General features: G+C 45.6%; 4 protein-coding genes across 4 annotated transcripts; 2 read left to right on the top strand and 2 right to left on the bottom strand.

Moving 5' to 3' along the window:
• Positions 1 to 381: 381 nt before the first annotated feature.
• sipa1l2 (signal induced proliferation associated 1 like 2) lies at positions 382 to 44621 on the bottom strand. The gene is made up of 20 exons (XM_068740996.1): positions 43187 to 44621; positions 39648 to 39781; positions 38081 to 38269; positions 33220 to 33394; positions 32921 to 33024; positions 31801 to 31958; positions 30698 to 31274; positions 25408 to 25682; positions 20160 to 20414; positions 16317 to 16463; positions 14991 to 15109; positions 14743 to 14834; positions 12946 to 13319; positions 10888 to 11133; positions 8626 to 8758; positions 5148 to 5367; positions 3682 to 3813; positions 1619 to 1732; positions 918 to 1003; positions 382 to 528 (listed from the first exon to the last, which is right to left on the bottom strand). The coding sequence occupies exons 1-20, from the start codon at positions 44619 to 44621 to the stop codon at positions 382 to 384; spliced, it is 5112 nt and encodes a 1703-aa protein (XP_068597097.1).
• A 27765-nt stretch (positions 44622 to 72386) lies between these two features.
• Positions 72387 to 74781, top strand: map10 (microtubule associated protein 10). Its single transcript, XM_068741576.1, has one exon. The coding sequence runs from the start codon at positions 72387 to 72389 to the stop codon at positions 74754 to 74756; it is 2370 nt and encodes a 789-aa protein (XP_068597677.1). The 3' UTR covers positions 74757 to 74781.
• A 741-nt stretch (positions 74782 to 75522) lies between these two features.
• On the top strand, positions 75523 to 77993 carry ntpcr (nucleoside-triphosphatase, cancer-related). The gene is made up of 5 exons (XM_068741358.1): positions 75523 to 75591; positions 76177 to 76339; positions 76423 to 76525; positions 76982 to 77185; positions 77684 to 77993. The coding sequence occupies exons 1-5, from the start codon at positions 75558 to 75560 to the stop codon at positions 77759 to 77761; spliced, it is 582 nt and encodes a 193-aa protein (XP_068597459.1). The 5' UTR covers positions 75523 to 75557; the 3' UTR covers positions 77762 to 77993.
• A 6650-nt stretch (positions 77994 to 84643) lies between these two features.
• LOC137895835 (uncharacterized) lies at positions 84644 to 110584 on the bottom strand. The gene is given in 36 exon segments (XM_068741354.1): positions 84644 to 85534; positions 85615 to 85764; positions 86224 to 86438; positions 86545 to 86608; positions 86710 to 86795; positions 87268 to 87359; positions 87463 to 87549; positions 87642 to 87726; positions 87816 to 87931; positions 88415 to 90271; positions 90273 to 90299; positions 91954 to 92073; positions 92265 to 92615; positions 92904 to 93059; positions 93149 to 93332; positions 93671 to 93888; positions 94551 to 94703; positions 95088 to 95279; positions 95429 to 95564; positions 96371 to 96627; positions 97011 to 97160; positions 97380 to 97529; positions 97952 to 98048; positions 98168 to 98313; positions 101482 to 101644; positions 102524 to 102639; positions 103479 to 103556; positions 103631 to 103745; positions 103837 to 103955; positions 104164 to 104250; positions 105062 to 105253; positions 105632 to 105778; positions 108674 to 108749; positions 108813 to 108865; positions 109750 to 109839; positions 110084 to 110584. Coding segments are annotated over 36 exon segments (7092 nt in total). The 3' UTR covers positions 84644 to 85268.
• Positions 110585 to 121896: the final 11312 nt, after the last annotated feature.

The raw sequence follows: 121896 nt of genomic DNA, 5'->3' as shown, positions 1-121896 counted from the left end.
ATGAGCTTTACATTCCACCACTGTAAGAAGATCCCGGGCGGGGGGGGGGGGGGGGCTGCCTTTCCTCTCCAATTCCGGAGATGAGGACATTTCCCAAGAGTGTCGTTTGCCAGGATGGAGAAACCGTTAACGCAAGAAACAGTTCTGCACTTCAAACAGACGAGGGTCCCAAAACTAAGGTCCAGATTGTGGTTGAAGGCTCACCGCATGAGGCTGGACTGCAGTCACTGGGGCAGGGTCTTTTTTTTATAACACTCTGGGGGGGCCGCTAATGGTTTATGTGAAAGTTAGTTTGGCTGTGAACCATCTGGGAGTCAAGTTGGTGACCAGAAGGACTGAAGGCCATCTCCTCCTCTCCAGCGCTCTCTCTCTCTCGCTCGCTCAAGGTTTCTTGTCAATTGTGTGAAAGAACCACTCTGTGAACTTCCTGAGTTGAGCCGCTGACGTCTGGCTCTCCTCCTGCAGTCGCATGTTGTCCTGCCTCAGGTGTTGCACCTCCTCCTGTAAGAGCGCTTTATCCTCTTTCTCCTGAACACACAAATGCAAACAAATTAATTGGAGAAAAAAAATAAAAAAATAAAAAATCAGACTCAGGAAATGGGTCTTTTGTCAGCCCTTTGAAAAAGGGAGGCATGGAAACAAGCTGTTTTTCTGTTATGATAAAAAAGTGCATGTTCTCTCTCCATTTTAAGCAGATTACTCGACGGGGTGGGGGAGGGGGGGATGCAAGATGAGCTGGGAAACAATAAAGAAGGAAGCAAGATATTATATTAAGTTGATGAGTTTATTTCGCCATCCTCAGGGTACCCATTACTCAGTTCTATTCTCCTGAACTGGGCGACAAAAAAGAATAATTGCAAACGTATCTAGGTATGAAAAAACATCATGAAGAAATGAGTTTAATAACGCGATCTTACCTTTCTGAGGTCATGCTGCAGCTGACGGAGGATCAACTCCAACTGGTTGACTTTGCCAGTAAGTGTGGAGGGGCAGCTGCTGCCGGGAAGACACAAAACAAGTTTGAATTAAGTTCCATACCAAGATTTGAGTTTGAGGGTTTGTGTCGTGTTTAAAACCGCAACCTCTAGATGGCAGTGTTGAGATCTGCGATCTCTAATAACAATGGAGCTCATTAAAACTGTTATGGCATATCCTCCTGGGAACCAGCCCGCCAGTTAGCATGTCCTCTGTAGTGGACAAATGTCCACTACAGAGGACATGCTAACTGGCTGGGTCTCAGGAGGATATTATATTGTCATGCTCAACTATAACTCAATATTACAATGTATTTATGCTGGTAGCTAATTGACTTTAGTGTTGGCTATGCTCGTGGAAGCTACTGCTAACGCTAAAACAAGTCAGTTTGTGAAAATTGATTTTTAAAGTTTCCAATCGATTCATTTGAACGAACATGTAAGACCCTTGAATATGTCAATTGTAACATCGCCGATAATGAACTGGCTATAAGAGTTTTTTTTGTGTGTGTAAAGATAAACATCACACCATTCTCACATTGTGATAGCATTCTGATCTACAGCCCTGAGCTCCAAGCCTCTGCTGCAGCATGATGATAACCTCGGTGCATGTGTGATTGTGCTCATCAGTAAAGCCTACTCTGCTCCCAGTGCTGCTCCCTCCGCCTCCACCACTCGTCTCGTCAATTCTCTGGAGATCTGCAGCGCCTCTGCTCGCTGCATGTCCGTCATGGTGCAGAAAGAAGCTACACGCTGGTCTGGAGACAAAAAAAAAGAGGAAGAGGTTATAATCTGCCGTTCTGGTTACGGTGCCGTTGCCTCCACAGGCTGCTCTCTGATTCTGACAGATCTGTGACCAGACGATATGGAACAAGGTGGTGAACAGAACATTTCTAGACTATAGACTACCACAGATCAAGCCAGTCCCTTGGGCTGCTCTGATGCACTCACTCCTCTGAGTTTCCTCCGACAGCTGTCGGGCTCATAATGGACTTGATCCCAGAGAGCCGTAAGGCACCAGTCAGGCTTATTTTACCATGTCAGGCCCTTAAGCCTGTTCAAAGCCCCATGGAAACCAAAACTTGGCATGTAACACTGTTCAGTATTAAAGTGTAATACCATTTCTCTTCAGAACCTGCTCTCGTTCTCCACAGCCCCTGGTCTGAGACTAAAGATGGGAGGATCTGCATATTCATAAACAAAATTAAGCAATCCGCCCCATTAACTTAGTCTCCAAATGAAAGCTAATCCACTCAAAGACAAAAGAAGATTGAGCCTGAAGTTGGTTGTTCAGACGAGGCATGAAAGGGAGACCAAGCTCTAATTTACATATGAATTGTCATTTTCCTTATAGTCGACGGCTGCATCAGCAAGATTAAAGCCTTCTAAAGGAGATGGTGACGGCTGTGGAGAAGCGGCTCGTCGTCTTCCGTGACCTGGTGATTGGATTTACAGGACGAACGCACGAGAATCAAACAAAAATAGATTACGCTGAGGAGAAAACACTATTTAAACTGGATTTAAATAGTGTGTGTGGATGCTGCAGGCATCAATAATAGGGACAGACTCTCAAATCTACATGACGGCAGTTAAGAATACGATAAATGCTTCACATCTCTGGCAACCTATGTCTGCCTTGGCTCCAAACCAGAGCTGGTTCCACATCCCTGGCAGCCTGGAGTCACTTCCTGCTCTGCAGTAAAACGGGTTGGCACGCAGCTTTTCTGGGCCAACCGTTCCGCCGTGACGACTTCGCTTTGTGCTGCCAGTCAGACTCTGCATCATCAACAGTGCTTCCACTTTTGTTAAATGATGCTTCGGGCTGTGCAGCGGGGAATGAATTAAAGGAGAACCTCGGCAGAGGGTTCATTAATTATGACAAGTGAATGGTTGCATGCTACGTTGCATGCTAAATGGTTCCGGGGTGAAACGGAGTTCAAGTGTGTGTGGGGGGGGCATGTTGGATTTCCGTGATAAATGGGGAATATATGAGTGGCTTAAGAAGCACTTAAGACAGGCGAGATGAAGAACACAAGTAATGATGCCGACTATGAAATGGAAAGGTTGTGTCTGAGTGCAAAGACAGATTTTTGACAGGAACATAGTATTTTTCTTATATTGTCTAGAAAAACCATCCAAATCCTCACAAATGTGCGTAATACTTGACCTTTGCCAGCGCCGGACGGAACCAAAAACTACAAACCCTCTGAAGAAAGACTTCAAACAGTCACAGGAAACAACAACCCATTTGAAAAAAAGATCATTTCTATGTCTTAGAGAAAGCCTGACACTTTAGGTTATAAACAAAAACTCTTAACCCAAGACAAGACTTAAATAAATGACTTCCAGCGCTTCCTGTGAGAGCCTGACCAATTACTCACCGGCTCCGTTTTAAAAACGTGTGGGCTGTGAGACGATGGCTAATTCCTTGTAGTTACAAAGTTTGATAGGAATCAAATGTGGCTGTGAACAGAGGCGCAAAAAAGCAAGAGGATTCCCTCGGGCCACCCTCGAAAGCACTTAAGGGACACTATAGAGGAAACAAACACAAAGCGCACACAGACCTGGACATGCAAGCGAGCTGGCACTTGCAGATTACGCACACAGAGACACTCACGCACGCTAAGCATCCGTCCTAAGGAGGAGGGGGGGGGGGGGCGCTACAGCTACAGCAGCAGCAGCAGCAGCTACAGCCAGGCTTGGTTACCTTCAAAGGCTCTTGCTGCATCAACCAGGTGAGACCAGTCCAGGCCTGAGGCAGTGTCTGGGAGGGGCATGAGGCCCGGGTCGCTGAACTTCGACCTGTCCGCCAAGGAGCCGTCAGAGAACCAAACCTCATCTGCAGAGACAGGCAGGCACTCCGATCAGTGTCTGAGCCCGGTCTGAGTTTGGGTTCCTCTCCGAGCCACCCATTCGTTTGCAGAATTGCAGACAAGAAGGGTTGGAAGAGGAATGGAGGGACACATAGTAGGGGAGGCAGGGTCTAATTCAAACGATTCAAATTTCAATTTCAGCCCTGAACAGCAGAGACAAAGTTTGAGTCTATTCTCAGTAAAGCAGTTTAATTTATCCACAATCCAAACCTATTCTGGGTGCACCAAAACGCCACGCCCTCTTAAACAATGCAAACAATTTGACTTTGATTAAAAAATATATATTTTAATGTATGTGGCAGCAAACGTCCGTCTCTGTACAGCCCTCATAAGACACTGTTTGTGGGACGATAAATGCCTCGTCCCACTGAATGTCTCCATGTTTCAATCAATATCTCCTTCGCCTTCACTCTGTTGCTCCAAGTTGCTCCAAGTCTCCCTCCCTGTCAGCCTTGAAAGACATCAGGGGACGCAACAAACAAGCTCCCATTCGGCAGAGAGGCATTTAGAAAAGCCCGAGCAGAGGAGGAGACGAGATGGAGAGAGATCGCGGTGATGCTGACACTCTCCTTTCAATTTACACAATGTCTCAGCGCTCGAGTGATTCGCCGTTTACCAAATTGGACTGTTTCAGTCCTGGGAACGGGAGCAGCTATCCTTCAAAACAAACTTGACTCTGTCGGAAGAGGCTACAGATAGAAACATCTTTCTAAAAGCCACTTTCTATCTAACAACTGCAGCCAGAGACAGCCGAGGGACGGGTATGGAAATGAGACAGGCGGGACGGCAGGCAGAGACTTATGAATGAATGAAACGTAATGGATGACAGACAACGCGACACTCTTCATGGGGCAATCGGCATGTTGTCACAGATGGGCAGGAACCTGCAGCAGAGGAGGCAGGACACGCCACATCTCTCAGCACTCATACATATTCAGGGAGAAACATTAGGGCGCAGTGACAGGTGCCTGCTTAATGCAGACAGAGCGACAGGCACCTTGGAAAGCTGCACAGCCTACTCCAATCAGTTGGCTATATTGAGACGAGTCAGCGGAGTGTGCAACAGTTGTGCTAATGATATTGGAAGAACACAAGTGGCTCTTCAAAGAAGTCTCTCTATTCTGGTGTCAGAGAAGAGGAATGATAATCCAAGAGCGCCGTGCTTTGTCTGGGGCGGTTTTTAACAGAACTGCCCTGCTTGAATTTTCTTTGCAGTATCTTTGGGGAAGTTGTGTGTATATTTGTTGGTCTTCCCTTTGAACCAGGTAGCCATAGTCATAGTTTCATTGACTGTACTTACTCCTTAGGTTGGACGCTCCCTGGCTGTGGATCATCCGCGGAGGCAGGGTGCTGTGGTAAGGTGGGGTGGTGCTGAACAGGATGTCATTGGGCATGGCTTGGTCCAGCATGGAGGTGCGGGAACTGGCGTAAGACGAACCCTTGCGGTTACTGCACACACTCTCGTCTGATAACGTCCGGTACAGGGTGCGCCTCGGAGACAAACTGCCCACTGTGGACGCCTGGAAGCAGGAGAACAATGCAAAATGATGAAACCGAATCAACCAAGACCGAAGCAGCGCTGCCCTCTCTGCACCTTGCCTGTGTACAGCAGGTTTACGCAAGGGAAGGATAGGAACCATCAGGGAACCGTGTGAGGAAGTCTTTGTCTCTTTAAATGTCATTCCTCAAAGGAAAAAGCCGATAGACTGGGGACAGCTGGAGTGTGTCTGGCAAGAGGGAAACACAGAGGGACGGGCCTTGTAGACTTGGTGACAGAGCTCATTGTGATGAAGCTTTATCTATAAGACTGAGTGTGGGTGCAATTAAACTAGTGGGAAATCAAAACAATTTGGATGGCAAATTCTGCAGTTTTTAAACCTGACATATCATGACTTCAAGAATTGCGCCAACTTTGGCCAATGCTGCAGAAATTTGGGTACTTTTTAACCTTTCACTTTTCCCCTCAAATTGTCTACAAGACACAATTAGCATGGGCAAAGCTTGAATGACCCACTGAGTCAACAGGGTCTTATGAACGGAAAATAAACCAGGTTGAAAACATTCCCCCCCCCCCCCCCCCCCCCCCGTTATCTCAAACACGGGCCATTATTTTTTTGAAAACAATTCTACTCTATAGAAAAGTACTTCTACTGGTACTATCTGAGCTACGGCCTGCGCAGCCCGTACTTAGCACTGGTACCGGTCCGTGAGACATTTGTTACCGGGCCGCACAGAAAGAATAAATTATTTGTATAATTTCTGTCGTATGGATTATTAGAGTCTGACAGCTGTTTTATTACTTCTTTTAACAGACAAACCAGGAGTAACACTTAAAATATGGGCTTATCAACTGGTGACTCATGCACCAAGTCCGCTCTGCATGATATGTGGAGACGAGCTGGAAAATGAGGCCATGAAGCCTTCAAAACGGCTTCGGCACATAGAGAAGCAAGAAGGTTACCGGGTTCGAATCTGTGCCTGTCTAAATGGAGTTTGTGTATGGAGGACAAAGGTTGGGGGCCGCTGCAGTGCAGTAAGAGACCTCACATCCATTCTGACTTAAGACCAGGTGGTCGGAACCAATCTCCGTCGTGTGGTGTTTTAGTAAACGTTATTATTAACGAAATTCGCTGGAGAGCCCATGCTCTTCAGTCTCATCAACTTTATTCTTCTCTTCAGTCTCTCGTACTCCCAGCAATACATTTCGCATGCAGCACACATTCCTACAGCGCCCCCTATGTTGACATTTGCATAGCAGAATGCATAGTACTCATATTCCAAAGGATGCGCTGATAAAGATCAACGGGCCAAACAAGGCCCGGTTTAAAAAGCATAAATTAAGGTTGTGAGAGTTTGAAAAACAACATTTTCCTGACGGGATATGATGAGCACAGAAAGATAATTACAAAACCAGAGCAGGAATACTCAGGTTTTGTGACTGGAGCCAGAATTTTGACAGAGGATCTCCTACATCAACACACAGAGCCACAAAGGCCAGTCCAATCCATCATTGCCGCTTTTAGCTTAAATAAATATCACATCAAAAGCAGCCACAAATGATATGCAGGGCAGTTGGTGCGATGGGTAAATGTCTGCCCCGGGCTTTTGCAGCTGCAACCAACACTCAAGCGATATCCCCACAGGCCAACACCCAGCCATCGCCATTTCAAGAACAAATTCCCCGCAAATCCCATCCAGAGTTTTTAACAAACATCTAGTACTTCAGAATACAACTACAAAATGTAAAGCATGCACACATACTACCTACAAGGAACATCTGAGAGGCTTGAGCTAAAGAGGGGTGTCTATTATTGGCATGTTTTCACACCCAACTTTACAAGTTTATACCCTACAAGAAAGAAGATTTTCTGCTCTGAAATCAAATAAATCCGAATGAAACCATTTGCATTTGTACTTGAGGTTTTTCAGAGGCAATCTATTGATGACATCTGCTGCATCAGGCTCTCTGGGTGCCTCTTGGAACTGGTGAATCCGATGTGCACACCGTGCACATCTTTTGTGTTCATAAAATTAGCTAGATTATGGAGCTATCTCAGTTTTTATAAATCCACCTCTGCTGGTGACAGTGCTCACCCGGATTTTGTCTGCTGTCCTACTTTGTCCAACATTCTTATCACTCGACGTAGGACTGAGAGATCCACCTAGATGCAACCGATTTTACAGACCCGCCCGCTGAACAAAAACAACAATCAACACTGGAACTGCTTGGCGTGCCACCCGGGAGGATGTGTTGGATAGCCACTTATTTAGATGTATTTTTTTTTTCTCCCACAGGAGGTTCAAAAGAGGAATGTGGTGGGAGAATAATCTCTGACCGGCCACACAATAGCACGCCTGTCTGTGGCACATAAATGAAGCCTTACCGTACACTCAGTTTAATTACTTATCAGATTAGACAAGTGCAACTGCATTAAATTAGAAATGCATCGGTGATATCGGTGAACACTGTCATTACTGTCATTTGATTCCCCTACATGCCAGCCAATGATGGAAAACACGCAGGCCCAGAAAAGAACAGTATGTGTTCAGTGGGATCAGACGTGCACCAGCGCCGGGCTCCGTGCCAGTTTGGAGTTCCAGAGTGCACAGTTCACCGCAAGAAGCAGGGATATGTGGACCTTCGTAGGGGATGAAGGAAACCACAGAGCAGGCCTGACACACTGGCCGTCTTTCCAGCAGCTACCGACTCTTCCTTGTTTTCTTGAAGTACCGTACCGACATGGCTTACCTGCACAAGAATCTTTCTGGATGAAGTGTACATATTCATTAGTATTGAAAAGCATCTAAATATATATACACATCACCGATTTGTCCACTTCTAGGGTCTCTTCCTGGTAGATCATGGATGGGGGATGGGAAATAGCCGAGGGGAACTGAAGATGCAATTAATAGTCTGCATGACCTGAGAACATCAAACATGGAGGCAGCTACTTTGATGTACGACATCCTGACTAAGCCGACCCGGGCCCTCCTTGTAAATTAAATTAACCAAACCCTCTGTGCCGCTCAGTGGGGGCTGATGGGGTCTTGTGGCACCACTTAGCCTATATTTCCTTCATTCTCTGCAAATGGTTATTTGCTCTGATTCCGGCCTTGTGTCTATACACCTGTTGGTCAGCGGGATTAGTCTAAGGTGTGCAGAAGAACCTCAGAATGTCAGCGCATCATTAACATTACCTCAAGACTTTCAACCGCTATACTATCGGTACCTGTTTATATATTTAGGATAGTTGACCAATCAGTCACAGTGACCTCACCTTATGAATCCGGTCTGGGGGGCTGTCAGGAAGCGTCATTTTAATGTACTCTTCTTGTGAAAGTCTCTTCAGAGGTTTTCCATCCCGCTCCGCAGCCTGGCGCCGGCAGGCAGCCTCCTGTGCATAAAGCTGCCTGTAGATGATACAGAAAAGAGCATCGCTCATAAGAAGAGGCATGACAAGCAGCCAGGGAGGGATTGGGCCATCGCTGTTATGGTCCCAGAATGACCCAAAAAGGTGGAAACATCCTGGCATGCTAACCTCAATCCATGCTAGTCAGGTGAAGGTGGGTTAACCCGGGTTTGAAGCGGGAAGCTTGGTGGGGGCGGGCACATAATTTATTTCCAATCTTACTTTTCAAAACACATAGTGAAGAGGTTGAAAGGAAGGAAAGATTTGGAATAGTAATTGCAAAGACGAGTCCAAAACAGAAACCCTAAGGGAGCGTTCAGACAACAAGAGAGAAAGACGTGAATGCTGTGAGAGTCAGAGGAAGATGTGTTGGTAGCCATTCAGGTTCATTTATTGATTTTAAGGGAATGGCTGACCTGGTTAGTGAAGCTGTGTGACTGTGAGACCTTTGCTTCGAGTGAGCAACCTGTGAGCGTGACACGATGATTACGGTTAGCAGGGTGTTACACGGCTGCAGGCAGGGGATATGATATGTTACACGGTGCGCCGACCGCCGAGGTTTGATGGTTACCTAGAGACACCAGTGCTGACAGCTGCCCTGCTTTGAGCTTTTGGCACCATGGCAACCATGTCAGAATACACGACGGGTGTTGAAAACATCCATGTGTGATTAGCAGATGCATTCTCATTGATAGGTGCATCCAGGCAAAGACTAACATTTAGCTGGGTTCCGTGCAACGATGGTTTGATTCTGAACCTGTTGCAATCCCGCTTATTTCCTGTTGTATCATAACGCAGCTCTAGTAATTAGTCAAGTAGAGAAGGACTGATGGCGGAAATACAACTAAATACAGTTAGCAGCTAAACATAAATGTGGGACGCAGCATGAAATGCGACTACTTGCGATTACTTGCATTTGATTGGTTATGTAATTGGATAACATGGAGTGATTTACATAGCATTTTCCTAAAAGGTCAGATGTTACCATACAACTTGATTCCTATTTTGATCAAAACATCATTACTGGAATTCAGCTGCTGGACAAATTTCCAACAGGGGGGGGTTATAAAGATAGAGCAGAAATGTCACCGCCTCTGATTCCGAGCTGGATGCCCTCTACTGTCAGCGGGTGCTACATGGCAGGAGCAGCACTTAAGTCCTGGCATGAGGCAGGGTGGGGGGGTGGGGGGGGGGATCCGGGAGACACGTACGGAGGATAAATGGGGAGCAGGCTGGGTCAGATTCGGGCCACGGGGTAGACTTTGACTGACTAAATACCTGGAACGCTCATACAGCATTTTGAGAAGGAGGGCTAACAAACTTTCCGCTCCTCTGGAACAAGAAACAGCGACAAGAGAAAAAAAAAATTGTGTTAGGAGCATTGCTACAAATCCTGCCTTACAGTGTTGCAGAAAAAAAAAGACATTTTAGAAAGTAGGAAACAGAAACTTCATTATGTTCGGACAGAATCTGTGAGTTAATATTTGGCCATTCTTCATGAAGCACTGTTATGTAAGGTGAAATAAAACTGCGGGAATATAAACAAACAATGTGGAGGGTAACTGAATTACAGAGCTTTTTCATAAGTCTGGAGAAGATGACTTCATTGCATGTGATCAATCACAAAGCCCTTCAGTGGCAGGCTTCACAGCCAAAATGGAATTACTCGGGAGCTAGTGCTGGGTAGAGCTCACCGTCCTCTGTTCCACGATATGCCCCAAGCCTGTATGCAAACACCTTCAAACAATCAGCCACACATAAGATCAATGCGTCGTTTCAATTGCTCTGCTCTCGACGGCAAAGCATTTAATCATCAGACCGAGACGGTTGTCGCTGCTCATACGCTGTCTAAAGAGAGAATACTTTGTGGCCTGCATACGTTCCTCTTCCCCCCAGTGTCCTCAGGTTGTGTGTGAGACAACTGCACGTTGTCCTGCAGAGATCTGATTTGGGAGACGTTAACCTTGCTCGTCCAAGGGGACGGAGTGATCAATAACCGCATGTGGCGTGTGCCTAGTGTTTTATGTGTGTGGCTTTATTAAGCGTATGTGTTCTGAGGCGGTGCGCTTCAGTCGTGGCCAGGGGTGTGGGTGTGGGTACAGGCACTTAAACACACTCACTCACACTCACCCACAATCTGAAATGTCGGGAGGTCCCTCAGTGCTGTGATTATCATCATCATCAGTTGCCTTCATACCCACTGGGAGATTGCAACCAGACTGTGGGCGTGTCTGTCCACAGGCCCCTGAGCTGGGCCCCGGCCCCGGCTCTGGCCCTGAGCTGCTGGTCTGAGGGATGGTGTACACCTTGGAGGAGTCACTGGACATACAGTGCCTGGCACCACGCGCCAGGGGACTGCCAGAGTGGTGTGAGCCACTGACCAGACAGCAGCAAAACAAAAAGCAAAAAACAAAACATAATGTCACTCAAAGGTGAGCGAAATGAACATGGTGGAAAAACATGAAACATAAAAAACATGCAAAAGCGAAAATGACACGGATGACTCGCAAGCCGACTGATGGTATAATCTAAAACGATGACTTTCATTTATTTTATTTTTATTAAAATGATTGTTGCACACTTTCTCCTGTCAGCTTCAGCTGGATGACATCATTTCCCCCTTCATAGAAGAGGCCTATATTCATAGTAATTCACCTCCAACCTACACAGGAAGAAGATTCTCATCCAGCCTTTCAAAGTGTGAAACGTCTCCTGAACTTTGACTTTTCAATATTTACTTAAATGTCAACTGACAAACCAGATTAAAGGGTCAGTGCACTGAAATCACAAACAAGGCCATCTCTACACGCCCTCGCAGTGGGTGGGTGTGGTGGGGGGGGCTGAGCTATTCACCACTGATGATTACTGGCTCTACTACTTTAAAAAATAAATTCTCAACATGGCTAAATATCAAAGGTAAGTGGGAAATGTTGCCATTTTGTGCTAGCAGCTTGATTTTTGCAGTAAAAATTGAAGCCACACCCTCTCTCTAACATCGGAGCTAGCCGGAGGTACAACACTCTGTTTACATATTCATGACCATCTGGGCCACATCCCGTAAAATACCCCCCCCCTGTCGCTTCACTGTTTGCGGCGATGACATGCTAGTGTCAAACAGCATTACTTAAGAGGTGGGAAGCATCCGAGCCGTCAAAGTGACGACATGAGCTCCTCGCTCAATTCAGAATAATAACCTGGAATGGACAATTCTACTGCCTCCGAAATGGGACACACAATCCTGGATGGCATGAACAGATAGAAAGCTGCATTACTGCACAGAGACAGAGTAAGAGTGGCTGCAGGGCCAAAGCTCTGTGACTCAGATGGGTCCAAGTCTAAAGAGATGGCGTTGCGTGAAGATGATGAAGCCCCTTCCCCTGTGGTGACCCCACCCATCCACTGCAGCAAAAAACACACGCCACTGACACTAGCTGGAGAAAGCTGCCGTGGTAATGCAAGAGTCATAGATAAACTCGGGAGGGGCAACAGTAACAAAGTGAACAAATACAGCAGCAGTCGCCTTCTAGTGTGGGCAAGCATAGATTTAAGTGGTATTTGGAATTTTGCTCAAGGAACGGGGTTTATTCTTTAGTATTATTATACTACTATACTATATTATTATTATTATTTTTTTCTGATGATGGGATTCCAGCACCATCACTGCCAACATCCACACGTCTTTTGCGCTGCTATTAATATATCCACAAGATGGTAACAAAGAGCCAGATGCGTCAATAAGGACAAAATATGGCAACAGTCAGAGGAGGTTGTGAAGTACTTAGAAAACTCAAAGTGGCAAAGGCGGCGGTAACAATGTGCTTGGCTGTGCTCAGGGAGGCCATTGTGTATATCGAGACATGAGACCTACACTGCCCCCTATCATTTCTGGTGGTATTGCTCCATTTGATTCGTATCCGTAAACTCTCCGACAACATGTAGGAAAGGAACGCAGATGATGTACAGAAGGAACCGTCCATATCTGTATGCATCTTAAGAAGCATAGCACGCCGTTCACATGTTGAAGTTTTCTTGTTATTATTTATTGCCCATCTCTACCTTGACCAAAACAAATTAACACTGAGCAAAGCTTTAGTTGCAAAACAGAAGATCCAAGCAGCTGGCAATAGTTTAAGGCCCAATTCAAAACAAACAAAAAAAAAAAAACCTCCTCCGAACCCTTCAGCGTACCTCGAATGGGACGAGATCTCACTCAGGTCGCCGATGCTTCCTTCTGTCACATGGCTAGACATGATGGCTGAGGCATATCCCTGTGGCAGGTACAGCTTCCCGTGATCCTCCTCTGACACCCCGTCCTCGTGGTGCTCTGATACCCAAGGGTGTCCCTGCTCTGCCACTCTGCCATGCATCAACACCCGGGCCCCGGGGCCCACGCAGGGATTAGTGTCGATGCCGCTGTCTGTGGACGCTCCTTTGATGTAAGTGAGGCCCAGCATCTCCGGGTCCATCAAGTCTCCGGAGCCAAAGTGCTTATCGTCGCTGTTGCTGGAGGTATTGCTCGAGAGGGTGTTGCTGCTTGAGTGGCTGGAGTTTTTATCGCCCGTCTGCTGGAGAAAGAAAAGCAGAAGAGGTGAAGGAGACGGGAATATATCAAGCCAGACAAGGTCAAACCTGCTTCTTCCAACAGAGAGGGGAGGGATTACTCATCAGACCTAAATCACAGAAACCCTAAAAGAGGTGGCAATTTGTTATCTGGAGGCATCCAACGTTTTAACCCTTTAAAACCAGGTGTCATCATATCCTATTTGATACACTTGGACTTTTGGGATTTTGAGAGTTCTACATCATACATTTTATCCCCCCGCCCCCTAAGAAAATAAAAAAACTGATGTATACAAACAGACACATGCATCTGCATTTTCCATGCAAAAATAATTATAATCTGAATTTAGCTAAAATTCTAGGAATTAAAGCACATTTGTTTATTTTAAAAAACAACAAAATTTTTCAGTCAATGTTGAGCATGGTTCATGCTCTAAAGGGTTATTGTTGGGTAACTGTGACAAGAAGAAATACATGCAGAGCACGCAAAATGTCCATATAATACATGTATGGTATTTTTTTTAATGAACTCAGCCAAAGGTTTTCATCATCATGCTGAAAACAAAATTCATACCTGTGATGCATGTAATTGTTAGTACGGGTGCGGTTAAACAACGCAACGGGACATAATCATCAACCGTTGGAGGAGGACTTGCAAGCTCAGCTTCACTAGTGTGAGTGCAAACAATCATGCAGGAGAAGAGGAACCTTAAAATTACATTTGTTGCATCATGAATTGTCCTGTGGTGAGGGTTAATAGCAATGCTTTATTAGAAAATATAAACTTAGACCTCAGGATTAAGTTCTTATTTATTCACTATGTTACATCATGGCAGCAACTTTAATTAAATCACATCAAAAAGTGCTGTTTGATTTGAGCTCTGTGCACGAGGGAAGAAAATGCCAAAGGAATGGTTAACAGTTTTATCCACTGGCGCGGGTTAATGCAAGGCTAACTCAAAGCACTGACAGATGTTGTTAGCTGTGTGCACCAGCCTCCGGCATCAAAGGAGAAAGAAAAGACAGCGAGAGAATGGTGCAAAAGCAAACAGAGAGAAATAGGAGGAAGAGGAGAGCCTAGAACGCCTTATATGTTCAACCTTCTAGGAAAATGTGTCCTAATCACTAATCATGCATGTGACAACCTGAAGCTGCAAAAAAAATACCTGTTAGCATGCTAATGAAGGGAAAGTGGTTAGTCCAGAGAGTGGTTTGAGGGGACAGCATCAGGCTGAATAGTTCAACTGAGCTGCTGGATGCTGCAAAGCCCATTGACTCTGACTAAAGCACTGGTGTGCATAGAGGCTGCTATGCACACCAATGAATTTAAGAGCTGACAAAGTAAGTTGGTAATGAATTTCCACAACTAAACGTTCCGTTGGCAGCTTCTGTAAGAACTGAAATCCAAGTAGGTAAAAGGTTTACCCTGGACAACTTGTTGGGCGAGTCTTTCCCTCCTTCTCTTTGCTTCAGAGGGTTGAGGATCTTTGAAGTGGGGAGATGCCATTTGGCTTCTGTGGACCGAGAAGACAAAGCTGAGTGTCTGGAGAAGCACCAATTTAAGAACAGGCAATGTAAATCACACTAACTGCAAATGAGGACAGTTCTGGGTCACTTTTTCAAAACTATTTTCAGAGATGATGCGGCCCTGAATCACGACTGTTCAGGTGACAGGACACGAGACCCACCTGCAGACCTGGTCCTCTCCAGGGTAGGCTCCCGCTCCCTGTGGATCTCTCCATCTCCACCATGGATGTCCTCTGGCCGCTCATGCAAGATCGGGGAAGGACATCTGGAGAAAGTAGGATGAAGAAAATGGGCCACAAATAATAATTCTGCCAATGCAGTGAAGTTTCAGTGCTTCAACAATCATCCACAGATTCACAGCACTTTGTTAACACAATGCCGACAAGAAACCTATTTTCATTCACCTCGACATGCCGTGCTCTGCCTGGTTCTGAAAAGGGGAAACGACTAGCAAATTGTTCAATGCGGCTCTTAATTCTACCTTAAAATGCTAATAAACTCTGCAGCAAGCAACAAGGACTTTTGAAAAGATTAAGCTGAGATCAGTCGGCCAGTCAACGTATCTGCTGTTCTGCAGTAAGGCAGCTCCAGCACGGCGATCCCTTGAGAGATCTCTGACAGAAAAGAAGCAGCAGCAGCAGCAGCTTCTTGTCATGGGCGATGGACTCGCAGGCAGACACTGGTCTCTGATGAAGTCCATTCATGCTCAAGACTCTCAGATGGAATGCTCAAGACTCTCAGATGGAATGCCTATGTGGCCAAGGGCCATGATATCCTGCAAACCACTATATGGGAATGTTCAAACATGAAAGAGATCTATAGAGAACTGTGCTGTAAAGATGAAAAGCACATAAACTAAAAACATATAAGAAATAAATCCTGGTGGGAAAGCCCCCCCCCCCCCCACAATTACACACTTGAGCGCTTTGCTCAAGTGGTACTTCGGTTGGGTGGGATACAGTGAAGGACAATGAAGTATTATTTATAATCACCTCCTATTATACTTAAGTGCTCATCCTTTACAAATATTCTCAACAGAGGAAGGTAGACATATTCGAAGTTAAAACGACACCAAGTGCTTCACTCGGCCTCGACTTTTATAGGCTTTGAATGAATCCATGAAACCAAGGTTTTGGAATAAATGAATGGAAACTATAATAATAAATGTTAAAATAAAAAAAGTCTCATACATGAAACTCATCATCCTCCATCATCTTTCCTCTTGTAGCAGGGGGACGTGGCATTAGACCAGAGCAGGCAGCATTTCATTGTTCTGTTAGCTCACTTTCTACAGAGTGGCTAAATGTGTGCAGATGATTTGGTCATTTCATGGGGAACATTTTAGTCATTTCGCAAAATTGAAAGTTCTCAGAAATAGTTTGGGACTGATTGGAGCTGCATTTATTACCTACATACTCCTGATGAGACTGCTTGTAGGCAAAAAAAGAGGAGTAACGACTATGGTTCTTTACCCGTCGTATCCAGGCTGCTGGGACCAGGTGCTGCTGCCGCATGGCCCCGGATCACTGGAGGAGGACTGGTTACTGGGGGAGCTACGATAATGCTGGTCTCCCTTGTTGCATGAGGTGATCTGGGGGTTCTCAAAGTCCTGCATTGTCCTGCAGAAACAGCAGGTCAAAAGACATGAACGTGTAAATAATCCTTCCATAGCAAGTCAAAACTAGGGGCAAATGACCGTCGTGACTTCTGAGGACCTCAAGCGACATCTTCAAAAGGACTTGTTTTGTTCAACTAACAGTTGAAAAAAAATCTTTCTTTTTCTTTGGACATGATGGAATCTACACACGTTTGGCATTTGTGCTGAATGATTATTTAATCACAACTCAGTTTATTCAATCAAAAATTGCTATTCAAATAAATTCAGTATTTTCACTACAGATTTTATTTGAATCTATTTTATATTCGATGTCTAGATTTAATTTCTGACTCTACAAGGAAATGGAAAATGCGTCATTCCTGATTGATGACTATATACTGTGTAACTCCAGCAAAGTCTCTTCCACGCGAGAACGGGGAATAATCTCCAAGACGATGTTAGAAAGGGAGAAGGTTCCCAAAAAAACAAGCAGAAACAGAGATCATTTATGGTAATAAACTTGAGTGACGAATTAAGATGGAGGAGCTCTGTGCGTTTGTAAAAACAGGCTTTATTTCTATTGAGAAGGTGATGGACATTTCGGCATTGAAACACAAACCGGACTCCTGCCAGAGGAGATTTACTCTCTTACATATTTTGCTTCAACCATTATTTATTATTAGATTATTATTCCAAAGAGGTTGTTACTGTCGTGCAATAAGCCCCGACCTACTATAGGTTTTTTTTTTTTTTTGCTTACTTATTTCTGGTTAAGATTTTTTTGCGGTCCAGAGAGAAAAAACAAACACGGGATTCAAGTAATATCAGCTTCCAGGAGGACTTCCTTTGACCCAGCAGTCTAATGCAGGTTAGGTGATGGAGAATCGCAGGATGGCCTTCACATTAAGTCTCAAGCTGACTCAAGCCTGCTGTAGGGGTTATTCCCCGACACACTGTGTAAGAAATAATTAAACGCACACAAAATGAATCAGGCAGACAAACTTCGATACTTTACCGGTAAGGAGGGACCCTGCTCGCCCAGCGGCTGCGACCAAAAGACCCCCCCCCCGAAACCTCGCGGCCTTTTTATTCACACGGTGAAAGTAGGTTGTCCCAGGTATTTACATAGATCCCTACCCCCTAGAGACAAAGGGATCTCTACCTAGAGAAACACTCGTGGTCACCTCCATCTTAAAAAACTCTACAATGAAACAATGAAAATACAACTCTACTCTAACACCTGCTGACATGCCTGTCTTTTTTTCCTTACGCATCTGTTTATATAATGATTTAAAGATGAGAATCAAGATCACATCCCAGGCATCTCTCTTATTTTCATCTAACCGTCAAAGATCAGAAACATGCAGGTAGACTTCATTAGGAAATCTAGCAGAGCCACGTAATTCAAAAACACTAATACAAACGGTCCATCTAGAAGGCGAGACATTCTTGGGATCAAGGCTTTTGTCGTCGGGTTTCATTTTTCTATACCTCCATGAGGAACTCACTAACTGCCAGTAACTCTGCCGCAGGACGCGTCATCGAGCACTTTGGCCACTGCGCTACGATTCCTCCCGGACTGAAAGTGTTGGTCTCCTCAGCCCAGTCCGGGAGCTTAATGTGAAACAGCAGCAGCTGCTTTCAGTTCTCTTCTTCTCCTTTGACCAAACGTAAAGTCCTGGAAGATATGGACCCTCATCTGTCTGTCTGCACTATAATAACATTCAAGGCGACAGAGATTTGCAGTACAGAATAGGTGTCAGATTTTATGGTGCCATGTGTGGATGAGATGACGCTCTGGAGATCGTCCGTCCCACAGACCACCACGCCCGCCTGCAGCCATACCAGATGAACTCGCAACCACCACGACGCCACCTGCCACGCTCCAAAAGTGTTCATTTGGAATTATGCTAATGCATTTAAGATTATTAATGAAATAACAATGGATTTTTGTCAATGTTTTAATACGGCCTGTCAATGTTCAGTTTAGTGGGGTCAAATGTACAGCTGTACTTCTGTGAGGTAGAAGTTAAACATTCATTCATTAATTTAAGGAATTTACAAGTTCATAATTCAACTAACCATTTTAGCCATATACATTTAGCTCAGGGGTGGGCAAACGTTTTGGCTCGCAGGCCACAATGGGTTCAAAAATTTGACAGAGGGGCCGGGCCAGGAATTGTGTGAACTAATATAAATGATATGTAAAAAACCCATTACATGAAAGGATTTGGCCTTTTACAGGTGGTAAGGCAGGAATATGCAAGGCTCACTGTACAAATTACAGGGAAAAGGTCAAATGAATGAGGTTTAATTATGATAACATTTTATTTAATTATAGAATTTGGACAAGTTCGCCGGGCCGGATTAAAAAGCCCAACGGGCCGTAGTTTGTCCATGCCTGCTTTAGCTAAATGTTTGAAATGTAAATCTGCTACTATAAACATGAAGTTTCATCTTTTATTACTTTTAGATAATTTGCTAGCTAACTTATGTGTGTTTTATTCTCATCAAATAGCAATTCCTTTTTAAAAATAAATAAATAAGATGAACTACCCTAATTATTTTTACAGCTACACCTGGAATACACGTATGGGTCGGAATCACTGCTATCGTCTTAACACTAGCTCAGGTTCTCCTCTTCATGACCTCAAATTAAGAATAAAAGAAAACCCCACTACAAAATAAATAAGGTGATTCTTCACTTCTTTATTCCTGTGCATTTTTGCCCTCCTGCCCCTTACCCTCCACTCCTTCACCCCCCCCCCCCCCCCCCCTCCTCACGCTCCCTCTGGGGTGCTACATATTCTGGTCTGGGCAAGAGCGCTCTTTGTTTCTGCGGTAATTGGAAGAGATGAGCTGAACTGTGTCAGTGTCCTCATCACCTCCTCCTCAGCAGGGTACAGGAAGAAGAAGGGAGTGGGGAGTAGGGGAGAGAGAGAGCAAAAGGAGTGAGGGAGAATGGAGCACTCCCACTGCCAGAGACTCTGATTAGGCTGAGAAGGTGGCCATTACCCCAGTACAGTCAGAAACAGACTACAGCAGGGGGGAGGGGGTCGGTGTGACACACAGGAAAGGTTATCGCGGCAGTAGGGGTTTCATTAGGATGAACAAATCACTGATTTACACAGCTCAATGGAGACGTCCAAAAGAGACACCGTGTGGGACAGGAACAAAGTCCGAGTGTGGCCTTATCATCTAATGGGAGATGAAAGCAAAGCCGTGAATTCATCGGACTGAAATGCTCCATTTGTATGTATGCAAATAAGCGAGCACAATAACAACCCCTCAAAGTGAGAAAAGCTGCGGGTTGAAAAGACGTCCTCTCAAAAGGATCTTTGAGCATCTTGCTGTTTGAACGGAAGCTTTGCTCTGCCTGGATTTCACACAAAAAATAAAACGAGTTGAAAGCCCCGCTTTCAAAAATGCAGAATTGTTATTATTTTCTTATTTTACTGAGATTTTAAGTAGATTTTTACCAACACAACAGATTAAATCTGAATACTTTAGCTGTTATTATCCGTATCGGACGGATGACGGATAACATTATTGCCTCGCGGTTGAAACATTTTCTTTTCACATTACATTACTAATTTTAACACTTACAAACCAGAAAGTCTTTTTTTTCCCTTTAAAACAACAACTGTTTGAATCTTGCATTGCTTTTAATGCAACCACATCACCATGGCAGACATGGAAAGAGATGATTATGGTTTACCTCGACCCATCTGGTAATTTCCTATCGAAGGAGGTGCTTCGTGGGATCGCTGCCTGGTGCTGCTGGAGGATCTGCTGGCACTGCAGGCGGTCCGGGCCCTGCGTCGGGGAACCTCGGGATAAAGGTGCTCCAGTCGTTGTGGGCACCCGATGCCAGGTGGTGTTTCTCCTGAAGGGCGTCTTGTACTCGCAGGGCGTACCCTCGCTGTCGACCTTATACTCCACCATGGGTATGCGGTAGAGCTCGGAGCAGCCCCTAAGAGGGAGGAGGACGAGGGGAAACAGGGAGGAAGGTTCAAGTCTGCAGAAATAGACTACTAAAACATCCTAGTTGCATTGCAACTATAGATAAATTATACTGTATAACACGGCTCATCCTGACCCTCTGCAAAAACTGTAAGACAAGACACATTCAGGGAAAACAGATGTCAGGGTGTCCCTCGAGCAGCTCTACACGGGGGGACATGTCCTCCCACACTTTACATCCCTTTAATGCTAGCAACACTGAGGATTTCTGGGATGGCAAGGCCGTCAGGATGATGGCATTTAACGTGCAGTAATATTCAGGGTGGGATTGGTGCCTATGTCTTGGAGGACGGGGGCAATAGGGGTTGAACAGACTAGGCCTTCTGCTAGGCTGCAACTCCGACCTCCATTTTCCTGAAACTCCTGGGAAAGGGGGGGTGGAAGCCTGTGTATACTTTGCAGCGGTCATACATGTATGCACAGACGAACTTGAAGAGGGTATACTGGCTGATTGCAGTGGTAGCGGTGGAGGGGGCGAGTAATCCCTCCCTTAGAGACCTTTTCATCACACTGGACATGGGTGGCTGGGCTGTTTACAGCCGGCCTCCCGGTGCAGCTGTGGGTGTTATGAGATCTAAGTAGAAGATCATCCTCGGCTTCCTGCTCCTCCACTGTGTCGCCTGCCACAACACATCTGGTCAGTGTCCTCAACACGCTGGCCTCATCCGCGATGACGGGGCTGTCAGTGACATGCTCTACATGCTGCGCCACATTATCCATCACGGTGTGTGTAAAGCATGTATCGCTGGCTTGATGTACGGAACAGTGAAAGGAAACTAATGAGTGGCATCACAGCACGAGTGGTCTAACTTAGATCCCATTACATTTTAATTTAATTCTGGATACAAAAACAAAATTCCAGATTTTCCCATTTACTTATATTGAAGGCCTATTTAAAAAAAAAAAAAATTGTATCTTTTAAAATATGAATTAAATTCACTCACCAGACATCACAGTCATAAAGGGGTCCGATATGAACTATCATGCAAAATGTCTTCTGGATCTGATCCAGAATGAGGTCAGAAAAAAATATGAAATTTAACATTAAACCCCATTTATGGATTAAAACATCTGTGAAAAATACACATAAATTCTGATTCACTTTTTCTTTTCATGGTTTGTGTATAAAGATACCAAGAATAATTTAGAACCTTTTTATTGATGATCCAGATCACCATGTGGACGGTGCAAATCCAAATAGGAGGGGAATGAGCTGCTTGGAAAAGCTTTGTGCCCTCCGAGTGCTTTTCGAGTTATTCTATTTTTAATAGCATAATCTGGGGCTATTTCTTTTACTCACTGTTTTCTTCATATATCCTCCAAACTCTAGGCCAGTTAGTTTGCTACATGGACTGCTACTCCACTGACTGACTGGGAGTTTGTGTTCATATCAAGATGTCACGTGTCATTACCCTCTGAAAACCTGACGTCTAGAGAACAGCTCGTCAACAGGAAAGGTCTCTGCCGCTTTCTCTTTCTTGTGCCAGAAGGACCATGAAAAGTGTCTTATGATACTAATGTCCCCTGACAAGCTCAGCTTCCACTATAGGTGGAACTTCCCATCGCATTGATCAGATGTGTGTGGAATGTGCTCCTTGTTTGTAATGTATAGGGGCACACATATAAATCAATGGTGAAACAGCAGGAAACTGGTGTTTGGGTCAATAGTTAAACCTGAGCTGGAGGGTGGAGGAGGAGGAGAAGAGGAAGCCAGGAACTGCTGAGAAATAATCCTGTCTGCTTCCTCTTGATTCCGCCGAGAGCTGCTGCACTCATCCAGCTGAACGTGAGGCGCTATAAATTATGCCGAAATGTTCGTATGCAGAGGGGGGGGGAAGACATCCTCGACTTCAGACGTCCAGTCAAACTCACAGTTATGTTCAACAATCTAATTTCCCATTGAAACTGCTCATCTCAGTGTTCGGGAGTGAATAATCGGCTCCTCTTTAGTCACCGATCCTCACAAAGACCAGTGTGACAACGGGCCCTTAGACCCCAGCCGGAGAGCTGTCACTCCAATGACAGAGCAAGCGACCGGAGGACATGCTAATCCATTCCCACAGCCGCGGAGCCTGCAACCTCCGGCAGCCTTTTGCACAGCATTGTGAAGGGTTCAGTGATTAGGGCACATTAAATGTGTGTTGAGAGAGAGAGAGAGAGAGAGAGAGAGAGACCTTTTCAGGCATTTCTTTTCAAATTGATCGACAGGAGGTGACGGTTGTGTGTGTGTGTGTGTGTGTGTGAAGGGATTGATGCAGGTTTCCTGCGTTTTTGTTTAGCAGATCTCTCTTTCACAAGTTGTCGGCTTGGAAAATGGGTGTTGTGCAAATCAACGACGACAGGCCCGATGACGCTCTTAATGGACGGGTCGCAAGTGGCCGTCTGAACGCCGCCGGCAGTGTTTATTATCAGCAGGGGGGGGGGGGGGGGGGGGGTCGAGTGCAGGCCGATAATACCACATGACAAAGTTAACTCTGGGTGTTTGACAACCAATATATATGCTAAAGAGCTCAAAAGTTCATTCGGGTCCACACTGTCCCGAAATATTCTGATGATATACCGAAACAATGGCGCTCTGTAAATGGAACGACCCTTTCAAGGAGCTCAGCTTTTTCCATCTTATTCTCATTAGCTTGATCTGGGGCCCGACATGCGGAACTTGTTTAAAAGCTTTTCAGAGTGACGATGTTCCTACACCCGTCTGAAACCACATCCTTCCTGCAGTGTAAATAAATACAGTACGCAGCAAAGGCTAATATTAGAGGCGTATCTCCTCTGGCTTAAGGCGGAGCGGTTTAAAGCCGTTTAGGCCATAAACAGCTTTGGGAAGTTTGCTGCTGCACAACAGAACTACATAGTGGCTCAATGTCCCTTCTTTCCTTAAAAAAAATGATCCCATCAATCCTCACTGGCTTCGGAGGAATCACAAAATAAAGAAGACTTCATGTCAGTCTCACAATTTAAAAGACAGAAAAGTGGACGCATTCTCACTCCAGTACCAACATGTGATCATGAAAACATTCTTTCCCGTCACGGCTGCAGTACGGAGCCATGGGACATTGTCTGGAGGTCATGAGACGCTTGTCCATTGTTGCCCACCATCGCTCTGCTCACAGGGTACTTTGGGCCCCTGCTGAATTCCTTTCCTTTGAGATAATAGTGCAGAGACTGGAGCACTTCTATTCGAGAGCAACATTTGATGCAAACTCAAAGATGCAGCAGCAAAAAAGAGTTGAGAGCCCTCGAGATTCTTCGCCTGACCTCTCACCTCTTGGCGCCTAGAGAGAACGTTCACGGGACCTGAGACAGAGCCTTCTGCTTCTCATGGGATGGTCGTGGGGGGGAACCGTACGTCAGCGAGATGAGGGAGTCTCCCAGTCGAGGTCTCCGAGTCCTCTACGCCGGTCATACCTACTAATCTGCCACATGCGTCCGCCAGCAACGCCAGATACGGGTCAACTTTAGTGCATTCGGCATCAAACCGCCCATTGTGGGTGCACAGCATGATTCTAATGCACATTTCGGGGCATAGCGTTATGTAGCATGTGTATTTTTAAGACCGTATTTTATTGGCTGTCAGAAGTAACCTCACAGGATTTGGCGGTGTCAGTGAAACCGAGCCAGATGCCTCCACATGGCACCAATACCATCTCAAAAGCCTCTTCAATCCAGCAACCACATTTGCAGGGAGCTGCACGCACACACGCACACACACACATGTGTCGACACAACATCAGCTTTGGAAGATGTTTGTTTTGTCTGTGTTCTGCTTCACTGAAGTGTGATTATGATCGTATCATCGTGTATCGTTGTAGATGGCGGTAAGAGGATTAGACGTCGGTTCTGCCAGAGCGGCGCTGCCGCGCTGGATTCCCAGGCGAGGCGGGCAGCCCACCATCTGGGAGAGCAAATATGTTGCTCCTCTGCTGCCAGACCAGAAGGCAAACTTGAAACACGGTTAAGAAGGCTCCTATTATGGAGCGTTTAATGGAATGGCACACACATGCCCACAGCTGGTAAGGTTCCTACTCATGCAGACCTTTTAGCAGGCCTGCCATCAATGTCGCTTTTTTACATTCGGTGCCAATGTTATTTTAAATTGTTAGCTGGTAACATTAGCGTTAGCCTAAGCATAATAAAAGGATTCCAGTGCAGGTTGTCTTACTGCACACAGAACGCATTCTTCTGCGGTTTTCTCTGATTGAGTGAGAATAACATTTGCTGGTACACAAATCTGTCAGCCTGAGGGACGACCAAAACAAAGATGTCCCCCCCCCCCAAAAAAATCGCAGTGTGAAAGAATGATGGATATTATTTCACAGGGCCGTCGCTCCTTCACGCACCAAACAGGCATATGTGCTTCAGAGCAAACATCTTACGTAGTTCCTCATGCCTTTTCATCACAAAAGCTCGTCTCTCTTTTTTATTACGGATGTGCTGGACGCTCCTCGTGGGCGTGTGTCCCTAAAAAAGCCCAGCACTCCTTTTCTAATTGCTGAACAGACGATTGGGTGACATTAGGAAAAGGGAAATAAAGCAATCTGGAACTGTGAGCTGTCAGACAGTGGCAGCAAGAAACGAGCCGTTAATCAAAATGATTGTCTCATTATCATTAGTGAGAACCGTCGATGTGATTCTATAACCCTGCTGGAGGTTTCTCCTGCGACAAAGCCACATTAATACAAAGAGAAGCGCCTCTCTGGAGGAATCAGCAGGACCAACTTTAACCCTTTAGTGATGCTAATAATTTCAACATGTGACCAGAAGCTAATTTACCCCAGATGCATGGAAGAATGAGAAGAAGAAAAAAAAGACTTCAAACATTTGTGCGGAGCACCTGCTCTCCCGAGAACGAGAGCCAAAAATTCAAAGACAATATATTCTGCATTCTGTAAACATCTTTTGTCCGTCGGTTTGCTTTGAGTAAATTGAAGAGGAGTTACCGTCGGGGGGTGCCGTCTTCGTGAGGCTGGATTATGACCACTTTGACACTGACGGATGTGCGCAGCAGGTCAATCATCTGCTCGTGGGTGAGAGTGGTGACAGCCACCTTGCAGATCTCCACCAGCCGGCTGCCCTGCCGCAGGCCTGCCTTCCAGGCGAAGCCGAAAGGCTCCACGTCGGCAACGATGCCCTCAAAGTTGACGTGGAAGCCGAGCTGGCCAAGGCTGTTCCGACGCAAGGTCATCTCTGAGGTGTCGCAGCCTCTGGTGGTGATCTGGAACCGGAATCGGTTTATTGGTTACTGACGGGGAAAAAAAAACACAAATATTTTTGTCTTGAAGCCTCGAGATGGCAGAACCGTACAAATACTTCAGGTTAAAGGAAAAGAAAAGAGGAATCCAACATAGGAAATAAAGACTTGACTGCATGCAGACATAAGATGAGGCCTAAAAACGGCAGAAAGGGAAGTCTTAACATTACATAATCGTCTAACTAATACGTTATATCCCACAAGCAGCATCTTTTATAAAACATGCGTGTTTTAGAGACACACACATGCTTGTACACACAACAATAATGACATTAGAAGAGTACAAATCCTGTCCTTAGAACAGCGAGTGCCTGTGTCTCTTTCTCCTCAGAAAACAGAGGTTAATGAGAGGGTAAGTGACAGAGCTGACAGATTTAGTGTTAGAGCTGCACAGTACGCTAACAAACACACACTTCTCTCTAAGAACAGCCCGTCTGCAGTAACACTGTGGGTGAGAGGGAGTGGGATTAAATCGCCACAGGCCTCATGTGCCTGCGTCTAATCAGCAGAATATGATTCCCATAAGGGATTCTGAGGCACAGCATCTCGTAATCGCCATCGACTGGCCTTTGACGAACAGGTTCCTCTCATCCAGCAAGAAAAAGCGACGTCTTCTTCGCCCAGATTCTCGCCTTACGCTTTGACGTGCCGCCCTTGGAATGCCTAGTGAACAATCACTGTCCAATTGTATGCTTGGATGAAGCTTAAACTTTGTTCAATCGTGGGACCTGCATGTAAAATAAGTTGCTCCCTTTGCTCAGCGTCGATATAATAAGCCTCTGCACTTTAATGCAGGCTCAAGTTCGGACGAGTTTCTTGCATCAGCAGCTAGACCTCAGTAGAGACGCAAAGCTCCAACTGCAGCCTGCCACGGTTTGCATCGATGGTGGATGGACTGAGCTCAGGCTAGGCTGCAGTGTCGGAACATCGTGTAAATGGTGGCTTTTTTATTTTTATTGTGACACCACTAGGAAACAGCTCACAGTGCATCCAATAATCGCCCTTCTGATTGTTCTTGGTTCCATTGTGGGTGACCGTTTCCATTTGAGTGGCGGCTGGCTTCAGGGACACATCAACTCAGACTATGGCCTGTCAGCACTCCACTGGAAGCAATCCTATGGCTGTGTGAGGGGTGGGGGGACGACCAGAGACCTCAGAGAGACACGGCACTAAAACGTTATTAACTGAGGACAGGACTCATCCTGTGAATGATGCTCGTGAAATGCACAGTCTTAGTTTTTCCAATAAGTACAGGCTCCAACATTCAGCTTTCAAAGAGCGATTCAAGCAGAGAAGCGCTTTGGTGAGGTGTCCCACAAGCTAAACAGGCAGCCTGCATAAAACATCAAGGGATATGGGAAATGTGAAGGCTAAAAGCTCTCTGGGGGCAAAGCCTTAATGTTAATGCCCTGTGTATGAGGAACACATTGGCCAGGGTATTAAGACCATGAATCAAGCTGCCCCCGTGTCACAAATTCATTTGACCTAAATAATAGCTCCGTAAATGCCTTCATCAACGCCTTTTGTTCTGTCCATCCCAGAAATCAATGTGCCCAGATTATCCTTAAGAGCATAACGGCTGAATGAACAAGAAGACTCATTACCTCCCCCAGGAGTGATTTGTGGTCTGTATTGTTACCGCGATAAGAATGGCGACACAAAGTATGACTTTGTGTAGGTGTGTGTCCTGCTGGCCAAAGAGTTTCTATGTAGAGTCTAACGATGGTGGCTTCCGGAGACATAAAACGTCAACACAAACTCAAGGAGACAAACAGCATCCGCCACAAATCTGCTGTCAAGCAGTGTTGCTGGTGTCGATCCTCGGTCTGACAGTCAGAAGCAGACTCAACACTAATGACACCGTCTGTAGTAACAAGTTTCACAGACGTGACAAAACCCTTCTCATTCCGCCGAGCTTCAAAAAAACCCAACCACAGATCGGCCAGTCCGTTTCTATGCGCTGTATATTTGTAGTTTTCACAGGATTTATTATCCAAAGATGCGCTGCTTTTCTCCATAATATGTAAAAAGTACAATGAAAAAATAGATTTATATTTATCTGCTGACTTGTACAAAAATGTTACTTTCTGAACTGCATAATGCATCAGATTCAACAATTGTTTTTTTTTTAATATCTTTAACATTATTGTGGGTATGCTCTATAATTTGCTTACACCATCACTAGTAGCTAAATAATCATGTATATTCGGTATGGCATTTGATTTCATGTGTATTCCTGTTGATGCATAGACTATAAAAAGAAATCCAAAATGTGAGATACTGCATGTCTGTTCAGAAATGGAACAAAGCAAAAAAAAGGAACGGCCGACACGGCACGAAACCAAGGTGACTTTACTCATAAAAGGCCGAACATGTGTCCTCTCGGCTCCACGGCACCCTGGGGGAACGGGACTTTTTTCATGAAGCTTTTTTTGCTGTGGTCTCACCCTGGGCTCCTCTGTTTGTTACGGTGGGCAATCTGTTCACTCTGTTTCACATTACATCACAGGCCCAGCAGCCTGTAAAGCCGACCAACGAAACATGAGTCAAGTCAACCTCTGCTGCACCTTTGGGAAAACGTATGCATGGCCAGCACATAGCCAAATGTCCTTACTGCTGCTCCACTGTCAGCATGAGAAAATAAAAATTACCCCCCCCCCATGTTAATAGCTATTCTCAGCTTTTGCTTATGAAACACGTCTAAAACAAATCCCATCGGAGAGGGGTCTGTAAATGAGGAAGAATATTAGACTAGTGAACAAGGAAGTGATGCCCTTTGGCTAATCACAAATGATAATATATCCTGCACTGTCCTATCTTATGATGAGAAGAATCCCAGACACTAAATGACACTTCATTAAAATTAATTATGCTAAATATATCTTCAAGATGCCGTGGTCTTAGAGGGGGTTCGGATACGAAAGCCCATTTGTTCACCTCTTCTTACTCATTCTTATATCTAATAGCTCGTGGTAAGGTGAAAATGAAGGCGTTAATAGAAGTGGGGGACAAAAGTGTCCACCTTTTGTAATCCTCACATGATGAACTGAATGAATTTGAAATGGTTTTTATTGGGAAATTAATTATTTCCATGTCTTTGGCTAGATGAAAAGTGCGGAGGGTCTGTCGGACACATGATACTTTTGTTAGGGGTCACTGAACGGACAAAGCGGAGGAAAGCATGCAATCACGCAGAAATAAATTGATCCGCAGCTCAGGTTTGGGTTTTAGGATTCAACGGGAAACAAAGGATTGCCTGATTAGAGGCTCAGCAAACACAGCATGGAAACTAGAATAGGAAAGTTAAGGCGACGCACCGACAGAAGGGATCGGATGCCAGATTCCATGCTGAGAAACCAGGCGTTTCTATCTAGTTTATATGGACTTGAAAGTTGTACCAGACGGCAACACAGAACTACAAAATGGGGATAAGAAATCTCGGACTAAATGGGTAGCTCTCCACAGGAGTGACGTCGTTTGAGGCAGCCATCCAGCCATCCATCCATCTTTTGTAGACGAGACAACCTCATTCATCTCATCTACTCTACAGCCGCTTTATCTGCCTCGTGAGTCACAGGTTCGTTCTGAAGCAATGTTTCCTACAGCCTTAGACTATATCAGAACCCCCCAAAAAAACATGTTTGTCTTTCCTGCCCTCTGCTCCCCTTGAAGACTGATTTGGACCTGGCACATACACAAAATTAAGAATGGTCCACAATCACGTCATCACTAACTTTTCACTCCACTAAAATATTTGGCTGCATGAGGGAGCGACTTCAGCTTGTAATTGTTCATCCTAAATAGAAGCAGGACAATATCTGCGACGATGTGCGACTTCGACATCCGATTGATTCTGTGTGATGAGCCAAAGATAGCGGTCGACAGGAGGCCCGGAATCCTCTGCAAACGCCATTGACTTAACTTTACAGTTTCACATTCAAGCGACACTCCAGTCTCGGCGCAACCCTGACAGAGCAGACAGAGGGAGGGGAGGTCAGGGAAACAAATTCGAGTTTAGCGGCAAAGAAACCCTAGAAAAGCCAATAAATTATTGGAAGCTTTTGCTCATGTGGAGTTGCAGCATGTAAGTTTTGACAGGACAGACATGGATTAAACAAACATTAGTTTCACTGACATAATGAGGGGAATAAAAAACCTCCGGTCTTGTGGTAAATAGTAGAACGCTACAATGGCAAGAGCTATATTTGCAGAATGCATTGTCTCACCACAGCGAGACCACAACCATCCCAATGTAAAATGCCTCAGTGCACCCCCCCCCCCCCACACACACACACACATGTGCTGTGGAGCCTGTGAATGAAACTCAGTTGTAAATTAACTCAGTAATTTTGATGATAGACCGCAATTTTTTAATTTCAAGATACTTTTTTGGAAAGCTCTACCAGTGAACTCCTTCTCAAAACTTTATTAGATAGAGACAAACCTGCTACAGGGAGGTTTTCTAAGCTGGGAAAACAAACAAACATGTTTTTATTTTTATAGTGGAGAATGACGCCATAACTGCATAAGGAAACTTGACAATAATGCTGAAGACCTGTAAATTCCATAACTGGATACCTCATCTGAAGATACTGTATCTGTGGTCTTACACAGTATGGCAAAGGACATTCACTGGTTCCTAGTCATAAAAGAAACGAGACCATGGTGCTAAAATCATGTGTCGCCTCAGCAAGGTTGACAAAACGGTAAAACAGGACAAGATGAATAGTAGAAAGATGCAGACTAAATTCTCTAACACACAGGAGTGATCAATATTTGAACGGCTTTGATGACAGCTTGTATCTGTCAGTGCATGTTTGTGTACCATCGTGCAAACCTGACCTGTGGTTTGACACAGCATCTGCATCTTTACTGTAAATAAGCCAACAGAAGACAGAAAGCATAACAGTCTCAGTCAGCCCCCACCCCCATTTCATCCCAGACAACGGTCGCTACATCTTAGTGTTTGAAGCTCTTACCTCCAGCCGTTGCACCATCTCCCTGATGTCTTCTCCGCAGCTGTCGTGGGCAGACAGCATAATGCACTCCCCGCGCTCGTAGAATATTTTAATGCTCATAATCCCTGAGGTCCATCCAATGACATCGCGGCAAGAGCAGTTGAAGACCACGTTTTTGGATTCTTCCTCAATGAGGACAATAAACTCGTTGGAAATGCCAAGCAAGCAGTCCACGTCCATTGCCTGTCCAAAGTCCCGGGCGCGGACACTCCAGGTGATGGCGCCCACGCTGAACAGGTGCGCGTCCTTCCTGGGCTTCACTTTCTCCTTCTTTTTGGCTCCGAGGGTGATGAAGCTGAATTTCACAGCGTTTTCTATGGTAGTCGTGCTGACGAAGTTCTCGGCCAGGTCCTTCAGGTACTCCTGCCTCGTGCGAGTAGCCATGGCTCGAAACTTCTCCGACTTGTGCGCAGCATTTTCTCCGTTGATGACCTTGGCGAGCAGGAAGTCCCTGAAAACGGCTGACTTTGGGAAGGTTACATACTTTGGAATAGGGGGGCCGAACGGAGGCACATCTTTAGATCTGGAGACGGCCACACTGTCGGGGGGGGAGGAGGGGGGAGAATCAATTAATGAAATATAGTGGCGAGAGTTAAGTGAAAGTAAAAAGCGAGGGAATAGTTTAAATTATACAGCTGTCAGGTGAATTATTTCTGGTGGGAAGACAGAGAAAAGCTCAGACTAATCTTGGTCTGTTCAACAAGGGCTATGTTATTAACAAGAGTCACGTCGACTTCAAAAACACTCAAGGAGAAAGTCGTAGGTCATAATTTCAAGGTGTCTCTGAAGATAATAACTGTATCATCAATGAACGGATCAAAGGCAGCCGGAGATTCCTGCACATTAAGATGAAGCCCACGACAGAAACCACAAAAACTGTTCCAGCAGCCTATCATTATTATTATTCTAAATTTAAGAGCTCTTAAAGGTTCACGAGAAGCCGTTTGGAACGAGGACATTTATGCAAAGCACATCCAAAGATTAAATACGTTCCACTTAATCTTGAGGAAATGATATTGCCTCACATCCTATAGGAGTGAAATATCATCGCATGTTCCGTTTACCTGTAGCAGACGTTATCAGTGCAGGGGTTGTGGACTTTGACGATAACAAACACATGTTGGAAATGGGAGCGGATGTTCTTTGGAGTGAAAGGAAGGGCTCCGGGCTCCTGGAATATTATGGTGACGATGTCATTGCCAATGTGCCTCTTCCTTAATAGCTATTGCAAAGGGGAGAAGTGGAGTCAAGTGCAAGAAGGGAATACATTGCGTAAAAGGGGAACATTCAAGAAAACGCAGATTTGGAGTTACTCATATGGTCGTTGTCTCTGTTTGAAAACGTTGCGATGCTGAATGAAATATACACGTAAAGTCGGGTTCAGTCTTTTACTTGTGGAACCAGCTGGAAATGCAGATTAATCTCTTTTTGAATGAGGGAGATGACTTTTTGGGGGGAGAAAGTTCCTCAAGTCAGACGGCTTGTATTGTTACAGTGTGGATAGTTAACCTCTCCCCTCTGGCTGCTACAGTTGTGAGAGAGGGCCGGCAAGACTTTGAAACAAGCGGGATTAGAGGGAGCAGAGGTGAAACAGCAAGGATGAAGGGGTGAGTGGAGTGAGCTTCACCAGGGCCGACTGAAGGATTACCACCAGGGATTAAATGGAACTATCCCCCACTCCATGAAATACGACTGGAGGAGAAGGAAACAAAAGCGAAGGCGCGCCTGCCTAAATCCTGTCAAACAGGCGCTGTAGATGCACCGGACAGATTAGGCCTCTGCTGCGTTTCATCTTGCCTTCCGTTACTTTATCTTATTCTCCGTGTTCACGGTTATTATCTCTGTGGGGTTGTACACACAGACGCTATTACGGGCTCCACAGGTACTTCCGTATAGTACAAGGAGCACAGAGAGTAAGATGGTGAACTGCAATCATGGCTTCATCGAGCCGCGCTCGCCGGCCCATCGCTCCATCGTCTTAATCCCATTTGTTATGCGCACAGACACAGAGCCCCAACTAATACCACGTCCAGCTCCTGGGGATGTCTTGATTAAAATCCTGCTATGGGGGAGGGGGGGGGGGGGGCACTGTTGCCATGGCGACGCTCAGGCTTTCAACTGATAGGCCATTACTGTGGAAAAAATATGCTTCTACGTGCGAAGCGGTGAAGTGTGTTTCCGTACCTGCTGCCTGTTGTTGGGCGTGTAGGGGAGCATGGTGGACACGTGGAACATCAGCTCATAGTCCTTGTAGGTGGTGTAGAGCGAGTGTGTGCCTGTGGAGTCAGCTACAGCACAGGACAGGGAAGCCAGGGGCTCATTACAAACGCTATCGTTTCTGGATGAATCCAAATTAAAAATATAAAGGCTCAAAATACCTTTACTGTTCTCACAAATAAAACAAACAACAGCATGAAACGGAGCGTCGTGTCTGCACTCAGCAGCATTAAGTGGGTGGGCTCGTGCGGTGCGCTTGATCTTACTCTTGTTGTCCAGCTGAGCTCTGTATTTAGTGAAGCCTTTCAGGCGCACCCTCTGGCCCAGCAGATCCAAGAACTCTTCCAGCGCTGGCCCGGCACTCTCGTTGTTGTACATCTCTTCTTCTGTGCTCTGGCCCGCCTTACAGTAAAGCACGCCCACCTTGTGCTGGAAGCTTAGCTGGAATGAGGGGAAACACAGACACTCAGTATGCATCATCATTTCCTGCCACTGATGTGCATCACACGCCCCACTCGGATGCATCGTACACTGAGCCAGTGCCCACTTTCCATCGTGCCGCAGCTATGTGGAGACCTCCGTAACCCGTCTAGGAGAGCTGAAATCCCCCTTTTGTGAAGCCAGTCTGTGCACTCCTAGAGGATAAATCAAGCTCAGCTAATAGCAGCTGTGTAGCTACGAGGGAGACACACAAGCCGCCATAAATTAAATCTGTTAAGAAAAAAACCCAGAAGAAAATGCTTTGGTGAAATCCTCTTTGTAGAAGGGACGCAAGCATTGATCTCCCCCCAACACCTCACTAATAACACTCATAATTCACAGTGCTGAATATAGAGTACCTCAATAAAGACAAAGTGACTCTCAGAGTATTTATTCACTCATTAAAAGCAGTAATAATGTCTAGTAATAACAGGTCCGATATTATCTTCTCTCCCGCGTACAGGAAGAAATAAAACCATTCTTTGTGCATGGTGGGAATCATCGTTTAATGTGTCAATATACAAACAAAAGATTTCTTAGAATGGGGAAACTAGGAAAAAAATATATTTATAGGCTGAATTGCCTTCTCTTCCCGCCTCGGTCGCCGTCATACCTGGCACTGTTGCCATGATGACTCCCTCTAACAGGCAGTGAGCTCTGCGTTCAAACTCCTGTGTGTGTGTGTGCAATATTACAAAGAGAATCACATTGTCCTTTGTTGCCACTTAAAAAGTGCACACACACACACACGCGCAAAAACACATATACAGAAGAGTAATGCTCTTCAAGTGAAGTGCATGTTCCGGTAAGGTTTATCAAAAAAGACAAAACAAATAGAGATCAAATATTCCACACATTCAAATAAGCACTGAGCATAAGTTGCTAGGCAGCACTAATTTGTTCTCTTAATTCCATTTCCCCCTCAATCTCTCCAGGGCTGGATGTTGCTCAAGCTATTCTCGCTTCTTCTTCCCTTCAAGAAAACACCTGATATCTACAAAAAAAATGAAAACATGTTTAACGAGCTGAGAGAGAAACGAGGACAACGTCCCCCCCAGAGACACACTTCAGGGATAATAGTGTCCAAACGTGAAGATGCACACACACACACACAATGCTGTGACATCTGTCGACATTACGGTTTCCTGATGCAGCAGAAATCCAGGATACTGCTGCCAGAGCCTGGTTCCGAGCATGAAAAACATCGAGCCCTATTTTTTGGGGAGAGATGCTCATAGTCCGCAGAAAAGTTTATCCAACAAGATCTGTCTAGCATGCATAAATACTATCTGTATGTGTGTGTATGAATGTACCGTAGGACAATTTATTTTAATGCTATATCACAAAAACTATAAAGGTTTGACTGATCACGGATCTCATCTGAGAGCAAACTCAAGCAATTTCTACCAAAGCGGATAATAAAAACAATCAAATTCTGAAAATATCATATTTTAGTATCTCTTCGTTGCACGGGCGATATGTGTGCAAGGATTCAAGAATTATTGAATGATCTCTCTCATGTGCCACAGAACATACCAAGCCTTTGTGTAAAGATTTAAAAAAAACAACTAATATCCAGTGCAGGGGTGATGTTTTCATAAAATTCTGCTATCAAATAGGTTTGAAACAGATATTTCAGAAACAAAAGTTTGACGGTTCAAGACACCCTTGTGTTAATTAGGGTTAATTTATGCAAATATATATCAGTCCAAGCAACATGCATGAAAAAGGTTGGCTTTGTGCTTATTGCTACTGTATATCCCCCAACATAATATGGCAGCTGATAAAAATGGAACATGGGATGTAGAAAAGTGGGGAAAGAAATATTCTGGCCACTACAAAATGTCACCACCTTAATCCTCAGGTTTCAAGCAGATTGATTTACGTAAAGGAGTAAGTTATTATTATTATTTTTTTGGTGCTGCAACAAGTCTCAATGTGTGGTAAATTACACTCTTGAACTTGTGGAACAAATCTCACTTAAGCCAGAACCCGGCTCCAGAGTTGAGCTGGCGCTGCGGGCAGCAAGGCCAATTTGCACCCCAGAGGTTTTACAGAGTAAGGTTTCATAGACTTGTGCAACAACTGATTGGTGGTAATAATAACTGGCTTGCATCAGCCCCCCCCCCCCCCCCCCCCCCCTTTGTTCATAACTGCTTCTGGTAGAGAATAATTTCATCATTTGACCGATTTTATTCGCAGGGCAACAACAGCTACACAATTTACAGCGATGGCTGCATTAAAAATAATGATTTCCATCAGCAGAGTATCTGAGCAGCAGCTGAATGCGTTTGCCAGTGCATCCACACAGTCATTTCACAGTGACTGGCAATGTGATCTAAAATACATTCGCATGTACCCTGCGCCCTTGTTGCATGCGGAGCCATTACAGCCCGGTGCACAGCAGGGCTTTTAGCATATTCTTTCAGCAGAACTGATCATGAGGCTATTATGGAGGCCGACTCGCTCCAGGTCACTCTCGCTCACCAGGCAGGCTTTCTGTGCACAGCGAAAAGAAGCGAACACTCCAACACAAATTACAGATCACATCTCCCGCTGCAGTGTGCATGCACACACAAAATCCCCAAATGAAGCTTTCTATGGGCGGTAAGAGAGAATAATGCACTCAAACAAACAAACAAACAAACAGGCCTGGTGCATGAAATTATCTCTGAGTGGAAGTTCTTCCTACACAATACTTGATTATTACCATGAATACAGTAGGGGAGCCGTGAAAGTCCACCTTGGTTAGTCTTGGTTGCCTGACTATAAAAACAGCATAGCATTAATGATTAAAACAGAGTGCACAGAAATACTGATGTCCAAATATAAATGTAAGACTGGCCTCCGACGGGCTTCTGATTCGAGGTCTGTGAGGAGGAGTACTACTTGGAAGAGCTTAAAGCCCCACTTCACTCCTCTGAAAGTCATTTTTTAATTCACTTTATTGGTTTTGCTCTCCTATGTGTCAGTTTCAGTCTTATATTACGTTCTCTATCTGCAGACAGCCTCTCATTCCAAAGGCATGGAGAGCTGTATGCCAGGTGGAAAAAACCCCCACACACCGCTGAGCTGTATCAGCTCCTGGAGACGCTGCACCAATAAAAAAAAACTTCCTAGAGCACCAACTTACAAACGTACTTGGCAATAATTGAATACTCAAAGTCATCGCCTGAAGTCCATTCAAGCTGACTCAGAGAGGACGCTCCACTGCTCTTGTTAATGCATGTAACACGGTCTTAATATACAAGCGGGACAAGGCAGATACTACTACAAAAGCTTTTCCCCCGTCAGTCGGAAAGGTTGGGTTCATGCTAAGGATTGCAATTACAATAATAAGCAGCCCATTCTCTGATAGTAAGATATGTAATAGAGCACTAGCTAATCCCCTCGCTTTCCACTCCATCCATGATTGGATGAGAAAATAAAGGGATGCACAAGGAATCCATCTCTGACACCTGTGAATACAGAGATCCCGTGACACTAACAGTCATTTTATTCAAACAGATGACATTTCCCTGTTATTCAGGCAGAATATCAAATCAGCTGCTCTCAGATAAGTACGTTGTTTTAGCCCAGGGGTGGGCAAACCTTTTGATATCGCGGGCCACAATGGGTTCTAAAATTTGACAGAGGCGCCGGGCCAGGAACAGATGGATGGAGTGTTTGTGTGAACTAATAAAAATGACATATAAAACCATTACATGAAAGGATTTGGCCATTTACAGGTAGCATTACAGAGAATGAGGTTTAACTATAATACAATTTAATTTTATGATACAATTTGGACAAGTTCGGCGGGCCGGATTAAAAAGCCCAAAGCCCAAAAGTATGTGGCCTGTGCGCCGTAGTTTGCCCATGCCTGCTTTGGCCCGTACTTGAAAGTCCTTCATCTTTAATAAGCCATATATGGGGACAACATGCTATGTGAGGTTAATACCTTCCACGGCTCCTTAAATAGACATATATACCTTGAATAATGTAAGTTTAGATGCGTGACATTGATGGCTCCAAAATTAAACCATAAATGGAAAATAGGTCCGTAGGAAAGTTGTAAAACATGCTTTTTGGGGGCATGCCCATTACTTGGGCTATTGCTGACCAAAATACTTTAGATTAGAAGCTTCACTGCTTTTCTACAATTTATATGCAACACGAATGCCAGAATATGTCACCAATAATAATAATTACTATCCGTATTGCTGTTCTTTGTCAATTGACTTTGAACTGTGAATAGTCCTTAGTTCAAGGACAGACTACAAATGGAAAGCAGATCGTTTTGGATCTTAAACATTCAGTGCAGAGACTCTCCGTTTCTGCAAGACAAGGCGTTTGCGTAACGTTGTGTTGAGAACAGCTCATTATACATCCACTTACAGTCAGAGGGACGAATTGTTGTTGAGACAATCGCCCATACAGATGGAGCATCCTTACATTTTGGTCTGCTTCTCAGTGCCCCTTTCACATCTGTCTGTTAAATACAAAGCTGCAGGAACAGCCTTGTTAGCTGACATCATGTGTGAAACAAGAGGAAGCAGCTAGTTCTGCACATTACACACCATAAAGCCACAAATCATCATTCTTAGACCGCTCCTTCTGTACAGCTGATTGAGGCACCCACCCCACCCTGGCTCTCGGTGGACTCACCCCTTGTTCGTCCAGTTTTAGTAGTTGCTCCGGGACCTTTGGAGAGTTGAGGGCCAGCCTCAGACATTGGATGTTAAGCTCGGGGATGACGTATTCGAGCACTTCTTTCAGTGGCAGCCCACGGGCCGTCCCGTGTCGAGCGGTGGATGGAATAGCATCTTCCAGGATGGCCCCGCGAAGTGTAGTCAGCTGATGGGAAGACAGAAGGAGAGTTTCATCCATTCAACTGTCTGATGCGCGTCTTATGAGGTGTCGCCCTGAATGGCGTGTTAAGGCTTGGGTGATTTGTGCGCTATTATATCCCTTTATGTTATACAGGCAGTTGTCGAATTACGCCCACAATTGGCTCCGAGGGTTTTGTCGGAAGCCAACTCAGTCGTAAAAGAGCCCCGATGTTAAATTACCATAAGTATATTATGCTGTGTCATGATACAGAAAATATGGGAGGAGAAAGAGACAGTTTCCTCTCGGTAGACATCGTGGGCTCGCACACTCGATTCGCTCGCTCGCTTTCACCTCGTAAACAAAAAACAACACAAAAAACGACCATTAAGGGTCGGAAAAGTTGAATTGTTGCAAGTAGCGTAAGTCCGAAGTCGACGGCCTCCTCTGCAATACTTGGAATAGTGGCTCCATTACAAAGGAACATTCTAAATAATTAACATGACTGAGCATGACATGCTAAGTGCTTTCTCACTGTCGAAATCACTAATGTACCAGAAAATGTCCATGCAGAGCGCTTCAGGACACTTTCTTTAATTTTGTTTCAGTGCTGCTTTACACTCCTAAATGTGCATTTCCATCTGCACAGCCTTGCAGAGACAGACGCGAGCAGCCAGCGGTTCTCCAACTGAGGGGGCTTTTTGAAAAGCTGCGTACTCTCTCTGACAGAGGCAGAGCTTCTGAAGCGAAATGATGGGCAGTGCATGCAAATAAATGCGCCAGTGGTTGGGGAGTTTAAACACATTCGCTGTGCTACTTGTAAGGCTACCATGACCCAGATACATTGGTGCTTTAAACCAGGGATGGCACTGGATGGATATCAGTGATATTTCACTGTTTGACGTATCTGTTGCACCTGAATTATTCAGAGGATGGCACCATCCGGCATCGATCAAGGAGAGGGGCCTGTATCACCAAGGACTGAGACACTGCTCATTACACGTCGTAGTTTAATCAGCCTGCACGTGTTTTTGGTTGTGGATAAACAAGAGTTCTAGCAAGCCAGTCCGATCCCAACAGTTTGCCTGACTGGTGAACTGAGTCACCAGTCAGGATTGCTAGAAACAATGGCGTGCTGGGAGCTGGGTTGGGGGGAATGGAGAGTTGTGCAGAGCCTCGTCTTGTTTTCATTGGTACTGAAGGACTCCCACAGTCGTGCGCTGCTTCAATAAGCAGTGAGCTGGGTCACCTGGACAGATGTCGCTGGATGCAATACATGGGAAGAAATCCCTTTCTGGTGTTTCTGACCTGTGGTCTGTTCTTTGGAGGTTTCTTCTCGGCATCAGTAACAGATATGAGACAATACACGACGCACAAACAATGCACATTGTTGTGTAAGAGTTACCTGACTGGTTCTGAAGGTGACTCGATGGTTAAACTGCATCCCTTCTTTCTCCTTCCCATCGTCCAGTCTTTCTCTGCGGATGCTGACCGCCACGGGTCCCAGATTGTCATCGACGCCAAAGTAGTTCTGATGCTCTTGGAGGGGGTCAACCAAAATTAAACACACAGTTAAGTGTCACAGCACTTTAATCAGTCATTACTGTCTGTCATAATCTGTCATGTACGAAGGACTTTCAACGGAAACAAGACAGCGAGGGCTTTTTTGAAATGCTCCTCTTAGACAGGATGTTTGACTGTACTTGTACTCCAACATTCTATCTAATAAATATATTCATCATCATCATCATCATCATTAAATTCAATGAGCTGAGGTAGAGAGATCTTGATATATAATAAGAATGAGAATCTATAACCTTATTCACAAATTTATCACGCAACTCCACTTTTGCTTCAGTGGAATGTGGAATTATATTAAGTTCACGTCAAATAGTTACATTTATGTGAAATATCGTCTGGATTGTCCACGAGAGAGCCGTAACACCGTTTACAGGGAGCAACAGGGGTCCAGCAGAGATTGGACGTTGATTCACTTTGAATTAGAGTCTGACAGGTAGTGGCAGATCTGGGATTTAAAATGCAAATGAATATGAATAAACACAGGCCTGGAAAGCTTGACCCACTCTGACCCCAAAAAACCTCACAAAGCATCCTGCATGATGTAGAACAAGTACCGATATTATGAAATCAAATGTCAGCACAATTCAGTTTTAGGATTTAAGATATGAATAATATTCACTCTGAATTCATGATCCAACCTCGTTTTTATATAAAACAGACCATGAACCAGAAGAGGACAAAGGGATTTTTTGGGGTTCTGGCTCCTCTAGATAAACAGTTGGCTCGTCCTAACGGAGCAAACCTGAGCTTCACAGACCGTGCTGCACAGGATCGCTCATCACCCAAGCCCGTTTCTGTTGTTTTCATGGCTTTTATTTGATAATTAGCTGTGCGGGCTGGAAGAAAAGGTGGAGAGATGAACAATACAAAGTGTCTTAAACCACTAATATAGGTCTGTGTGCATCAGGGTAAGACACGGACAGCGGTAAAGTGCTGCAGGCAGCGCTTTGAGTCAATGCTTTCTAATCCGAGCTGAAGCCAGGAGGAATGACCATGCAGGGTCAGGTCTGTGAGGCATTCACAAAGGAGAAGCTTCCACTTTGTAACTCTGCCATACATCATATGACATACAAATTAGGGGTCGAGCGATAATTGGTCGGGCAGATTATATCGGCCTTTTTTAGTAATCCGACGGCCGATAAAAGAGCAGCGTAATACGGTTTTACTTTGGCTCCGTCTGCAGTCACTACTTTGTATTCACCATTGTCCCCCCATCTGATTGGATATTTTACCCGTGCCATGGCTCTGCGTCTAACCAATCAGCAGTGAGCTGTGCACGCGTGGCGCTCATGGACACAGAGAGTTTTGCAAGAGAAGAAACTCCGGAGAGTATATTGAAATGTATGAGCGCAAACGAAGCCGGCTCGCTGGAAAGCATGCAGAACAACTTTTTTGCAACACAATCTAATGCTGCTCAATTGGGATTAAAAATTTATATGACTAACATTTCTGTAAAAAAAAATCTAACTTTGTTTTATTTACTTTATTTTATTAAAAATTTCAGGAAGCTATTTATTTGTTACATTTTTCATTTAACTTTATTAGACATGCTGCTGAGCTCCCTGCCCTTTGTTACAAGTTTCAAACAAGGATCTGTTGATTATTGTACAGGATTAAAAAAAAGTGTTGGAGTTGGTATTATTCTAAATTTTGCCACTAATATTTTCACTTTTACTGCAAATGAATATCGGCTCCACATATCGGTTATTGACCTCCTGGACTGCTAACAATCGGTATCGGCCATAAAAAAAACATATTGGTCGATCACTAATACAAATGTGCTTATTCTTGTCATTGTGGCATTAGCGTGGATGATTAACTGCAGGGTTAACCGTTTCGGGGGGGGGCTGGGTTGTCATGGACACTGGACCAAGGAGACATGCTCTGTGAAGGTCAAATGTTGATAGAAGGGTTGCATAAACGAGACACTGAAATACCAAAGGCACAGTGAAAAAGACTTGCGTGTTGAGGAATACTCTTTACCAATGCAATTTTTAAGACACAATTTGAAAGAGTGCTAACAATGTGGAGGAAAAAAGATGCCCGACAAAAACTATTCATCCTAGCTAATAATTCCAGCATTTTATTGTGAAATTTTAAAGTGAAATGGATCTTCGACAGAAGATTCATTCTGCCACTCATCCCCATCTGGTCCAAAACATTTGAGAATCCCTGCTTTCCTTCATCCTCTGTTGTAAATCTCATATTCTGCTACCTCTCCAGTGCGACATGTGGATGAAACACACCCTCCATTAGACACTCTTGATGCTATAGGGAGGAGAGCTTTATGAATCAATGGGATCCACGCCCAAGCTCGGATTGATAAAAGCATGCCCTAAAGTGGAGGCTTGGGGTCGTGCTTTTATGAGCATGTGCGAAGATTTGTGACTAAAAGACCCATTTGAAAGAAGTGCAAGAGCTGCATTTATCGTACACTGAAGTAAAAAAAAATTAAACTGAGAGTATGGGGAAATCTCAACTATACATTTTCCGGTAGAAAAAGGCAGCATTTTACCATAGATGAATGTAACCTCAATGGTATGTGCAAATAAACTAGCAGGTAATTCCATAATGGTCTCATTAACCTTGACTGGAGACATTGAGGACTGGCTTGAGGAGCGTTTTAATAGAGACCACCTTACTGAAAGGTCAGGCATTGCTCAGTGCGAAAGGTGAAGCAGCTGTTTTCTGAGCAGGCTTACGAACGAGTAACCTAATCTGCTGAGAGCAGCAAACGTGAACGCGTGGGCAGTGGGAACAACAGATATGTGTTATGCGCTGATGGGTTGGGGGGGGGGGGTCAGCGTGGCATTTTCTGGCACCAGTCACATAGGTGTTTTAATGAGGGGGACCTGGACATAGTTTTGCTGACCCCAGAGTTTCATAGGAGGGGTCCCCACACCCTCTGTGTGTGTGTGTGTGTGTGTGTGTGTAGGTGTGGGTGGGTGGGTTGGGGGACAGCTGCAAGACACCCTCACTCTCACCTCTCTCTTCTCACATGACTAATCGCTGCTTCTCTGCAGGGTTCGGCACAATATCACAGGGAGGACACGACCGCTCCTCTCCCCAGGAAGGGAGACACACACACCCTCACATCCAGCACAAGCCTGCTATTGTTCTGGCCTTCGCTTCATCTGGTCCTACAAAAATAACTCCAACAAGATATCTGACCCAATGGGCCGAGCGCGCCCCGTTGGGGGAGTCTCGCGCAAGCTTTGTGAATAGCCTTGATTCAAGGAAACTCTTTTGACCTGGAAAGTTTAAAAATCCAAAGCGCCGAGTCATTTTAATCCTCCGATTACATCACTTTTTAATCTCTGTAAACTCACTAATAATCAGACGTTCCTAATTAGCATCCCTTACCTCTTCCATAGAAGTACTTGTGGTAGTAGTACGCTCCAAGGTCTATGTGCTCAATGATGTAGCGCTTGACCTTCTCCCTGTGGATCGGCTGGCTTTCTCGAGGAACCTCCAGTACAGAGACGCCTGCATTGGTGCAGTGGGAACTTAAAGAGGATTCAAACGAGCAGCTCTCCGACACGCCACTGTAGTTGGCACTGTTGGCTCTCGAGAGAGAGATCCTCCTCTCACACTCTCCACCAATCTCATTACGAAAGTGCGGACAGCTCAGCACTAAGCCGTTGCTCTTCCCGTCTCCCTCATCGGCATCCAGGTTCTCTTTCGGGTTCAAGTCCTCCCTACTTCCGAGCGGAGATTCAAACATGGGGCCATTTCCAGTGCCGCATCCTGGCGTGCCACAATCTGAACCCGGCCCAGGTCCGGCCCCAGCTCCACCCACGCCTACTCCGCCAGCACCGGGCGCTGCTCCAGCTGAGGCAGCCGAGGCCCCAGTTGTGATGTTCTTCCTCTGGCTCAGGTTAGCTCTGCTAGCCACCGCTTCGCTGATGTTGAAAAGGACACTCTGGACGTCGTAGTGTGCAAAGCATTTCTGAAAGCTGAGAGGTCGCCGGTCCTCCTCCATCGAGAGTCGCAAGGCGTCGCTCTCGCTCTTTATGGTCCGCAGTTTCCTGAACAGAGATGGCTCAGATGATTCCGATTTAAGTCGCCTCATGAAGGACTTCTCTCGCTCTCGGCTGTAGAGGAGCGAACTGTCTATGTATTCGTAGCCTGGAATATGGACTATCTCACCCCTGGCAATCTGTGCTGCAGTCTGCAGACTAGGGGAGAGGGCCATGTCGCAGCGCAGCAACTCGGGGAAGCCCAGAGGCGGCGCGCTGCGGTGGTCCGAGGTGTCCACTCGGTATCCCTTTAGCATGGTAAAGAAGCCATCTCCACCCAGGCCCTGGCGGTCAATGGATGACGTGCTGCCGTATTCACGGTGCAGCGAGGCACCCGTGTTTGGATTGACGGCACTCTGGTCCACGATGTCCTCGGAGTCAATGTCGCTAATGGTGACATCGCTGTTGCTGCGCTGGCGAACGGGATGAAGACTTTTCAGTGGGGATTGGCTGAGGAGGTGACTCAAACTGTATTCGTCAGCGTAGTCTGCATCCAGGCAAACTGCTTCGCCTGGCTCCAGGACCTCCACACCGTGCTCCTGCTGACCATTCTGAAACACCGGTATCACGCTCTGATAATTTGGTGAAGGCCGACCGTCCCAGCCGTCTTTCTTCGGAGGCCATTCCGTCACCCTGGCCCGGACGCCCATTTTAGGCATGGCTGGAGTGCCGTTTGTTTTGCCTGTGCCATCAGTTTTCCCCTGCATGCTGCAGGCCGGCGGTCCCATGCTGCCATTCATAGCTTTGAGTTTCCTGCTGAATAGATCCTCTGACTGCATAGCTCTGGAGTATTCTTCTGGGCCTCCCACAATTCCCACAAGGTTTGACTTGCTATCTGTCCCGGGACTCAAAATACTCATATCCTGGCTGGCAGACCCCTTGAAGAGCAGACTTTCAGCGACCTTCTTCATTACATCATGTGATTTCCTCAGCGGCAAGTGGAGGAGGAGCCTGTTCCCTGAGTCGACAAGGCAGCCGTCGTCATAACTCACAGAGGGCGGCTGGCTCGCCGATCGACAGGCAGCATTTGGATGTCAAGGACAAGTTGTCTGAGAAGGGCTGAGGCGCGGCGGCGAGAAGCCTTTCCTCACAGCGTGCCGTCAATGCAAGAGCGACAGCTGGAGGAGTCGGATCTGTGGCAGACACACAAAAGCATGAAGTCAATAAAATACCAGCACACTCCTCGGGGGTTAGATCAGTGTAATTAGGAAATTAGAAATTACAATCACTATAAGAATAAAAATTGCATAGAACTCTAACAGTGACTGACGTTATGTACGTTGTCACTGTGGAGCACGAATGCAGACAAGGTAAAAAAGTAAAAAAAAAAAAAGGAAATTATCATTTCAAAACGCGTCAATATTCCTAAACATGACCACAAAGCACAAGCAGAATCAGGTTAGCTATAGATCATATACTGCCATCAACGACTTGATTTGGAGCCAATGTGGGTTAAATGGTTAAATAACAAGGCAGTTGTGTAACTCGGTTGGTACTTCCAACAAACAGCTGGTGGGGACACAAATCATTGCACCTGGAGGGACATGCTCAGCTAAATGTCCCCGTGTACAAATACCTGGTCCAACACATCGAGTCTGCAGATTACACAGGGAGGCTTTACACACTCAGTGGCCATGGCGATGTTCCCTTTTAATCTGACATAGAAGGAAAATCCTGGTAAGTAAAACTGGGCTATAAAACGGAAATGTAGTACTAAAACAAAACAAACCTGATAAATTCAGATGCAGTGCAGTGACACCATGACCGTAGCTTAGAAACAAAAAGTTTACCGTTTCGCCTTGATAAGGCAGAGAAATGGCTGACGGTGACCTTAGAATAAACTTTGTCTGGCTCATCCTTGAAAGGCTGCTTCATTCCCTCTGGTACTTCAGATGTCTAAAGCTCACATACTGCCAACATATGGTTTCCATTCTTACGTCCCAGTAATGCCCCCTATATAGTACATCAGCGATGTGTGGGCTTTCGACACCACCTTGGCCATATAAGCCTCTTTCAACTGCAGAAAATGACTTGATATAGACAACGTAATAACAGATACCGACACTGAAAGCAAACGTGCAAAAAGAATCGGGCAACTCCTGGAAACACATGCAGCCTCTTCTCTAAAGGATCTCATCCCCTCCTATTAAGTGGGTTGTAGGTCCACTGGGACTATGTGAGAAAGATAATACACTGGACTTATTCCTAAACACCGAGTCCTGCAAGGGTTAGATCACTCACACCAAGCTGCAAGAGCGTGCAAGGCTTCATCGTCTCCCTACACTGACCCAAATGTGTTTTTCTCGTTCTCAGCGCTGCAGTCATGTGAAAACCCAATGAGTTAGAGAATAAACCCAAAAAATGAACAGCTAGATTCCTGCTGAAGATGATCAGGCCTAGTTAGCGCTATTCTCTCCATAAACTTTCACAGTGGTCGATACAGTTGGGCCAAACTTCAGTTCATCTCCTGGCCTTTATTACGACTTCCTCCATCTCCAGACAACCGTTTACATTTCTCTGCCGTTTACTCGAAAATGAAGAGGGACAGACTATTTGGAGATATAAAATGTCAGAAACACTGACATAATGACGTGTTCTTCTGCAAGAGCCGTGTGCAAGTTTATGCATGCATGACCTAAATGTGCAAGGAATAGATTGATGATGATACCGATTAAGTTAAGTCTACTGCCAAAACTATCAGCAGTCCTCTGCCTCCCATTATGGACTGAGGTAGCTATGAACACACTATTCATGAGCCAGAATGATGTGTTGGTACAATTTAACAGTAGGAAAGATATTGTGTTGTTATGTGAATGCATTAGGTTGGCTTTGAGAACTGCTCTGCAAATAGGATTGTCTGGTACAGTTGGCAAAAGACGAATAATGGAATATGTGACGGCAGCGTTGCAGCCAACAAAGACAATCTCTCATTGTTTATACATGCAGGCTATGAATATAATCAGAAAAGGCTGTAAATTTGAAGCTGCAGTTAATTTCATTATTCCTAAAAAAAAAGAAGAAGAAAAAGGCAGAAAATGAATTCCCCCATTTGGTTTTGTGTTTCCCATTATTAGCGTATTCTAATTTATTAGCCGATGCCTGAATCTGCGTTTGGGTTGGGCACTGAGCAGCCAGCTCAAAACTCTAATTCTACTTGGAAAGATTGAGAAATGTTGTTTTTCTAATACTGCTTAAGGGTTTATAAATAAATATCACTGAAGCTCAAGGTTTCAGTTTCGATGATTGTGACCATGCAGCTTCTGCAGCATCCGCCCCCACAAAATGTTTTTATTTTATTGGTATTGTTAAATGTCGATGATTTGTGTACTAAGGACTTTGAACGGAAACAAGACCGCAAGGGCTTTTTTGAAATGCTCCTCGTAGACGGGATGTTTGACTGTACTTGTACTGTAATACATGCTACTGTTTGACTATACTTGTACTCTAACATTCTATCTAATAAATATATTAATCATCATCATCACAGGCAGATGGGGAATTGTCATGGCCCACAGCGAGCAGCACTCAAAGGGTTGGGCTTTATTTTGCCCTTAAGCATTCCCGATCAGAACCCCTGTGCCAAACTCACTTTGAACAAAGAAAGATACACAATTATCCAGACGTAAGACTTTTGCTGTGCACAGATCAGCGAGTGTACTGTGGTATCACTATTTAAATATCGGGTGTCTTATTTTCAACAGCAAAACGAGTTTTACTCAATAAACTACTGTGTGAAATGTAAACACTGAAATTCACTTCTTTTTTAACCGGAGTCTGCAAAGCACTAGTAGCCCGTTTACCACATGGATGAGTGAGTGATTGATGACATTCTTTGTAGCAAATGACCAGTAAGAAATTTTATAAAATCTATTTATATAAAATGTAAATATATTCTTCAATTGTGTGACTAAGCAACTGCTTCGGCCTAGCTCTAAAAAATGAAATTATGGATTGCCAAGAACCCCGGAGTGAGATGAATGGAATTAGAATCCTTAAAATTCAAAGGGTGACCATCCCTAATGTCTTGCTGCAAATACCGGTACATTAAATATTATCCACACCTCACAAGATATACGCGATACGTTTCCTGTGCTCTTGCTGACTGATATTTTCTTACTGATACGCAGGCCTCAGGCTTATTGGGGAGGATGTTGGCTCACACCCAAAATATGCCACATGTTGACTCAAGTGACAGCAAATAGAGGCATCTATATATAAAAAAAACAAAAAGAGCTTAATCAGTGGTGACGCTCCAATGGCGGTTCAAATTGGAGAGCAACACGAACAAAGAAACTGGCATACTGCAATCTGGGTGCATGAAAAACAAAGCAGCGTGAAAAGTACTTTGTGTAGAGCAGCTACAAGAGCAAGAAGAAAAGAAGAATATGTGATCAGGGAAATCATTGAAAAGATTAACCTAAAATAATTTAGGCGTTTTGAAGCACTGATGTCAGTCACAGGTAATAGGTCTCACTTACAATCTGTCTTTGGTGTCTTTATTTTTATACAACTCGACAAAAGGTGTATATTCCACAATTAAGTGAAACATTTTAACCCTGAACTTTCAGCAATTTCAATACAAGAAATTTGTAACAAAATGACAAATGTTCCCTCGCTTACAAGCATTGAAATTGTCCAATCTCTTTTCAAATTCCCACAACTGCATTTGTAGTTTACACACACACACACACACACACACGACCAGTAGGCTTGTGTTCACGCTGTCCAGCCTCTCCCTACTTGTTTCTACAAAGGGTCAGCAAAGGTTGAACTGGCTTTAATTTCACAATGAGGACAGGCGGCGGACACGGTGGTCTGTGTTCCCCTTTCCTGCTTTCTATTAGCCGCTTTCCCTGTGACAGTGATTAATGACCCCCCCCCCCCCAACCAATGACAGAGCCACAAGTTACACGGTCAGCAGAATCCGTCTTCTGTGCGACCTGCAGGGTTCTGTTTTCTGTCCTTGCCTTTGGGGCTCTGTGCACGAAGGGGGCAGCAGATGGAGGGTGGGCGGTCGGCTTCGCTAACAACCCTTCATTATCGGAGTAATGCATCGCCATTATGGCCGTTTAAGTCACAAGGGGACGGGACGGAGAAGGAGACGCAGAAGAGAAAGACAGGCCTAATTACAGTAATGAAGACATTTTCCGCTTCTGATGTTAGATAGCCAATCTTTCGTCTCAGTCGATGCAGATGGCAGTGGCCCAGCGATTCTTCCAGCTCTTAAAATAATCCTGACATACTACTATTGATAGGCCTTTTCACCAAAGGAGGACATATGGCAGGATGACAGTCCTGCTTAAACAACCAGAGTTCCTATCAGCCACTTCTTCACTCCTGAAGGACGATCGAGAGGAAGACCCCGAGTTTGTTTGTGGCTCCCCAGCAGTCCCTCCCAGCCACTATAATACACTACGGATTACGGCACATTGAGAGCTTTGCACGTCTTTTTACGTTAGCCAAGTGTTAGAATAAAAAAGAGATTTGTGAAGATCGTGCAGTGATGCAAGGATAATCGACATGCATTTTACTAATATGGCTCTACTCGATGGCAGGTGCAAGAGCATTCTGTGCACAAAACTATTCAGACTAATCCACTGAGAGCAGACGGTACAAATTAGGAACATGCACGGTGTACAAAAAAGCAGGGCCTTGTCACAACCCTTTAGAAAGAATAATTGTGAGGGGAACACAGAACCATTTGCATGCATGTACCGGTATATATATATGCATAACTTGCAATACCTTGAGAAGTTGCAAAATTTAACAAAATGTTGTGCCAAAATTATGGAAGCAAATATCAGAATTTGCATACGGGTTGCACATGGCGCACCCGTTGTGGCTCTGGGGCCCCCATTTTAATAAGCACAGATCTATCATATCACAGAGCGACGTGTTATTATGATGCTATCTGCAGCACCGATAGCATGGAAGCTAGAGCTTCTTGTGGGTCAAACAAGACACATTGTCCTGACTTTTGAACTTCATTGTGTTCAAAGCCATGCCATTCACGTTTCCTCAATTTTCACATTCCTCTCAAATTGCAACACAGCTCAAAGTCAAACCTGTTTATTTAGCTAACCAGCAAGGGGCAGAGCCATTCTGAACCCCAAAAAAAGAAACACAGACCTGTGATTATGGACGATTATCTTTAATAAACCCTGGTGTAATTGAGCCACATTAATGCTCCTCTGTTCGCAGCAGGAAGTAGTAGCTCGCCTCGTCCTCCCAAGATGCCTCGACCTCCAGAGCCGTGATTTAGTCACCCTCTGCGATCTAGGTTAGAGGCCAACGTGATTACACCAATTTTCCAGCACATGGCCTTCATCATATAGTCAGCCAAGCAGCAACGCTAAGCAAAGAAGGAATTCTCCTTCTTGATGCATTCACAATGCCATTTATTTTGAGTTCTTATTACCTGCCTCCTACTGCTTCATGTTGACATCTGCATCTGCAGCCAATCAGCTATCTGTATGTCTCATGCTGTGCTCATCGTTAACACAGAGGAAGGGAGAAGTCTAAGCGGAAAGCAGATACACCTGAAGGCGCGTTGCTTACGCTTCACTTCCGACCATTTGATTGCTCAATAAACTCACAATGCAAACAAGGAATCACGTTTCGTGTCGCATCACACTCAAATATGAGCGTGATGCGTGCTGCGTTAGTCTCTCACCCTTCAAGGAAGTTATTTAAACCGATGTGGGAGCCCAGCTTGCATTCTCCCTTTGTGAGCAGCTGTTTCAACTTTCCGTCGGTAACGGGAAGGTGAACAAAATGTTTTTTGGCAGGATAGATATTAAAGTCGTCTCCGTTACCGTCAGACAGGGGAGCGGCACGGAGAGGCGTACGGCAGCAACCGTCCTCCGGTGAATACATTTCTGTCTCCGCTTCACCGGAGCAAATCTGTACCTTTGCTGGGCTAAAGAAAGGGAGGATGTGAAGCTAGGGGAGAGGTGAAAGTGGTGGACGAGGAATTTTGCCAAACCTCGTTCAGACATTTGTGCCGTGGAAAGCAGCGAGCCAATTAATTGCTGATGGTATCCATGAGAGTTCACATCTGGGGCATGGGAAAACCAGCCCCAAACCAGAAAGGCCGCTGTGTGTTCCTCAGTGTGTTGGTGGACCAGCACTCACACCTACCGAGGCTTTGAAAGCGTGGACCAAAGGACACCAAATGCACCATTCAACTTCCTCCTCTTTCATCTCCTGCCTCCACAAATCAACCTCGCAATAGGGAAGCATCGCCCACCAGCTGACACTCAAAATTGGCACTGATGCTAAGGTCTTACCATTAATGGTCCAGACCCCCCCTTCCTCTAGATAATGATAACTCCCTATTTCCGAGCCACTGTGAACCCTATCATCTCACGCCACCCTCTCGCGCTGTGGTCAGACCACCGGCCCAAACACCCTGACGTGTCAATATCGCCTGCAGGGAGTGATGCTGATATTTTAATGTGCCACGGCAAATGGAGGGCAACACCCCCAGTGTGTGTGTGTGTGTGTGTGGGGGGGGGGGCTGATACCAGCATCAAACCATAGCCAACCTAGTAGCAACTTAATATACTCACATAAATGAGAATTTAACAAGCATATATCAAGCAATTAGGTTGGGCTTACGGAGGTTATATGACTAATAGGCAACAGAATCAAAGGTCCTACTTCAATAGTGGCAAATTGACAGCATAATCCATTAGGGGAGGGTATTGGGAGTGTCAGTAATCAAAGACAGTCACATCTATCAGCCACGACTCCCTCTCTATCTCACCCTCTGGGATTGACTTGCAGGATTCCAGAAGGATTTGCAGATTTGTTGCACGTTGAAAGTTTCCATGCATGGAAAGAAGCACCTTTAGAGTTAAAAGGTGATGTTATAATGCAAAGAGAGTATTATTCAGTCAAGGAACAGCAGAATAATTTAGTACAGAGTAGAACTTCCTATTTACTTATCATGCTGCCTGACCTGACCGCTGATAGCGCTGATTTTTAGCAAGTTATTCATTTAATTTTTAGCCTAAACAATTATTTTTGTGGTATATTAATTTCAAGCTTTGCTTGATGATGTATAACAATGTTATTTTTGTCTTCTTAATTTGTTCAGAAAGCAACCTTCTGAGTACCATTGCAAAGTGGTCGCAGTTCTAAATCAGTGTCAGTATCAGTATCTTTATACACCAACCATGAAAAGTAAATCAGTGTTTGAATCCATAAATGGAGTTTTCAATATTAAAATGGCATATATTTCCCTCACGTCATTGTGGATCCAATCCGGACGAAATTCAGTGGTGAGATAGAGGCCCCCACCCTACATTGTGCCAAATTCCATAAACATCGATCAATAATCAACCAAGATATTGAGGAAAACATTTTGAAGCTCCATCGCTTGCAATGTTACTGAAAATTTCTAAGTGATCCAGAATCCAGGATCTCTTCTGGATCACCACCAACATGTAATCATTTGTTCCTGGTAACATTTCCTCCAGATTCTTCCAGAACCTTTTGAGTTATGTTGTTAACAGAGACGGACGGACACAGACAGACAAACGGCGGCGATTACCGTGTCCATTATATGTTGTGGAAAATGTGTGTATATGCTGTAAAACAAATTGCCCTCCGAGGGACAAATTCAATAAAAGTGAAGTGGAGTGAAGTGAAGTAATTAAGGGACATTTAATATGCTGCAAATTCAACATATTACCAGATAAAATAAACACTTTTTGTGTCTGTCTAATTAGCCTGTCTCTGTATAGTTAGTGATCTGTGCTCTCTTCTCAATGACAGTCTGCATATGTGGACTCAGTTCCTTCAAGTTAAGGTCTCCCTGTAAAAGCGGCATCGTATATCATCACCACAGATGCACATGTAGCTGGTAAAATACCCTCAAAGGGAGAAGGTGAGCTCATCCCCACATGGTGACTGGCAAGAGAACAGCAGAGGAGACCTGGAGGAGACAGAAAGTACTACGCCAGAGAAGTGTGCATGTGCAAAGAGAGGCGGCTTTACACAGATGCAGTTTCTGCAGGAGTGGAGGATGATAAGAGACCGTTTGTTTATATCTCAAAGTACACGGACTCATGTTGAACCAACAGTACAAACAATCAGTAGAAGAGATTTAAAAAAGGAGGTCAGACAGCCCAGAGTAAACACGTGTATCGCCTCGCAGTCTTATCTTTCTCCACAGTCATTCTTGGCCAGATTCACCTTTGCCCGGTCAGTATCCAGGTGCACAGACTTTAGAGACACTGGTGTTTGTCAAACACGCGTCTTCCAGGACTCTTCCCTGCAGCACGAGTGCTGCTTTCGATACGCTGTCTGCACGAAACACAAGCCCTTACAGCGGTTTCTCTCCTCGACTGAATGGAAACTCTACAAAAAAAAAAAAAAAGGAAGTTGCCTCATGCTTCCATAACAGCTTTCCCCAGATTTAAGACAGACAGCAGCTGGAGGGAAAGAGGCCTCGGAGATATAATTTGGTTGCTGAACAGTCGATCTAGGCCTGCGGCTGCAGATCTTACCGAGGCCGCCGGCGTCAACGGACATCTCGCCACGCCTCGTCTGTCAGCAGCGATGCTCTCGCGTGTAAAATTAAACAAAAGATAGCTGTTAGCTTTTGCTGTGGACTTCGTGGTTTGGACTGCGGGTAAAAAAAAATTCTAGTTGTCGTTTTATCATCGGTTTTCTCCCACCAGTGCACCCCCCACCCCCACCATAGTCTGTTCTGCTTTGAGGTAGCATGGGGAAGCCTTATGCACAGGGGTACCCCCCCCCGCGATCTGACCGCAGTTTACTTGGTTCTAGGAAACAAATGTAAACACACAAGTATTTACCCAACAGAAAGTTAAAATGGTGAATTATTTTCAATTCCAGGACACTTACAAATCGTATAATATCTACCACATGTTGCACTGCCCACAAAGACTAGACGTGGGCCAGAAGAGTGCGGTTTGAACACTGATTGTGTGTGTAAGCCAGGGCACTCTACAACAAGAGAGTCAAAGTCAATCTTAGTATGTGAATATGCATGCCTGTTTCATCTCGGTCTTCGGAAACATCGTGTAGCTCTCTTATATTCATCGATTGGACAGTGAAGCATCACAGCCGAGGGTTAGAAGTTATGCATGTAAAAGAGATCAAATGTGTTATGCAATATTGTGTTTTTGACAAGCACAACGTTTAATTTCTTGATGAGAAGTGACTCATCAAGCAGCTGCAACGGCGCCCGTCTATCACAGCGGTCTTTGTGCTAATATGACATCCATTCCATAATAATGCCTTAAGATGACAGCCGTGATTGAAATTATGGCTGCAGGGCCAGGAAATGGCGTTTACTTGTCAAAGATTAGCACACTTTCTAACAGCAATCCATCCAGTTGGAGTTGACCACAAGGCAATTTGCTGATGGTAGCTTCAACTAATCATAAGGTTGCGTTCAGGTATGATGGAAGTTGAATTATAAAGCCTCCCATAAAACAGTTGAGATTCTTCACTGGTGGCAGACCTTCAAGCTACACCCCTACACTGACGCCACGCCACGCCACGCCCCGCCCCGCCCCGCCCCGCCCCGCCAGCTGGCTTACAGCCCAGCGCCTGCCGGGCAGCACACTTGCCGCTGCGCTTCAGTAGTTTCAGAATAATCGGAGGATTGAAAAAGACAAGACAGCAGATTTTACCTTTCTATACAATTAGAATAATAGAAATCACAGGAGGCAAACACAGATTACAATTGGCCCAATTAAAAAGATTCAGGCGAAAAATAGAAGTCTGTTCAGATGCAAGGCAGATGAACGCTGATGAAGAAGAATACATTTTGGGAGCGTCACAATGTCAGGCAGCACTAAGTGAGAACCATCGTTAGCATCGCATCCAAGTTAAAGACTCGTAGTCATTCCCAGAGCCTCGAGGAGGAGTCACAGGCTGAGGCTGCTGTATGTTCCCAACAGAAGGAACCGACGTCGGTTCTTGGCTGTTCCAGCGGAACCCCGCAAGCAGAGAGAACTCTGCTGTGGCACTTCTCCAAAAGAGACCATCTGCCCCCCCAGAACTTGGCCTAGCCACGCCAGCTTTCACTATCGTGGTGAGACAGAAAGGGACATGCAGGTTTGATGTTGCCCAGCAGGCCTCAAGAATAAACGACCACCTATTTCCAGTCACCACATAACCCCCACCCCCCGCTTCAAACCAATGACAGCCCGTTAGCGGCACACGCTCCAAGGGAACAAGAGAGAAGGAAAAACTTCGAAGTGAAAAGGTAAGAAGAGAAATAAGAGAGAATGCCGTCGAGAGTTTTGATCGAAAGCTCTGAGAAGATCTGCGTTTGCACGAAGGTCAGTCTGAGTCCACTTGGTCAGATTATCACTGAGGAACCGTGCAGGAGAGGCCGTGTGACACTGTTCAGAGGGAGCACTAACACACTAACGGACAAACGCATTCACACGTGTCCAGTCGGGACATGCTGACTATGTGAACTCTAGCACGAGTCAGAGCATCCGTCCCTTCCTTGCTACTCGTTTACGTCTCAAAGTTTCTCCTTTCACACATGGTTTTGGTGTCACTTGAAGGAAATCTGGCGTCAGGGAAACACATTGATGATTAGATCAAGGTTTAGTAAGCCAGAGAGCGTAAGGGGAACTCAACTAGAGGGAGGAGGGGATAAGCGCTGGATGAATCACTTGTTTATTCACCTTGCAAGAGCTTTCTGTATCGTTCCTGCCAGAGACACGAACAAACTCTGGCCCTGACACACACACACACACACCATGTGCTAAACCGCTTAAACACATTGTCCAAAAAAAAAAAAACTTTTCTCAATTCACTTCTTTTTTCCTTTGCATTTTCCCTGTAAGGTCAGCATGCGATGCATCGGGGATCAACTGCTGCACTTACCTGATTATGAGAGTCGCTGTTCATCAGTTGTACATTTTAAGAGCACAGGGACAACCCCCCCGGAGAGCCACTGTGGCAATGAGCCCACCATGGTCCCGCCATCCAATGGCATTAAATCCATCAGCCACTTGTTGAGAGAGAGCTGCCGCTCTATAGAGCAGAGGTCCTCTAAAGCACTAAACACATCTTCCCTCTGCTCCTTTGTCCACCCAAATGCTTAACAGGAGAAAACAGAGCAACAGAAGGAAAAGGAGGAGAGAGTAAAATACATCTGGAAGTCACTGGGGAGTCAATTTACAAAATGCATACAGCTGCCACTTAATGCACATGGCCTTCTTCCCTCCCCCCGTGGCAAAGCCACCAACAGAATGAATGAGACAGCACTATTACCATATGTAAAGGAAAGTAGGTGGCTGCTGGGTGTTGGTGGTTGGTGGTTGGGGGGGGGAGGGGTGCACCGTGACATTCAAAATTCTCTGACTGACAGGAAGGACAAGAGAAAACAGGGGAGGGGGGGGGGGAAGCATTGTTCCCAGGAGAGGATGCTCAGGTCTTCCAGGTTTCTTGTGATGGCTGACATTTGGAATGGCGGGAGACAGAGAAATCCACTCGTCTCTTCAGCCTGATGCAAAGGTCCATCTGACAAACGGCAAAAACATCGCTGTGGAGGGGATTCTTCAAAACTGACAATCTCTCCAGCCACATGCCAAATGCTGAGCCTGCATATTTTATACTGTCAGCAAGGACCAGTTCTGCAAAGAACAGGGAGGCCGGGGCGGAAGCGGGCTGCTAAGGAAAAATGCATGACAAAAGGGCCTTATCTCTTCAAAGCCCGGCTCTCTGGTGCTTCGGGCAGCTTAGGGCCAGCCCAAGGTGGGACTGCTGCACCCTGATCACGCTTCACTGTTCTTTATGAAAGTTTGGACGGCTATGCAAGATGCCGGCAGAAACGGCATCAATCTGTGCAATAAGGAGTCGCTGGATGTGGTGGAATGAAAGAGATAAATAACACCTACCGAATGCTGCATTTGCATCATCAAAGTTCAAATACATGCACTGCACTTCAAACCAACGGAATAACATAGAAAACTCAGAAATTCAGTGTCCTTTTTATGAGACGGCTGTTTTCTGCCCCTGGACCGCCCCCGTGGGGCAAATCTGAAAACATTTTAGGTTGATTGGGCGACTTCCTTTTTTGAATTACCTGCTAACTAGATTCTAGCTGCTTTTTGAATCAATGTGAGAGCGAACTGTAACACACATCTCAGCAGCTTAGGCGGGCGTGCATGATATGATGGTGAAGCAGCAGGTTAAATACGGGTTAGAGAGACCCATAAAAGCATCTAACGCACAATGACACGCCTCCATGCGTTAAAGAGTTTAAAGGCTAAAAGAAAAAGTGCACACAGTATACCGCGAAGCCAGTCATTTCCTTGGGAACATAAAAGCTAAATAAAGATCTGGGATAATGAGTTTTGATGACATATCTATCCGCTTAGCTTCAGAGAGCTTAATTGGAAAAGCACTAAACAGTGTCCTTCTAACCGCTTCCTGGTGAGCGCTTTGCTCCGTGCGTTTCTGGCTGGAGGTGGGCGCAGGTTAATAGCAGGAAATGGCAGGCTTTAATTGAGCCGAATGAACGGCAGCAAGTACGGGTCTGTGTGCCACACTCCACTTTGATCCGAGCTCTGTGGGCAGATTCTCAGCCGGGATTTAAGGGGAAGTAAAGACTCATTTGAAGAGTGTGAAGCCCCAGGAGGCAACACTTTGGAGTTCTCGTCACTGCACCCCAGCAGAAAAAAGAGATTGTATTTCCAGGGCTGGTGCGTAATTTACATACCAAGGACAGCCATTAGACAAATAAACGTACATGCTCCATGATCTACATTATTAAACCTAAAAATAATAGTTACATTTATTTAAAGGTCACATATTCTACCCTTTTTCCACAAGTTAACGCAGTTTCCAGACACTTGTATAAAATATCTGTGACAGTCTTTGGTCAAAATAGCAAACAGATGCTGCAGGACAGCGTCCCTCTTTTCTGTCTCCAACAGCTCCATCAGAAACGCCTCTGAAAATGAAACCGAAACCAAGTTCGAGGGCACGTGCGCCACTGCACGCTACCATGGTAACCGGTGAGGTGACTTTTTTTTAGCACACACTAAAAATGTTTTGCCAATTTTTAGCCGGAACATTACAATCAAAAATAAACTTTATCCACTCTGTTCTTCTTCTTTGACTCATGCAAAGGTCGAGCGTGGACGAGCGGAGCGCAGACACCTGTGATGTCACAACAGGGAAGATTGCTGCCAGATATGTTTCAATACTTGATAACAGAACTACGCAAACTACGCAGGTTTGACTGGCTGGTTTAATTTAGCACTTTTTGGGTTGGTAATGACCCAAAACTACTAAAAGCATGAGTGTAGAAACATGGGAAAAGTATTTTTTTTATATATATAATATGTCCCCTTTAAAAAAAATAGTTTCATAAAGAGTGATTAGTACCGGTGTGTGGATTTCAGACATTTTTCTTCAGAATTTTGTTTTTAATACCCCGATAGAATTAGATTCTATTGGAAATTCTAAAGAAAAGTTAAACTTGTTCCTTGAGATAAATGGTGCATATTATCTGCGTATTTAATATAGTATATGCTGAAAGTAGTGGTTCAAGATTTTGGGAAAACTACTATTACTGTCTTGCTGACAGTTTGATGAGGGGTGAGACAGTTTCCTGGCTGACAGGGCCGATGTGGTTTCAGAATATGATCTTTTGAGAACTTCATTAGCTTTGCCTCGTACGCTCCGCAAAGCCCGACTTCACACACTGTTCTCTGTGGTGACAACAGTCATGAGAACAAAGCTTATTTACACAATATTCTCATATGAAGAATAACTACATTTATTAAGCATACTGTAATTGTTTTGAAAAGCAAATTAATTACTTTTTCTGTGTTTGCTAATGCAACATAAATCATCTCAATTCTCTATAAGCAAGAAAATAATGGCGCTTCTCAAACTGTCATATTTCTTTGTGAAATATGTTCATTTTTGAGATGATCAATGATCACTGATCACTCAGTGTCAACTTATCCAGGAAGTGAAGCATTTTCTTTCTGGAAAAATAACCGACTACAAGACAACCATCAAGCTTAGCTTCATAATTACAGAATGAACAAAGTTGATAGAGCCCAGTTTTTAATGAGGGATCGACAACGGCCAGACATGCGATTCATTTGCTTCCCACTATTTGTTGCTCTGCTGATAACACTGTGCGCTGTTAAGACAGGTTCCTCCTTAGAGTTGAGAGAGAAGCTGTTTAAGGAAATGACCTGTTTCTGCAGCTGGCAGGCAACAGGCATCTCTGACTGTCCAATGTGGCCCCCACATTCTCTCCCTCCCAACATTCCCTCCTTTTCTGAGTGCATTTCGTATATGTTGCCTGAATTCACCCATTTGAGCTTCCGTTGCCACCCCCCCTTCCACGCCACTCCATCAGGAGGGGGATGAAAGACACGGGAGTAGCAGGCACACGAGGTGAAGGGCCACAGAGTAAACACTGATTTTGTACGCTCTGTATTGTTGCCAAGGCAACTTTTATTTCTGCATATGGAAGTCTTGAGTGACAGCAGATCTCCCTTCACAACAAAGACAGAGGGAAGGGCAAGCTGCAGAAAGCTGCACATAGACGAGTGTTGATCTGGTGAATACAGGAGCAGACCAAAAAAAAAGCAACATCACAAAAGATTTAGACTAAATCAATAGTCTGGTGAAATTTGGAAATTGGAAATTCATGGAAATTCGAGAATAGCAGGGTGTGTGGCTTTTTATTCTAATAGAACATTACCATATATTATTTTGAACATTATTATTATGATTTCCATCATTATTAGGACAGATTATCACCGTATCGTTTTACAATCTCTTTAACGGCTCACGATTGATTATTCTGTTTCTGACGCGAACAAATTAATTCATGCTCGCATCAGATTACATAAACACAATTTCAGGTGTGATATAATTACACTGCAGAACAAACTGTACTGGCACATCAACGATGTCTTCACTAATTAAGTAGCTTGCCCAAACCCTATGTAGGTTTGCAGCTTTGCACAAGCTATTTCATCACCTATAATCATGGATTAGAATTTGTTAGAAACTCCTGGTGGTCAGCATTACCACAGTGAACTACAAACTATACTGTGGCAAAGGTTAGTAGTCACCCTTAGTCCTGCTTTGGATAATTTTGCATGTAACACATGAACAGCCTCGTCTGTAAGACATAAAATGAGGGTCTTTGATCAAATTAGCGTCTGAAGAATAATTAAAGGAAAAAAATGCTGCTTTTCATTGGTGACTGGCAGGGCTGAGTGCGCTTGGATGGTGAGATCAGGCGCGCTCCAGATGTGTGAGCAGGGTGCAGGGAGGGCGCAAAAGGAAGGAAGGAAGGAAGGACGGCAGCAAAGCTGGACAGAAGAGCAAAACAAGCGGTTGGTTAATGTGAATCTGATGCAACCAACAGAAAGGAACTTAAGAGAGTCTATTCGTGACATTAATCATGATCAAGATACCAAAAATAACATTTAACAACAAGAGGTGAAGAGGAGGCCATCTGCAGCATATGTTCCCGTGCAGCTACTTCCTCCTGTAATTAATGATGGTCTCCAAAGGGAACCGTCTGATTAAGTGAAAACTCTTCTTATCCTCTGCAGACCTTGGATCTTTTTTTAAATTTCAGCTCTGAGAGAAACGACTGCAACAGAATTCTTGAGAACAAGGCAACCCCCCCGTGGCATCAAAAACATCTGCCACCCACACGAGAAACGGTCCAGTCCTTGCAGGATGATCTGCAGATGTAGGCAACGAGCAACCTTCAAATGTACACACAAAGCCCTGTACAGCTGCAGTGTGATAGATAGGTCAGAAAAAAAGAGTATTTAAAAAAAATACAGTGTTAAAAGATAGACAGAGACACAATGCTGGTGCTGAAAGATAAATGTGTCTCAAAAGAGTGACGAGAAATGATACGGATGAAGATTACAATGGAAGCGGAGTCGGCTGTGCGGTAGTAAATCAGGCAGGCACTCATCTTGACCTCTAGTCTTCTTCATAGCGGCGTCTGGTAATGGCCGATGACACAAGCAGCTTTATTAAGATAGCTCCATCCAGTGCATGAAATGCCTTAAATGTGCAATCTGCTGGTGCCCAAAGCCGTGCAAAACACCGTGCATCAGTACCGGAAGTGTGCTTAAGTACCGTCCACGGCCATGCAGAGAGGCTGCTGGTGAATAGAGGGAGGCGATGGGGAATGGTCACAGCTATTTCCATTCCCTCAGCCCATTTATGGAAGCATTATGGATACAAGCTTCAGTTCTCACGGAGGAGGAAAAGGTTTGTGAACAGGAGAAAGTGAAGGGGGGGGGGGGGGGTTGTAGAAATGCTGCTTTTAGCTTTTTATTTTTTTCTGGAAAAGACCTTGCTCTGTGTGTGTGTGTGTGTGTCCTTCGCTGTGTGGCTTTCCCTCTGGCAAAGACCACAAAGGCGTCCATTTATCTGTCCTGAGCATCGAGCCTTATTGAGAAAAGGCCCTGAAAGGCAGGCAGCAATCACATGCGCCCCGGCGACACGGCTCTCCCCTTGTTAACACTTCAGTGTTGCACTCCGAGAGTGCGACCAGACCAATTTCCACAGGAATGAGGGATTATTCCTGCTGACAAATGAGGGGGGAAAGAAATAGTGCATCTGTTCTACGTATTTGCATTTCTTTGGGCAAATCACAATGCGCCCACTTGACTCGATGGAAAGCGAACATTCTCAGTCAGGCGTGAGAAACCCCCCCCCATCAACGAGGCCTTTTTCCACCCTTTTGGTTCCTTTAACTGGGGTAACAGCACATCACAAGGAGCAGCTTGCACAAAACACAATCTGTCAATTTCGAGGCAGAGAGCCAGTTCATTCATGACTCGCTCTCATCAGTTTCTATTTACCCAATGTTCTTGGGGAGTAGAAAGGGGACCAAGTGCAATTTTTAGGACATTGCAATGCGTGCTATTCGGCGATCTGCAGCTCTGATTACAGAGGGGAACGCGCTACATCTCTAGCATTGAGGCACAACAGCTGCAGCTGGCATGGCATTCCACGGGCGTGTTTCAAGGAGGCGTGGCAGCTAAAAGGGTGTCAGAGACTAACCTCCCATTGAGACGCACCCACACACGTGCACCTATGCATAAACACACACACACAAATGCAGACAATGATACATCCATCCATATACTCCCAATCGCCTAGTAGGCTTTTGTCTTCATGCAATGATTAAGGTTAACTCCATGTCTAAGTTTGCGCCCCTTTCTACGGCAACTAATCAGGACGTCCTTGGTCTCAGATTTAGAGCGGGGGTCAGCTGCCTTGCAGGAAGTAAAATATCCATATGCATTCATCCCATTCCTTCCAGCCAACTACCCATCATCATCCCCGGCTCTGCATCCGAGTGTAAGCAGACACACAAAATATATGGACCATTAAAAAGGGTGTTGAGAGGAGAAAGAAACACAAAGGCTCTCTTTTTGAATCCACATCTCGTCTTACGCCATTACTCCACCGTCCCCCTCGTGAATTCTAAATCCGGAAAACTGTCCAGGGATGGATTCATTCCTTCCACCAGGAGCCAAGTGCACCGGTTCGACCTGGCATGGGGGGTGGGGGGTGGAGGAGAGCCGATCGAGGCCAACGATCTGATGAGATGCCCTTATTAAGGCGGGGGGGAGCCCAAAGAGGAGGGGGTGAATGAGAAATGTCCCAACAGGCTGTATTGCTTACTGCAGCGTTTCTTCAGGGACCGCACCGCTGGATGCACATGGGAGTCCAGTGGCATTAATATTTAAACAATTCAGAATGACACAGAAAGAGCTGGAGTTAGACCTCTCTTAACTCACTCGGGAGATCAGGCTTGAGATAAAAAAAAAAAAAAAGGTTCCCGTCCAGCATTGCAGAGCTGGACGCATCTTATTACAAGAGAATGCCACATAAGCACAGATTTCCTTATTGCTCACTTCCTTATCTCTTAACTGCAGCTGGCTGTAGAGAATGTCAGACAGACGGCAGCACTTAGAGAAACCGCCACTCACTGGCAGCTGTACAGCGCGCGCACACACACACACACACACACACACTCAGGGCCACCGATCCGAAAGAACCAAGAAGATTTCAATGTTATTTACATGCTGCATCCAGGAAGGATTATGCAAGATGTATGACTCCCACAGACTGTCGCTGCGAATAAGATCTGACTCAACCTGTCTGGTTCAGAGACAAAAAAGTCCCAGAGTACTTTTGTCTGTCGGCTGGATTACCAGGGCTAATGACCTGGAAATAAAACCTCAGAAATATGCATCTCAATCCTCACCATTACTAAAATCAATGAAGACACTTACGAGACTTCCTGGTGTAAAATCTTATGGGGGGGGGGGGGGGGGGGGTGATCCGTGGCTCAAGTGTTTCTTTTTCAGCATCTGTGGAGAGAAAATGTTCGCACACCCATCTCACCCCTCGTTGTAAACCGAGCTAGCAGCATGTTGTTGATTCAGCAGTGCAACAACAACATAGGTGCCAAAGCAAATGTGCAGCAACAATCCACAAAGTGAAGAAGCAGCAGCAGCAGCAGCGGCTAGCGCTTGACCGACCGCGGAGCCGGATGAGCTAAAGAAAACGTCATCTCCTCAGGGACTCCGGACACGGATTGGGTTTGGTGAAATAACCAGAAATAATCGTTCTTCGTTGCATTTCTCTCTTTCTCTGCACACTCCCAGAGAAAAAAATATATTCACCCGAGAGGGCTCGTTTTTGTGTATTTATGCTGATGATCTGTACGTTTGCCTGAACCTAACTAACCGGATTGTTCTTGACTTTCTGCCCTAACCTGCTTTAAATAAGAGTTATTTAAATGAGAATCCATTATCTCATTCCCTGCTCACACGACAACAGTTGAACTGGAAAGCTTTTACAAAAAAATTCATTTGCATTTTTTTAAAATGTTATGTTCACACAAGAAATGTTTGGGCATGATCGTCAGCCTCACAGATCCATAATGGAAAAATGTGTAAAGCAATCTCAGTAGTGATGCAGCACACACACAACCAGAGGGGCTTTCCGGGGGTTCTGTCTATTCGAGACAATCGGCTAGGGGCAGTGAAAGGCGAGCATGAAATGGGACTTGTGTGTTCACTTTCAGAGACGCCATTTACAAAACGTCAGTGAGGTTTAAGAGTTTGCTCATTCGGGCTGCCAAAAACGGCCACAATGAAACTGAAGTTTACAGTTTCAGGACGTTGAGCAGCGAGAACCCGGAACGCTGATTCCGTCGGAATTATCAAGAAATGATCATTATGATTCCGTTCATGAGTTTATAGTTGTATACAGTATATGGAGAACTGCTTCCTTAGTCAGAGTGGTTGGGAAAATTCTGCAAGAGGAGCAGGACGGAACAGAAACACACCCGAAAGTAAGCAAATGACCTTTGGACCTTTGGTGTTTGTGCGCTCCACCTTAACACAGATTATCCCGGGGCCGATGAGAACAGTGCAATTAAGCAGCTGCTCCTGTGGTTAGATATGGAGCACCTGTGCCGTGTGTTTGGGCTGCAGCCCACACAGCTCAGCGGTAAACTGCATGTGGCCCTGCAGCCCCTGTTTACATTTCAAGCAAGGGTCTGAAGGCTTGCAGTAAACACAGCATGGGGGAAGTACTGAATGAATACACAGCGAATACTGCAGGGCATTTGTAAGAGTCTCTTGTACAGAGAGCTACTTTCTGGGACCCTAACAAACCGCCTGGGTCACTGTTTGCCCAAGTGTGTTACGTAATCTGCCCCGACATCTCCGGAGCGAGCAGCGTCCCACCTCCCTGTGGCTAACATCCACAAAGCTAGTCGGTGCATTTCAGCAGCGGGGGGGAGGAGAGCAGCGGATCTTCTCCACATTGACCGACAGTGCGATTACAGAAGCAACGGAAAGGGGGGGAAAGTCCAAAATCAGGCCACTGTCACTCCGGATCATTATTCTCCGTCAACAGCCTTTACAAATCACAAAAAAGGAAGGACGGTCAAAATGAGGTTGCAAAGAACTAAGAGAAAAACAACAACAACAAGATGCTGCTTTGGGTTTGAATTAGCTCTGCTTGGCCACACAGCATGCTACTGCTGCATGATATGAGGAAAGGCCAGGCCAGGCCAGGTCAGGTCAGGTTGACACCGCTCTGCATTTGTTCTTCCCCTCCACTTGGTTAAAAAGGGTTTCCTCACATACACACACACACACACACACACACACACACACACACACACCAGTGGCTCCGGCATCTCCGGTTTGGCTAAAAGAGTCACAATATACCATGTCTTTGTTCACACTAAGTTAGAATAGCTCAAAAGCAACATCAAGTGGATGTAAAGGCCTCTACAGTAAGGACATGATTTAATAGTGTGCTTAATTCAGAAGTACAATCTGAACTACGAGAGACGAAACACTGACAGTTCAAGGAGGGTGACAAGAATCTTTTTTTATTAACAAAATTGGAATTTTGGAATTGGAATTATCTATTCAGTTATTTATGTATTGTTTTAGCCAATATCCTTAAATGCAACAGCTTAGAGCGCCGACAATCCTGCCCCCCAAAAATAAATACAAAATACACACACATCAAGTTGCCTGCCTCTCCCCTCGGCCAGAATAAAGAGCATAAATCCCCCAGTGGTTAAAAATATATTTGAAGTGCCTCCCCCATGAATAACAAACAGTCCCAAAGGTAACATGACTAAAGGTTCACTCATCACTCATTAAAGTCCTGTCCTTAAAGTGACAATTAAAAAATGTTTTCCAGTTGGGTGAGACTTTAAATGACCAAACGCTAAAATCTGAGCTTCTTTCACGTAGAAAGAAAAAAAGAAAAAAGACATTCATTAATCGAGGCGGACGCTGCATAGTGATCTTTCCCTGAGCTACAATATAAACAACATATATTCAGTTACCCAAGAACATTATCATCTGATTAATGGATCAGAGGAAGCACAAACCAGAATAACACCCCCCCGTGTCTCATCAACACTTTCTTAAGAACAAAACCACCGAGCAGGACTTGACTTTCTAATTTGTCTCATGGGAGAGTTCTGGCAACACAGAACAGACGCAGGGCTGCCTGGGAGAAAGTTCCTTCCTGGCTCACACCGAGGAAGCTGGTTATCTGCACACAGCACAGTAACGCAGCAATCTCACAGCAGCACAAAGCTGCCTCTGTCAAACCACGCAGGCTGCTGCAAATCCCAATTCTTTTGTTCTTAAGCCCACAGATTCTTGAGATCGCAGTGAATGCTTTAGGAAACTGCATCCCAGCATTCAGCGCGAACATCGATCGAAGCAATCCTGACGCTCGTTTGGGTTCAGTTGAATTTTGATACAACCTCCTTCTCAACAATACTGCTATGCTCCGCTGAGGTTAAGTGAAGGATATCAGCTCCAGCAGCAATACCTCAATGACTCACACACACACACACGCACACACACACAAAGCTGAGCACCTAATGGCACATCTGTCACAGCTCTGCTCCATTTGACTTGTTAATTACAATCAGCCTGGATCAGAAACATTCAGCGTACTTTTATGCTTCAGCACTACTCATCCGTAGGATAGTTACTCCTTGGCTCACCCAGAGTCAATCTGGCAGTCAAGGGTGCAGATGTTCAGGGGTTTAGGTGCAGCACTGGCGTACATTTTATTACACCTGCTATGATGCCATTATTAAAGGAAAAAGATAAATGGGCGTAGAAAGTGTGAAATAAATCCATCCATCAAACTCAACTCTCCATTTACGAGCTCTGCCTCCCGAGCAGGTTGTTTTCCCACAGGTGGGCAGGATTGTTCAGCCTCGGCACACGTATGGCCTCTATGGAGTCCCAACTGACTTCCGTATCTTACTGGCATATGATTGGCTGGATATTCTTTTCTCAGATTTCTTACCTGACAGTTTTATCACGGTGGCCTCTGTAGAAAACGTCCACAGAAGCAGTCATGGCATGCAGCCTGGTCTGCAGCGCACTATGGCTGCCTATTCAGACCCTTCCTCTCTCGCTACAGTAGAAAGGAGGTATGCACACCGGCACTAACCAAATCCCTTCTCATCCCTCATTGGCGGCGGCTGGCTGTGACCACAGAGGTCCGCCGTCCTGCTTGTCTGGACCCGCTGATGGGAACACAAGCCGGGTTAACCCCACGGGTCACACAACTAGTCCTTGGAGTCAGTGGCAATCGGGTTAATGACTGGCCGACCCTCATTCGATCCATTGTGGCCCAGTGACAGACACGTAGACAAAACAAGTAAGGAAGGTCAGCAACATTCGGTGGCCTTTTCCCCAACATTCCTGATATGGACACTAATGACTCCCAAAGGGAACCGGAGGTGCTGATGTAATTCAGCTCAGCGAAGCACATCTTCCTATTTAACTGACTGTTGCAGATTCAAAATGATTGCAACAGTCTTTTTTGTTTTTGTTTTACTGGTGAATGACTTGGTGAAACAAATCCTGATGCTATGATATCTGTCATAAGAAATGCTACAGTGCAGGCATAGGCAAACTGTGGCGCGCGGGCCATATACGGCCCATTGGGCTTTATAATCCGGACCGCCGAACTTGTCCAAATGATATCTTTACATTTTATTTTATTATAATTAAACCTCATTCATTTGACCTTTCCCCTGTAATGCTACCTGTAAAAGGTCAAATCCTTTCGTGTAATGGTTTTACATGTCATTTATATGAGCTCACACAAACACTCCATCCATCTGTTCCTGGCCCGGGCCCTCTGTCAAATTTTAGAACCCATTGTGGCCCGCGAGTCAAAAACTTTGCCCACCCCTGCCACAGTGGTTTCACACTATAAAGCCTAAAATGTGACGGCGGTACTTGTATAGTGCCTTCCTTCGACTCAAAGAGCTTCTACCTCATTTACATGACCTGGAAGCTACCAATGCGAATCAGGAGGGCTGTGCTAACTTGTTGCGCCACAACCCAACCCAAACCTGGAACACCAGTGAGGCGCAGTGACGGCAAATTACCTTACTTTTGTTGAATATTTGGTCGCTGTGACAATAACCGTCCCTTCGCCAATGAACCGTGACCCACATTTGTGTCTGGAGATCAAAGAGATTAAGTGGAGGGTAAACAATTATCTTTCAGATGGGAAAAACAACAACTGACAGTTACACCTGTAAAAACCCCGCCATGGACTTAAGGTCACGTGTCTGCTAACGCTGCCTGGCATTTAAGACAGAAAACCATGCTGGGTTTCAAAAGGTCATCGTTGAAAAGACTCAAGATGGTTTAAGATGACCGTGTGAAGTAGGAACATCTAATGTGTGGATCATATACTGCGATGCGTCATTGCACAATCACCATCTGTAGAGCAACAGAAGGGCCTACAAGCAGCTGTGATGAGCGTAGAGCGAAGCGTACTGCACATCATCCAGGCCTCCGGCTGACTAATCTGTTTCAGAACCAGTCTGCGTAATCCAGCATCGATGACAGAGCCGGTCATCGCAGGACTCCGACCTTTGTTCTCCCCTCTGGGCCCCCTCGTCCCAACTTCTTCTCAGTCTTTCAGCAGCAGCTCGGCTGTGTGTCACCAGAGGCTGACGGCGTCCTCACCAGCAATGGTGCTACCAGCATTTGGTTTCTGTCACTGCACCATCTGCTCCATTTCCCTCCAGCCATGACAATGCCTTTTTTGACTCGCAAGTATCTGGCACGACAGAACGCCGCTGGATGAGTGGTAAGAGAAGGGAAGGGATTAAAGACCACAATGCATGCAGCATCTACTTCTGGGCAAAATCGTGCACAGACAAATCACGGGAGCATAATGCAGAAATCCTCTGGCAAAATGCCTTTAGATAGGAAGCACTACATCTCACCAAATACAGCGTTTATCAGCTCCTAGCCTACATCTGTTTTAGGGGCTTAACCACACCAGTATCATCATCTACTGGACACAAGTAAATAAGCACGCAAAGCCACACACGTCCTGGAGAATCACACCACCAGCCATCAGATCGTATCTGTGCATAAACCATAAAGAGTAAACGCTGCGCTGTAAAGTCCTTCTGGCATCGTCTGAGCAAGCTGAGAAACAGGCCGTCCCATTGCTGTTACACTGATTACGCATGAGAAGTTAGGCAGACAAATATATTCACACACATAAATGACCTAAGACAATCCAACGTGCTGACCTTGCAGGAACTAAAGGCAACGCTTCAGAGGAGAAAGCTCCAGTCCTTGTTCTTTACTCTTTCTGGACATTGCTCAGTAAACCACCCGCAGCCATCACAAAGGGACATCCAGGGGCACGGCCGTTAAAATCAACAACATCCACCCAGTGAGAGCATCTGTGCTTTCCCCCGATGACGACGACGACGAGGGGCTTAAACCCTTCCAAAAATCTAGACTGCAATCAAAACAAAAAGACTGAGAGAAAAAAAAAAATCTGGCTTTCACAACAGAAGCAGGCAGCATGTGATCCGCTGTCTGATGGCTGGTTGGTTCTGAAGCAACAGGGCTCGGATGGGAGGCCCGACTGTGACTTCTGGTTAGTCAGCCGGCCGGTCAGCCGGTGAGCCGACCAGGTTTCCTGATTCCCGTCACATGCGGCGTGGGATCCGCCGTGGAGGAGGGCACCACCTGGTTAATGCAGTAAGGAAATAACGGCTCACCTCACAACATCTGGCCCTTTTCCCACATCAGTGCAGCAGCAAAGCAGCGTGGGAAATGAAGTAAACAAGAGGAACGAGCAGAAGGCGTTATCAGGAGCTCTGGGGGGGGGGTGCTACAAGAGGACTTAAATCAGCTGCTGCTGTGAAGTAATTTCCCAAACACGGTGTGTTATGTTAATATCATTACAGGCAATTTCTTTTTCACAAGCACAAAACATAACAGCCGTAACTCTAGTGGGGCGTCACCAAACCCCACCAGGCCAGGAGACATCCTAAACGCGCTGCAGAAGATAACAACCGAACGTGGCCTGCCTGCAGGCATGTCACAGGAAGCCGCTCCTCTGCTAGTCCTGACAGGTGCCATAATGTTGAGCGGCGCACGCATTGTGCACATAACTTTATTTTGAAAGACATATCTATCCGGCTCAATTACCCATTGTCTGGCTAGTCGTGCAGAAAGCGTTGGCAGAAACAGATGAGAGCATATTTCTTCTCCAGGGCTCTCTCTGGGCCCTATTGATGGCAGAATGCAACAGACCTCTGCTCCAACCCAGACTGAATGACTGCCGCTATTGGGGGGGGGGGGGGGTTGCTGAATAGGTCTCGCTCAAGGGGGGCTATGTTGGCACTGGTCTAAAGTGGGTAACCCTAGGCAAGGCACATTTTCATCTACATTAGGGAAGAGCTTATCTTCAATGCATTTGGAAAAGATTCCCCCCTTCCTCCTCCTCCTCCTCCTCCTCCTCGATGAAACCGAAACTCCCAATGTCCAAGAGAAAGTTCAACAAGGCACAAAACAAATGAAACATTAAGGATCATTTAGAGGCTGGATTAAGCAAAACATCAGGAAGGGCGTGAATTCATCTGTTCAAACATCTTTAGCATGTTGACAGGGAAAAAAATTAAGAAATGAATGAGCTTTATTTGTTTTGTTTTTTTGCCGTTTGCACACAGCAACAGCAAATTATTCACGACATCACTGCAGATGTCTTAATGGTCCGTTTCAATGGGGCCTCCCTGATGATCAGAGCTTTGTCAGATGGATTTAATCCAACATGTTCTGCATTTGAGGAGAATTCACGTTGAAGGCAAATCATCAGCATACTGGAGCCGTCTCAAAACACTCATGTGTGCCTATAAAGCAAACTAATCCTTCCCAGACACAAAGTGCTGTGAAGAATAGCGGCGTCTTATTGATTCTGACGCTCCAGGTTATTTTTTTTTTTGGCTCGATCGGCTCACGTGGGAGCCGTAAAAGCCGGTAGCAGTGAAAATTAAACAACGGAAAAACAACATTTACACTCACAAGCACCCAGTTGTTGTGTCTGCAACTGGGCTTATTTGTTTCCTCTTCACTGGGAAGTTATTGTGGAGTCTAAACTTCCTGCAGGAAGACAGCGAAGGATATGATGCAGAAAGCTAAACAAGCATGTCGCTTGTTTACCCTTGCACCACTGGGGGGTATACGGAATGTTGAAAAGGCCGCATGAGCAGACAGAAATAACAGAAGATCAATGAATATGGTGTGTAGAAGCAGACCGTCAGATAGTGTTAATGGAGAATCACATAGAAGGGGAAATAGTCCTTTGTAAAGATTAAGCACGTAAATAACAGCAAAGGTACTATTACCTACACGAATAACAAAACCACGACACAATTCAATCTAGATTGTTACAAAAATAAATTGTGTTTCTTCGACATGAGGCTTTTATTAGTCATGACCAGTTGCACAATGGTGCTTTTAGCGCCCCCTGGTGATCTCTCGCTGAATTAGAAAATAATTCTTACACAAATCCTGTCCAGTTACCGCGCGCGCGCGCACGCACACGCACATACACACACACACCAGCACCAAAAAAATATGACGTCAACGTGCCAGATAGTTGACGGTCAACGCACTTGAAAGATGATGACAGAAAATGGTTAGCCGACAGGAATATGCATGCAATTCTACATTTAGTCATTTCAGCGGACGCGCATCGAATTTGGACTATAATGACAAATAAACAGATATTAATTCCACTCAATTAAAATCTCCGCGCTGCAACGGAGAGTCCAGTTAAAACCAGCTCGGATGTGCGTATACACCGGAACATTAGAGCCGGCGTTCCCGCAGCATCTCCTCCTCCTCCTCCGCGCGAAGTGCGTAAAATGAACTTTATCCTTTGTGCTCACCATCACGACCGGCGCGGTGATAACGACTTTCGACGCCTTTCGCTACTCTCAACAGTGTGAAGCTGCCCCCCCCACCCCCCCACTTTCCGACCTAAGCCCTACTTTTCTTTTGGATTCTGTCGGTCGGCGCGGAGGGAGAGAAAGAGACCATATGGGTAATTACCTTTAACCGTGAGCGAGCGGTGTCCGATCAGTTATCCTTAGAGGGTAAACCCAGCGGAGGATCCGGCAGCCCGTCTCACATCCCTCCACCTCTCAACTGGAGCGGCGCAGCAGCACCTACCTCTGTGACGACAACAGACTCCGCCCAACCGACCCTTGAACAAACTCCGCTGATCCGCGCATTGGCTGCCCGAATGCCATTGATTATAACTCAGGTTGATCTATTTTTAGTCTTATGTGTACACAGACACACGCAGTTGTTTGTTCCTCTTGTCTATTTTTATTTGTTTAAATGTCTTCCACACGTTTACAAATATCACACGAGTTCGAATATAACAAAAAAGTATGTAGTATTGTGGTTCCAATTCGAATTTAAAGCAGTCGTACGCTCCAAGAGACCTTTAAAGACCTCATTTCCCAGGTATCCCCTCTGCGAGGAGGGTATGACGCAAAAAGCTCGCGACAACGTTGTTTCCATGGAGCCAATAGAAGCTAAGCTAACAGCCGGAGCCTGCGGATTAAGCTAGCAGAGGCGCCGCTAGCGTTTTGTTGTTGTTGTTTAGCGTCTTCCAAGATGTCGGGACAGCAAAACGACGACAACGACGAGATTCTGTTTTCCTTTGAGTTCATGGTGGAACGCGTCCGGATCGAAGAACAGAGCGACGTTGTTTCCGACCAGCTGGCTCTCGGAGTTCGACTCCTGGACTTTCCGACGCTGCTCATTTACCAGCCTCGGGGGAGCAGCCGCGGAGGACACGTCTTCAACAGGGGCAAGTGCTGCTTCTTCAGAATGAACGTGCACGCGCTGCACGCCCAGCTGCGCGACGGCCCCCTGCACGCCATGGTGTTGGACGTGAAGGAGGACATCCCGAGATTAGTTGGGACGTCGCTCATCTCTCTCTCCAGCGTGATGGACAGGGTCAGGCAGGATGTGACGCAACGCGGCGCCGCTGCTGCGTCATCACACGGTGAACGGGGGGTTACTGGTTTGTGTGATGTCATGGGGGGGAGAATTGGGTCCATTTCCCTGAGTTATAGGCTGCTAACTTTGGGCGCTAGCGTACTGCCCCTTATCACAGACAGTCAGAGCACCAGCGAGCAAAAGGGAAGCGGGGGGACGAATGAATCTCCAGAATCAGTACCTCCGGAATGTGGGAATGTCTGTTCATCCATGCTGAAGTCGGATGTTAGGAGAAAGCACCCCGACTGGACGCCATCAAATAATAGCCTGACGCCTGAAGATAATCCGGACAGCCATGTTTCTGTGGCCGTGAAAGCTGAACACAAAGCGACAACCCAAAGCCCTCCGAGTCCCAAAAACGAAAGCCGCTTTGAGGAAGATTTAACTGTATTCTGTCCGCCTCATCTCTTCTACGATAATTCTGCTGAGGAAAAATGTAAAAAGGAAGCAGGCGACTGGAAACGGCTGAATCCAGACTCTGAGCCGTTCCCTTTTGACGAGGCGCGCTCTGAAGATGAGATGTCTGGAATTAGTAAAAGCCCTCCCTTTACGAAGCGGGCTGTGAAACATGACGTGAAAATAAACGGGCAAACGAGTGGCGTGACTCCGAATGCCTGCGGTGAAGCTCTACGGCAGTTGCCTCTGCTCAATGCTCTTCTGGTTGAGTTGTCTCAGTTGAGTGGGCAGAATCCACGCCAGCCTCTGTCTGTTCATCCCAATCTGTCTTGGATTTACAGACCTGCGTCCCCGGAGCCTTCAGTCGGGCACGGAACCCCAGCAGGAAAGGCTCGTCACGGTTCTGGTCCCCATTTAAAGAATACGCACCCCGCCAGGAAGTGTCCAGCGCCAGCATTTAGGCCTTCATCTGTGAAAGACGCAGAAGAAGAGGCTTTGATGAAGGGCACATCCCACAGGAAGAAGCTTACGTATGGCACAACGAAAAGCTTTAAGCTGAGGCTGAAACTACGTTCGTCTCGTGGAGCTAAACGCTGTGAAGCCAAGACATTAATAGAAAATAAAACGCGGGGAAGTACGGTCAAAGGGAAGGCGACGGCGAATAATCAAACGATGTCCCGCGAAAGGAAGGTGGGATTAAATCACGGCAGCGTTCCCAGTGAAAACGCAGAGGAAGTGACGCGAGGCGCCGCTGTGGGCTCTACGCTGCAGGGAACAGTTACTTTTAAGAAGGAACGCCTCAACCAGGAAGTTCACGGTGAACAACACGGATACGCTCCAAGAGAGAGAGACTGTAATCTTATTCACGTCCCCGGTGGAGACGACGACGATGGCGTGGGCAAAACTAAAGACGGGGGTGAGCATCTCGGCGCATCGGGTCAGTCGGAGTCTCCGTCTGATGGGCATGGAGACAGAACGCCGTCTTCAGGAAGCGGCAGCCCAAAACCCTCCTCGTCAGAGTCTGGCGAAGAAGACGAGGAGGAGGCGGACTACACGGACGACTTCAACAGCCTGGAGTCCGGCGACGCCTTCTCTCCCGACCCGGCGAGCAGCCCCGAGCGCTCCGGATCGCAGACTCCTCGGTCTCCGGTGCGCCCGGACTTCTCCAACGCTGGTTCTTCTGACTCTGACGCAGTCCTCCCCCAACCAATCGAAGCCTCTCCGCAGCGCACCTTGGGGGGCACGTACATAATCACGCCTCGGGCCCAGACCTCGGCGCCGGGCGTTTCCTCCGCTGACAGCGATGGGTCGGCTTCCTTACAATCCACACGCTGCAGGAAACAACCAGAGAGTGGGAGAATGGGGAAGCGCTTCGGAACCGACAGTTCACCATCATCACAAGGTCAGGACGGCGAGTCGGCGAAGGACGGCGGCCCAGGACAAGGGATTTCAGACGAAGCGATGTCCTCCATCGAACCGCAAGGGATGGAGGAACTGGAGGATGAGCTTGGATCTCTCGATTTCAGGAATCAATATCAGCACATCTCTAAACTCGTGGCCTGTAAATTACCTGGTTACACTATTTAAAGGAAATAATACAGAGGTCCGTGTTATTATGTCAAGTAAAGCACCGAGAGGTAGTAATGTACTGTACAGTGTACACAACAGACACATATATGTTGAAGTTCTCCTTTCGGTTAAGATGGCAGAGTTTTGAATAGAGACAAGCTTTATTTTGTAATGATGTATTCATTATACTCTGTAATTACTGGATGTGAGCTAACTGGACAGTTGCATAAATGAGTAGGCTGAGAAGATGAACTCACTGTCTCTCTCTCTCTCTCTCTCTCCATGCCATTCATGCAGGTCATTTCTTTCAGAACGTGTTTCCAGTCAAAGTAAAACATTTCTTAGCGTTCATGGAGCAGCTGCTAATTTCAGTGTGTACATCAGCAGCTTTACGTTTGCATCCTGATGATATATTTGATAAGTAAAACAGAATGTTGTTCTATTCATATTTAACTGGTTTGGTGTGTTTTTTGTGGCTGTCAGTGAGACAACTGAACCAACAATATTTATATTGCATTAAATACTGTCATTTGAATGTAGTTTTATGGTACACACTTACATTTTCTAATTATTTAAAATGTATGCGTTTTTCAGTTTTCAAATTGTATAAACTATTTTAGGATTAGAATGAGATATTGTCTTTTCACAGTTTTTACTGATGTGTTATTTGCTAGATGAATAATATTAAGCATAAAAACAATAAAGAAATAGCTACGTTAATGACGTAGTTCTAGTTCCGGAGTGCCGGCCAATTGCGCATGCGCCGACTCGTTGTTTACGGAAGAGCCGCGGCGCAACGTGCTGAGAGGTTGAGACGAAATGTTCCGACACGTATTTCTGACTGGACCTCCAGGTAACACGCAGAACCCAGTGGGTCCGGTGGTCGGAGATTAAATCCGGACTGGCCAGTCAGCCAGCGATAACGTCGGTCCTCACCGGTTAGCTTGTTTTAGCTTGTTTTAGCTGCTGGTAGCGTGCTATGGTCGCTGGAAAGACGGGACTTCTTTCTACGCGTTGAAGACGTTTCACCGCGCATGCAGCTGTGACTGGAGAAGTAGAGCCCGGTTAACGCCGGTACTTTGAGGGTGCAAACAGCGTCACTTGCCGAGCAGATGTTTTTCCTCATTCAACACAAAACTCTACATTTACTGACTAATGCAGTCTCAAAATGATTCTCCTGAATATGCTCGTCATGAATCCAGTGGCAAATCCAAAGAAACGTTATAAAAATCACAGAAGAAGTAAACGCAGGATTATTCCAGAATGTGAAGTCCTTTTCTTTGATCAATGAGTTAAACAATTCCCCAGAAACGAATCTCATTTGCAGCTCCAGGGTCACCTCAAAGAGCTCGAGATGCTCTTTGAGGTGACCCCATTAAGGTGTTGTGGAACATTTTAAATGTTTGTTTTTGTCTGTACGCTGTTATTTTAATTCCAGGAGTGGGGAAGACCACCCTGGTCCAGAAGGCCTGTGGAGCGTTAGCGTCATCGGGAGTGGGAGTGGAAGGGTTTTACACGGAGGAGGTCAGGGAGGGAGGCCGGAGAATCGGCTTTGATGTCGTCACGCTGACGGGCGAGAGGGGCCGCCTGTCCAGAATCAGGTAGCAGGGCCGTCGGACCGGCCCGGACCAAACGGCAGCGTCTCTGTTATTTTTAGTAACGCCGGTCTTATTCTGATTTCCAGAGATGTCGCTGCTTCCTCTCTTGGAAGACGGGAACACACGGTCGGGCAGTACGTGGTCGACTTGCCTTCCTTTGAAAACCTGGTGCTGCCCCTCTTCAGACGTGTAAGACAAGCGGCTGCGTGCTTTTAAAACTCCTCAATGGATCACAGAAAGCAAAGCATTTCCCCCCCCAACAAATCATCAAAGCTTTGCCCCCCCCCCCCCCCCCCCCCAAAAAAAAAAAAAAAAACGATGGAATAATTGGAAGCTTTCAAACACGTAAATTCCAAAGTGACACTTTTAGTGTCCGTGGTGCCGTCTGGCTGTCAATCGCCGTGATTGATCCTTAATGCAGAGCCTGGAGCCGACAAAGAGGCCGTGATCATGCAAACCCTGTCACTGGTTTGACTGATCACTGATCACTGATCAATGAGAGTTTTATATGCGGCCCATGGCTTTCGATAACCCGAACGGAACTGCCTTCCTTCTGTTTTCCATAGTCGTAACTAACATCAAGCATTTATTTGTGCACGTGTTTGACGGCGCACTTGGCTTTCCGCTAACGCCCACCTGCTCCAGGTGGGGCCCGCGGACGGCAGGGGGGTGTTCGTCATGGACGAGATTGGCAAAATGGAGCTCTTTAGCCAGTCATTCATCAGCTCAGCGAGACAGACGCTGGACGGCTCCGCCCGCACCGTCCTGGGAACCATCCCCGCCCCGAAGGGTAAACCGCTGGTCCTGGTGGAAGAGGTGCGGAGCAGGGGCGACGTCAAGGTGTTCGCTGTGAGTCTGCAAGCACCCTGTTGGGGGGGGGGGGGGTAGATATATACCTCCCACATCAGCTGCAGAACACTATTTGCACCGTATCCTCTTGTCTTTAGCCGGCTAGCTGACCCGCTTGCTAACGCGGTGCCCTGCTTTATCCCTCTGCTGCAGCGGGATTAACTCTAAATCACGCGTGACTGATTCAACAACAAAAGGGGGCGGTCTCAAATGTCAAAAATCATTTATCACAGACGACTTGTGGAAATTGTCATGCAAAGCACTTTCTGCACCCGGGGGCGTCAAAACAAGACTCTGGAGCAGTGTGAATATTTGTGGGACTAAAAGTAGGATTAGGTAGGAGACAGGAGGTCGGAGATGACGTGTGGACGATAACCCTGAAGTGGACACTGCGTTGTCTGATGCTAACCGGAAAGTCATTTTGTCCCGCGCTTGTGTACATTATCTGAACACTGTTGCTATAGTGGCTGATCTTTTCTTTTTTTTTTTTTGCCTTAGGTTTCAAAAGAAAACAGGAATACGATCCTACAGGATATTTTAGCGGTGCTGCAAACCTGCCAGAACCAAACCAGCTGATCTGAAGATTCAGAGCCACAAAGAGAGACGCAGCCAGCAGCCCGTGGGTCTCTGTGCTGACATCACATTTTATTTGTGTCATACACACACACACACACACACACAGCACAAGACTGAAGTGGAGCCAGGCAGGCTTCCTAAGCAGGGTTTGCGACCTAACCTGAAGGCCACACAGAAGTTAGCTGCTGGAAGAGTTGCTGCGTCGCCCCATGCATGCATTTATGCACACTATTCTATTCCCCCCCCCCCGCAGCTTTAAAATGGATTGCATGCTGAATAATTGATTTGCGAGATGGAGCATAGCGGTGGAATTGTTGAATCATTGTGAATGTCTTGTGCTCCCAGACGCCTTCAAGCAGCCGCGCTTGATGCTTTCTCCTGCAGATACTCCCAACAGGCGTCTCCCTTTTATTAACGTAAAGCCTTAAAGTGTTCACAAGTGTTTTGTTCTGTCTGCAAACAGAGCATTGCACCTGTTTATTCATTTAGTCTGTCGCTATGTGGAGCCTCCATAGTGTTCGTCTCAACAACCTGAAGACATGCCATCGAAAACCAATCAGTATTTAACACGGCACCTCTGGCCAATCCATTCCTGCTTGTTTATCTGCCTGAATGAACCACAATAATTGAAAAATAAATTTGTATTTTTTTTTTGTCTCTTACAGCATGACTGTTTTTTGCTCTGGCATTTATATCTTATGAGAATGGAAATTGTTCATCTGCTGGTTTTCAACCCACCAATCTTATTTTTGTAGTCACCAGTGCAAAATAAATGTGATTTGCTTTGTTTTCAGGGACTAAATGCTTCATCTTTGGAGATAATGGAATCTCTGTATTTGTGTTTGTGTGTGGACAGCCAGATTATATAAAAGGCTAAATAGTGATATATATTTTTTTACCCATCTACGTCCATATATGATGGATTTATTCCCGCTGTGCAACTCCAAAGACACTCGGAAGATAAAGGAGTAACATGGAGCTGGTGCCAATTATTACAAAAGAGGTTGTAAATTAATAAGAAATATACACGATATAAGGACGATGTGAAATGGGGGCGAAGGAGCTCAAAAACATTCAAGCATTTGTTCCATAGTTCATGCAAAACCCCGCTGAGTGGCAGCTCACTGGCTGAGCTCCAGAGTTGGCATTTAATAAAAAAAAATTTATCCTGTGCCAAAGATTTTTTTTTTCAACACTGAAGCATTTTCAGGTCATTTCAAAGTGAAAATAAATGGAAAGCTTCTTTAAAAAAAATAAAAGAAGCAGCTTGACAGCTGATGTAACCTGTCTGGTTGGCTGCGGTTGGAGCTGCCGGCTGCGTTCAGCGTCAGACGTGCTGCTGCGCCGCCGTCTGTTCTGCTGCATTGGTTCTACCGAAGAACCTCGAGGTCAGCTGGCACCGACTGTCGCTGACTCGGCTTCAAAGGTCACAGTGGTGGCGTTTAGGAGCTGACAGGGAGCTGTAACGTGGCATTGCAGACACACACAGCCAGTTACAGCTGTGTGACACATCTGGCAGCCATGTTGGATTGTAGACAAATGACACCAGGCATTCTTGGTGCGTCTCTGCACCTGCAGAAAACACCTAAGCGCCTATTATTGGATGGATGAATAATAATTAGAGTAAATTATTTGGTGGTGCAGTGGTTAGCGTTGTTGCCTCACAGCAAGAAGGTCACAGGTTTGCATCTGATTTGCAGCCTCTCTGTGTCTGCGTGGGTTCTCTCCGGGTTCCTCCCACCAAAAACATGCAGCTTAGGTGAATTGGTTGCACTGAATTGTCCATAGGCGTGTGTGTGTGTGTGTGTGTGCGATCAACTGGCAGCTTGTCCAGGGTGTGCCCCGCCTCTCGCCCGTTGACTGCTGGGATAGGCTTCCGTAGATCCCGTGGCCCGGTAACGGAAAAAGCGGTTAAGAAGATGAATGAATGAATAAATTATTTTCATTGTATTGATCAACACACATGAACATTTTTTGAGAGAGCTTAAAATAATGTATTTATTTATTAGTACTGTTATTGTAGAAGTCATTATAAATACAACTAGAAAAGCACTCAGAGAGCACAGACCTCCGCCAAGCAGCTCATTCCTCTTCTAATTGGATTTACACTGTCCACATGGTGATCTGGATCATCATCAAAAGGTTCTATATTGTTCTTGCTATCTTTATACACCAACCATGAAAAGTAAAAGAGAATCAAAGTTCATGTGTATTTGTAACTAATTTTTGAATCCTTAAATGCGGGTTTAATGTTAAAATTAAATAATTTGTACTGACTCTGTTATTCTGGATCCTATCCAGATTAAATTTGGTGGTCAGACAGAGGCCCCCACCCTACATTTTGCTAATGGTTGGACAAACAAACGCTGGCGATCACATCCGGCCTCGGCGGAGGTACCGGTAATAATAATGTAACTAGTTGACAGGTAAAGAGCTAAATGTTATGGATAAACACTCAAAATAATGATGCATAAATATACTGTTGGTGTAGGCATCCTCAAAATCATCATAAATATTTGTATTTATTTTATTTATTTTGGCAGCAGACAAATGTTTTACATCCAAGAAACTGTCTTTACGCATCGTGCCCCTGTTTGGCGACCCTGCCAGGGAGTAGTAATGCATGGCTGGGCCCTCAGCGGGAGCAGCCGTACAGAATAGATGTAATGAGCGTGAAATGCATGAATATCCATATCACAAAGATGCATTCGCTCCATATCTGCAGGACAGATGTCCGTGCGGCACCATGTGCCCTTTATCCACCCTCGCAGAAAAGCAAGGCGCTTACCAGCAATCCGGGACAAAAGAGAGCTCGCTGGTGGCCGAGTGGGGAGTCGGGTGGATGATGGTGGAGCGGGGTTGGGGGGGGGGGGGGGGGGGCTTAGATGAGGACATTTCTCTCCAGTTATTGCTCTTTGTGATACCAAGCCCAGGAGGCACAATGACAGCTGCAGAGGGCAGACATATAATGACATATTGTCAGGGAAGCTCTCGGCCAAAAAATGGCAAAGACAGCAGACGAAAATCTGACAAAGTGGGAGATGCCCAAAAGCGCCGCTCCAGTGTTCCCAAAGTCAGGCTTCAGATGCGCTGCTTATTTCCCAAGGTGACTGCAGGAGTTATTGAAAGATTTTGGCGCTCATGCTTCTCGGCGCCTCTGATTTGTCAGTGCTAAAGTTTGCTCATTGTTCAGTCTCAGCGACCCCCACCCCCCCCTTTAAATCAGGTTAAATGTACTGGTATATGCTCTCGCCCAAAGGCATTGCTAAACAAGATCTTTCATTTCCGTTGTTGTGCTAATGGGCGTTACCGAGGTCCGCCGGCACTGACAGGTGGGCAGTTAGTGTCAAATGGGGCCAGAAGGCTGTGGAGGCGAAGCCATTTGATCCGGTTTGCCCACCGCCAATGATCTCTAAACCACTCTACCCATTACATCACTTCCATGGCTCCCTGGGGGGCTGCTGGAGTCAGACAGTGTTGGGTTTCAAAGCCAGTGTCCAGACCACAAGCAGCATCCCTCTAGGAGCCCGCCTCCTGGATCCGGTTCAAAGCTCCAAACACAAGAATGAGAATACAAAAAACAAAAAGGTAAAGTCTCATCTCATTTATTACCTTCCAAAAACCACAGACATCTTTACTTATTGTTTTGTTTAAGAGCAGAACTGTATGACAAAACAAGAACTATTAACATTTTTCTTGTCAAGTTTAAAGAGCAATGCGTCATTCCAGAGGCGGTAGGGGTGGGGGTGGGGGGGGGGTCGCGGCCTGAGGGCATCCCTCTCCTGTTACACCACCTCGATGGTTTCCTGTGATCCTGGGATCTCTTCCAACGACTGTGGTGAATCCTGTGAGTCACTCCTCTCCTGTGGTTGCACAACAAAACCCGGACCTCACATCACCCTCGGGGGGGTGGGGGGGGGGGGGGGTGCAGGTGTTGTTTATAGTGGTGCACACAAAATCAACGTTTGCATCCCTGCTGAAGGTTTGAAACTCCCAGCGCTGGTAGAAAGCAGCAGGAGCTGTCAGCAGAGGATGTGGAGGTCAAAGAGCACAGAGAGGACACAGAGATGGGGGGGGGGGGGGGGGGGGGGTGATCAATCGATTGGCTGTTTCTACATCTCTGGGCCACAAAGGATGTGCTTCTTATTCCAAAAGTAGACACGGAGGACATACACACAAATCAATCTTTATTATGTGTGTGTGGGGGGGGGGGGGGGGGGACTACATGATTGTAGTCCATGCATATCCAGAAAATAAATCCCACGTGTGCGTGCAACCGATGTGAATTTGCCGATCACGTCTTGGCTGTCTTTTTGTCTTAATTTTTCTTGCTCAGAATAAGCAGAATCGTGTCATGGGAGTTTCACATCCAGACTGAACGGCTGCTGGTTCCAGTTTACGCCGCAGTGAGGCTGAATCACAGACTGTCCAGCTCTTCAACGCCTGTAATGATTCACAGATTCCTGACCTGTCGTGATCGATACCGCTCCGCTGGATGCTTCGGACAAATTTCCACCGCAAATTCAGAGCTTTGTGAGCCGTTTCCATTCCATGCACCTCCAAAACTGCTGTGTGCATGTGCACATCTGTCTGTCCGTGCCAGGCCCGCGCTGGGACTTGGCAGTGGCTGTTTGGACTGAACCGTGTCGCAGTGGCTGTGCCAAAACGCATCTTCCCCTGTTTTCTGTTCAACTGTATTCATCTTTTACTTCTGCTGATGCTTCGTCGACTTCCCAAGGTTGAATTCATAGTTTGGAATTCAGCTCCGCATGGGGCTTGAATATTAAATGATCAAATTTAAAATGCTTTTATTAACAGCAACAATTTACTCAGTCGGGCGCATAACTCCGCCATGGCTGAACAATCCTTACATGCATCGCTTCGGTTTAATCCATCATTCAACCCTCCAACCGTCTCCAGGAAATCAGATGTGTAATCTTTGTGTAATCATGATGCACATATTAATTGCCTTAGTAATTTATTGTAATTTATGTAAGTTATTTATTGTCATTTATTGTCATTTTGCATCAGTGGTGTAATTTATTTTAGATTAATTGTTAGTTTGCACTGGCGGTGTAAAATCATTTTATTTTTGTTTTTCTAATGTTACGTTGCATCAATTGAGTAATTGAATATTGGTTTTATTTTTATTTGTATTGTTAAATTTGTATTGTTAATTGTGGATGATTTATGTACGAAGGACTTTCAACGGAAACAAGACCGCAAGGGCTTTTTTGAAATGCTCCTCTTAGACAGGATGTTTGACTTTATTTGTACTGTAATACATGCTACTGTGTGACTGTACTTGTACTCTAACATTCTACCTAATAAATATATTCATCATCATCATGCAGGATTTCAGCGTCTGTCCCTTTATACCAGGGGTAGGCAACCTTGTTCATGGCACGTGCCACTTTACAATATACTCAAGCCCAGAGTGCCAACACTTACTTATTTAATAAAATGGTACCGGGCCGCACACAAAGAATAACTAATGTATATAATTTCCTTTGTATTAATTATCAGTCTAAAAGGTCATGGTCACGTGATACATTACTAAAAATAACAGAAAAAACCAGCGTGTTTTAGAGCTTCAAAGGGGAAAAGGCCAAATGAGGAGGAAGAAGAGGAGCCGACGACCTCCAAGAAAATGAAAGCTTCTTTTAACAGACAAACCAGAAGTCATACTTAAAACACGGGTTTATCTACAGCTGACTCCGCACCAAGTCTGCTCTGCCTTAACGAGGTAAACGTCTTCGGCACATAGAGACCAAGAACCCTGGATTAATATACAAGAACTTTATGGTGAGCAGATATTGGTGTAATAATTGTTTAATAGTTATTGGAAGTGCATAATATAAAGTTTATTGATATTCCTCTTTTTTTTATTTAATTACTCCCTTGTGGGCAAAAAACAAATAGCCCGGCATTAAACCGGTCCGTGGCAGGAAAAAGGTTGTGGGCCGCTGGTTTAGTTGATCGTTATATAATAGTACACGAGTCTACTACTAGAACTATTACTATAAATCAGTGTTGTGTAGGAAACACATATAATTTACCGGAGTCGATAGGAAAGCGTCCTTTAAGTATTCTTAATAGAACTTAATAAAACATGATAGGCGAGTCTACCTCGATGGCAGGTGACAATCAGATTATTGCCTCTACGCGTGTCATAAATAGCCTCGTGTGCCAGGTCGGGCACGCGCGTCTTAGGTTGCCGACCCCTGCTTCATACCTTTCTACGATGATGCACTTTCCTGGATCGTTCTCTATTCTTCCGTCAAGTTCTGTGGAAATCCGTCTCATTGATTTCATGTAATCCTGAAATGTTATGAGGATGATCCTGAGGTACCAGATTCCGGTCTCACCGGATCAGGCTATGATGTCTGGCGGTGACGGAGCTAATCGATCCTTGTCATACGCCATTGATTGTCATCATTGACTTAGATTTTCATTTCTAAATAGTGAAAACAGAATTGCTGGAGGTTGTGAAGACGATGTCGCAAGCGACCTTGAATATTTAATCTCACACCAAATTAAACTGATAAATCCGCAGCCCTTCAGCTAATCCCACCCTCGGAGACCTTGGAGGGAATCGACAAATATTTAGCAATGCTAAACTCCTCCTGCGGCTGTGATGTCTGCAGAGGATGCCGGTTTCTACGAATCTAATGCTGATTATGGGGTTTGTTTGAATCGGGCCTCTGAATGGTGGCAGGAGTTGAATATGCAAAAAAATAAAAAATAAGGCTTATGATGTGAAGATGTTCCTCGTGTGTGTCGTGGCCTTTAATCTCTCTCTATTCACCTCGTCCCTTTTTCCGTTCAAAGCCTCCAGTGACAACGACAAATAAACGTCTTGACCCACGAATCACAGCTGAAGCGAATCATCGATCTTTTATTATGAATAGTCTTGGCTACAATGGGTATTCGGTAATTGTTCATGGCAGACAGCTGGAGCAGTATCAAACTGCTGGTTTCCCCAGAAGTAGTATAAGTTAAGTTTAGTACGCCGTTTCGCTGCACCACGCAGGGTCTACGCGAGGGATGTGGTGCCTTAAATGCCCACGAGCAGATTATTGTAAATACTTTGTCACCAGGAAAATTCTCTATTTAATAGACAGGCCTCCTTTATACGGTGAAACACACACACACACACACACACACACACACACACACACATACACACAACCCAAAAAAACAAAAGGGAATGAAAAGAGTTTTTGATCAAATCCATGCATGCACCCACACATGCACACACACACACACACACACACACACACCTACACCCACACACCCACACAGACACACAATTCCCATCGTTTAACAATGAATGGAAAAGAGAATACATTCATCTTGGGATAAGGACTCATCATCTGATCCCGCCTGTAAAGCACATGAAGACTAAAGCGGTGGAAGCTCGTTCCATCATAAATACACTCAGTAGTCGCCGCTTAACAAATGTGTGTGCGCTGCACACGAGAAGCTGCCTGCAGAAAACCTTTCATCAGATGTCCTTCTTTCCAAAGAACTTTCTGAAAACGGACTTGTTGCGTGGCCGCGGCAGGCTCGTGTAACTTCTCGGACCCGAGTCCTGATGGGCGCCCCGCTGCCATCCGGATGAGGCCAGCAGGGGGGGCTGGGGCGCTCTGGTGCCAGCAGGACCCCCTGATGAAGCGTCTCCCACCACAAGAGTCACGCTGTAGTTGGAGCTGTTTTCCGGGGCTCTTCTCCCGGGGGGGTGCAGTGGAGGTTTGATCTTCTGGAAGGTTTCTGAGAGGAAAAACGACAAGGAGAACATTAGGAGAACAAAATCACATCAGATATTACTGATCATTCCACTGCAAAGTGACCTGATGTGAAGGAGTGGGAGCGGTGCTTGCTGCTCAGCCACTCGTGACTGCTGGATACATGGGGGGGAGGTGAGGGGGAGGTGTTGCCTCTAGATGCCCCAGACAGTCTGTTCGTCACCGTCTGATTTAAACGTCCTTCATCATCACCATCTAGAGAGGGGGGGGGGGAATTAAATAAAAATGAAAACAGGAACGGTGAGCAAGAAAAGAAGAAGCATCTGTTGCTGCAACACGTGAGAAACTCTCAATGTTACTTTATTTATACCCGTGGGAAGATTCTTTTTTTTTTTTTAACATCTATTTTAGAAACACAGAATGACTTCTGGTTCTGGTTAATGTGGAGCTAGACGGGTCGAGAGCTCCCCCTAGTGGTAGACTCCGCACTTACACTCCCTGCCATCCTCATAGATGAATCTGAAAGCAAATGGAACACTCAATTCCTCAAAGGGTGAGGATCAAACAAAACCAGCCCAGTTGATTAAATAATTATGAGGAGATTAAATCAAGTAAAATCAATAAGCATCACAGAAGCGTGCATCCTCTCGCCACTATGGATATTTAGATTCTTCACAGGTAATGTTCTCCCTGTCGACCCAGCAGGGTACTTACTGCAGAAGCCTCCATCTGAGGATGAGGCAGCCAACGGCTCGTCCATCCTGAGCTGGCTCTGTGGCCTGTGGCTGAACCCTTTGGTGAAGACGACAATCTCTTTGGTTTGGGCGGCGCCCAGCGGTTTGCGCCTGGGGAATGTTGAGGTAACATCATTTTGGGAAGAACAGCGACATTTGGCAAGGCCGTGACAATCAGAGCAGGAGGTGGGCTTCCTAAAATGAGGGATGGTGGAAACACCATTAAGGGTACGGAAAGGATGAGAAGAATCTGGACTTTGGAAACGAGGCGCTGAGCTCTATTTCAAGTGTCAAATCTTACAAGGAAACAAGGAAGTCTTCATCGGCTGGAACTCTTGATAGTGAAGATGCAGAATCACGCTGACCTTTAGCAAAAAATAATAATAAGTAAAAGAAAATTACAAAAATTCAGTTTCATGTCAGCTCAGGAATGCCACACATCAGCTTTGAAAACGAAAATGTCTACCTGCGCTTGCTTGAATTTTGATCATCCACTTCTTCATCATGAAGCGTGACGAGGCACTGAGTAGATATTCAGAGCCGTCACGGAGCCTGAGGGTCAGAACAGACGACCGATAAAACCTCCCGCTGCCAGAATGCTCAAATATCCTCGACTTATTATTATGCTTTAGATATTTTTTGAAATGGTTTATGCTTTTCACATGCTTTCATTTAACAGGCACCCTGCACATTGATGGACCACGGGGTCAGCTATTTGCTCCCTCACATAAAGATTGAGCTCAGTGGGATTATGTATTCAGTCAACAGTTCCACAAACCTGTCTGATGGATGAAGTCTGTTCCTCCAGCAGACATATTTGCGTCAACGTCATCAGTGTTGGTGCCTCTTGTTTCATTTTTCAATTAAAGCCTTTATTATTACGATTATGCTTCATTTCCACCGAGTTTGAAACATGGGATCTCCCCATTACTGTCCCGTTCCAATCTACATGTGGTCCGTCTTTGTTTATGTTGCCGTTATAAATCATCTATCAAGCGTCACAGCGTGAGTGTCGAGATCCTACCGTAGTCGAAAGCAGTTGCTCTTTTTGGTGTATTCTGGGGCCGGTGAACACTCGGCTCCCATGAGATTCAGCGGCAGGCCGCACGCAGAGCTCTGCAGCACAGCGGCGATGGATCAACACTGACTTTCTTCTTAGCAATTCAATGATTTATCAGATCTGCCCCCCACCCCTGTTGTCACGCTGCTGATCGCTCACCCGCAGCGGCTCCTTTCTGTCCACGTAGAAGCACATGGTGTGTCTGTGTAGGACGGCGTGGTAGGAGTTCCAGCTTCTGGAGGCTGCCTGTGAAAATAAGATAAGAGTGTGTGAATGGTCTCCACTGCTCCACTGCTGACCCTGGGCTTTGTGCTTGCTGACCCGGCTTGGTCTCTTACTGTCTTTCCTCCCAGCTGCAGCTTGTGCTTCCTCTCAAGCGTCCCCTCCATCATCTGAAGCTCGGGGTTTCCGCTCTGAGAGGGTTTAAATGAACACCAGCATTTAGACAAAATTGGCATTGGGAGACATTTTTCTTACAGGCAGGGAGGTCATTTTTTTGTGTCACTCTCACCAGGGTGATACAGCGTCCTCCCGTGGCCACTGACCCTTCCTGCAGCTCTGTGCTGTCCTGACTTGGAGGGGTGCTGTCTAAACCCACGTGAACCCACGGCTGACTCTTTGATTGGTCCTGTTCAGAGAGAGGAGACGCTACAGTCCTACGTCTCTGTAGTTTTTAATTCATTGCATAAATAGGCATGATAATAAGGACAGTAATAAACGTGGTAGGATGACTAAAAGTTTCCTTTCACCCAAATTACACACAAACAAAACTGTTTTTCAGGCTTACTTCTGATACGTTCTAGAATGACTCAGCGTTTTTGGCTCATCTCTCTACAAAGAGAGCAGAACTCTTGATGATGAGCAGCGATTGGAATCAATATATCCGGCGAGTCTTTCTTATATGAATTTAACTATTTTTATACTATATTATAACGTAATATCAATATTTTAATCAGAAAAGAATGGGTATCTCAAAATATGAGTGAATAAAACCCAAATGATCCCTGTACCTAAATACCAGAAGCAGTAAGTGAGATTTAAATGTTTATTTGGGTGAACTGAACCCGATTCATGGGTTTCAACATCACAGTATCTCAAACGCCGACCTCACCTTTGAACATCCCGAGTGCTCATGCACCTCCTCCCCCACCTTTGCCTCCTCCTCCTCCTCTCTGTATTGGTAAATATATCTCTGATCGTCCCCTACACCGGGCAGCTTTACCGGATCGGCCGCTGTCTCGTTCACCGACACTGAAGTCTTGCTGGCGAGCTCCCCATTGGAAAAGGCCGCCCACGACCTCCTGTCTCCTACTTCCAGTGGAAGGCGGTGGCCTTTGGGACGCTGCTCCTTGTCGTAGCCCAGCAGACTCTGAATGTAGGAGGGCAGCTTAAACTCTGCCACAAGGAGGTTGGGAGCTGAGGCCGTGGTCAGGTTCCTGTAGAGCACGGTCGGGTTCTTGTTCGAAGGGGACTTGGAACGGGGCCTTCCGGAATGGCCGGAGGGTTCCGACTCTTCCTGGCTTGGCCGGTACATGATGTCTGAGCAGATGCTCTGTCTGTAGTTGGCTGTCCGGTTCCAGATGTCCTCCAGCTCTTCTTCTTCCTCCTCAAACTGCTGGCGGTCCAGGTGAACTGGCTTTGCCTCCAGCTCTGCGGGCTCTGCTGATGATGTCACGGATCCCGCTCTCGCTCTATTGCAGTCCAGACCTTCCACCTTGAGCGACACGAGCCTCCCCACCACTCCCGTGGGTTGTGCGTTATCTGAGCAGGGGACGCTAGTGCAAAGCTTGATGCTGCTGGAGGCGAAGACTCCAGAGTCTGCCGAGTCCTGACGAAGGCTGACGCTCACCGCTGACTTCAGATTCACCATCACATGAGCGGCTTGGCTCTGACAGAGTCCAGGACTCTCCTCCTGCACCCCCCGGGGTCGGGTGTTTTTATGGTACTGGTGTCCATTTAGGTCTCGAATGAGCGTGTGGACGCTCGGGCATTTGTCTTTATGGTCAGCTTGGTTCACATAGATGGGGTGCGGGGACAAACGGACCGGCATAGTCCTTTCAGGTGCTCTGGTTCTAACCTCTGATGACATCTTGTCCCACTCCTGCTCTGCATCCTCATGCAGACAGAGCTGGGCTTTAGGAAGCTCATCGCATGGCACAGTCTGATCCTCGTCTTCCTCCTGGGAAGAGGGAGGCAGTGGTTGGAATCTCTTGTCCACGTCAGGCAGATCTTTCCCTGCGACCGTCTTGGCCTGCGTTTCAGGGAAGCTGATGTCTGATGAAACACTTGTAATGACAGGAGTGGGTCGAGTCTGTTTGAAAGAGCTCAGGACCGTTTTCCTGTGGGAGACGGGGTTCGGATCAGCCCCTGCCCCTTTTTTGGACTCCGGAGGGGCAATTGTAATGATGTCCTGAATGCTGGGGATGAGAGTCATGTCCTTTGGCAGGTCGAAGCTTAGCACAGAGCCCAAGGAGAGGAATCTACAGCGGCTTCTGGCGTGATCTGCGGTGGGACGCTCTGACACAGCGTACGGCGTGATGCTGTACTCTTCTGAACATTCTGAATCAATGTCCTTCAGCAGGGGATTCTTCATATAAGCCATGGCTTCTGCGCCATCCCCACTTTTTGGCGAGGTCTTCCTCCGTCGCCATTCCTTCAGTGGCCACGTGTGCGTGCCATAGCGAGGGCTCCCTTCCGTCTGCTCCTCTACCCCCATGATTTTCTGGATGGTGTGTCTGCGAGCGTCTCTTTTCCTCTTCCTCTTCTTGCCCATTCTCTTAAGGCTGCTGAAGATGGAGCTGCCGGCGCTCCCCGCCAAAGGGTGGAAGGCTACAGGGGTCGCGGGAACCGCGGGAGTCGTGGAGGCGGAGGGTTGCGGCAAGAACGTAGGGGAGGCTGAGGCGGCAGAGCGGCTCATTTGACGGGGCAGGGTGATGCTCTCATATACAGGGACCACGGCCAAGTGGTTTATCCTTAACATGCAAGTAAGTGCTTACCTAAAACAAAAGAGAAGGATGTTAGGCACTGTCCGGATCCAACGTTCATCTTCATCACAAACTGTTAAGCCCAGGAAGACTCATGCATGCTGCAGGCGTCCTGCAGGGCCTCTGTGGGAATGACGGTTGTTGCACGACGACATGATGAGGTCATCAGCTGCTCACAAACAAACAGCCTCTTTTCCTCCGCATCCCACAAATCCAAGACAACAGTGGATTCAGGAATGGACAAGCCTCACACAGGAATGCAAATGTATTAAAAAAAAACACACAAAAAACCACAGAAGACATGTAAGGACAAAAGAACATGGACACGATTCCAGCTGCCCACTTGCAAAACTTAATCAAAGTCACATGCGGCTGAACATGCCGTCATATGCAGCTGTAATGGCTTGACCGTTCAACTCTGTGACTAATCTCGTGTTTCTGTGGAAGCCTCAGACTATAAATCACTGTGTGGAGTCTGAGGGCCCCTTTTGAAAAGTTCAGCACCAGTTCCCTGCATAATGACTATTTGTGCGGCTGGGTGTGGGCCGCGCTCCTGCAGGGAGCCATTTCAGAGCACAAGTATCGCAGGAAGTGAGGGTGAGGTCACTAATCTTGCACAATTGCAGCACACTCGGGGGGGGGGGGGGGGGGGGGGGGGGGAGAGCTTCTATCGACAGTCACTCGGCGAGAGGATTGCGCGCGCTCCTCTTAGTCATCGCCCTCACTCTGCCTCTATCATCGGTGCATTCCTGCTTTAATCCCTTAAAAAGTTCAGGTCCAAAGAAAAGTTTCACGTTGGAGGAAAGTTGGAGGATCGTAAACACATTGAGTCATCGCCTGTTTTCTCTAGGGAATCCAACCATTTAGCGGAGTTTACGCGGGACTATCTGCCAGGGCAACTTGTCGACTGACGGATAATTGAAAAGGTAAATCGTGGTGCGCTTGAAAGCATACGTGTGATGTTTTCAGCGCCTCGAGCCGAGTTCATCTGCTGCAAGGCTGGAATGCAGGACAAGGTGGCGGCTCTGCGGGAGTTTGTGCACCGTTACAAACAAGCTGATAACAGGAAATGAAGGCACGTTTGCATTCGCAGTTCAGATTAGTTACGCTTAAATCTTTACAAATGGATGATAAATCAAATATCATGATGCAATACACTTGACCAAAACAAACTCTGCATTTACAGTATGTCTGCAGTCGACTGACATTCCGTGGCGTTGTTGCAGAGCCACCATCTTCTACGGTGTCTGCTAAAAAAAAATACCTCTTTGAACCCGATGCTTGGTTTGTCCTTTCTGGGCTACTGTAGAAATATCAAAGCATAGACGAGGAAGGCTCACTACCTAACTAAAACACAAAGATTTGCATTTTCAGCTTGAAAACATCATTGTGAGCATCATATCCCATATTTACCCCTGAATCCTACAACATTGCACATTTGAGAAGGATCTAGTGAGCTTTTGTGGTAAAAAATTGTTTGCTTTTGCCAAGAGCGCAGATATGATTGTGCTTGTTCTCCTATGCCTGATTTACAGATGCAGGAATAATGCAGGGAAGCTTCAGATCCCTTTTAACAGGGGTTAGTCCAGCACACATCTACACACAGCATGCAGCCCCAGCAACTCCAGATGCAGCATGCAATACCATTCCACGTTGCCCAATTTACCTCTTGTCCACTCTGCCGATAAATCGTTTTCTTTCGCGTTAAACTACCCAAAGTATTTTCCAAAAGCCCCTGGCAGCGCCTCCAAAAGTTTCTACAGGCAGAAGATTGAGGCACAGTGGGCTGAGGGAGACAACGGGAAAGAAGAGGGAGGACATGAAGGTGGAAGGAAAGGGAAGCATGAACAGCAGCAGATAGTCAAGGTGGGAGATCCCATGCAGCGGGATGACAGAGAGCCATTAATGCCTCGCTGGCATCCAGTCTGAGCTGGTGTCTGGTGAGGTTTGGTGTGAGGTGATGGGAGCGTTTCTCACCCTGTGGACAGGCTCGGACGTTTTGTCCACTACCTCATCCGTCCTCGCAGCTGAGTCGAGGACTTGAGCCTGGCTGTCCCCTGAGTTACCAAAGCTAAGGATCAGGTTGACTGTGCTCCCCAACGAGGGGCTGCTGGGCTCCTTCAGGACCACAATAGATGCAGGTTTGGGAGACTCGGAGGCGGCGGCTTCGCCGCCTGGTGGTCCGATGCTTTTCATGACCGCATACCCGTCCTCTGACTGCGTCTCCTCCCGCTCCTCAGCCTGTCTCAGGAGCAGGGATAAAGGCTGGCCATCTCTCTCTTCATCCGGGGTGATGACTGGCAGACGTTGGGACTCAGGAGATGGACTCTATGAATGAACAAATATTCCCAATGATAAGTTTGCAATCTGCACCGCTGACGTTTGCTTTAAACTCGAAACTGGAAAAACATGTCGGTATTTGGCTTTACTTCTCCAACCTTTCATGCAGAAGCAGCCAGATTGTTTTAGATGGGGAATATTTTGATCACTATGTCTGATTTTTATTTTATTTTTTAATCTCTGATAATATGATATTGTATGAAAAGGTGAATTTCAAAAGGTATTATTTTCACTACACGGGCTGTGCTTACAGTAAATGGCTCTCTGCTCATGTACCTCTGTTAATGCACAGTGCATTAGAGCCTCGGAGTAAATATTATCTTGCGAAGGCGCCTGTCTGCTCTTCTTGCACAGCCGCTGTTGCTTCTGAGCCCTCCAGTGGACCAAGATCCACCCGAGCATGCTCCTCAGCTCCTCCATGCGCTCTTTCACCTGCAAGGCATTAGTCAGGGCTTGTAAACGCCCAATGAGAAAATAAAAGCAGCAGCCGCAGTGAGTCAGTAATGTGCAGCCCTGCTCACCATCTGTGTGAGGTGGTGCTCTTTGTCTAAAATGTTTCTGCCTTTGGCCACCAGCTCATCAAACTCCTCAAATGTTTGCTCAATCTGCACGTCCAGCTCCGCTGCAAGTGTGTTCTGGCCATCTTTCCCGGAATGCAATGCGGTATCGGAGAAAATGCACGACCTGGTGTTCTCTGTCCATGATCTGTGGACAGAGCAGGAATGAAATGGCAGTGGGGCGGGGGGGGGGGACATGGAAATGGTCTGGGACAAAAGCCATGCATCCGAAAACACACGACAATGACCAGACTCTGACGGGGCTGATATTCAGAGCCTCCGTGCACTGCCCAGGAAACTCTCGCTGACCTCCTCAGCACATCTTAAATGATACGTGTCACCAGGGGACTTTAAGCTTCACAATGAGAACATCCGGTTCCTTCCTCAAAAAGATATTGTAATGAGCAGATGCTCTCACAGGGAGGATTACAAAAGGAAGTCTGGCTCGGAATGGGGTCATAACATCCCCCCCGCCCCCCCGCTTACATCATGGCGAGGTAGCTCCTGAAGAAGTCCTGGAGCTGCACAAACTCCCGCAGTCGCAATTTGTTCTCCATCACACTCCTCCTGAGCTCGATCCAGCCCTGCAGCGTTGCCTGGATCTTTGCCCAGAGAATGCGCACTCGCTCCGGGCACAGCTCCTCCAGCTGAGATATCTGCTTCTCCATCTCCTTTACTTTCTCTCTGATGACATCATAGTCAGTCTGCGGAGAATCACAGTCTATAGAAATCTATCGCTCAGACAGCCTGTACCAATTGCATCTCTGTATGAGTATGACCTCATCCCCCCAAAAGCTGCATGCACATATAGCAAGCTAGCGATCTGGGCCACCCCCCCCCCCAGGCAGTAATTAATAGCTTTGAGGGGTAATACTTCATAATGTTTCTCAGCTGCATTGTAAGCTTCAGGAACAGTGAGTTTTGCGGATGCTTGTCTGCTGACGGCACAGTTATTCCAGTTTGAGAGGTGAGGTCATTTCTGTTCTTCAGTGGTGTCGAGTCCAGACAGCCATGCGATAAACATGACGCCGTCACACGGAGCTTCACCGTCTCCACCCTTACATTCACCACAAGGTGCAGAACCACACCACCACCGGCAAGTAAGAACAATGGCCCACCCTAGCATCACTAAATATCCTGCCTGACTAATAATAAACTCTGCGCGCGTGATTGCGTGCAATAAATCTAATACAGCGCAAAGCAACTTAACCTGGGCCCGATTTAAAATGAGAGACAACATGAAAAACACTTGTGGGAAAAGGACTTTTCATTGAGCAAAAGCAGGACAGGCCTCGTGGGGGGGTGGGGGTGAAATCACCGGAAATGTTTACTCTGGAATCACAGCATGTCGGGATCCCGCCCTCACCTCCAGGTGGTCCTGCTTCTCCTGCAGAGCCCCCAGGCCACAATGGTCTGGCTCGCATTGGATGGCCATGTTGGTCTCCTTCTCCAGGATGTCCAGGCTCAGCTCCTTGCTGCAACACAAACACTCCTCCACGTGCACGGCCAGCCTGGCATGCTGGAGGAGGCCATTTGCGTCACTCGTTTTCCCAAGTAGATCCGCATTAAAATGAATGGTCTTCGATTGAGTCACGTACTTCCCAATGATAATGCAGCTTTGACATGCTTTTAAAAAAATATTTTTAGCATGTACAAGTGGTATTAACACAAACACACTTGTGTGAGGAGGCGCGGTGGCTCCTTTGAGGCCTATTGCAGCTCACAGCAAACGGACAGAAGGGAACCAGATGTTTGTTTATTGGTTTACGCAGCTGTTTTTGCAAAAATCGGAGGGACTTAAAAACCTTTCAGCATCATTGAAAGTAATAATAAACATTGTGGAAATAAACTGCAGCTTGGGTTCCCATGTGCATCTGCTCGAGGGACGTCTCCACTTCCTTACTTTGCTCAGCAGCTCCTGGATGGCCTGATCGTGGCTCTGCGAGCGTCCCCTTTCTCGAACGGTGTCGTTCAGCATCTCTACGGCCTCGCGCAGCTCCTCCACAGGGTCTCCCATGTTTTCTATCAGGGGCTCACCGGTGCTGTTTTGGAGTTCCAGCAACGTAGGAGCTGAAGGAGTCTCGCCACGAAGAGGCTGCTAATTACAGAGAGGGATGTGATTGCCCCAGGTCTGATGGAAGCAAAACGATGTGCTCACAAACGCTCGCCGAGGCTTTTGAGGTCAGGGGCTAAAACAGCTGATAAAGAATGATGCAATGATGCCTTCTGTGCGCAGATCTTTACCGGTCCCAGGCTGAACGGGCCACCATTGAGCTCCTGGCTCTCCTCCAGCTCGACGCGCTCCAGGAACTCAGTCAGCATTCGCGTGTCCTCCAGCTTTGAGTTCTGCTGGGTGAGGGCATCCTGGACACGACGGTACCTGAGGAGCACACACACACACCATAGATGTCGGCCCATATCCTCCATCAGAACCACAGCACAAACAGAGCCCTGAGTGCACGTCACCATGTTTATGTAATCGCCTATCATGTGTCAGGTAAACATGGCCATGAGGGCAGAGTTTCTATTCAAGACGCAGTAACGGGAGCAGTTTCAAAAGTGTGTTTCGTTTTTCCTCTCTCCCCAGAACCAAAGAGTCTTCAGTTGCATGTGCGCAGTTTTAAATAATGACATCACTCCACCTGTCCTCCAGCTGCTTACTGACAGGCTCCACCTCACACTGAAGGATGGAGACTGAAGGTCGTGCCAACCATCCAACCCCCCCCCCCCCCCCCCGCACCGAGCCGTTTCCGTTTCTTTGTTTTATCTGGACGACTTTGAGTCTGAACCTGCGTTTATGATGACGTCTACAAACACGGTGCGGCCGGCAGCGCCGTATGGCTTTACTGAGAGTCTGTGGCAGCAGTCGGCTTTTCGAAAGCCAACCAGAGGGAGAGACGCCAACTTGCAAACACGGAATGGGTGACTCTGATCGACTCTGACAAGCTCTGGGTGAATGTCAGGACTGTGGAGACGACCTTGCCACGCGATGCATGAATCACAGATGAACAGATTCAACCCTTTCAGTGAATGAGGACATGGAGAGGGAGGTGAGGGGGTGCATTGTCAAAAATCTAACTTCATTTCCTGACCAGAATCTGACAGTTCACATCTACAACAGAAGTATTTCATGATAACGGACATCATCCCCGGCCCCCCCCCCCCCCCCCTCCTCTGACAACTCACTTCCTTTCCACCTCCTCCATCCGTGCTGGAAGGCCTCGTGTGTGGGGGTGACTGTGGCTGTGGAGGCGGTCCACCTCTTGCCTCAGAGCATTGAGTTCCATCCGACGGGCCGACACCTCCTTCTCCAGAAGGCAGCTCTCCCTCTCAGCTACGCTCATGGTTTCGGGGTCACCGGCGAGAGCAGATTGCTCCATGGAAAGCTCCACGGACTCCAGCCAGGCCTCCAGACTGCCCAGGGCCTGGAGAACTTTTACAACCTACGCAGCAGGGAAGCGGAGAGACTAATGACGGAGAGGGTTTCTCTGCTGTGATTTAGTGCAGGTCTCACACTGGGAAAAAGAGGCGATGCATTTTACAAAGCAAACAATAAAAGGCCTACGTCGTGGGAGCAAGCCATGCTCTGACTTGCATCTTTTGTTATAAAAGGTTCATGCTTTCCTAATTCATCACGCATGTGGGTGGATTTGCAGACTTTTTTTCCAGGCGCTGGCCTTGGCGCGTCTGGATATTCACGCACCAAAATTCGTCCGCCATCCTAGTCAAAAATCTGTTCTTACATTGTGTTTGTAAGCCGAATTGTTCGTGAAACGAGGAGTTTCCGCTCCATTCCTTCAGACGTGGAACATTTAATTCATCATACCCTAAATCCCAGCTCCTCTGAGGCCTGCAGGAACGCAGCATTCCTCTGGTGCCTCCTCCGCAACTCTTCCCAAAGGACCTCCAGTTGACCGAGGAACTCTTCAATCTTGGCGCTACCTGGGTGCCGTGCATGGACCAACCCGTGGCCTTCCTGAGGAAAGTGTTTAACCAATTTCAGCACGTGATGAATATTTGGTAGATATTGTCCTATTGGGACACTTTCAGTGTCCAAATCTGTCTCAGCTAAAATGCCAGCTTGTCATTCAGTAGAAACAAGCCAGTTTTCCAAAGTCAGAGTCTGCTTGTGCTCAAAGATGTTCATACAATGCTTGCATTTCAGGAGAAAATTATGACTATGAAAGGGCCTTACTCTTTTGACCACCTCTATCCTGGCCCTGTTGGTGAGGATTTCTTGTTCCAGAGCGTGCTGACACCTCTTGGCTGCCTCCAGCCCCTCGAAGCTGGCTATTGAACACACCTGTGTGGCCACGGACACATTGTCCTTCAGCCAGGACAAAGTCTGACATGGACAAGAGAGCAAATAGGGAAAGCGCTGTTAACAAGGGAATATCTGAAGGCAGAACCAGAGAGGTGACACTTAGACGCCAAGAGACACAGGAAGCATAGCGGCTGTGATCCGGGTTCCCATTCAAACCCCGTGGTCCTAAAATGATCAGTAGCAAACCAGTCGGTACATAGCAACACTTGAATGCATGACAACTTTGTCTCATTTAAAAATGTGACATAATGTCTGTGGCTGTTTGAAAGAAAAGGGCGTGTCTGTGAAAAAACTGCGGGGCTGACGCTGATATTTTGCAGAAGCCAAATATGCTAAGGTTAAGTTAGCGGGATTTTACTCAGGATGAACCTTTATTTTTGTTTGTTCATTTTCAAACCCATAATTAGGTGATTTCTGGTGAGTCTGGCAAGGGTGTCAGTCACCTTGTCTGCAGACACGGTGAACCTCTGGAGCTGCGTGTGGAGCTGTGGGTGGCCTCGCGGGCCAGGGGTAAACTCGGACTCTGCCACGGTCTTCCTGCTGCAAAGAAAACACAGACATGTGACTCCAATTATGACTTATATAAAGAGCCCTCATTACGTAAGTCACAGAGGGAGAGAAGCCAGGGAGCGAAAAGCCAGGCTGAAATGAAATGTCACCTTTCTTCCCTCAACTGATGTCTGACTATGACATCATTCACGCGGGGAGGGCCGTCTCTCGTGGGTGAAGAGGCGTGGGTCACTGGCTGCTGCTCCTGACGTTGGCTGCCGGGCGATCTCCTACCGATCCCGCAGTCAACAATGCTCTGTGGACAAAAGTGTGAAAGCCTCAAGTCAGAAAATCCAGAAGCTCCGTGCCATGACGTGTGAGTAATATGTTGCCTTTTCTGCCACCTGTCCAATGCATTTTGACTGGATGCATAAACAGCTGAAATGGAGGATCGCATGCATCGAGCGGTCGTTGGACGACGAGGCATTCATGTGAATCCAACAGTGTGGCCAAGACAACATGGACAGTTGCCCAGAGGTTCCACATTGCAAATGACATAAAGCATGCATTCTTGAAAAGGTTGGCCGCTCTCAGTGGAATAATCCAAGCCACGCTAGGGATGCAAACGGTTCCTGTTTGACAGCATCAAAGTCTGTAATAAATATACTAACGATGGCTGCAACAGTTTAATACATCATAATGGCTTTTTGAATGGGCATATTAAGCCTAACAAGGCTGCCAACATGTGCTGCATCACTCTGGGGACTAAGAGCCGTAGTGCTGCTCGCTGACAGGCAGCCAGAATCCAACATGGCCGACGCATGGATGTAACAATGCCATGAGAAGTTTTGTTCAAATGATGATCATGTGACTTGCAACATGTAATGAGTTGCTTCTTGGCTCATTTTAACCGCTGATGGAAACCGAATCAAAGCCGAGCTGTTTTTGAGATTCAAATGTTCATTGTTGTCCTTTTTGTTTTTTTAAAAAGCGACACATAAATAAAGGTTTACATTCTTTTCTTATCAAATACTAGTTTGCATACATGTGAAAATATTAATAATTAAATTAATAGTGAATTCAGAAACACTCCTGTTGGCATTTTTTAATTTTCTTTTGTACATGTGTGAGAATAAAGTAATTTATTATATAATTTTTACAACATAATGTTTTTATGCCAGGAAAACCACCGCTGACACAAGCAAAGACTGTGCAGCCATTAGAAAGGCAAACACACATCTGTTAATGTTAAAAACATAAAAAATAAAATGCTGATTTTACGCGGCAGCTGAAAAACACTGAGCACCCATTAATAAAAGTATTTTATGGCGTCCTTAATTTAAACCGCACAATTTTCTGGCTTTTGCATTTAGAAGAAGTGAGTCAGAGAGTTGGCGCTTCCAAAATAATGCAAGTGATCTAGTAAATTGGATGAGGTTCAACTGTTATTTAACATGTCAGTCATTTTATAGGTCAGTCTGAGTTTCATAGAGTTACATTATCAGCCCATTTAAATGCTAAAGCTGCACAACTAACCACTAAGACCAAACTTCCAACAACAACAACAGAAAACCTAAACTACTAAGATCTTTCTGATGGATTTGACAACCATCGACCCCTCCCAGATATTTGTTTCTGTCCATGAACCCAACATTCCTCTCTGCTATATGACAAATAAACGGTGTCAGCCACAGCCAATGTCACATTCAATGCTATGTTTCATCTTTAGACATTCAGCATGCATGTCTTTGACTGGGTACTGTCGATTCCTATCTGTTTTCTGTCTATTTGCGCTTCCTGTGTTATGCAGTGAATGTGCTATGAAATGATGTCAGCCAAAAACTTAACGCCATCCCCATCTGGTGTGCAGCCCCAGCATCTGGCAACAATTACGCTGAAAAAACCCCCACAATGTGTCTGCCTCCAGCAACAAGAGGCCATAACCCTGCTGCTTACACAGACATGTACGTTATGATGCATGTGGCCGGACACATACAGACTCGAAACCTGCACAGTTACCTTTGTTCAAGTCAGATTACAACAAAACAAAAAAAAGGAAAGTGTTTGTCTGGGGACACTCTGTGTGTCGTTTCCAACAGCAGCACATTTACAGATTCCTCAGCGTGACCAACAGGCTGCAGACCTGTAAATGCTTTAATTAATGTTGTGCACCTAGGAGCTAAAAACGAGGCTACGTGACAAATTACCTCTTTTGTGGTTGAGCGCAGGGCCAAGTTTGACCTTGGCCTTCAAGGCTTTTGTTTGTACGTGTCTTATCAATCATTTAATAAAAGGTTACGAGTGGACCTGGCAACCGACATCTCTGCAAAGAAAGTGTCTATTAGGACAAAGAACCGAGACTCACTTGTTTGTCGTCCCCAGGGCTAGTAAGAAGCTACAAACATCAGCAGGGTAATAAATGAAACCAGAAAGGAAAGAGTGAAGTCCTTGTGTTTGAGCTTCAAGGTCGCCTTCTTAGCGCTCAAGGGCAACAAGAGGAGGAGCATGTCAAGGGGGCGAACTCTAATAGTCATTGTGCATTCATGAAGGTAAAGTTTAATGTACTAACATAACACTACATAGTTTTTTTTTACCATACCACACACACTTACGTTTCAGGATACCTCCTCTTCCAGGAGACGGTATTAGTGTTTTCTTACCGTTTTACAGGCAGCGAGGGCTCCTGCATGAGCCTGAACGCGCCTGAACGTTAAATTGCTGGCACGCTTCCAAGATGCGACTTGATTATCCTCTCAACACGAGACTGACCCTTAGTCCATCCAGTCATGCACAACTAATCCAATGACTGCCCTGGCTTTAAATATTATTTCAGCATAAAGTTACATTTTCACTTTGAGGGGAAAGTCTTATTTTCTCTGGTCGAAGGTTCCTGGGTTTTGATGTAAAATATGAGTTCCAGGGTAAATAACACCTCTAAAGGTTGTACCTGTGAGCTGTGACATTATTTATTGCTCTCTTATAACTTGGGCGTTTGAGTTTTAAGACTTTGTTGTGTGTGTGTGTGTGTTTTGATGGTGGTGAGGGTGCCATTTTTAAAAAGTAAAACTTTGGAGCTCATGATCAAAAGTTTGTGTTTTCCTGCCCTCAAACTGTTGGTGCGTAAACGGCCCATCTGGAACAAGACGGCATTCCTGCTGTCATGTTATAAAGGCGTTTGTCATGAATGGGGCAATCAGATGCTGTTATTAATGAACTCGCTGCTCAGATGTAAATCCAGGGCTATGTTGGTGTTAAGACGAGGAACCACTGCTCTTCAGCACCAGCGCCAAAAACGCTATCATTTTGGAAAAGCCTGCCTACATTGTAAACCAGGCCATTTTCCAAACCAAAGGACAAAATGCGTCACTTTGTGTGGCCACAGGAGTCGCAAGGCAGGAAGAGGCGAAGCTCATCTTCGCGCTCGGCCGAGAGCCGCAGTGCAGTTTCTCTAGCAACAGGGAACCGAAATCCGAAACAAACTTACCACAGAGCCTTTCAGGCGATTCTGCTCCTCCTTCACCTCCTTTCCCATGATCCGTTGCGTCTCTGTTCCCACGTTGCACTGGGGCGCTTGGGCGAGCGTCAGGAGGTCAGCATCTTCCCGGGTGAAAATGGAGCCAGTGGGAGAGAGTGTGGTCCTGTCAGTCCTGGAGGAGAAGGGGGGCAGGGTAGGAGTTACTGTGCTGCTGACAGCTGAGCCATGAGCTCCAATTATGGCTCTAAACCTTTCCAACCAGAGTTTATAATATTTGTTTTAAATCGCTATGAAACACATCTCAGAAGACAGAGGCGATGATGTAACATTTGGATCTAAAGATAGCCTGCCCACATGCGAGGCTCCCAGCCTGAGAAAAGCTTGTAAACAGGGAGACGTTGGAGAGACTGTATTTATTATTATATAAAAAAGGAAAATCTTTATTTATACGCAAAGATAACACAGAATCTCCTCGCCCAGACAAACTGAATTTTATAGTGTGTTACAATCAGTGCATCATTTTTTGTTTTTTCCCGCCCAGCCTTAAAAAGTGACAACAATATTTGACTTAAAATAGTCAAAATAAATTTGAATAATGTACAATTCTGAATTCTTGTTGTGAGCTTTTTAAATAGCAACAACTGTCTTTTACAAATACAAAAACAAAATCCTGTAAAAATGCATTTTATCTTAGATACAGCACCTTATTCACAGTGAAGGATTTTTATAGAACAAAAGAGTAAAACACAACAAAACTGCTTTTCAGACTTTTCCCTTTGAATGGTAATCAAGCATGTGGTCCAACTACAAAGCAGTTCAGAAATAAATGGAAGAACGCTTGCGGTCAGTGATGCTCTTTCTAGTTGCAGAGAACATTTGCTGCGTTGAATCAAACCCAAAGTAAACATGCTTAATCAACATTCTACATTTTCATTCATGTTTATGCCAATGCAGCCTCTCAATGTGGGAAAAAAAGGAAGTTCCAGCTTGGAAACCGGAGCAGTTACTGGCTGAAATGATCACGAGTTCTATCCTTGGCCTGCTGTCCTACCTGAAAACCTTCTGAAGAAGTGCCCAGCAGTCCTTCACCTCACTCTGCTTCTGTGTGACGCCGGCAGACAAGGCAGGATGGAGATTCGACAGCTGGGACACGCTGACGTCCAGCATCTGTCACACACAGGCCGTGTAGGTAAGGAAGAGAAGACTTCCGCAAACACACTTTTGGGGATCTGATTAAGCATTGCTGTTTCAGGCAAGGCGAGCAAGTTGATTTAAGAAGCATCATTTAAACGCAAAGCAGTTCAAAGTTTTTTGTAGAGGGCATAGAGTTGATACAACAATAACACCTGCTGGCTCAGGTACTTTGAGCTACAATTGAGGAATAATAAAACTAAACATGCTTCATCTTTTGTGATTCTTTTTCTGGAAACATTAACTAACCCTTTAGCTTTAGCTCCATTATCTACAAGTCAAGTTGGCCCAAGACCATTTATAAACCAGAAGTATGATTATAAAATGCAGAATTTGACACATGACTATGTCTGTCTGATTTACTTACTTGTGAGGAATAGAAAGAAACCATTGCATTAATCGAGCCTGCTGTAAATAAATGCATGTGCACGTTTTTCTGTATCATGCTTTGACAGAATTCCCTCAATTATCGCATATTTTGACAGTGGCAATAGGATGATGGAGTAACTATCTCGATGTGGCTATTGGAAAATTAGGTGACAATTACCCAAAAGTTTACACCAAAAATATTATTTTAGTGAGAAACCGAAGTCTGACAATGTAATATAAATAGGTGTGTCATCTGCATACCTCTTTCTACAGGTATGCAGGTGGAAAAATATCAAAGCATGCTCAGATAGTACATTAGATTTTAAATAGCAGTGGCCCAAGTATAGACCCTTGGGAAAAGCCATGCATCGTTTTTCTTTATTTTGAAGAATAATTATTAATCAACACAAAGAAGTCTCAGTTTTGTACATAAAGCGTTTTCCTACCATTATTTGGCTGGCAATGTCACGTATTTCTCTATCTTCAAAGCCTTCCATCTCCTTGGTTGCAGCTATACTTGCCTTCTGGAAGAGAAGATGCTTGTCAGCAAAATATGAATCTCAAATAGAAGAGGAAAATAATCAATCAAGCCATGTACCATGTTTTTAATAGCAAACAAGGTAGTATCCGCCTGCTGGTAAAACGAGGACACCTCTAGCGCCATCTGAAGATTTTCAAGGCAGTTTTTCAGACGAGACTGGACCTTCAGCCACCTGCGCACAGCGGATGCATGCAAGTCTTTGATTTGCTTCTAAGTAGAAGACATTTCATGCAGCACACCAACTCAAGGAACAACGTGTGTACATTTTATTAATGTGTTTCCTCCTGCTGGAGATGCTTTTTCCATCTGTCTTTCCTTGTTTCTCCAGTTTCAGAGCCAAGTGGTTGATCTCCTCGTGAAGGTTCCTGTAGAGCTGCTCATCCTGCAGTGAAACAGGGGGACACACACACACACACACACACACCAAAGCGTGACCTCATCTGTCTTTACCATACACCCTGAGAGAAAAATTACAACCCGCTAAAGAAAAATGATGGTTAAAGTGCTTCCAAAGTGTAATATAAACTATTATTATTATCTGGGAACATGTATAATTTTACCTCAAGAATGTTGTTTAACATTTATATTACCTGTTTAAAATCCAAAATTCTCCTGGTCAGCTGCATTTTGTCAACGTTTCCCTCCAGGACATTCGCCAGAGACTGCTCTTCTTCCTGCTGGCACAGAGAAGTACAGTGTTTATAGCCACCATTTGTTGCTTTTGAAAGGCAGCAGGGTTAAACCACGTTAGCCCTACATACGTAGATGCTGGACTGAAATAGCCTCCGGTGTTGGATTGGAACTTGACACTAAAGTAGGAAAAACTCTGAATGGACGTAAATGGCGAATACCGGATCCCCACAGGATGAAGCCTTCACAGACGTCATAAGCAACATCCTTCTTTATATTCCCACTTGTCCGTTATCAATCACCAGCTCCATTGTGCAAGACATGGACACGAACAGGGAGATAAACATTGGCCTGAAATCCCTTTTGATAATGACAGGCAGATGTTTTGCAGCGGTGAGTATGCGAGTACTGCACGAGGAAGGCCTTCAGGGCACCGAGATGCAACTGCTTTTTTCCGTGCCAATCAGCTATTCGTTTCATTTTTGCCCCACAGCCAGCTGCTGGGTGTTAATGGCTGTCAATGTCATAGTCGGAAAGCAAGGTGGCCCTTTAGAAAAATGGATAAAGGAGCGGGAGAAATTTGCAGCTATGAAATAGAATATATAGATGAAAATGTCTGTGAATAACGACATTCGTGTTTTAGTTTGTAGTACTCGTTCTCCCTGCTTCCCATTTGGAAGAGTGTGAAATGTTTGCTTCTCGATGAAGTAGTATCCAATACTGTACTGAAAAAAAAACCCTGATTTGATGAATGAAAACACAAATACTGAAAAAGGTTAGGTCTGAAAAGGATGAACAAGCGGAACTCCTTAGTCCTGTGCAGAGCAACAGAAACCACGGGGGGGGGGGCTTCGTCACCTTCTCTTTTATCCACGCCTCCAGCTTGTCCACCTTCGTGTTGAACTCCTGCAGGCTCTTTACTCCACCCAGAGCCCTCGTCTGATTTGCAGCCATCTGCTTCAGGGTCTGCCACTGGTCCCTGAGCTGGCTGAGCTGCTTCTTCACGAGGTCAGAGGTGGGGTTCAGCTTGCAGACCAACAGCTCACCCATCTTTTGAAAAAGCCAAAGGAGCATGAAATCCATGTTCAGTTTAGGCGGAGCACAGATGGTATACAGCCGTACACGCGTACTGTGCATATTTGATATTTGATTTGTTGCAACCCGAACCCAAACTGCCATTAATTCTGTGGCGAACGCAGTGAAACATCTGCTGGCTCTGCTTCTGGCCTTCCTGAGTGTCAGTGGGAAGTTCATTATAATACCTTTTGAGGCTATTATGGTTTGTGTGACCTCATCTGACAAACTCTGTTAGCACCAACAAGCAGCGATGAATGGTTGCAGTTGTCAGTTATTTGCATATATATATGGCTTGATGTGATACCCTGGTCTGGCTGACCGTCGCCCATGTGCCTGGATCATTTCCGTTACCTGGTTGAGCTGAATCAGGGTGTTCTCAAAGTCTTTGAGATCCCGCTGCAGTGTCTGCGAGGACTCCTCCCAGTCCTGCACGGGGCAGTGCTGGAAATTGCCGCCGTCCTTCAAATTCTCCAGCTTGCTTTTAATCCATGCCTCTGCCTGACAACAATAATAAAGGCATGCATTACGTGAAAGCAGACTGGAATTGTTTTTGGACATTCTCACGATTACTCCATCCAGCTTTCATATCCATAGAGGAAAAATGGGATTATAGGGAACCAATGAAAACTTTTTTTTTAGCAGTGTTAAATTAAATGTGAAAAACGCAGTTTAGTGAAAAGATACATTCATATAGATCACGATTATACAGTAGATTTATTTCTTAGTGACTTGACACCCATAGGTCACACCCTGCTGGTTGGGGTGCATCGCTGTTGCTGTGATTGTGCTCACAGCAATGTGGGATTCACAGCGGCGTCTTATTTTATCTTCCGTTACCGATTTGACTTGATTTTGATTGTTTTGCTCATGCGGCGCAAATTTCGGGGGCTCAGTGAACACATAGATGTATCTTTCCAAATTGGATTTGAGTTGTTTGAAAGGAGGAGCCTGAATCTACACGTATCCGGTTCATGACCCTGCAACATGCATGACTTGCCTTCCAGAGCGATATATCACTACAAACATTCACTTTGAGGAAAGTTTGAATGCCATGACTCGTACAAAAATGTGATCATGTGCATTTAGCTGCAGTATTGGAGGACAGATGCTGCTCATTTTAGCGCAGGATGCAGGTCACCTTAAAAAAAATCCAATTTGAACAGACATTGGAACGGAAGGAGGCTTGTAATGTTAATGTAGGAGGCCACGTTCTCTTCCCTGAGTAACACAGAGCCTCAGACATCGATAACAGCCCTTTTGTTCTCCAATGGCATGTTATGCAGAGCAGAAGTTTCTCTTGGCACTGCCTGACTACAAACCTACTTAGCTGCCGAGCTGCCAGTCCTGGCATTTATACGGTTCTGGGTGAGAAGAAATCACGTACTAGGAAGGTACTAAGGAAGTGTTTGCTTCTGCAAAGGAGCCCAGGGAGGAAGGTGGTGACCCACCCAAAATCAGTCTTCCACTTCTCACACTGAACATGAAGGAGTCATCCAACTGGTAAAAAGCAGGATTTCATTTTTCACAGTGTTGCCATTGTGTCCCATGCAGGATGTCAAATAGGAGCTGAGCACATGAATGTTCCTCTGCGTCAAAGTTTTTATTTCACCAGCATGACTCGTGATGAAAAATAGACTTTAGCATCTTTAACGTCTGCTAAATGAATAAAACATCAAGATTGTGCACGACACCAGCTCCAAACAACCAAAAACAGGAGATCAAAAGGTGACCTCACTTCTTCTCAGAGAGATGGGTCATTAACTCCCCCCCCCTCCCATGGCGACGGAGGCATTTCTGGGCTGAACAGAAGCGAAAGAGCTTGACTAAACAGGCCTGCTGCTATCTCCTCCCACTGGCTCCCATGGCATTATAATGACCTCACACGGGAAGCCTGTGATTCCCATGTTTCTTCCCGTCTGCGCTCCCAAACAATTGTGTGTTTATCAAAATGTACAGCGAGGCCTTCTTCTGACTGTGAAGAACAGGCAGAGCTATTGAGTTCAGATTTGTGTCACTGCCGCTGAGTTTTTGTGAGACGTTTGGGTCTGCACAGATATAAAAACAGAACTAAAAATAGTGACCTCATTTTTATTTTTGCTTTTCATTTTGACATGCATCAAAGACATACATGTTGAACTGAAAGAGAATTGAGCGTAGTGCGCAGTCGGGCATAACAGATCTCAATACTTTTTCTCATGTCTGACAAGCGACATTTTCCGCCTCTCTGTTATCTTGAGAAGACCGTGGGTGTGAAGTTCCTCTGCTTTTCTCTATCATCGAAATGAGAGAATGAAAGGGGATATGTTTTGTACAACAGCCTCAGAGACAGCTGGCCCTTTCTCCATGTGGTCGCCGATGTTGCTCTCCTGGCTCTAAATACCGGGAATGGGGACGAGGACGAGGGGGGGGGGCTTAAAAGTCTCTCTCCCCTGAGAGCTCACTTCCACTTCCACAGTGATGTAATGCTGTAATAACATATCTTCATCAGCAAAAGCAGTCAACTGAATCTTCTGCTTATTTAAAGTAAATGCTCAAGTAAAGTGAAAAAAAAATAAAAGGTGCTTTCCTCCAAGAAAAAGCTTGTTAGCGATAGCGGCATGCTACAGGGGCCGTTTTCAGCACGTACATGTACATCATGCGTTTGCTGCTGCTAACATATCCAAAATTATTACTCTTATTACTGGAAATTAGAAGCCGCTCGGATAATAGCTCAACTATATATCTGATGAGAAAAAAAAAAAGTCCCTCATCTCAACCCTCTGAAAAATGTCCTTGGACAACGGGGTGGACACAACGATGAGATAACACATCCAGTTGTGCAGCCTGGATGAGCCTCTCCGGGCCATAGGCATGAAGCGATGGAGCCAAACCGATGACCTCATCCCCAAATAATTGCTTCACTTGTGGCGGTTGCCCCTCCCGCTCCGAGCTGAGCACAGCTCATGCAGTTGTCTGCACCAAATAAGAAACAGCACGCACTGTCTTTTGTTTCTTTTTCCGGAGGGTCATGCGACAGACGGCTTCCACTCTGATTTAAGCTGCTCCGGAGAAAAACGCCAGCCGAGCTTCTTCTGCATCAGAGGCCGTGAGAGATTCTCATGCTGCGGTTCCATTTCAGGATAATTCAATTTCAATCTAAAGCCTCTCCATCTGCATACATCCTCAGAAAAACTAGGGGGGGGGGGGGGGGAAAGAGCCTCAACAATTTGATTCATCTGTTGCTGATATTTTTCTCTTTTTTTTATGGCATGTTTGTTCAAGGAACCGATTCCATAAGCTTCCTCCTCCGCTTATCTATAGCATCTCTTTAGTTTCAAGTTGTGTCAGGAGTTCAGACTCCCCGGACTGACCGTGGCGGCCTGTGCATGTTGACTAAGCGTGCGTCATTTTTACCTGCAGCGCTTCCTCGCTGAACAGCGAGTTGCGCTGAGTGAAGTAGTCGCTCTGGGACGCAGCAGACGCAGACGCAGCAGACACAGACGCAGACACAGATGCAGACGCAGCAGCCACAACAGCCGCAGACGTAGACGCCTCATTCGGTGTGCGTGGGGGATTTTCTGTCTTCTGCGATTCGGGCTTTGAAATCTGCGTGAGACAATGTTAAAACGTGACTTTTTGATTCATAAAAAAACAAAAAATCTATAAGGAAGATTTCATCTCTCCAGGTATATGTTTATGTCATTTCATTAAAAAAACCCATCAAGGCACCTTAAAACTTGCGTCAGTTTGGTTCCTCTTGATGGAAACCTACAGTCAGTGCTACGTAATACGAAGTGAACATGACTGGCACAGCTTCACTAATGGACGGACATTCCTGCTGCCCTCCGATCAGGAAGCATCTGGTCCCATGAAGGAAGCAGGAACGGATCCATCCTGGCGTGTTTTACTGACACATGTGCACATATCACCTTTTTATTAGCTCATGTTCACTCAGGTAAAGGCGCCGCCTTTGCTCAGGTAATTTGTATGAATAATGCATGAGCGGAGGAAAAGTATTGATGAGGTTACAGGAATAAGAGGTGATGCGTGTCCTAAAACAAGGCCAACGGCGTGTCAGGGTTTTATTATAAGCAGCCTCCGAGGCCTTTTCTTTTGTCAACGTCTTTCCTGACCTCATGTTTTCCAGCGAGTCCCGTCTCTGAAGGCTCTGCTGCAACAGAGCGCTTAATCCATAACACATACTCATGACTTCAACGAGAAACACGCCAGTTTGAACAGCCCATAAATAACAGGCTGCAAGATGAGTAGACTGTTTTTACACTGCAGGCTCTTTAAAAATATCGAGCAAACAGAAGTAAATATGCAACTTTGCAGAGCGTTGTCACGGCTTTCCCACCGCCTCACAGCAAAACAAAATATGTCCTACAGTCAGGCAGCAACATGGCAAAATCACCATTTATACTGAAGTGAAAGAAGCATGCTGTACGGTGTTTTCTTCCTCTTTTTACAGCAGTTTAAAAACATCTTACCTGTTGGGCGGACACTCCTCCATTCACCTTTACCCTGCTTTGTCCCTCTCGGTGCTGAGATTCATCACAGCTGTCTTTTCTGAGCAAAACCTAAAACGTCCAGATCGGGGGGAAAAAAATCAGTTAAGAGCCTTAAGATTACAGGATTTATATTTATTCTAAAATGCATATTTAAGTAAAACAAAATGTTGCATACATTCATTGTTTCAAATTACAATCCAGTGAAAATGAATATTTTCTCACTCAAAAGTTGAAATCTTATTATAAGACTGCTGCCCTGTTTAAACAAGCGACACCTCTTTGTGTAATATTTCCGATGTTATCGGCCATTTACCTTGAAGCGAGAGTTGGGCTTATTCTCACAGCTCACGCCGACAATCCTGGGCAGATGTTGTGCTGATGTGCTGGCGATGTTGTTGTTGTTGTTGTTGTTTTCAGGTACGGACCCTGCCATTGAAAGCTGCGCCGGTCCCACTGACGCCTTGCTCTCTGACCGGCCTTTACCCCCGGAGATTGTGATCTTCCTGATGGATCTGGACCCAGCGGAGGGAGAGGCAGCGTTCCGGTTCAGGTGGTCCTCGGCCGCCACGTCCTTCTGTTTGTGTTGCGCGGGAGAGGCCTGCTTGATGATGGGCGCGACGAGGCAGGGACCACGTGCGCAGACCTGAGCCCGGCTGAGATAGAGCGAGTTCAAGTTGTGCTGTAGAGCACAGTTATCCAGACTCTGGCTCTGCAGATAGCTCTGGGTAAACTCCTGGCATTTTGGCACAGCCGGGACTGACAGCCTCGTCCCAATGGTGAAGGGCTGGACCTTCCTCATAATGCCTTCAGACATTACTGGAGTCCAGTTAAGAAAATGAAACACGCTGGCGTCCAAACGGTCATTGAGAATGTCCGTCACACTCCTCTGAACACTGTCCTCACCCGCCTTCTCCAGTCTCTGCTCAGCGGTCAAGCGGAGGGCTGATGCATGGAGAGGAGGGAGAGCTCAGTTCTCCACCTTCTTGTGCATGTTCAGAAGGCACAGCACGCAGCCCAGGATGGCTTCCTTGGACTCCTTGGATGTGACACGGTCCCAGACGTGGCGCAGCGCTGATCCAAGGTGGGACGCGCCTGTGGAGAGGCTCCTCCTGAGGAACTGTGCCACTGATCCTGCCAGTCTGCTACTGAGGAGCCTGATAACCAGGGAACGCAGCAAGATGAAAACTGCTGGCATGCTGCCGGACTGTGCAGCTCACCAAAAAAAAAAAAGAAAAAGAAGTAGAAAAGGAGGAGGAACGGGGAGGGTTGGTAAAGAGAGGGGATGAAGTCACCGACACTCCTCGCTCTCTCTCTCTCTTTCTCTCTGTCAGGAGCGATAGAGCAGAGAGGAGGCTGTAAAGCCTGGCTGTCAAAAGCTTCCCTCTGAACTGGAACAGAAATCTGCTCAGATAAGGAGCTAGGAGTAATGGAGTCAAAGGGTCAGACCTCTTCAATTACAGCCTATCATCAATGAGGTAATGCCCCCCAGCACACACACGCACACACGCACACACCGCCTCTCGACCTCACCTCCACCTTGGAGTGCAGCGAAGAGGAGATCCAGCCCTGCTCAAGTCAAAAAGGCGGCCAGTCGAAGCAGAGAGAGAGAGAGAGAGAGAGAGAGAGATCATGTGAGCGCTGTGGGTCCAGGAGGGAGACTGCTCTCCTCAGGTCTGCGCCTCCGCTTTGCCCTTCAGCGAGGAGCAGTTGTTATCAAAAGAATGAAACAGCCCTGTCCCTTTGCTCCTCACGACAAGTGTGGGGGCAAACAGACGTCAGCCAGATGACGACCCCCATCCCCTCCTTGATAGTGGCCAGGGTTCAGCGGAGCACATGTTGGGCTGAGTGATTGGAATGGTAAGGGTGGTGCGTGTTTGTCGGGGTGGGGTGGGGGCAAACGCTTTCCCTAAAATGGAACTCTCCATTTTTACATTTGCTGCCCTCTGGCTTGACCCCGGTTCATTCACTACACACGAGCACACAGATGGTTTAGCTTCACAACATACTGCCACATAAAATAAAATGCATAACAATTAGACACTGGAATGAAATGTCCTGCTGTGTGTCACTAGTAGTCACTAGTACGGACACAGGTAACGACGCTTCTCATAAAGCTCTGGTTTCAAGATGAAGTCATCTAAGGAAGAGTTTTAATGCGCTGCAGCTTGAAAAGAGAGATCAATCAATGTTGTTCGCAGAAGCCTGGACGGGTGGGGCTGTAAGGGGTTTGGCTGACTGTAAAACACCATTTCCTCATAATGGCCGAGCGACGTTAAACGTGTATTTATGTGTGCAAGCGAGAACATTTGTGTGACCACGATATGACCGTATCCCAAAATGTTGCGTTCAACTGGAGAGAAATACTCAAGCACGTATCACTGAGCGCCAGGCTGGGTTAAGCCGGTGCAGCGAGAGCTGAGAGACAGAAAAGGACCTGAAGTCATCCACAACACATTTAGGCCATTAAAGGGACTTTATAACTTTATAACAGGTTATCTTTTCAACATGATTTAATGGACCAAGAAGACAAAACAAGACCAGACGCGAAAAGGTGCATGAGATAAGCATTTTACCACGGCTAAAAGAAGAAAATAATTACGTTTGTAAGACAAACAAGATCAAATGGATGGAACACGTTGTAAATGACTATCATTACAATCATTACTATCATATCAAATTACAGCAAGTGGATGAAAAGGAATCTGCCTGTACAGGCTTGCACTTTTTTTGTGAGCAACCTTTTCATAAGTGACATCATTTACAAAACTTGCATATGCTGTGCATATACATGACCTATTTTATGGAGATAGAATGATATCTCATTTCAAAATGAGAAAACAAGATTTAAATTAATAATTATTTGTTAAATATTAACATTGAACGGACATTGCCCCCCCCCACCCCCCACTGTAACACAAAACATGACAAACACAACAGTGAACTTCTTCAAACTGCCGTCTGATCTGGATTCACTAGTAGAGCCATTGTAAACAGAGTACTCTGAAATACTCAGCGATACATTAATGAGTAATTAGCTTTCCCGTACAGAGAGTGCACAACAATGCTAGTAAGATATTTATTTACAAGAGAGTGTTCAGCTCAAAAATCCTACCCATTACGTTTTGTATTTAAATGCTCTAGAAAAGAGAGGAATGATGGTCCGCAGGAGTAAAATGTTTATTTATTTATATGTGTGTCAATGAGAAGGTCCCAGGGGGAACGGTGAGGTTACAAGGAATAGATGTAAAGGAGGTCGAGGACTTCTGGTACCTCGGGTCAACAGTACAGCGTGATGGAGAGAATGTGGAAAGGAGGTGAAAAATCGTGTGCAGGCAGGCTGGAACGGGTGGAGGAAAGTATCAGGCGTGCTCTGTGATAGGAAAGGTCTACAAGACAGTGGTGAGGACAGCCATGATGGACGGCTTAGAGACAGTGTCTCTGAGGAAAAGACAGGAGGCGGAGCTAGAAGTGGAGGAGATGAAGATGCTGAGGTTCTCCTTGGGAGTGACCAGGTTGGATAGGATTAGAAATAAGACAATAAGAGGGACAGTGAAGGTTAGACATTTTGGAGACAAGGTCAGAGAGACCAGACTTTGATGGTTTGGACATGTCCAGAGGAGAGACAGGGACTATATCGGTAGAAGGATGCTGAGGATGGAACTGCCAGGGAACAGGACTAGAGGACAACCCAGGAGAAGATACATGGACGTAGTGAGGGAGGACATGAGAGAGGCTGGTGGTGGGGAGGACGATGCAGGACAGGGTGGAGTGGAGAAGGTTGGTTTGCTGTAGCGACCCCTCAGGGGACAAGCCAAAAGTACAGTAGTAGATTTTTCTTATTTAACAGGCAGGATTAGCTCCCTGGGTGTAACACTGAGAATGGGACGCATTATAGTGTGGTAAACTTTAGAGTATTTTTGTGTCCTCAGTGACAGTGCAGCTGTGTTGTTGAATAATATGAGATTTTCTTCTTTAGTCTTTGAACAAAAAGATTTTTAGTCAAATGCCCCCATTTTCCACCTTAACCTGTAAACATTTATAAACTAGAAAAGCACTCGGAGACCACAAACCGTCTCCAAGGTAGAATGAATGAATAAATAAATAACCCAGTTGTTTATTTAAAAATTCCTGGATCCACATGGTGATCTGGATCATCATCAAAAGGTTCTAAATTGTTCTTGGTATCTTTGTACTTTGTGTTTTTATCTGATTTTTTGATCCATAAATGTTTTTAATGTTAAAATGTGATATTTTTTCCTAATGCCATTCTGGATCAGCACATGAAGATATTTTCATACCGGACCCCTTTATGACTGTGATTTTTGGTGAGTTAATTTAATGCATTTTTTTTTTACAATATATGATTATTATTGTTTTTAAAAGCCTCCATTATAAGTAAATGGGGAAAATCCAGAGGTTTTTTTTCGTATCCTGACAGGTATCAGGATTGCTCTCAAAATTGAATGGGATCTAAATTAAACTAAGACTCTAAAACTATTTTTTTTTATCAAGATCCATCCAGCAATTTTTCCATAATCCTGCTAACAAACAGTCAAGTGCCGCCAAAAAACAGAACCTCCTTGGCGGAGGTAAAGATAGAAAGTTGTTTGCTCACTGACTAACAATAGGCTCAGATGTGAACCAGGTGTCCCACCTCTACCAACCGAGTCTGAGCTACTGTAACACCTTCCTCCTGTTGTTTACCCTAGAAGTCCTCCCCATCCGCGGCCCTTCCTCTCATCTGACGGTTTATATCATTGCCCCCCCCCCCAAAGATGATAATAAAGTCCGGATGCTTCCTCACCACGGGTCCTTGTTGATGAGCACCATGTTGGTTATCTCTCCTGTTTTATTAGGGTCCGTCAGCGTGACTTGGAGGACTTGTTAAAAGGGGTGATGTCACCGAGACTGCCCGCATGAAAGGAGAATGATGGCTGTGGCTGAAGAGGGAATATGCATGGGAGCGAGAAGGATTCTGTACTTTTCCACTCGGGATATGTCATCTCAAAGGCATGATCGGCCTGCTGGTCAAGTTTCAGTGCAGATAAGATTGAGTTCTCACTCAGGATCATGATCCAAAAAAAAAAAAAAAAAAAGAGACAAGATGTTGAACTTTTAATAATAATTGATAAAAGGCAGACAAAAATGAAAATACTTTCTTGATCTGGTTTTTATCAAGGTGTGAACTTTTTTTAATGACAAGACATCATCCAGAGACCTGCAGTACACACACACACACACACACACACACCTACACACGCATACACACATACACACACACACGCACATCCGTGAATTTAATTCTGACTAAAACTCACTTCTTACATAAAATCAAGTCTTAGCTTTGTTTTATATATTTATAGCTAACACTAATAAAGTAAAGTTATTAAATATCTAATGCCTGGAGAAAACCTTTCCCATGACATAAAACCTTTTTTTTTTCCTTTTTATTTTTCCCCGTGTCTTTCCAATCAGGACAGACAGATTAAACTCACAATAGAAGCTCCACAGTGACATGAGAACCAGTTAATTCACTCTGCGTAGAAACGAAACGAGCAGATATACCAGAGAAAGACAGAGCTGCAAACGACAGTAACCCACGTTACAAGGCTGTGTGGGCGGAGAGCCAATGAAATAGTGAAGTCATGTGTTTGTATTAATGCTTATCTGTTTATCTGAATTCCTTTGTTAGCAGCTCATAAGTCTGAACGTAACGAGCTCTCCGGTGGCTCGCCTGTGGGCTTGTTTTTTTTTTTTTTTTTTTTAGACCAATCCACAGTGTTAGCAATGAACGAATCTGAGTTTTGAGAGAAACAACAAGACAGCTGCAGTTTATGGCCAAAGAGAAATAGAAACACTCGAGGAAAGCAGTGACTTCAGTATTTTGGAGCGTTGAATAGGCTGTAGCATCATTTATGAGATCATTTCATTCTGATCCTCTTAAAAACATGAACGCTGCAGGGGGGGGGGGGTCCTGAAAGTCACATGAAAGAAGCATGAAAGTATTTCCCCAGTGATTTAAAACCAGAATGTGTGTGTCGCCCAGCTCGATGATGACCCAAAGAGGCCGCATGCGTAGCGGCTGACGCCGGCTCACCTGCGGTAGTTCGCCCAGGGAATCCTGCTTCACATGTTTCCTCTGAACGTGTCTGCTCTTATCTCAACCTGAGCGGGGCCAAGCTTTCTCAAGCGCTGGATGACATCATGCGCAGACGAAGGGCGAGAGCGCCAAGGTTGGTCACACAGCAGAGAAACCCAACTGTCTGCCATGACACATGCGATGTTCAGCCGTTGAAACTGTAGCGCCATTGTTCCAGAAACAACGCTCCTGTGTTAAATGTGTTCCCATAAATATCTCGGAATGCTATTTGGTCACGTTGGTTCTGATGTGGAGCGGCGTGTCGAAACTGACATCAACGCTATGACGTCTGGCCACCGCATGTATGCAAACATGCAACCCATAATATTCCTTCTCTTCAGCTTCCAGCAGCTTCACAGGGTGTCTGTCATGACGAGGAGGGAGTGTTTGAAAGCCACTGCCAGTAAACATCATAATAAAATATAAGAGCAGAGGTCAGGCCTGGCTTTCAGACGAGAGAACAGTTGTTTCAACTAAAACAAAAAAGGGTTTCTCATCCCGCCATAACACTTGGCCTTGACTTTAGAAGAAGTACATCACGTACTATTGATGGGAGACACTGATTTTGACCTTAAATGTGAACATCAAAAGACAACTGGCTGTCAGGAGGGGGGTTTCTAGGTTCAGACTTTCAAGGGGCCCTTTACATCAAAATGAGTATGTGGCAGATCCTTGAGAACAATTGCCTTGCAAAAGAAATCTCTCATTTTCCTGGATAACTTTAAATCGTTAGTACTTTTTTACCATATGATGCTTTAGTTTACCACAAGCTCAGATGGCAGAGGATGTGACCAGTGTGAGGAGGCCAAGTCGTCGAGCGGCAGCTGTGGGTTCGATTCTGGTGGTGGCCCTTTGACGATGTCCACCTCCCCCTGATTTCTCTTTCCTCTTCAGCTGCGGAAAATAAAGACGGAAAACCCCCGAAGTATAACTTCAATTTAAAAACGGAACATCCTTTTTACAGAAGTGTTTGACCCTTTTTACTTTAGCATGCCTCGAATAATTAGCTACACAGTTTTTTCAGAACCAAACCAATTAGCTTGGTGATTTATTGACAGTAATGACAGCTAAATTACTTCATTATGTAATTATAAAATGGTTATAAAGACCTGTATATCATCGGTTTCCAGCTGTGCAGAATAAAATGACGTCATTTTATTTAATAGCTGTTTGTGCATTTCCTGTTGAGACAAGAAGAACAATGTAGGCAAGACAAGAGGTAAAACATCCTGCCTCAGCAACAGATAAAGATTCTTCTTCACCACATGCTACGAAATAAAAATAAGACACCACAGATGTTCATGCACAAATATATATAGAGAAATAAGCGCTCAATACTTGAAAATGTTCATGCATTTTTGCTGGCAACGCATTCGGGGTGTACCCCGCCTGTTCCCCGTAGTCAGCGGGGATAGGCCACAGCAACACCCGTAACCCACAAGGCGGATAAAGTGGAAGAAGACGGATGGATGGATGAAAAATGTCATAGGACATTGACATCCAAGTCGCAATGCTTTCATTATGGTTGCTGGTGAAATGCAAAATAAATGAACACGTATGTAAATTGATATCGTTGCTTCATTCATTCACCTTCCTGACCGCTTTGGTCCGTAACCGGATTGCGGGTCGTGCTGGAGCCTGTCCCACGGTCAACGGGCGAGAGACGGGTTACACCCTGGACAGGCCGCCAGTTCATCGCAGGGCCACACAAAGACACACACACACACACACACACACCCATTTACACTTGTTTCCATTCATCTGGTTGCTTTTGTCATGAAATCTGACACTACTACTATAACTAATACTATTACTACTGTTATTACTACTACTACTATTCCCACTACTACCGCCACAACTAACACTGCTACTACTACTTCAACAACTACAACTACTAATACTGTTATGACAACTACAAATGCTACTATATTACTACTGCTACTACTACTACTAGTCAATTTTAAGGTGCAAAAGATAATATTAGAAGACTTAAATTATTTTCATTAAATTATTTCAGAAAATGTTAATTATATCGTCCTGCTTCTGAAAAAAAAAACCTGTCAGATGGAACCCCAGGACATGACAGGAGCGCAGACAGCTATTAATAATGTATTATACGCTAGGAGCCTATCCCAGCTGACATTGGGTGGAAAGGCATACAAACATACATACAAACGTCGGCGATCACGTAGCCCCTGCCTCTGCGGAGATAAATATACACAAAACAACAACTTGTTAAAACACACAAGCTGAAATTGAAGTAAAACTGCTAATTAAACCAAGTATTATGGAGAGTACGTCGTTCGCCTGCTCTTTTGCTGCAGATCAATGTGCTGGTGTTGGAACCTGCAGTAAATGGCTTCGCACTGTAACAAACAGGACCTGACTGATGTTTGGTGCAGTTAAAAGTCACTCTCAGACAGAGACAGATTTCTCTGATTGGCGGGGTGAGGTCATTCTATCACGTGACATCACAGGCTCAACTCTACTCCAGCAGCAGAAAGCAATTTTCCTCATATCAAAGGCTGAATAACAGAAAGAAGCTGTACCTTATTGTTTCCCTCTCTAAAAGTATCAATCACCGTGAGAGGCAAACTTAACCTTTGACCCCTGATGTCATGGGAGCAGCAGGTTTGGTCCTTAAAGCCTTCATGTTGAAGCCATGTTGACCGGACGGGGTGATTTATTAATCACAAACAGGACCTTTAATCATGTAATGCAGCCTGCCTTGAATATATTGCTTGTCACTGTGGCTGACATGTGAATCGGTGATTGTTGCCAAGTCGAGACGCTTGTTTTTGAATTTTTTAACCCCCACAAAAAAAATCAAGGGAGAGGTGAAACTACGTAGCGGTATTTACATTTAAACATTTAGATGTCCAGACCTTTGATGGAGCCGCTCACGACGCGCTACGAAACCTCACACGAGAGGACGAAAAGTGTTTCATCAGAGCGCTTCAGGCAAATGGGGAAAAAAAAGTAGTTAAGCCAAAGTACATCTTGAGTCCGTTTTAAACAGCACTGTAAAGTTACAGATTAGCTTAATGCTTTGGTTGAGGTCATTCTTCTCTGTCATTTCCTAATTGGTGGTAAATAAGAAACACCATTAAAGGCACGAAACAACAAGGAAAAGCAATGAGAGCAACACATATTATCTCACTGTGAAGACATCATTGCTCGTCACCGCCAGGAGTCTGGAATCAATACCGGACAGACAGATCGGATTTTTTTGGGGGGGGTCTGCTTTTGCATCCAAGCTGGCCTCGGGAGCTTTACATAACAACCTGGACCTACCTGAAGGTTTTGCATTATTGTTTGTCTCGCTTGTGTCGCCTCCTGTTAGTGGAATGGATGAGCTCATTGCTGACACTAGTGTGAGTTATGCATGGCTTGTTGTTGCCAAAATCCAGCTGACAGTCCAACCTGCCCACACCCTGACACCAACGCTAGGCTTCAGAGAGCTAAACGGCAGGAAGAACGGCAACTTCCATCCACCCATTTTACTGCTTATTCTTCACAGCAGAGGTGCGAAATAACCCCATAATGTAATACTTTTTATTTATACAGCGCATTTCTAAATGCTCAAAGTTGCTTAACAAGAGGTGCATAAGTTAAAAACAGCAAAGCAATAGAGACAATAAAAATATGAACATGAAAATAAATTTGATGAAATTTAAAAAAAGTAAAATTAGACATGAAAAGCAATTTTGAACAGATGGGTTTTGAGTTCTTTCTTGCAGGTGAGGAGTACAGAGCAGGCTCGTAGTGGTTGGGGGGTAGCAAGATCCAGAGTGTGGGGGCAGCGATGGAGAAGGCTCTGTCTCCCCAGGGGTCTGAGGGAACGAGATGGGGGGTGTGATGGTGGAGCAGATCTGTGAGGTATGAGGGGGCCAGATCAGATAAGGGGTTCCCAACCACACAGAGACAGACAACCACTCACACCTATTTCAAAAAACTTAAAACGAACATTTAAAAAAATCAACATTAAATTTTTTTTAGAATTTCAGAGACTGAACGTACTTAACAGGAGAAAGAAGGCAGTCCTTGAATTTTTTTTGTATGTGGGAGTTATAGGGCCTAACCCATGAAATATCGCTCCTTGGTTCCTCTAGCGGTTACTGTAACGCTAAGCCTAGTATGAGTTTAGCTTTTGGAGGTATATTCAGGTCCCAACACAATAACTTACATTTTTCTCTTTCAGTTTTGCAGAAAACAAATCGGAGACTTCCGTGTTTTCTATGTCTTTACGTCTTAAACTTCAGCAAAAACATTTGTTCCATCTGGCTTCATTGCTAATACATATTTGCATGTAATCTGCACTGAAACTTATTTCTCTATATATATTTGTGCATGAACATCTGTGGCGTCTTATTTTTATTTTGTAGCATGTGGTGAAGAAGAATCTTTCTCTGTTGCTGGGTAATAATATTCACAAAGACATATTCAATAGGACACTGTCATCTCCTTTGGTATGGCTGTTGCACACATGTCTGTGTTATGATAACCACATGCATCTATAAAGAGATGCAATGTGACTAAACAAAGCTTTGCACATTTGAGGTTAGAGATATATAATGGTAATTATTATATTCTGCTGTTCAGGGCAGTACAGGAAAAATAGTAGAATCATGCTATTAACTCTTTGAGTGCCATTCACTCCCAAGCATTCACTGCCAACCCTGACAGCATCTGCCTCTCTTCAACGGCCAGTAACTCCGGAACGGAAAATGATAGGAAACATTAAATTAAAAGACTTTAATCTTTCGTTTGGTAGCTTCTGCATTTGCATAGTCATAGCAAATAATATTCTGTGGGGCTTGGAAAATTGGAAAAAAATGTGCAAACACTGGGGCACTCAGCATATAGCTGAGTTGAAAATGGCTGGCACTCAATTAGTTAATAAGCTGCGTAAAAAAGCCCAGTATTACAAAAATCACAGTTAAACCCGATGCAGGAGCAACGATGCAGATGGCGAGCATACGGGGTAAACAGCCTCCAAGTAGGATTACACTTTGTACACATTGAAACCTGCCCCGCGTTAAACAGTTGAATTGAACACCAAACATTTGACCCTTAATCTGCTTTCATAAGGGCAGGTTCAGGGGCTAAAAACAAACTCACACAATTAAAAAAATAAAATAAAAATGCTCTGGAAAATGCCCTCGATTCTAAAGAGGAGAATGGAAGTTCAACTTGTCTGTTCATCCCGAGGATGAGGTTCATAAAAATCCCGCACCACATGTTTGGCATATTCAATAACTTCAAATCAGAGTGAGCCTATGATTTGGGCTTTGGCCCAAGCATTATCGCATGTTGTTGGGACCAGAGTGGCAGCGATAGCGTCATTGAATCCCTCATCTGTTTTGGGATTTGAAGCGTTATCCGATGACTGGCCACGCGACTTAGCTTATGAAGCGCGTCTTGACGAGGAGTCGGTTCATTTTTGAACTTAGGCTGCCCAATGAAAAGCCGCCACATTGCACTAACATTGGTTTTCATTCAGAGCCACTCACGTGTGCCATATATGTGAGGAAATGACCGATGCCAGATTCTAATCGTCTTCTTTAGACACTCACAGAGAACCGCTCTGTTCATTGAATAAACCCCCACATTAAAGGAAAATGCATGATTCAGTCATGTGGCCACAAAATTAGATCATACGCGATGACATCATTCTGGGCTGCTGAAGACGCTGCGGCCCCGATCCAGCTATAGAGGAAGTTAAACCTGCATGTTGGACACCCGAGGATTATATTATGCACTGACCTTACTTTGATTTGATCATACGTCAGTAAAGATCTCAGAAGACGGTTGTTGCTTTGCGACATTGACTGACCTCTGCTTTCCTTTACTCACTTTCCTTCCATTCGCACTTGCTTTGCTAGGAGTTGGTTTTACTTTTCGTAATAACAGCCGAGACTTTTATGAGACACGGTGAAGAAAAGCATTTACCAAAACCATTTCGGCGTCAAGTCTGGGCTTTCTTT

The sequence above is a fragment of the Brachionichthys hirsutus genome, chromosome 7, assembly GCF_040956055.1.
Source record: "Brachionichthys hirsutus isolate HB-005 chromosome 7, CSIRO-AGI_Bhir_v1, whole genome shotgun sequence".
Taxonomy (NCBI): domain Eukaryota; kingdom Metazoa; phylum Chordata; class Actinopteri; order Lophiiformes; family Brachionichthyidae; genus Brachionichthys; species Brachionichthys hirsutus.
The sequence above is the reverse complement of the archived record's forward strand: the minus strand, read 5'-3'. Positions and strand labels throughout refer to the sequence as shown.

Bases quoted from the DNA above. Each gene is read 5' to 3' on its own strand.
- ntpcr (XM_068741358.1), top strand. From the start codon at position 75,558: ATGTTCCGACACGTATTTCTGACTGGACCTCCAG. The intron at 76,340-76,422 runs GTAGCAGGGCCG...TCTGATTTCCAG, and splicing joins GGCCGCCTGTCCAGAATCAG to AGATGTCGCTGCTTCCTCTC. The intron at 77,186-77,683 runs GTGAGTCTGCAA...TTTTTGCCTTAG, and splicing joins GCGACGTCAAGGTGTTCGCT to GTTTCAAAAGAAAACAGGAA.
- map10 (XM_068741576.1), top strand. From the start codon at position 72,387: ATGTCGGGACAGCAAAACGACGACAACGACGAGATTCTGTTTTCCTTT.
- sipa1l2 (XM_068740996.1), bottom strand. From the start codon at position 44,621: ATGCAGTCAGAGGATCTATTCAGCAGGAAACTCAAAGCTATGAATGGC. The intron at 31,959-32,920 runs GTACGGAAACAC...CCTTTGCAATAG, and splicing joins CGCCCAACAACAGGCAGCAG to CTATTAAGGAAGAGGCACAT. The intron at 15,110-16,316 runs GTAAAGAACCAT...TACTTTCTCCAG, and splicing joins CAGCAGCCTGGATACGACGG to ATGTCCTTCCCCGATCTTGC.